Source organism: Mus caroli, unplaced genomic scaffold (genome assembly GCF_978045245.1).
Source record: "Mus caroli unplaced genomic scaffold, Mus_caroli_1 scaffold_8, whole genome shotgun sequence".
NCBI lineage: Eukaryota > Metazoa > Chordata > Mammalia > Rodentia > Muridae > Mus > Mus caroli.
In genome coordinates this window covers 19151841-19291891 of record NW_028227263.1, presented here as the reverse complement: position 1 = coordinate 19291891, position 140051 = coordinate 19151841, and the positions used below count along the sequence as shown (strand labels likewise).

Below are 140051 nucleotides of genomic sequence, written 5' to 3'. Positions count from 1 at the left end.
AAACTCGAATCTTCCCATGAGTGTTTAAGGACAGGAATGGCGGCTAGCAGTACTCTCCACATACTGAACACCTCATGGCTTTCCAGCTTCCCTGTGCCATCTGTCCTGAGGGCAGTTTAGAGTATCAACCTTACTTTGTCCCTTTCTCTCACCCAAGACTGTCATGCCCAAATTCTGGGGGCTTTTCTCTGCCCTCAACACAGCACATGTTCTCTGTATTATGGCCCAAAGGTCCTGCAGCCCACTAAGGACTACCCAAGTCCTTGGCAGGCTCAGATTACAAAACTCCAAACTACCTCCTATGGAAGGGGAAAATTACTTTTAAGAATCAAACTCATAGGCAGGTTAAGTTAGTTTAAAATTTTATTTTTTTATTTTATTTTTTTTTAATTTTTTTATGTAATAAAAAGTAAAAGTCCTTGAGGCATCTGTCTGTCGGTCTCACACAGAACACTCAAGTTAATGGAGAAGAACAGGGGGCCCAAGTCTGAGGTTATAAATAATAGAAAATAAAAGATCTTCCGTCTCCAGGGGGCGGGGGGGGGGGATAGATGAGAGGATGGGAGGACAAGACTGGGTGGGACCCAGCTGGGGCAGAGCAGGAACCTCCCCCACCCCTGTTGGACCCCAGCCCGGCCCACTTGAAGGACCCCTCCCATTCAAGGTGCTTGGCAGGAATTCCCCAACTCCCCAAGGGAAAGGGGTTGGGGGCGGGGCTAGGACTGGTCCCAGCTGCTGGGGGGAAGAGACATAGATCACTCTTCCCTCCACTCATGGAGGTCTCAGGTCGCGGCCAGGACAATCTTCAGTTCCCCGGGGGGTGGAAGGGGAGCTGCTGGGAGGGATGAGATTGAACTGGTTGGAGGGGAAAGAGAGAGAGCAGGAGCATTAGAACCCGAGCAGCTGTCCCTCTGTCAATGCGTCCAGGGGGTGAGGGGTGTGGGGAGGAGCGGCCTCCTCGAGGAGTCTCAGGGGACTGTCAGAAGCACAGGTCAATCGCTGTTTCCCAGTAGGCCAGAGCCCTTACTCAGTTGCCCAGCTCAGCCCCCCACGCCCCAGTCTGGCCCTGTCTGCTGCGCTGACCTTACCTCGGCTAAGTCAGGAGACAGTCGGGGTCACTGAGAGCTGGGGAGGCAGTGGGGAGGGGGGCTGCTGGATCACAACTGAGCGAGGACGGAGGGAAGCAAAGGACAGAGCCAGGAGCAAGCCCCTGGCGGCGGCGACTGTGGCTTCTGCCCACCCTACATACTTCACAGACAGGTGTGGGTCGGCGGGCGCCCTCTGGGACAGCCCTGCCTCCAAGACCCCTCATTCCCCACCCAGAACCCGTGCATCCTGCCCCACCTGCAGCCCCTCAGCTCTTCCATGCCAAATTCCCCCAGCTAACGAGAACTCACGAATCCTGTCATCGGCTCCTCCTGGAAATCCAGGCGCCTGGCCAGGCTGCTCACCTTGGGGGTGTCCGATGTAGGGGTAGGGTGAGGGTGTGGAAGCTGAGAGTGCAGGCACCCCACTCGGGGGCACCGCGCCTTGGGGGGGCCCCCCATGGCCCTGGGGGGGGTGCAGCAGCATCACCTGGGGCGGGTGGGGAGCCCCAGGGTGTGGGGGCGGGGCTGCTGTGACTCCAGTTTGGACATGGGCCTGTAGAAGAGAATTAGTTTCAGTGCCCAGCTGGACGAGGGGTTCTGAGATCCCTTATCAAAGCAGCACTGCAAAGTGGAACAGGTACAACTACCGACAACAGCTCAGCTCATTCTCTGGCAAAGACACAGAAACAGTAAACCCCTGGGTTCCTACCTGGGTAACATGGGCCATGTTGGTGAAGCCGTGGGGCAGCTGCTGGTGGGGATGGATGGCATACACAGCAGCTGGCTGGGGGAAGCTGCTTTGAGGGGACTGGGCAGAAGGTCCCGGTGGTAGAGAAGGTGGCGTGCCTGTTAGGGCCCCTGGATGGTACAGATTCTGCTGTGGCTGTCCACTGCCCAGGTGAGGGGCCTGCCCCGCCTGGTGCTGCCAGAGTAGAAGTGAGGTATGAGTGCCACCCATTCTGCTATGCAGACAAACCACAAGCTCACTCATGCCACTTCTCTACTGGGGAATGACCCAGCTCTTTTCAAGCCCTCTTCCAGCCACACATTCCTGGATCAACCACCCAGACCTCCCAACCAAACCCCACATTCAGGCACCTGAACGGGACTGGGGGCCGCATGCTGGGATTGTGGCTGGCTCCCAGTAGGTGTGGTGGCCGGCTGCGGCTGGTGGCCATGGAGCTGCGTGGCATGGTGTGGATAGGATTGGTGAACAGTGGCTGCAGCAGGAAAGAAGGGAGACCGAGTGCTGAGCACACCAAATGGATAGCGATACATACATCCTGGTGACAAAGTGGGCACCACAACTCACCATAGAGGGCTTGGGGGGTAGGCTGCTCTGCAGCAGGGTACTGAGGAGTGGAGGACGACACGATGGCCTGGGGATGGCTTCCCGATGTCAACATTCGTGGATTACTTTGAAGCATAGGGGCGAACACCGGCTGAAGAAACAAAACAAAATGCTAAGCAGACCTGCTTGGAACGTCCTGTCAGCTTCCATGTGCATAGGAGCATGAGCCTCAGTAGTGGTTTTAAAGACCGTAACCACCTTAATTCAGAGGGAAAACCCGAGAGCAAAGGTTCAATGTCCTGTTACAGGAATTCAAGTGGATACTGCCAACCCCACAGCCACCACTACTCAGAATGACCCTACTTCCCCCTCAGGCTGGATCTCAGGTGTTCGCTACCTGTGAAGGGTAGTGTGCCATGGGCTGCATCATGGCAGGCTGGCCTGGGAACTGCTGTGGGTTGTAGGGGATGTAGGAGGAATAGGGTGTGGCAGCCACCAGGGGTGGGCCAGCAGCAGCAGCAGCAGCCTGCATCATTGGAGGGGCTGAGGCTGGTTGGTGTTGGTCAGAGCGCTGAGGAGGAAGTGAGCCTGTGGGTGGAGAGTAAACAGTACAAAGCTCAAGCGGCGTTAGCCAAAAGGTGCTAGGCAGTCCCAGCTCTTCTTCCCAACCCTGCTCACCTTTTGCACCCCGGTACTTGCCCTGCTGCCCAGGCACGGAATTGGATACAGGATATGGATACATCTGAGGCGCCTAAGAAAGATCTGGGGCTCAGCAGGTGCTCAGAACAGCCTGAGCTGGACAATCAGCACTTTGCTTGGGCTCACTTTGTCTCTCCTACCTGTACAGCTGGTCCCATGTGGATCTGAGGTATATATGAGATGTACTGGGGACTGTAGAGCCCACTCTGGCCTGCTGTCAGCACCGGTATAGAAGGTGTTGAATGAGTACGGGGCCCTGGTGAAGTTGGAGTACTGGTAGATTTGTTCTGTAAGAGACAAGAGGAGATATTTCTGTAATCCCACTTCAGCCTTTTAAAATCCACCTGGGTCAAATATATCCTACACTTTTCCCTAAGTGCTTTATAGCAAATCACAAGATGGACATTCACAAACTAAGTGGTTGTGTGAAATCTCGAAGCCCATGAGTACATCAGTTAAAGCCATGTCAGCTGATTCCTTGGAGCTCACAGTCCTAACCCTCACACACCCAACACACCAAATAGTAAGACCCAAAATAACTTGTCAGAATCAATAAGCAGCCTTCATCACTCCCAAAGCAGTCCAACTGCTCCCGCCCAGACTGACAGTGCCATCTCACACTATGGGACAGCCCGCTCTCCTGACAGTCAGGTGCTCTCCTGGAGTACCTGCCGCTCTACTGTCCCCTCAAGACCACCCACAGCTACAGGAAATAGTCCCAGCTTACCACGGACAGCAGGGGCTTTGTTGGATTGAACTCCTTGGCATTGGGGTTCAAAGTAGACTTCTTTACTTGTCTGTAAAAGAATGGAAACCAGCTGAGTCATGCCCTTCCCCAGCTGGTAAGTAAGGTAAGCACCAAAGATCTTCATACCACCCACCGCCAGCACTACTCACTCAGTAACAGGGCCCTCCTCTTTGTCATCCCCCTTGATGAGGCCCACTGGAGGACTGCCGGTTTGGCTGGGACAAGGTGCTGGGAGCTGCTCTGGCCCCTCAGTCCCTCCTACTCCTGCCAGGGGCACTTTGTCTTCCTTATCCAATATGGATTCTGTCTTAGAGGAGACTGGGGATCCCATAGGATCTGAAGTCAATAGACCATCCACCTCTTTCTCCTTTCCTTTGGCCTCTTCTTTCAAGATCCGGGAAGGAAATGGATCCAGGCCTGTCTCAGGGGAGCTACTAGGTTGAAGCTGGGAGGAGAAATAATTCACATATTACAGTGTGCACTCCAGACCCGGGCTTTTACCTCCTCCATTCACTCTTGCTGAACTCATCGCCCTCATTCACTTTGCCTGTGCCTTACACATCCCACAGCCCGCTTAAATCCCAGCTCCTTTCCATGCTTCACTCACCTTAAACTGGGCCCCAAATTTCCTCAGTTCTTCCAACTGAAATCGTTTTTGTTCATTCTGAAGGCCAGGGACTGAGAAAAAACAGTGAAATGAGAAAATACACGTTTTTTCCTCTGAAGAGTCATACAGGGCTAGTTAGTAATCCAGAATAAGAAACCAAAGAATGAGCTGTTAAGAATCTTAAAAGATAAACGAGGGCTGAAGAGATGGCTTAGCAGTTAAGAGCACTGACTGCTCTTCCAGAGGTCCTGAGTTCAAATCCCAGCAACCATATGGTGGCTCACAACCATCTGTAATGGGATCCAATGCCCTCTTCAAGTGTGTCTGAAGAGCGTGACAGTTGTATTCATATACATAAAATAAATCTTAAACAAACAAACAAAAAGATAAATGAAATCCAAGGGCAGATGGACACTACACTGCTTCTAAAGGGAAACGCTCCCTCGAGTAAATGGGACTACAGAGTAAAGTTGCTCTCACCTTTCCCAGCTATGCGGGCCAGTTCTTGGGCTTCCAAACTCCTACTGGGCTCCTTGGTTGGGAGTTCTTTTACTGAAGAAAAAGAGACAATTAGATCCTGCTCTCAAGTCATACCCACAGTTCTCCAGCATTTACAACCGGTTCTCACCATCTGTAGGGGCCAGGGAGAGTTTTGGAGATGCCGGGGAAATAGAGCCTGCACCAGGATCCACAACTGATGATGTCACAGGGATGGAGGCAGAGGATGCCACTGCCGAACCAATGGGAGGCTCAGGACAGGAAGCTGAGACTGGGGCAGGGGCAGCAGACTTGGGAGACCGTGGAGGGTACATCCGGCCCACTGGAAGAAAAGGGAGAGCTACACGATGGTTATTGCTGGCCAGGAAGTAGTGCATATAGGGGGGAAACCCATAGAAAATTTACAAGCTTTTTTTCACCCAGAGGCACAATTTCCTGTGTTAAGCCCAGGGCAGGTAAGTAACACAAAGGCAACGGTTTCACTGGGTAGTACAAAAAGACTGGAAGTGGTATAACTTCTCCTGTTCTAAAATGCTGGTTAGAAAAAAAGTCTCAACAAAACACCTGATAACCAGCTACAACCCATGAACTGACATGTTAGAACCAAAGAAAACTAAAGAGTTCTTTCTCAAAAAGATTAAATTAAATCCAGCTGAATGTCTTTAACCCCAGCACTTAGGAGGCAGAGGTAGCTGTATCTCTAAGTTCGAGGCTAGTCAGACTGGCCTACAGAGTTCCAGGACAGCCAGGGCTACACAGAGAAACTCTGACTTGAAAAAGACAAAGACAAAAACAAAAACTGCAACGATAAAACCCAAGACCCTGCCTGACACCAAGCATCTACAAACTACGGCCCAGCATTCCAACAACTTGACTCAGTTACCCCCGCCGACCTCCACAAACTACCCAAGTCTGCAGCCAGCCTCACGGAAGCCCTACCTGCAGATGTTGGGGGAACAGAAGCTTCTCCAGGCCGACTGCTGGGTGAAGATAAGGTCTTGGCACCTCTCAGAGGCCGCTGTGCCTTGGGGGACATGCGGGAAGGACCTGGTTTTTTAATGTGAAGAAAAAGAAATGTCTGCTCATCACCAGAACACAATACTTCATCTTGCTAACCACTTAAAATCCCATTAATCACCCTTCCCACTTTCTTCTACCACAAGTATTTGTTAACCTACCTCCATTGATACCACGTGCCTCAGACCCAGGGCCAGGACTGCTGTTGTCAAGATGGTGAGGGCCACGAGGTGGCAAAGAGCTAAGGCCAGGGCGCCCTCCTCGAGAACTGCTGCATCGAACTCCTCCCCGGGGACCTTCCCGAACTCGCTGAGGCAGAGGGATATACTTCCCCTCCCTGGGGAAAGACTTAAGTAAGGACAGGAGACTCCCAAATCCACACATTTTAACAACATCAACTCCCACACCCAACTCCAGTGTTATCACACTTGACAATTTAATGTAGCTATGGGTTATGGCATTATTCTCCACCCACACCCAAGAGGCCAAGAGTATCAGTTTTACCATTCTTCACCTTTCAGAAAGGCCAAGGGGACACTTGAGATGCTGAGCATACACAACTTCATTTTGTGATGGATGAAACAGCACACACAAATACATTTTAAAAACCCAATAAGCTCTACTGTTGCTGCAAATTACCAACTTTCTAGGGTTCAGTCTAAACCTCAAAACTGGGATAACCTACACTCAGTAAGATGGTGAAGTTTAACAATCAACTTTGTATAAAAGCTCTTGGCCCAGGCCAAGATCCCACTGTAACCCACAATGGTTACCTGGATACCAAGCTGGGGCTCTCCCGCCCAGACCCCTGCCGCTGAACCGCGCTGTGCTTCTCCTCCTCTGTTCTCCCATCGTCATTTTCCATAGCAATCCGTAGGCGGTACTGGGGACTAGACTCAATCTCTCGAGCCAGCTGGGCCGCTCGGAGCTCCCGTTGCCGAAACTCTTCAGAGTTGTCCTTCTCTAAGGGAACCCTGAGAGCACCCACATAGATCACCATTCCAGTGCGGGGGACAATGGAACAACACACTGCTGTAACTAAAATCACTACTTCAAACCTGTGGCATTCCAGCTAATACTTCAGGGTTTTTGGTTTTTTTACTAAAAAACAAAACATTAAAGGATGAACCCAAGGCCTTACAAATGTCAAACAAGTGCTTCACTACTGAATTTATCCCCAATTCAGTCAGTATATATTCAAGACAGCTGACAAATCCTAGGCAAAGCACCAGGGTATGTTCTGATTCTGATTCTTTGTGGGCCCAGATTAGGTCAGGCTGGCCAGCAGCAAGCACACCCCCACCCAGCTTGTTTTCGCTTTTCCGGCAGGAGAATTACAAGGTTGACCATCACACTCATCTTTTTTGTTGTTTGTTTTTTGGTTTTTTGAGACAGGATTTCTCTGTGTAGTCCTGGCTGTCCTGGAACTCACTCTGCACACCAGGCTGGCCTCGAACTCAGAAATCCGCCTGCCTCTGCCTCCCAAGTGCTGGGATTAAAGGCGTGCGCCACCTCGCCTGGCCACACTCATCTTTTTAAAGGGTTGTTAAGGACAGAGCTCAGGTCCTGATGCTCACATAGCATGCACTTGACAACTGAGCCACATTCCCAGATTAACAAAAGTTGTTTCTATTCACAAGAAAGCAACTCAATAGGCAAATCAGGAGGGTTGACTACTTACAAACCAAGAAAAACACTAGGCAACAACTGTTTCATCCAGAGATCTACCTTACTAAATAGTAAGCTCCCACACAAGCCCTACACACCAGCCACCCAACTTCACCACCCTCAAACTTCCAAAACGCTTACGTGTAAGAAGATAGACTGCTGTCATAGGTGGTCTTCACTCCATAGTTCTCCTCATTAAATTTGAACATCTCATTGGGATCCCATCCATTAGACTAAGAGAACACAAAGTATATTTAAAACTCAGCAAGAAAAGGAAAAAATAGCCTGCCATTTCCTCTCCACCATGTTAAAAACTTCAACTCCTGTATAAACTATACACACTGACATGCATTCAGTGACAAGATTTGTTTATGAGAAATGATCCTCCTGTTTCCACATTCTAAACTCTGCAATTACAGGTGCTATCATGGCTCTCTATATACATGAGTTGGCTTAAAACAAACAAACAAACAAACAAAAAAACCAATAAAAATAAAAAACCCTCAAGGGGGCTGGAGAGATGGCTCAGCGATTAAGGCACTGACTGCTCTTCTGAAGGTCCTGAGTTCAAATCCTAGCAACCACATGGTAGCTCACAACCATCCGTAATAAGCACAGATGTCCTCTTCTGTTGTGTCTGAAAATAGCTACAGTGTACTTACACATAATAAGTCAAAAAAACAAAACAACAACAACAAAAAAAAAACACCCTCAAAAAACCCACAACCTCTTTTTTTCTTTATATTTTGTGGCTCTGTTCCTGTGGTATAATAGGTATGTGAAAGTCTGAAGACGACCTGTGCGAATCTGTTCTTTTTCACCACTTGGCTTGGTGGCAAGCACCTTTACCTGACCCACCCAATTCATTGAAGAAACAGAATGAAGAAGCATTTCTCTCCTCTGCTTTTCTTTAAAGACTTTTTGTTATGTAGCCCAGATTGTCCAGGACTTCACAATTCTTCTGCCACAACTTCCCCAAGGCTGGATTTAGAGGTATGGGTTATACTATGCCCACCTTATACTTTTTACTACAATTACAAGTACTGCCATGGTTTTCAATGCAGCGGATGGGAAATGGACCAAGAACAGACCTCAAAACAAAAATGAACAAACATACCCCAACAGAAAATAATGAATGTCCACATCAACAACCCATGTTGACCACAACTCAGCCCGCCTGTTCTCAGGAAGGGAGAACATACCATATCGGATTCCAGATCATAGTCGTCACTGTTGCTGTCACCGCCCTCCCAACGTTGAAGCACCTTCTCTTTGTGTTCTCCATTCACCTTAGAGTTCATGGCAATGGCTGAGTCAGTGAACTTATCTGTTGGCAGAGGGGAGCGACAGAGTCAGGTGATGGGCCCACTTCTCATCCTTACTCCCCAGCCCATGCAGTTTAACAAAATGAAATGAACAAACACCAGATGTAGTTTTATGGGAGCAGGTAGAGCTATTGAAACAGGTCTATCTAGATGGGGTGGTGAATGCTGGTAATGCGAGCACTCAGAAGCAGAGGCAATTTGATCTCTGCCAGTCTAAGGAGGCTAGCCAAATATACAAAGACCCTTCCTCAACAGAAAAACAAAGCCCCAATCTAATCTAAAAGCTAAAGTTAAAAACATGAAAACAGGAGTACCTACACCGCTAGACACATTCACTGGACTCTATTAGGCATCAAGCTATGTGTTCAAGAAGAACGCAAAGTCATCTCTACTGAAAAAAAAAAGTACTAAAAAAAAAAAAATCAAGTCAACGTGTTCAGCCTGTGGGCTAGCTCTCGTCAGTTTCTTGACACAACAGTACAGAACAATACCTTTAGTAGCATAATTGAAGTCAACATTTCGGAAGTGGACAAGCAGAACATCGCTTGGTTTAAACACCATGGTGTCCACAATGTCTTCCCGGCGAGGCCCACCTGCTGGCTCAGATACTTTCCGATGCACCGCGTCAACTGCCAGTTCAAACTACAAAAGCCCCATTCCAACATGCCAGGGTCAGTATCAGAGGGAGAAGATGGATTCTCTCTTAAAGCTTTCTAGTCTTTCAACGTCAAATTCCCATGTCACTCTGTATTTCCCAATGTCAACCAGAGAACTTAGCAAAGGCCTCAAAACTGTCCGCTGTCACCCAACACACACCCTCAATTTCACTCTCCTTCACAGCTTCAGAAACTCCTAATTTGAGTACACTGACCTTTGAGCTCAGAGTCTTGAAAATGCCCTCGTAAGTGGTGCCATTTTTCACCTTTACGTCACAAGTAGAACCCTAGCAAGGTGAACGATTAAGTCATTTTAAGAAACTGAAACAGCATATTCCTCAGACACCCAGGTTAAAGCTGTTACTTACCACTACAGCTGTCAGGAAATGCAGCATCCTGGAATTGTTATAGACACCTTCAAACACCTGTCACACGAGAAAAAAGTAAAGGGCAGCAGGTGAATACTCTCTTCCCAGATTGTCCCATACTGTCTGTCTTCTGAGTGTCTTTACAGGATGAAAAGAAGGCACTCACGGGTGACTGTGGGGGTCCCTTTCCCGTGGTCTGTCCCCTGTTAAAAAAAAAAGAGAGAAACAGTTTTAATTAGCAGTGAACCCTAGAACAATGTACCAGGTCAACTTGCTGATTTAGGCTAGACTGATTAACAAGCAATTAAATCAGCAAGACTTTTCAAGTTCTCACATTAAAGAAAAAATTAGGCATTGATTGCTAAAACATTTTCTCCGAATTCAAGATTTTAAAAAAGTCAACAAAAAAATTCAATAAACAATAGCTGTCAAATGTTCCTAACAGTCAGTGCAATACAACCTGACTTCCTCTAAGGGACAGACAGTCCTTCACTCTTCCGATAAACCACTGCTGTAGTATTAAACCAACAGCACACTTCAGCTGTGAAGGTGAAAGCCCGGGCATCCCAAATGCAGCACCACTGAGCTTAGACACATTACCTCCCAAAGGAAAAAAAGCTTTCAGGAGCCTTGGATTCCAAATCCCAGGAGGGGTATATTCTCCACACCCCACCCTTTCGCCCTCATTATTTTCATTCAGCCTGTTACCCACTCTGAAGGGATCCCTAAACGCCAGGTAACACAGCTCCTCGACGGCTGAGGTAACCGGCAGTTGAGGAGGGCGAGGAGGGGGCCGTTGGCGGGGCTGGGGGACCGCGCAGCCGCAAAAACCATCCACCGGGATGCCTCGCCCGGTCTGCGCCTGCGCACTACAGCCCATCGCGCTTCACCCGCTCTAGAACAGAAGCCACTGCGCCTGCGTCCAGTGCCTCTTTCTATCGCATTGACACACCGAGAAAAACCGAGGGCACCCACTCCCCGACACCAGACGCCCCTAAACCCCCCAAACAACCCCTCCTTCCTCCGCCTCTGCTCTACGTGTTACCGGGGCAAGCCAATGCCCGAGTCATAAGACAGCATCCGCGCGCACGTACGGCCGGGGAGCGCGCGCGCAGGAGCTTTCCAGCCCGCAGTCTTCCCAGTAGCCGCTGCTTCCGCGCCCCCGCCCACCCCGTCCCCCTCTCACTGGCTACACCGGGAAGAGGAGGGAACAATCCGCTCCCAAGTCCCTCCCTCCCCATTGGCCAAACTGTGGGCCGCGCGCCCCCCCTCCATTGGCTACAGCCGGGGACCCCTTCATGCAGCTGACTCCCCATTGGCTGAAGCCGGGGACCGCGAGATCCTTCGTGGTAATGGAGCTGGGGACCCCATCACCTCCTCAACCCCCCCAACACCCTTTGCCGACGGAGCTGGCGGGATGCGCCCCGCCTCCCCTCAGGGCCCAGACCCCCAAGAGGTGACTAGGCCCAGAGAGCCGAGCACTGCCCCCAGGCTCCTGGAGACCGCCCGGAGAGCTTTCTCTCCGACCTGTTGGCACGAGGGTCCACCCCCTCCTTCACGGGGTCCTGGGCCCCCAAGAGCCCCCTCAACAGCGCCAAGCCGGGGCGCTGCCTCCCGGGCTCTCCCCAGCCAGGAAGCCCCGTCCTCACCTGACGCTGCCGATAGCCACTGCCCCTGGCCTTTCTTGATGCTGCGGCGGCGCTGGCGCCGCTAAGATGCTTTCGGCCCCGCGGCGGAGTCCGCTGCCGGCAGCGGCTGCAGGCCCCAGGCACGGAGAGACCGCTGCGGGAGGCCCCGGGGGAGCCGCGGTGGCGGGCAGCGGTCCCGGGAGGCCGCCGTTGGGAGGGCTGGTCCCGCCGGGAGGCCGGCGAGCCACGGCCTGTTGCGTGGGGGGCGGCTGCTGGGGTTGGGAGGTCTGTTGTGGCGGCTGAGGCTTCAACATGATGGCAGCGTCCGGAAGAGAAATAAGAGGGAAGGGAAAGAGGGCCTGGGGCCGGGCCCCTGCTGGAGAGCGCGGGAAGCGAGAGAGATCGCCAAGCAGGGGACCCGCCGTTGGCGGGCGGGGGGAGCCCCGCGGTGTCAGGGGTGGATCGAGAAGACGGCGGCGGGAGGAAGCGCCGCGAGGCGGAAGGGGAGGGGGGAATCTCGCGGGCCGGTGGACAGCGAGAGGGCGCGAGCCGGCCTGGCGCGCGTGCGCGTCGCTGGAGAAGGAGAGGGAGGAGCGCGGGCGGAAGCGCCGGCGGGGGAGGGGCGCGGGGAGCGCCGCCAGGCGGTTAGTTCCGGAACGGAGGAGAGGCTCCAGCCGTGGCTCCGACCGGCCTAGCCCCTGGGGCGGAAGAGGAGCCGCGCAGGCGCTTAGAGCACCTCTTGGTTCTGAGCCACCTTAAATGCTGGCGGCCGCGGTTGCTTCACAACGAGGGTAGGCGGGGCCAAAGCCGGGAAGGGGAAGTGCCGGCGGACCCGCCCCTCCTACGCCGCCAGCGTAACGTCAGAAAGTCTCCGCGGTGGTGTGAGGTGTCACGTCGTAGCGCGAGGTTCTTCCGCCACTGGGTGACCAGTGGGCGGAGTCTCGGGGGCAAAAGAAAAAAAAAAATCCCTAGGACTGGAAAAACCTAGTACAGGTAACTTAAAGCAGGTGGGTTTTTAAAGGTGCTGTTCTCCATCTTACCTGCTTTAAAATATTAATGAGCGTTAGAATGGCTATTCTGAGCATATGTGCATCCCAACAAATGTGCCCAATTCTAAGTTGAAATTCAGTGATTTTTTCTGGGATAGCGAACCCCTGAACAGTAGCAATACAAGCCGTCTGAAAGCCAGACTGACTAAGAGTATATTACAGAATTCAGCCCAGGCTGCATAGCAAGACACGGTTAGAAAACGGTGGTTCAGTGCTTGCCTATTAAGGCAGCCCTCATTCAAAATTAGGGCAGCTGTGGTGCTTCAAAACTTTAATTCCAGCACTAGGAAGGAAAGGTAGGAGGATCAAAAGTTTGAGGCTATCCTGGATTGTATAATAAATTCCAGGTCAGCTGCGCAGACCCTGTTTCAAAAGGAAAAGTTGAACATCCGCCCATGCTTTGGGTAACTAAGCCACTCAAAGCTCAAGCTAGTGGAAGATTTATATAATTTGAGCAAAGGTACTTGGTAAAACACAGAGGGCAGGAAAATGGATTTCTATACAGACGAAATGGATCCGACAGGACATATGAAAAAATGGAGCTTGGATGGAGCCTGAAAGCCTCACTCTAGCTGTAGCTGGCTTTGAACTCCCTGTGTATACCAGGGTGGTCTTAAACTCACAGAGATCTGTCTGTCTGCCTTCTGAGTGCTATGATTCAGACATACATCAGCACAGCCAGGATTTGTCATGGAATGTTAACCTAAAATCCCGTTATTGATGAACATAATCCAAAAATTAAATCTAGGATTGGGTAGACACTAAGAAATTGAATATAGCTGTACAGATGAGTCCAAATCTACACTTCAGATTAATAACCCATCAGAGGCGGAAAAATGGAATTAATTTAAAGTCATCCTCGAATATTTAGTCTGAGGCCAGTGGGTCAGGTGAGAGTCGGCATACACTTCCTAAAAAGTATAGGAGCAGGGGAAAGATAAATAGATCATTTGGTAGCAGTGTACAAAATAAAGATGTATGTGTAGGTGGTTTGCCTTGCAGGTATGTTGGTGTGTGTGTGTGTTGGTCTTGAAGGCCAGAAGCAGGTATCCGGTCCCTGGGACTGGAGTTAACAGTGATAAGAAGCCATGCAATTGTGTTGCTGAGAATCAAAGCCAAGTCCTCTGGAACTGAGCCATCTCTCCAGCTCCCAGAATTTTAAATTTTATCCTATGCATGTGTGTGCTTGAGTGCATTATGTATACCATATAGGTTGCTAGTGGAAGACTGACTTCCAGGCAGCTAGGGTGAGGGTCTTAAAGCCCACACCCACAGTGACTATTCCACCTATTCCAACAAGGCCACACCTCTAAATAGTGCCACTCCCTGGACCAAGCATATTCAAACCATGACAAATGTGTATTGTTTTTCCAGAGAGTCTGGGTTCAATTCCCAGAACCCATGTCAGACAGCTCACTCAAGCACCAGAGGGTTTAATGCCTCTGTTTTCTATAGGTATCCACAAACTTGGCATCAACTCACACAGATAGACACGTGAATGATTGAAAAAAAAAATCTTAAAAAAAAAAAGAAAAGCTTTAAGGAAAACCCCTTCAAGCCCGGCAGTGGTGGCGCACGCCTTTAATCCCAGCACTCGGGAGGCAGAGGCAGGCGGATTTCTGAGTTTGAGGCCAGCCCGGTCTACAGAGTGAGTTCCAGGACAGCCAGGACTACACAGAGAAACCCTGTCTCAAAAAAAGGAAAAAAGAAAAAAACAACAAAATTGAGACAGGGCCTGGTACAGCCACCACTTGCTCCACTCAGTTAAGACTTGGTAGAGACAAAGGCTAGACCATTGATCTCCAAGGACATACTTCTTTCTGCTCTGCTCTGATGCCCTCCTTGGGCCATATCCAGGTCACTCAGGCTGTGTGATAAGTGGTTTAGCTGAGTTTGTCTTGTCTAGATGCCACTCTCTTTGCTTGTCTTAGGTAAGGCATATGGGCTCATTGTGTTGAATGCTGGGATTGCTAGTCAGATACAATTTTTAAGCAGCAGTGCCCAGTGCTGCTCCTTGTGGTTGTGGCTAGTCTCATCCTGTAGCCTCCAGTGGTGTTAACTCTCCGTTTTATTTACTCTTATTTTATGTGTATGAGAATTTTCTCTGTGTGTATATTTGTGTACTGCATACACAGGTGGTCCCTTCAGAGGCCAGAAGAGGGTGTCATATTTCCTAGGACTGGGATTATAGGCTGTTGTGTGTTACTATATGGGTGCTGAGAATAAACCTGGTTTCCTTTTAGGAACATCAGGCATTCTCAACAGCTGATCCATCTCTCTAATCCCGCTATCCCCTTCCCCCACACCCTTTAAGCCAGCATCTTGCTATGTAACCTAGGATACCCTGGAACTCTCAAGAGATCTGTCTGCCCTTGTCTCCCAGGTGATGGGATGTGTGCTTTTATCCCAGCCCTCAGGAGGCAGATCTCTGTGTGTTCCAGGCTGTTCAGGAGACATAGCAAGACCCTGTCAAAAACAAAAAGTAACTGAAATAAAATAAAGAAAAACTTCCCAACTTGGAAGAGGGAAGATTTTGTATGTCAACTAACACAACCTACCAGCGGGAACCTTTTAGGTTGGGGAAGCCCTAAGGTCTGTTGCTGTCCTACATCAGGTAATGTGGAACTCTGCAACAACGTCCTGCTCCTGAACCTGCACCAGCACTGCAGCAAGAGCTACCTGAGCCTCACTGCAGAGACAGCCCACCTGTGCCGTCAGCCTGGTGCGGATAAGCTCCTTGAGTGTCTCCTCCACTTCCTTTTCAGGCTCTCCCGTTTCTTTCCCAGTAGACATCCAGGCTCAGTCTCCATAGTTACAACCCATGGGGCAAGCAGTGACAGAAGCAGCAGATGACTTCTTTTTTTTTTTTGTTTTTTTCTCTGTGTAGCCTTGGCTGTCCTGGAACTCACTTTGTAGACCAGGCTGGCGTCGAACTCAGAAATCCGCCTGCCTCTGCCTCCCAAGTGCTGGGATTAAAGACTTGTGCCACCACGCCCGGCAGCAGATGACTTCTTAATTTATTTTAACTTTTATTATTGTATGTTGCCCTCCCTTTTCTTTTTTAAGATTTATTTATTATTATATGTTAGTACACTGTAGCTGACTTAAGACTCACCAGAAGAGAGCATCAGATTTTATAACTGGTGGTTGTGAACCACCATGTGGTTGCTGGAATTTGAACTCAGGACCTTTGGAAGAGCAGTCAGTGCTCTTACCCACTGAGCAATCTTGTCAGCCCCCTCTTCTTATTTCTTTGTGGCAGGTTCTCACTGTGTGCCCCATGCCAGCCTTGAACTCTGGATTCCCCCTGCCTCAGCCTCCCAAGAATTGGAATTGTGGTCATGTGCACAGCTGAGGGTTCTGGTTGTCGACACTTTAACAACTTCCCTACCATCGACTTCCACTCTGTTCCCTGAGATTCTCCATACTCTCAGGAGTCACATCAGCTTTTTCTGGCACCATCCATCAAGTTCTGAGTCACATTATACTGGACCTGACTCTCCTCAGCCTCTGCTACCCTCATTGCATCTCCACTCGTTCTGTAAACGCAGCCTCAAGGTCAGCCTCAGTGCTTCCAGAAACTCCAATGCAGTCCTGAAATAGCAGTTGACCAGGAAACAGAAAGGGATATAATTCAAGAATGTAAAAATTGCAAGGAAGGCTGGGAGGTAGGAAAGTAACGCATTCCTTGAATCCCAGCACTTGGGAGGCAGAGGCAGGCAGATCTCTGTGAGATCAAGGCCCTGGTCTACAGAGTGAGTTTCAGGACATCTGGGACTAAACAATGAGGCTTTGTCTCAGGAGAACGAAAACAAGGACTCGGGGTGTAATTCAGTTGTACACCTTTTGCCCACCATATTAAGGCTCTGGGTTTTCTTGCCAGCACTGCAAATGATTGACAGATCAAAGACAAGATATATAAAGAGTTTTATGCATAAAAATCTGAGCTTGGTGTTGTAAGTAAAATGCTTCAGGAGGCTGGTGAGATGGCTCAGAGGTTAAAAACACTCACTGCTCTTCTGGAGGTCATGAGTTCAAATCCCAGCAACCACACGGTGGCTCACAACTATCCATAATGAGAAACAATGATAATAATAATAATAATAATAATAATAAAAACCTATGGGCCAGAGCAGGCGGAGGTGGGGGAGAAATGCTTCAGATATCATTTCTAACCTTTCCATCAGTATCTTTTTTTAAAAATCCTTTTTTCTTTGTGTGGGTTTAGCACCATGTGCCTGGAGTGCCAGATCTCTTGAAACCAGAGTTGCAGATGCCTGTGAGCAGCTGTGTGCATGTGAGAGTTAAAGCTGGGTCCTCTAGAAAGTTAGCAAGAACCACTAGTCCTCTCTCCAGCCCCCTCATCCATGTCTGGACTGACCAAAATATGAATGTCCCCTGTCAAATCACTCCAGTGAAAAACAGCCTGTGTAATCTCAGACCACACCCCCAGACTTAGTGTAAAACCCTACTATGAAAATCTGTAAACCCACTATGTCATGGAGAAACCACACTTAATCCTTTACTTTTTGGTTTGGTTGGGTTTTGTTGGCTTTGTTATTGTTGCATACCTTAAATCTAAGCACTTGGAAGGCAGAGGCAGGTGGATCTCTGTAAGTTGCAGGCCAGCCTGGTCTAATTGGCAGGATCTAGGCTAGTCAGGGCTACACTGTGGGGCCTCCTTGCAAAAGAGGAAAAAACTTTTTTTTTAACTGCGTTTTGCTCATTTGTGCATGGAGGACGGGCACACCATGGCTTCAGTGGAAGCCAGAGGATGGGCTACAGAAGTTGGTTCTTTCATCTCACATGAGGGATTTAGGGCCTGGAACTCAGGGCGGTCTTGGTGGTAACTGCCTTTGCCTGCTGTGCTCTCTAGCTGGTTTCCACGATTCCTTGTGAAGCTCACACAAATCTGTGAAGGCCAAGTTTTCCTTGAGAAGAAACTTCCCTGATTTCACCTTTGCAGCTCCCAACCCCCGGTGATTGCCTAGCGCTCACTCCGGGCAGCAGTGTAGCCTTGTCCTCAGGCTTTAGGAGGTCTTCGGTCGCTATTGCTCACATCTATCCTTTTCTCACTGTGGGACCCTCATCCACAGTGCTGCTTCTCGTGGCTACATTAGAAGATGTATAAAACTGGATGGCTCACCGAATTAAATGCCTGTGGCCAAGCCTGACAGCCTGAGGCTGATCATGGGGCCCGCATGGTAAATGCAGAGAACCTGAACCATGCACCACTACATCATCTCCCAGCCCCCAAGTCCCCAGAACAACAACAAAAAGATGTTTTTTAAGTGCTTGGGATCAAACCCAAGGCAGTGCACTTGCTGAGAAGAATTCTACTATTGTGCTGCATTCCCAGCCCTTTGTTGTTTGAGGTAGGAGTTTGCTGTGTAACCCAGGGTGATGTTGAACTCTCCAGCCTTCACCTTCCTTCTCCTAAGCACTGGGGTTTGTAGGTGAGCACTGCCATGCACAGCTAAGCCCCTAGCTAATTGTCTGTGTTCATGTGTGTGTACATGCACAAGTGTATGTAGATACATGTATGTGCACTTGTGTGGATGCACTCGTGTGTACATGTGGAGGCCAAAGGACAACTTGGGGATCCCCATGTTTTTTCCTGAGATAGGGTCCCACTGGATTGGAACTCCTATCACCCGGGCTGGTCTCACATCCCCTATGTAACCAAGGGTAACCTTGAGCTCCTGAGCCTCTTGCCTCCGTCCCCCAGCTGCTGGGGTTGCAGGCATGTGACCACCCCTGGCCTTCCAGGGTGCACCGTAGCATATCCACATGGTGTGCAGAGGCCAGAGCATGGTACTTGGTGTATGCATGACCTCAAATGTTCACCATTTGTTTTTGCTGAGAATATTCAAATATTTTATTTAACAGTATTCAATTAGTTGTTGCTAACCACAGTTGTACTGTTATCCTACTGAGAGAAGATGTCCCTGCTGTGCACTGTGCCCCTCTACCCCTTTCTTCCCTCAGTCTCTGGCAACTCTGCCATGAGCTCTGATTTGAGGCTTCTCCACAGTGAGAGCATGAGATCTTTTTGTGCCTGAGTTACAGTCCTCTTTAGTTTTTCTAATTTTTCTGCCTCTTTTTTTTAAAAATGTATATGTACGTGTGTGTGTGTGTGTACATGTTTTGAACATGCATGTGTGTAGATACACAGCATGCATGTGGAGGTCAAAGGAGAGTGTTGGGTGTCAGCCTTCACCTTCTACCTTGGGGATCCCCATGTTTTTTCCTGAGATAGGGTCTCTGACTGGATTGGAACTCCTATAACCCCGGAGACAGGGTGTCTTGTTTGCAACTATGCACACAGGATGCTGGCCTCTGTGCCACCAGAGGATTTTTCTACCCCCCACTGTGCTGGAGGAGCACTGGGCTTACAGGCTCAAGATGAAATGCCATGTACAGCTTTCACATGCTGTGCTGGAGGAGCACTGGGCTTACAGGCTCAAGATGAAATGCCATGTACAGCTTTCTCGTGGTTTTAGGGTTTCAGGTGCAGGTCCCCCTGCGTACATGGCAAGTACCTTAACTGCTGGACCACTTCTCCAATCCTATCTTTATTTTTTAGAGCTCTGTCCCCATCTGCTCTCCAGAGCTGGATCTTGTTTTGAACAGAATGTTGAGATTCATTCACTCGTTTGTTCATCAATGTTAACTATTACGTGCGATGAGCTACGGGAAGCAGAGGGAGCCTCAAGTGAGTGTGTGCTGATGATACAGGCATGACCATGTCAGTGAGCCCACAGACCCATGAGAAAATGGCAACACTTTTCTCTGATCTGTGTACAGACATTGATAGTGTGTGCAGAAGATGTCCACCATGGCTTTTGCCCCCAACATATATTTACAGCCTGAAGACTGCTCCCCTAAAGAGCCTAGCCTCTGTTCAACTGCATACACTAAACATACTAAACACTCAGAGAGCCTAGTCCACCTAAACCAGCTTTCTGTACATGTGTCCATTCTTCATCACCTCATCCCCTCCAGCTAGCTCAAACCTCTGAGGCTACAAGCTAGCAATACATCAATTGTATTGATTAATTGTGACAGTTGATAATAGCCATCATTGCCAAGTGATCCTACTTAAGAAGAAGCAGTTAGGGCTGGTGAGATGGCTCAGTGGGTAAGAGCACCCGACTGCTCTTCCTGGTGAAAGCTGTGTCCAGAGTTCAAATCCCAGCAACCACATGGTGGCTCACAACCATCCGTAACAAGATCTGGCGCCCTCTTCTGGAGTGTCTGAAGACAGCTACAGTGTACTTACATATAATAAATAAATAAATCTTTAAAAAAAAAAAAAGAAGAAGAAGCAGTTATCCTTCACACAAATGATGTTTTCCCTAAAGGAAACACTTTTCCCTTGGCCAGAAATGTCAAAAGACCAGAGTGCTGAGGGAAATGTAGACACGAAAGGCAGTTCTTACAAGATTTCAGATAGGAAGTCAAAGGTTTCCTGGGAAGCGAGCTTAGAGGCCATTGTGATTTGAATGTGTAAAGTGTGACTTATAGACTTCATTGTTTGATTGCTTGGTCTGTAACTAATGGCGCTGTTTATGAAAGGTCAAGATCTTTTTCTGAGGCCTTGATGGAGCAAATGAGTCATTGGACTGGACCTTGGATCTGGCTTCTTCCTGTTCACCCTCTGTAGAGTGTGGATACAGTGTAACCCACCAGGTTTCTGCTCAGCTAGCATGCCTTCAAGCTTTAATGGACTGTATCCCTCTGGAACTATAAGCCAAAATAAAGCTTAAATTGTTTCAATCAGAATATTTTATAGTGACAGGAAAGGTAATTAAGACAGAGGTCATCCATGTCATATTCTGGAAAGACTCTGGGTATATTCTGCCCATGTCCTGAAACTTTGTGAATTACCCACAGTGGGTGCTATGAACCAAACTCAGTTCTTAAAGATGAGAAATGCTCTTGAGCCATCTCTGCAGCCCATGTCCGGAAACTTTGTGAATTACCCACAGTGGGTGCTATGAACCAAACTCAGTTCTTAAAGATGAGGAAATGCTCTTGAGCCATCTCTGCAGCCCATGTCCGGAAACTTTGAATGAGGCCTGTTAGCTTTCCCTAAGGAGACATGGCTCCAGATAGGGCACTAAGGCAAACCAAAGTGCCAGTTCCACCAACACCCAGCTTAGTGAAAGAGTGAGTTTATTGGGGTTACTTACAGGTATAAACGAAGGGTTAGTTATAAGGGCAAAGATGACCTATCCCAGTATGGGTGGTGACTGGTGAAAGCTGTGTCCCTGAGTGCTCCCTAAAGGACTTCAAAACAGTGTGGTAGGACAGAGTGCCCTCTTCACAGCAGTGCTTAGAACTGGAATAACCTTGGGGAAGAGCCTCGTGAGTCTCAAGACTTTTCCTATGACTAGTAAGTTGTTTCTGTAGTCCTCTGTCTTTGTTTACTTTTTGAAAAAAAAATTTTGGTGTGGATTTTTATGTTTGTTTTTGAGACTTGAGACAGGTTCTGTGTGTAGCCCTGGCTACCCTGGAACTCACTCTGTAGACTTAGAGCTCTGCTTGCTCTCTTCCCCAGTGCTGAGACTAAGGATGCCTGCCATCGAACTTGCCTTACGTTTTGAATCTTTAAAAAAAAAAAAGATTTTATTTATTTTACGTATATGAGTACAATGAAGCTGTCTTCAGACACACCAGAAAAGGGCATCAGATCCCATTACAGACAGTTGTGAGCTACCAGGTGGTTGCTGGGAATTGAACTCAGGACCTCAGGAAGAAGAGTCAGTGCTCTTAACTGCTAAGCCATCTCTCCAGCCCACTTTTTGCCTGTTAATGCTTCAGAACATAATGTTTCTATTCAAAGAAAACTGCTCCACAACAAAGGCTACATTTAACATTAGTGTGCTAAATTTTTGTTGGGGGAAATTTTGAGACAGGGTTGCCTCCAGGCTGTGACATGGTCTTCTGTCTGACGAATGATCTACAAGAGTCAATGATAATGATGGTATCACCATCATCATCACCATCACCACCATCACCATCACTATCATCTAGACAGGGTCTCAGTATGCAGCCCTGGTTGGCCTGAAACTCACAGAGATCCTCCAGCTCTTGCATCCTGAATGCTGGGGTTTAAAGTGTGCAGTACTACATATAGGGAATGTCCTCCATTGGGGCTTATAGAAATGAACCAGGAAAGCCCTACTGGAGCAGCAACCTGGAGTTCCAGATAAAGAGTCCCTGGTGGCAGAGTGCTCCCTTAGGTGAGACTTGTATGTAAAAGAACAAGTACCAGCAGATAGGTAAACACCATCAAATCTGGGGTTTACCAAGCAGCTGTTGGCTGTTTCAAGGATAGGATGTTTCGGTCGAGCTGTCCCCACTGTTTCTCACTGTACCTGTCACAGAGCCAGGGGCACTTCCCCATTCCTGTCCCTGGATAAGGGGTCTTTTAAATTTAGTTTAATTTTTTGACTTTTGGTTTTATTTCTTGGACAGGGTCTTACTGTGTAGCGTTGGCTGGCCTGGAACTCATTATGTAGACCAGGTTGGCCTCAGATTCAGAAATTTACCTCCATGCGCTGAGATCAAAGGCACGCACCATGACCAGCAACAAATGGTCTTGGAGGATGGGTGACAATAAGTGCCCTGGTGTCTTAGCACTTGATGCTCTTACCAAGTAATGCACATTACTCATGGTTACTGTTTACTGTCCATCCACTCACAGTGTGATTGAGGAGAAAGGTGCAGCAAGCAAGCCTGAGAGAGGCTTTGGTTGGTTGGTTTTTCAAGATGGGATTTCTCTGTGCAGCCCTGGCTGTCCTGGAACTCACTCTGTAGACCAGGCTGGCCTCAAACTCACAAAGATCCACCTGCCTCTGTCTTTGGAGTGCTGGGGTTAAAGGTGTGTCCCACTGCTGCCTGGCTGTTTGATAGAGTTTAGAGTGGCAGATGAGGGGAGGGGGACAAAGCAAGCATTAAAGGGAAACATAGGCTTGCCCTGGACGGGGGCTTTGACAGCAGGACCCTAGTCTTCAGACGACTACAGTACAACAGTGCAAACTCATCGGAGAAAAAGTTCATTTGAAAAGAGAGGTTCTGGGGTGGCGAGATGGTTCAGCGAGTAAGAGCACTGACTGCTCTTCTGAAGGTCTTGAGTTCAAATCCCAGCAACCACATGGTGACTCACAACCACCTGTAATAAGATCTGACAGCCCTCTTCTGGTGTGTATGAAGTCAGCTACAGTGTACTTTTTTGTTCGTTTGGTTGGTTTTTCAAGACAGGGTTTCTCTGTATAGCTCTAGCTGTCCTGGAACTCACTCTGTAGACCAGGCTGGCCTCAAACTCAGAAATCCACCTGCCTCTGCCTCCCAAGTGCTGGGACTAAAGGCGTGTGCCACCACTGCCCAGCCAGCCAGTGTACTTATTTATAATAATAAATAAATCTTTGGGCCAGAGGGAGCACGGACTGAGCGAGTAGAGGTCCTAAAAATTCAATTCCCAACAACCACATGAAGGCTCACAACCATCTGTACAGCAGAGCGGTTCTGATCAGAGCCTCCCCCTTAGCAGGGCCACCTAAAGAAATGTTTCAGCCAGGCATGGTGGCGCACACCTTTAATCCCAGCACTCGGGAGGCAGAGGCAGGCGGATTTCTGAGTTCGAGGCCAGCCTGGTCTACAAAGTGAGTTCCAGGACAGCCAGGGCTATACAGAGAAACCCTGTCTCAAAAAAACAAAAACAAAAAACAAACAAACAAAAGAATGTTTCCCCAGATTCAACCTTAAAAACACAGCGGCTGTAGCAGCCATGGTTCAAAAGGAACAGAATGAGTCTAGAGCAGAGCCTGGCATTGTCCTCACTGTGCTGGTTTTGCAGTGTTGGAAAGAAATAATGTACGTGTTACCAAGTAACCAGCAAGGAGAAGAAGGGTGCACCTGATCCTAAACTGGCCCGGGAGCTCTGCCACGTCAGCCTGTACCTTTTATTCCTAATGTAGATGGTGACCGTGTCTCTTCTCGTTGTTCTGGGTTGACCTCACAGCCTGATGTGATGAGCTAATTGGAGCAGAGGGGAAAGGAAGGTCCAAGCCTTTCTCGGGCTAACTGCCTTTGTTGGGAAAAAAAAAAAAAAAAAAAAAAAAGCTGACAGCAGTCAGGTAGAATGCCAGAGTTACAGAGTCAGAGATGGCACCAAGGTTCCAGAAATCTGATGAGGGCAGGTGACATGCAGCACACTCAGATTCCTTGTGCCTCTTGAAGGGTCTGTATGTGAATCTGTGAGAGTAAAGCCTACGGTGCAAGATGTTGGGACTGTTAGAAACTGGGACGTTCACCAAGGAAAGCTGCAGGCATCAAGTGGAGAGAGCCAAGAGAGAGAGAGAGAGTTTGTATTGTCAAGAGCTAGAGGAGCAGGGCTACCCATCTATTGGAACCTATAGGATGCCATGGTGGGTCCCCAATGCTAGACATGGGGCTTCATGGATTGGCGTTTGTCCTGCTTGGTTTCAGTCATGCTTCAGGCTGATCTTCCTTCCATTTGAACTAAGACTGTTTACTCTGTGATGTAAAATATAAATATGTAATTTGACATTTTTGTTTGTTTTACTTTGCCTTATATATTTATTGAGACAGTCTCACTATTTGCCTTGGCTAGTCTTGAATTTAGGGATCTGCCTGCCTCTGCCTCATGAGTGCTTAGATTGAAGGTATGCATCACCATGCCTGGCTTGCTGTTTGTTGTGACCCTCCCTGCCTTGAGGGAAAATGGCATAGGGGACCGCATAAAGGGGGAGGGTTTGAAGCCCTGTGAATACAAACAGAAATGACGAACTGCTGAGAGCAGCTTCAGAGAGATGATCGACTTTACTCGGGGTGAATCAAGGGTTATATAGTTTTGGGGAATTAGGTAGAAATATCCAGGGTAGGCAAAGGTCATTGGCTGAAAGCTAAGGTTCAGAGATACCTCATTAGCATGGGAAAACATTTCAGGAATCTCAGGTTCTTGTTGAACACGGTCTTATTTATTTCGAGAAAGCTGGCTGAACCAGTAGTCTAACCCAAACTAGGTCACATTCCACAGATATAGAGTATGTGGTCTGGGAACCCCCCCAGATAGAGAAGAGCAAGCCCCCACTGACAAGGGAGTCCACATTTTACACCAAGCTCAGGGCTTCCCGATAATGTCAGACTTCCACCTTAGCAGCAGGGCTCTCTGACATTTGTTTAATAAAGAAAAATAGGCTGAGTTAGGGTATATGGGGTATACTACAATCCTAACACATGGCAAATACAAACTGAAGAATCAGGTGTTCAAGGCCGTCTACATAGTGAGGTTAGGCCAGCCAGAGCTAGGTGAGACCCAATCTTAAAAACAAGAGAAGAAAAAAAAGAAGAAAGAAAAAAAAAAAAAAAACAGGAAGAAAAAGGCAGTGTGGATATGTCTAGAGACTTGGAAGTTTGACTGTCCTATGTTCTCCAAAAAGACTTTGAGAACTTGGTTGGAGATTTGGAGGTTCTAGCAAATACGCACAAGCTACTCCTGTGCTCTATTTAAAAGTATTTATTGTAAATTATGTGTATGTGTGTGGGTAAGTGCATATGAGAGAAGGTGCCTCCGAGGTCAGAGGCACCAGATACTCATGGAGCAGTTGGTAGCTATCTGATGCGGGTTCTGTGAATTAAACTCTGGTCCTCTGCAAGAGTAGTCTACACTCTTGTACTGCTGAACCATCTCTCCCGTACCTGCTCACATACCACTGACTAAAGAACATCCTTCTCTATTGGGAAAGATTAGCCACTTCAACTGAGTGGACAGCTTCCAGGAGAATACTTTTGTCCTGATGAGAGATGAGGATATCTGCTGAGCTAACCAGATCAACTAAACCAAGACCGTGTGAGAACTGTTGAGACTTTGTGGACTCTTAGAGATAGACTAAGTACTTTTGGCATTAAGAAGAGAGCATGAGCCGGGCGTGGTGGTGCACGCCTTTAATCCCAGCACTCGGGAGGCAGAGGCAGGCGGATTTCTGAGTTCGAGGCCAGCCTGGGCTACAGAGTGAGTTCCAGGACAGCCACGACTACACAGAGAAACCCTGTCTCGAAAAACCAAAAAAAAAAAAAAAAAAAAAAAAAAAGAGAGAGAGAGAGAGCATGAGGGGCTGGAGAGATGGCTCAGCAGTTAAAGAGCACTGACTGCTCTCCCAGAGATCCTGAGTTCAATTCCCAGCAACCATATGGTGGTGGCTCATAACCATCTGTAGTGGGTTCTGATGCCTTCTTCTGGTATGTCTGAAGACAGAGACAGTATACTCATATAAATAAAATAAATAAATCTTGAAGAAGAAGGAGAAGAAGTAGAAAGCATGAGACTTTAAGGCCAGAGAAGGAGTGTTGTGTTTTGTTTTTTGTTTTTTTTTTTTTTTTCTGAGACAGGGTTTCTCTGCAACCCTGGCCGTCCTGGTACTTGCTCTGTAGACCAGGCTGGCCTTGAACTCAGAAATTCGCCTGCCTCTGCCTACTGAATGCTAAGATTTTTTTTTTTTTTTTGGTTTTTCGAGACAGGGTTTCTCTGTGTAGCCCTGGCTGTCCTGGCACTCATTTTGTAGACCAGGCTGGCCTCGAACTCAGAAATCCGCCTGCCTCTGCCTCCCGAGTGCTGGGATTAAAGGCGTGCGCCACCACGCCCGGTTTAAGATTTTTTTTTTTTTTAAGACAGGGTTTCTCTGTAACCCTGGCTGTCCTGGAACTCACTCTGTAGACCAGGTTGGCCTCGAACTCAGAAATCCACCTGCCTCTGCCTCCCGAGTGCTGGAATTAAAGGCATTCGCCACCACTACCCAGTCTGAATGCTAGGATTAAAGGCGTGTGCCACTACAGTTTCTGTTACTGCTGCTGCCGCCACCACCACCCAGCAATTGTGTGGTTCTTTTAAGAAGTATTTTATTAGCTGGGCGTGGTGGCACACACCTTTAATCCCAGCACTTGGGAGGCAGAGGCAGGCGGATCTCTGAGTTCGATCGAGGCCAGCCTGGTCTACAGAGTGAGTTCCAGGACAGCCAGGGCTACACTGAAAAAAAAAAATTATTACATCTATGTGTGTGCCACAGTGTCCACAGAGACCAGAGGACATTAATGGTGCTTTTTCTCCCCTTCCACCATGTGGGTCCCAGGAATCAAACTCAAGTTGCCACATTTGGCAGAAGGCACCATTACCTGCTGAACCACCTTAACAGCCCTTTAAACATCCTTAGTAGAAATACTTGGGTGAGCGCTGGCCCTACTCCTCACTGGCTGCAACACTCAGGAGAGCCATCCTTGAACTCACCTGGGAAGCACAGTAGAGAGGGCCTTGTTGCTGTGGGTGTAGGTGAAGCGGTCCCAGGTGCATGAGAGCCAGGCCCACCTCATCATCCACCATCTATGAACGGCTGGAGCAGCTGAAAGGACCGCTCCTAAGATTCAGAGCTGCAGGATCTCCATGGCATAGGGCAATGACAGAATATGCAGGAGGAGTCCCAGTGAGGATCCATATTGAGTATTGATAGTGTAGCAGAAGCCAGAGGCCTAGAACCAGACCAAGGAATGACTCAGGGCAGAGAATGTTTTGTCCGCTGTGTATTCAAATGGTAATTTCAGTATTCCACAGTGCTGGGCAGTCTGGACTTTGATATTGTCATCACTAAGAAGCCTCTCCTGACTCATAGTCTATAAGCATTTTCTCCATCACCTTTGGCTAAATGCGCTGAACAGCCAATAGCTAGGCAGGAGAGGAAAGGGTGGGACTTACAGGTCCAGATGGGGGAGGAAGGGGAGGAGAGAGAGTGGGGTCTCAGGTGAAGACCAGTGGAACACAGATGAAGAAGGAGGTGCCAGAGCAAGACTAAGATGGCAGGTAAGAGGCCACGGGACTGGGAAGGAAGCCGGGCCAGCATCGTTGGGTTAGAATAGTTTAGAATCTGCCCAGCTATAATGCCCGAAGCTTTAAATAAATATAAATGCCTGCCATTATTCAAAGCAAGGGCAGGTATAGAAAAGTCCTTACTTTTACATCTGGTGCCAAATGTTTGCTAGAAAATCCAAGCTTAGAGCCTGAGTCAAGTCTGAGGTGGGACGGGTTTCCTAGTGAAAGGGGAAGGAACAGGAGACAGCAAAAGTGCTTTGCTCCTTTAAGAAGCCCCTACTAAGCAGAAAAGCTAGCTCCTCTACCAGAGCTTAAGGGCCATGCAGTTTCTTTCAAGCACTGCAGGGTTCCAGAGAAAGGTCAGAGTGTGCACTAGAGAGAAGTGGCCGGAGGACACATGTGAGTCGGGCCAAGGGGTGTGTGTGTGTGAGCGTGTACTTGGCACATGTGCTTCTGTGAGCCAGGGGGTCCCCCACACAAGGTAAAGCTGTGACCCCATGCTGCTGGGGAAGCTACACTTCCACCCAGAGCTGAGGCCAGTCAGTTCAGCTGACCTAGCAAGCCAACAGTGCTCACAGGCATACAGGGCCTGTGAAACCCAGCTTAGAGGACAGGCTCAGCATAGCATGGCAGGCCATGCGGGCCCACACTGCTGGGACGCACCCATGAGTGAGACACTGCAGCCATGCAGTGGCCTGGGAGGGTGGAGAAGCTGGCAAACAGCCCATAGCTCCAGACTTCTTCACTGAGCAGAAGGGTTGGGGCAGTCTGAGCTGTAGGCTAAACAGCAGAGGGAGCATTGGAGACAACATGCAGAAGAGACCTGAGCACCGACAAGCCTCTGAGCTGGTACAGTAACTAGCAATCTCCAAACGTGAGCACTTATATAAGCCAAGCCTAGATACAGAGATAAATAGTAAGTTTGGAAACAGTAAAAGAAAGTCTCCAAAGAAAGGATAGAGAAAGAGAAATAAGTGATAATGTTCTTAAATATGCTTAGTAAAGTGAAATCTCCATAAAAAGGAGAGAGTTGAATTAAAAAAATATTTTCCATGTTAAAAAAATGAAAAACATGGTAGAAGAGGGCTCTTGGACACTGTATAATTTTATTTAATTATGAGCATACTAATAATTTTATTTTCAGTAATGACTGCAATTTTATATATCCTTTTAAAGAGAGATCAGAATAAAGCAGACTTAGAGAAGAAAAAGACAGAAAAATGCAAGAGTGAAGGCAATAGAAAAGAGATTGGGCTCTACCTGCAATCCCAGATCTGCACTCCATTCCCCAGGCCACAGCTCGGTCTGCCTGCCTCCCTAGAAGCCTGCATCCCTGGAGGCCTGTTGCCATTAGGACAACCTACTATATCTGCAATACAAGAGGCCTACTGGCATTCGGGACTACCATCTCTACCTGCAGCCCCAGAGGCCTGCTGCCATCAGAGTCTATCAGGCCTGCCAACATCAGGGACAACCAGATGGCTGAAGGCCAACATAAGAACACAATCATCAAAAGCCAGGGCAATATGGCACCACCAGAACATGGCTATCCTACAGGAAGCCCTTAAATCTAATCTTATGAAGATGATAGAGGCCTTTAAAGAGGAAATGAATAAATCCCTTTAAAAAATTACAAGTACAGCCCGGCGTGGTGGCGCACGCCTTTAATCCCAGCACTCGGGAGGCAGAGGCAGGCGGATTTCTGAGTTCAAGGCCAGCCTGGGCTACAGAGTGAGTTCCAGGACAGCCAGGGCTATACAGAGAAACCCTGTCTCGAAAAACCAAAAAAAAAAAAAAAAAAAAGTTCAGAGCACTAAGTTCCTTCATAAAGAAATGAGAGCCGGGCAGTTGTGGCACACGCCTTTCTTTAATCCCAGCACTTGGGAGGCCAATCAAACTCAGGGCTGAAATCAATAAACTTGAAACAATGATACAAGCTTTTTCAAAACCCTACTTTTAATAACGGTTCTTAAATATTTTAACCTCCCTTCTATCTCACCACCCAACAAGGTAGTGGAAAAGAAAGGTTATTATGATATGGGGGGAAGTGGACCTGTTTAGCACTGGCTCTTTGGAGTAAATCCCATCTGCTTTGTTAGGAAATTAGCAGTTCAGTTCACAGGTCAGCAGTGGCAGCTCAATCTACTCACAGACACTTCACAGATATACCAGCAGTCCTGTTCAGTAGTGTTGGGGTGGCAGCAGTGGTGGCACAACCTAACAGGCCTCAGCCAAATCAGCAGGAGGGACCAAGACCCCCAGGGGCACAAGGGGAAGTTCTCCACTGTGCCTCTCTTAACAAAGAGAAGATCAGGGAGGATATGCATTGTGAAGTTATCTCTATAAGCAAGCCCCTCTTACTGTCCATTGAGTCCTGTTTATACTCCCTCCAAACATCACATGTCCTACATGAAGACCCAGGAATAAACCCACATACCTATGGACACTTGATTTTTTACAGTGAAGCCAAAACCAGACAATGGAAAAAAGAAAACATCTTCAAGGGGCTGGTGAGATGGCTCAGTGGGTAAGAGCACCCGACTGCTCTTCTGAAGGTCCAGAGTTCAAATCCCAGCAACCACATGGTGGCTCACAACCATCAGTAATGAGACCTGACGCCCTCTTCCGGTGTGTCTGAAGACAGCTACAGTGTACTTACTTATAATAATAAATAAATCTTAAAAAAAAAAAGAAAACATCTTCAACAAATGGTACTGATCTAACTGGATGTCTGCACGTAGAAGAATACAAATAGACCCATATTTATCACCATGCACAAAACTGTAGTCCAAGAGGATCAAAGACCTCAACATAAAACCAGATACACAGCCGGGTGGTGGTGGCGCACACCTTTAGTCCCAGCACTTGGGAGGCAGAGGCAGGCGGATTTCTTAGTTCGAGGCCAGCCTGGTCTACAGAGTGAGTTCCAGGACAGCCTGGGCTACACAGAGAAAACCTGTCTCGAAAAACAAAAACAAAAAAACAAAACAAAACAAACAGATATACTAAATCTAAAGAAGAGAAAATGGAAGCAGGGCGTGGTGGCGCACGCCTTTAATCCCAGCACTCGGGAGGCAGAGGCAGGCGGATTTCTGAGTTCGAGGCCAGCCTGGTCTACAAAGTGAGTGCCAGGACAGCCAGGGCTATACAGAGAAACCCTGTCTCGAAAAACCTAAAAAAAAAAAAAAAAAAAAAAAAAAAAGAAGAGAAAATGGTAAATAGCCTCGAACACACTGGTACAGGAGACAACTTCCTGATCAGAACACTAATAGCTCAGGCACTAAGATCAACAATTAGTAAATGGGACCTCATGAAACTGAAAAGCTTCTATAAGGCAAAAGATTGTCAATAGGACAAAATGGCAGCCTACAGAATGGGAAAAGATTTTCACCAACCCTGTAGCTGACAGAGTGCTAATATCCAAATTATATAAAGAACTCAAGAAGTTTCACACCAACAAACCAAATAACCCAGTTAAAAAATGGGGTATTGAGAATTCTCAACAGAGGACTTTCAAATGGCCGAGAAACAATTAACAAAACATTTAATATCCTTAGGTCATCAGGCAAATGCAAATCAAAACAACCCTGAGATTTCACCTTACCCCTATCAGAATGGCTAAGATCAAAAACTCAAGTGACAGCACATGCTGTCGAGGATTTGGAGAAAGGGGAACTCTCCTCCATTGCTTGTGGAGTGCAAACTTTCACATCCATTCTGCTAATCAATTTAGTGGTTTCTCAGAAAATTGGGAATAGTCCTACCTCAAGACTCAGCTAAACCACTCCTGAGCACCCAAAAGATGCTCCACCATATGACAAGGACACTTGCCTTGTTGTTCATAGCACCTTTATTTGTAATAGCCAGAATCTAAAATAACATAAATGCCTCTCAACAGAAGAATGGATAAAGAAAATATGGTTCATTTACACAATGGAATACTACTCAGCTATTAAAAACAAGGACATCATGGATGGAACTAGAAAATAACATCCTGAATGAGGTATCCAGACCCAAAGAATATGCATGATATATATTCACTTATAAATGGATATTAACTATAAAGTACAGGATACCCATGCTATAGATCCAAAGAAGCTAAATAAGAAGGAGGGAACAAGAAGCCCAAGGAATAAGAAGAAGGAAATAAGAAGCTCAAGGGAGAATGCTTGAATCTCACTCAGAAGGTGTAAATAATAAAATAGTGATCAGAGATGATGGAGAGAGGGAATTGGAGAAGAAATGGGTAGGGGAAGAGGGCCATCTCTTTTGGGGAGGGAAGGCCAGGAGAGTAAGACACGGAAAACCAGCAGCTGGCAAGAGGTGTGGGTATCTCTAGGACATGTCAGAGACCTGGGATGGAGGAGGCTCCAGGGAGTCTGTAAGGGTGACTAGCTGAGACTTCTAGCAGTGGGGGATATGGAGCCTGAAGTGGCCACCTCCTGTATCCAGACAGGATACCCAGTGTAGGAATAAGGAAAGCGACCCACCCACAAAGCCTTTGACCCAAAATGTATCTTACAGGATGTGCAGGGACAAAGATAGAGCAGAAACACCAACCCACCCCCAAAACCTTCAACCTAAAACTTGGCCTGCCTATAAGAAGTGCAGGGGCAAAGATGGAGTGATACTGAGGGAATGGCCAACCAATGACTGGCCCAACTTGAGACCCATCCCATGGGCAAGAACTAATCCTTGACACTGTTAATGATACTGTTATGCTTGCAGACAGGAGCCTAACATAACTGTCCTCTGAGAGGTTCCAGCCAGAGCTGACCGAAACAGATGCAAAGACCTACAGCCAAACATTAGATGGAACTGTTTTGTGGAACAGTTGGGGGAAAAATTGAGGGACTCAGAGGGGACAGGAACTCCACAGGAAGACCAACAGAGTCAACTAACCTGAACCCTTGGGAGCTCCCAGAGACTGAACTACTAACAAAAGAGAACACGTAGGCCAGACCTAGGCTCCATGTACATCTGTAGCAGATATGTAGCTTGGTCTTCATGAGGGACCCCTCCCAACAACCGGAGCAGGGCTGTTCCTGAATATGTTGCCTGCTTGTGGATCCTGTTTTCCCCCAGCTGGGCTGCCATGTCTTACCTCAGTGGAAGATGTACCTAGTCCTGTAGTGACTTGATGTGTTAGGGTGGAGTGATTCCCAGGGGAGGCCTCCCCATTCTCAGAGGAGAAGCAGGGAAGGAAGCTTGTAAGGGGGCACTGGGAGGGGTGTGTGTGATTGAGATGTAAAGTGAATAAATTAATGGGGGAAAAAAAAAAAGAAGAAAGAAAAGATTCGAAAAATCCTTGATTCAGAACAAAGGAGTGTCAGAGGAATCTAATCTAAAGCCTACATCTCCACCTTGTGGTAAAATTGCAGAATGCCAGCCTGCTAAATTCCTAGATAAGATTTATTTATGCTGAAGAATACAGATTCTGTTTAATGATGCTTAGAGCAATGGCAAATAACTGACTAGATATTTTATTTTGTAAAGTTTGAAAAATTAAGATACATATGTTAATACATCATAAAATTGATACTTAGTCAAGAATTCAATGTTTCTGCCTCAAGTTCTAAAAGGGCTGACTCTGAGATTACACATTTATGAGAGGTGATGGGTATCTTGGAAATGCCTTTACAGATTGAAGCTGATGATACTTTGGCAAGTGTATTCACTAGAATACAATAATATTTTAGACATTATGGCATGAAACATATTACTGGCATATCTCACAATTCTACAGGTCAAACAAATGTAAAAAGATCTAACTACACTTTAAAGGAGACACTCACAAAACAGAAGGGGAATATGGGGTAGATGACATATTGCTTTACTGACTTTAAATTTTTAAATGCAAATAAGCAAAAACAACAGCTGCTGAGAGACACTGGATTATGGAAAAAATATGCTGGACTAGATCAGCACATGGATAAGATCTCCTCGGATTGAAGGCAGGAAACGTGTTGTGTTGGGGAGAGGTTTTGTCTTTGTTTCCATGGAGATGAATAAAGATTGGATTTGATCCAGGGAGACCTCCTGAAAATCCTGGTTGCAGAAATGACGAAAGAAACCAAGAACAAAACAGATAAAATGAATTCTGACCCTTCCCTATGGGAACAGTTCAGAGACTGCCTGCGACGTGAAAATGTCTCTGCATGGCCAATAGATGGTGTTGATTACTGGCTCCTCAGGACTTATCATGCCATTGATGGCATGGATGAAAATGTATATGACAGCAGTCCAAACAGACTAATAAAGAAAGACAGAGGAGTTGGCAAGATGGCTCAGTGGGTAAGAGCACTGACTGCTCTTACGAAGGTCCTGAGTTTAAAACCACATGATGGTTCATAACCATCTATATTGAGATCTGATGCCCTCTTCTGGTGCATCTGAAGTCAGCTACAGTGTACTTATATATAATAATAAATAAATCTTTGGGCCAGAGCAAGCAGGTACTGAAGGAGCGGAGTTGACCGACCAGAGCGAGCAAAGGTCCTAAAAATTCAATTCCCAACAACCACATGAAGACTCACAACCAATCTGTACAGCTACAGTGCACTCACATATATAAAGTAAATAAATAAATAAATCTTAAAAAAGACAGATGCCTTCTCTGCTCCAACATTGACCAGCAAATCATCTTTAACTGATTTTTGCATACTGCACATTTCTTTTTTTTAAAGATTTATTTATTTATTTTATGTATATGAGTACACCATTGCTCTCTTCAGACACACCAGAAGAGGGCATCAGATCCCATTACAGATGGTTTTGAGCCTCCATGTAGTTGATGGGAATTGAACTCAGGACCTCTGGAAGAGCAGTCAGTGCTCTTAACCACTGAGCCATCTCTCCAGCCCCGATACTGCGCATTTCATACATGTGTTAATGCAAAACATGGAGATTACCTTTAAAAGCTTACAGAGCAAAGGAACCAGACAACAAAGAAGACAAGACAAGTAGCCTAGGTGATCGGGCCTCACAGGCTGCCTCAGTAACTGTTTCCCCAAAAATCTGCATCCAGAACAACTTCAAAATAGCTAGCTCTCATGGTCTAGCCTGACTGTTCCAGCCAGGACTTCTGTTAATCCCTGCACTTTCCCATCACACAGAGACTGGTCAACGAATGATACAATTAGCTTTCCTAGGACTTGGCCAATATCCCAATTTTCTTAGGGCTCACAAAAGATGCTGTCATCCCCCAGACTGCAAGAAGCAGTCTAACGAGGACAATGCCCCATTCCCAAAAAGTGGGATGGATGATGGATGCTTGTTGTCATTTAAGGTGGTGTCTTACTTAGGGTTTCACTGCTGTGAACAGACGCCATGACCAAGGCAACTCTTATAAGGACAGCATTTAATTGGGGCTGGCTTACAGGTTCAGAGGTTCAGTCCATTATCATGAAGGCAGGAACATGGCAGTGTCCAAGCAGGCATGGTGCAGGAGGAGCTGACAGTTCTACATCTTCATCTGAAGGCTGCTAGTGGAAGATTCACTTTCAGGCAGCTAGGATGAGGGTCTTAGAGCCCACACCTACTCCAGCAAGACCACACCTCCTAATAGTGTCACTCTCTGGGCTAAGAATATAGAAACTGTCACAGGTGGGTTAGCCACAAGTTGTCAATGGTCGTGGTCAGGGAGGAAAAAAATAAAGGTTAGATTTGGGCATTTCCTTCTCTCTTTTTCTTTCCTGCATCCTTCTTTCTTTCCTGTCTAATGTTACAGGGAGAGACAGGTTGATATAGGGATGATAGAATAAAAGGGTAGCTTATTGAGATTTTTTAATAATTTTTCTTTGGGGGGAAGTTGTAGGGAGTGGGTACATGGAGATGGGGAAGTGAGTGGGACTGGGGTGCATGGTGTGAAAATCATGGCGAGTCAAAGAAAAGTTAAATCTTAAAAAGAATACTTAGCTGAATGTTTTATTTGTCGTTCTGTTTTACTTTAAACCATAATCCTAATGCCACTATTACTATTAGGTATATTTATTTGTGTATTTATTCATTTACTCTGTGTACAATGTATGTTTTTGCTGGTACAGGTCAGAGAACAACTTGAGAGTCACTGATCTCTTCCTGCATATGGATTCTAGGGCTCTCACGCGGTCCTCAGTTTGGCAGCGTGCAGCCTTCTCCGCTGGGTCACCTTGCCAGCCTACTGTGTGCCTTCTCCACTGGGTCACCTTGCCAACCTACTGTGTGCTTCCTGAGTGTAAGCTTTCTAAAGTTTTATTTATTTATTATTTATATGAGTACACTGTAGCTGTCTTTAGACACACCAGATGTGGGCACTAGATCCCATCACAGGTGGTTGTGAGCCATCATGTATTTGCTGGGAATTGAATTCGGGACCTCTGGAAGAGCAGTCACTGCTCTTAACCACTGAGCCATCTCTCCAGCCTCAGAGTGTAAGCTTTCTAGAAGACAATATTTCAATGTCAGATAAAATAAACCTATGTATGCTCTTACTAATTGTGTGCTTGTATGTGAGACTCTCAAAATACATATATTTGAAAAAAAAAATGAAGGCCTTTTAATCCAGCATCCTGGAAGCAGGGACGCAGAACTCGTGAGTTCCAGGCCAGCCAGCGCTAAATAAGATTCTGTTTCAAAAACAGTTTTTCTGTATATGTGTTTGGCTTCAGATTTACAGTAATATGTGACTTCCAGTGTCTTCTTCCTCAAGCACAGACAGTCACATGGCATCATGGGATGTGATCTGTGCTCCCTGTGACTGGAGAGGGACATAAAGCAATTATCAATAATTATTCCACCTACCATCGCAAACACTGGGTGTATAATTTTTTTTTGTTTGTTTTTTGTTTTCCAGACAAGGTCTCATTATGTAGCCATGGCTGTCCTGTAACTTGCTCTGTAGACCAGGCTGGCTTCAAACTCTTAGAGATCCTCCTGCCTTTGCTCCTATGATTAAAGGCCTGGGCCACCACCACCCAGCAGCACATGATGTTATTTAGAAGAGAAGTAACTGTTCTTACTTGATTTTTAAAAAAGATTTATTTATTATTATTATATGTGAGTACACTGTAGCTGTCTTCAGACACACCAGAAGAGGGCGTCATATCTCATTAAAGATGGTTGTGAGCCACCATGTGGTTGCTGGGATTTGAACTCAGGACCTTCGGAAGAGCAGTCAGTGCTCTTAACCACTGAGCCATCTCTCCAGCCCCCTTGATTGTTTTTTTTTAATATTATTCATTTATTTAATATTATTTATATGAGCTACACTGTAGCTGTCTTCAGAAACACATCAGAAAAGTATATCAGATCCCATTACAGATGATTGTGAACCACCATGTGGTTGCTGGGAATTGAACTCAGGACCTCTGGAAGAGCAGTCAGTGCTCTTAACCACTGAGCCATCTCTCCAGCCCCTCTTACTTGACTGTTAAGGGCACTTCCACATATTGCTGTGTCTCAGTCTTCATCCATCATGGTTTATGATCAGACATTGGTTTCAATGCTAAGAGGTGAAGGGCCTGTTTGCTTAGCTTCTGTCAACTTGACCCAAACTAGAGTCACCTGGAAGAGGAACCCTCCACTGAGGACTGGCCCATAAGCAAACCTGTAGAGCATTTACCTGATTAATTGTGGATATGGTAAGCCTACCAGTGTGAATAAATAGTGCTAACCTGTGGAAGGTGGTCCTAAGTTGTATAACAAAGGAAGCTGGGGGGCTGGGAGATGGCCTAGTGGTTAGTACTAGACGCTCTTCCAAAGGATCTGAGTTAGATAGCCAGCACCCACGTGGTAGCTAACAAGTCTCTGTAACTCCAGTTTCAGAAAATTCTGACTCCTGTGGGCATCACATGCATATGTGTAGATATCCATACAAGCAAAACATCCATATATATAAAATATTAAAAATAAACGAATCTTTAAAAGAAAGCAGGCTGAGTGAGCCATGGGGAAGAAGCCGGTTCAGTATCCTCTCCATGGCCTCTGCTTCAGTTCTTGCTTCCAGGTTACTCCTTGAGGTCCTGCCTTAGCTTCCCTCGATAATGGACTATAAACTATAAGCTGAAATAAGCCCTGTGAGTTAATATCCAAAATGTACAAAGAACTCGGGAAGTTAGACTCCAGAGAGCCAAATAACCCTATTAAAAATGGGGCTCAGAGCGCTTGTTGTTCTTGCTGCGTGCTCAGTTCCCAGCAGCTCAGTTCCCAGCACCCACATGGTTGTTAGGCCTAGATGGAGTGTTAAGGCCTAGGAAGCAGTTACCTGGCTGGCCTGCCGCTATAAGGAAACTTCCTCATGTTGCTGCTGTTACTAGGAAACTTTCTAATGCCAAGATTGTTTACACATTCTGTTATGCTCTGTGCCCTTGGGAACCAATCACGATTGAAGTCAGTAGAACTGCTTTGTGCAGTTACCTACCGTCAGCTTGGACTTGAACCAATCAACCAACCAACTTCTTGTACTTCTTGCACCTGTGTATAAGCTGCCCCTAGGATGGACCCCAACATAAGAGAGACACCTGCATCAGTATAAGAAACTATTTGGAATAAGATTTCATGTGAGTAGTGGGTGAGTAAAGTTTAAGTTCCCAAGACCTCCCTGGGAACTGACATCCTACTTAGCAGAAAGAGACGTGTACTTAGGTAACTAACATCCTGGTTGGCAAGTTAAGACATTAAGTTAAGACTTGTTGGATAAGTCCCATCCTGGAAAATAAGTTAAGATATGAATATTAGACAAGGCAAGTCCCCTGCCACAGTTGAACGCCCCAACCAATGGGAGCAGGGTCAGTGTACAACAAAGGCATGTTCCTAAGGAAACCCATCCCTAAATCCTGATTGGTGGATAACTTGGCACAGATATTTGTGGATTTGGGGCTTAAAAACCCTGTAGAATCTTAACTCGGGGTCATGGTTCAGTTTCCAAACCTAGACCATGGCCTTACCGTTTTACCTAGGCATTACCATTTTACCTAGGCCTTACCAACCATGTGGGTGCTGGGAATTGAACTGGTATGCTCAGCAAATGCAACAGGTGCTCTAAACTACTGAGCCATAACCTAAACCACCCGCCTCATAGCACTCTTTCGGGTTTGTTCTGTTTTGTTTTGTTCTATTTTTCGAGAACAGGGTACATAGCCCTGTCTGTCTTGGAACTGGCTCTGTAAGCAGGCTGGCCTCCAACACAGACATCCTCCTGCCTCTGCAACCCGAGTGCTGGGATTAAGGCGTGTGCTACCATATCCTAGCAAAAACTTCTTTAACTTAAAATGTTTATATAAAAAAATAGCAGGGCTGGGCCTGGTTTGGGCCTATAATCCCAACACTTAGGAGGCAGAAACAGGAGGGTTCTATGGGTTCCAGGCCAGCCATAGATATATAGGGAAATCCTGTCTCAAACAAACAAACAAACAAACAAACCAAAATAAAACAAAGCTACCCTAACAGTGGGCAGGTCCTGTGTGACACATTTTGATGTTTATAGTACATATGAAATCTGGTGCTTGTGTACTCAGGTATGGTCCAGACAAAACCCAAAATACTTTAAAATAAATTATTACAGTAATCATCTTGAGGCTGGAGAGATGGCTCAGCCATCCAGAGCACCGACTGTTCTTCCAGAGGACCCCGGTTCAACCCCTCAGACAGACAGACAGACATGTAGGTAAAACAGCAATGCACATAAAAACAAACAAACAAACAAAAGGAATCCTCTTGAACCAGGTAGTGGTGGCACACACCTGTAATCCTAGGACTACTTGAAGCTAGAGGCAGGTGAATCTCTGAGTTCAAAGCCAGCCTGGTCTACAGAGAAAGTTCCAGGACAACCAGAGCTACACAGAGAAACCCTGTCTCTGGGGAAACAAACAAACAAACAAACCCCTCAAAAACATATATACAAGCCAGGCTGTGATGAGGCACCCAGCACTCAGGAAGCAGAAGCAGGTGGATCTCTGAGTTCGAGGCCAGCCTGGTCTACAGAGTGAGTTCCAGGACAGCCAGGGAACTCAGGACAGCCAGAGAAACCCTGTCTAGGAAAACAAAGAAAACAAAACAAAGCAATCCATGTAGGTAAAATGACTTACGTTGGTGCCTGTCACATGAGCAGATGAAGACATAACACTGAATAAACCCCAAGTGACATTTACAATAAGGGCTGACATTACAATAAAAACAAAGTTACACTTAACACGTAGGAAGATGGACTACAAATCGTGTGACAGTTGCTGGCCAGGAAGCGAGTTTATAACATGCTTACAGTAGGAACCTGCTTTAAATCCTTGGCATGCGTTGTGCGGCGGCGTGGATGAAAACGGCAGGCATCCGACAGGGGCCTTAGCCCGGGAAACGAGCACCAGGAGGTGCGGGCGCGCTGACCACAATGCCGGTGGTGCGGTGCCGGGAAGGCGCAGTGGGAGAGTCTAACCCAGAACGCTGGTGACCTGGCTGTTGAGGGAGGGCGTGACCGCAGCGGAGGAACCCAAGGCATTCGGAAAGCAAGACTGTGCTGAGTGGCGGGCAGGCTTGCTGCTGGTCTGGGCATGATTTCTGAGTAGGTTTGTACCTTGAAAACAGCATTTTGGAGAGGCTGAGCCTGGTCCTTAAGCCTCCTTGACAGGCACCAGCGCGGAGAAGGGTGCACTCCAGGGAGTTAGTGCCAGTCGGTCGGTACGGGAGAGAGACAGGGCAGAGGCAACCGGCAATGGCAGAATTTTTTTTTTTTTTTTTAAGTAGAAAAAGCAGCCCAAGGCTGGCAAAGGGAGGAACAGCTTAATAAAAGGTTTGGGGAGTCGCGGGGAGGCTGGAAAAAATAAGGGAATACCATTTGTGTATCTGTTTCCTTTGAGTACTTTCATACTTACTTGAAAGCCTTTTAGGAGGAGCACTAAGACTCTGGCTAGACACTATCTGCCGGGACAAAGCACATTGAGATCATGCAAAAGCCGTGTAAGAGAAGAGGCCCTAGGGAGTTGAGACTGAATGGCACCCATGAGGTGCACTGATGAACAAGTGGAAAAGAGCAAGAGGGACAAGGGTCCTGAAGCCCCAAGGCCAGAGGTAAAGTTGTGTGGCCTCCCAACGTGTAAGGTCCTGAACCAGGCCGTGTGACCTAGCGCTGCGCTTCTTAGCTGGTCCAGAGGCTGGTAGTTATCCTGGAAACTTGAAATATAGAGACAGCGCCTGGAAGAGGGGAAACACCCAACGTGTGATCGATCCTCTTCAGTGAACGCGGAGCCTGTTAGTGGTGGGTGTGAAAGAGGACAGACACAAGGACAGATAACCGAGGACTAAGGAGTTTGTTGGAAGAGTCATTAACACTATGGACAGAGAGAGAGGGGGTCGACAGCAAGATAGAGGCTCTGAACAGGGTTCAGGCCCGGCACTGGAGGCAGACGGCATGATGGGGTCTCAAGAGCGCAAGAGCCTGTGGGGCGGGAACGGAAGTCCGCTGTAGCTCTGATGATGAGGGGTTTACAGAAAGAGCCTGCAGCCCCGCTCTATGATTCCCAGCTAGGATGCAGGTAAGGAGGGGGAGAGCATGGTGTGGCACTTCTTTGGTATAAACTCACTATCCAGGGGAGCGATCGTGGTTAGGTGGGGAGTCACAGAAAATGTCTTAGTAGGGTATTTGTGGGTGTCCGCTGAAGGGGAAGAGCTGCCGCAGAGCAGTAGCTAGACTCTCACCCAGGACAGCAGTCTGGCTACTCGTGGTATTCCATTGGGAAACCCCTTAGCAATGAAGAGTTGTCTCTACGTCTTAGCCAATGTCCTGTTGCTGTGCAGAGACACCATGCCCATAACAACACCTAAAAGAAAGCATTTAATTGAGGCTTACAGTTTCTGAGATGTAGTCTATTAGAATATTAGAAGCATGTAGGGCCGGGCAGTGGTGTCGCATGCCTTTAATCCCAGCACTCAGGAGGCAGAGGCAGGCGGATTTCTGAGTTCGAGGCCAGCCTGGTCTACAGAGTGAGTTCCAGGACAGCCAGGGCTATACAGAGAAACCCTGTCTCGATAACCAAACCAACCAAACAAACAAACACCCCCCAAAAGCATGTAGGGTATTATACTTAGTAGCTGTTAAGTCTGACTTAGAAACATTATGTCCATATCAGAATCATCACAAAATGTACCTAAAATCAGTTTTGGAGTTGTTTTGCTTTGCTTTTGTTTTTTATTTTGCACATGCCTTTAGTCCCAGCATTGGGGAGACAGAAGCAGGCTGATTTCTGAGTTCACAAACAGCCTGGCCTACAGTGGGGTTCCAGGCCAGCCAAAGCTACATAATGAGAGCTTTTCTCAAAAATTAAACATTTTGTTCTATATGTATGAATGTTTTTGCCCTGGTATGTATTAAATGAACCATATGCATGCAGTGTTTACAGAGACCAGAAGAGGGAGCCAGTTGTGGGTGCTGAGAACTGAACCTGGATCTGCTGCAAGAGCAACGGGTACTCTGTCTAAGTTAGGGTTCTATTGCCGTGAAGAGACACCATGACCACAGAAACTCTTATAAAGAAAACATTTAACTGGCTTACAGTTTCAGAGGTTTAGTCCATTATCATCATGGCAGGACATGGTGGTGTGCAGGCAGACATGGTGCTGGAGAAGGAGCTGAGAGTTCTACATCTTGACTCACAGGCAGCAGCAGCAGGAGACTGTGTGCCACACTGGGAGTAGCTTGAGCAGAGGAGACCTCGAAGCCCCTCCCCATAGTGACACATTTCCTTCAACAAGGCCTAGTAGTGCCCGTTGCCAAGTTTTGAAACACATGAGTCTTTGGCAGCCATACCTATTCACATCACCACGTGCTCTTAATTACAGAGTCGCAAAAATCTGTCTGGTTGTTTAGAATCATTTTGGGAGTTGGGGAGATGGCTCAGCAGCCAAAAAAAAAAAAAACAAAAAAAACCTTGCTGTTCTTACAGAAGACCTGGCTTTAGTTCTCAGGGCCCACATGGTACTTCATATCCATCTGTAACTGTTAACTGCCTGTAACTCCAGTTCCAGGGGATTCAACACCCTCTTGTAGCCTCTGTGGGTATCAAGCACAAACACAGTGCCTTTACACTCACATAGGCAAAACACTCATACACATAAACAAACTCTTTCAAAAATGTTTACTTTTCTGTGTATATGGGTGGAAATGGCAGATGAAGTTCAGAGGCACTGGGTCTCCCTGGAGCTGGTTTTACAGGCAGTTGTGAACCACTTGATGTAAGTGCTAAGAACCAAGCTCAAGTCCTCTAGAAAAGCAATACACACTCCTAACCATTGAGGAATTTCTAGCCCCTAAATCTATTTTGTTTGTTTTTCGAGACACAGTCTTTCTGTGTAGTCCTGGTTGTCGTGGAATTCACTCTGCAGACCATGCTGGTCTCAAAGTCAAAGATCAACTTGCCTCTGCTTTCCAAATGTTGGTATTAAAGGCATGCACCCCCAGCGTCTAAATGTGTTTTACTGTGCGCAAGATCCTGCAGTGGTGCTGGTTGTAGTGGTGCATGCCAGTAGGATTTGCTGAAGGAGGCAGAGGCCGGGCTACACATCTAAGATCCTGCAGTGGAAATAAGACAAGGAACAAGGGCTGTGGATGATCCATGTCCTCCCACTGTTCCTTGGAGGGCTGTAAAGAGGCAGGTGAATTCCAGGGAGGGAGGGGTGTGTAGACACTGCTGCAGCTGTGAGGGAGTGATAGACACTGCTGCAGCTGTGAGGGGTGAGAGACACTGCTGCAGCTGTGAGGGAGTGATAGACACTGCTGCAGCTGTGAGGGGTGAGAGACACTGCTGCAGCTGTGAGGGGTGAGAGACACTGCTGCAGCTGTGAGGGGTGAGAGACACTGCTGCAGCTGTGAGGGGTGAGAGACACTGCTGCAGCTGTGAGGGGTGAGAGACACTGCTGCAGCTGTGAGGGAGTGAGAGACACTGCTGCAGCTGTGAGGGGTGAGAGACACTGCTGCAGCTGTGAGGGGTGAGAGACACTGCTGCAGCTGTGAGGGAGTGATAGACACTGCTGCAGCTGTGAGGGGTGAGAGACACTGCTGCAGCTGTGAGGGGTGAGAGACACTGCTGCAGCTGTGAGGGGTGAGAGACACTGCTGCAGCTGTGAGGGAGTGATAGACACTGCTGCAGCTGTGAGGGGTGAGAGACACTGCTGCAGCTGGGAGGGGTGAGAGACACTGCTGCAGCTGTGAGGGGTGAGAGACACTGCTGCAGCTGTGAGGGGTGAGAGACACTGCTGCAGCTGTGAGGGGTGAGAGACACTGCTGCAGCTGTGAGGGGTGAGAGACACTGCTGCAGCTGGGAGGGGTGTGTAGACACTGCTGCAGCTGGGAGGGGTGAGAGACACTGCTGCAGCTGTGAGGGAGTGATAGACACTGCTGCAGCTGTGAGGGAGTGATAGACACTGCTGCAGCTGTGAGGGGTGAGAGACACTGCTGCAGCTGTGAGGGAGTGATAGACACTGCTGCAGCTGTGAGGGAGTGATAGACACTGCTGCAGCTGTGAGGGGTGAGAGACACTGCTGCAGCTGTGAGGGAGTGATAGACACTGCTGCAGCTGTGAGGGGTGAGAGACACTGCTGCAGCTGTGAGGGGTGAGAGACACTGCTGCAGCTGTTAGGGGGTTATAGACACTGCTGAAGCTGTAAAATTCTTTTTTACAGTCTGTTCCCTTGGCGTTAGGATTTCATAATAATTTCATTTATTTTATGAGTGTTTGCCTGCTCATACTGTCTATGTGCCATGTGCATACAGTGTCTGAGGAGGCCAGAAGACAGCATCCTATCCCTGGAAACTGGAGTTACAGATGTTGTGAGCTGCCACATGTGCTGGGACTTGAAGCAGAGAACAGCCAGTGCTAGTAAGTGCTGAACCATCTCTTTCGTTCCCAGCCAAAGGGCTTTTGTCTCCTGAGGGAGGTTCTCACACTGTGTAGTCACAACTTCAAGCCAGGCGGAGTCCACCTTACACATTTTTGCCAAAATCTGAATTTTCCTCAATTGCAGGAAAGGCTTGTGTAAGGGACTGATACTTCTATCAGTCGGCAGCATCTCCCCATCTTCTAAGTTTAGGCTCTGCAATCACCAGAGCAGAGAAAGACTAGGCTATTTTCTTAAGCTTTCAGGGGAGGGCATGTGTTATATTAAAGAAGGCATGGGCTTGTGGAGATGCCGTTCAGTATGATGGCTATTCTTGGTTGTCTACGTGACTACATCTGGAATTAACTAGCAGCTCTGTACAATGATGACCCACTTTTAATTTGTATCTTTTGAGATGGGAAGAGCCCATCTCAAACTTGGGCCACACCTTCTGCTGGCAGCTTTTATAAAGGACATGGAAGAAGGAGGCTTGCTCTCAATTCGCCTACTTGCTCTCACTCTCTTTTTTTTTTTTTTTTTTTTTGTGGTTTTTCTGCTCTCACTCTCAATGGCAAGTCCATTCCTTCAATGGCATTAGAGCCTACATCTTTACAATTCTGGCATATACTGAAGACCAGCTGAGACAGCCAGCCTTAAAGACTGGACAACTATTGGATTCTTGGACCTTCTGTTGTTAGATCACCATTTTGGACGAGCTGAACTACAGCCTGTAAGCCATTCTTTTTTTTTTTTTTTTGGTTTTTCGAGACAGGGTTTCTCTGTGTAGCCCTGGCTGTCCTGGCACTCACTTTGTAGACCAGGCTGGCCTCGAACTCAGAAATCTGCCTGCCTCTGCCTCCCGAGTGCTGGGATTAAAGGCGTGCGCCACCACGCCCGGCTAAGCCATTCTAATAAATCCTATTCATTCTATCAGTGCAGATTCTCTAGAGAACCCTGACTATGATAGACTTTGGTACCATGAGCAGTATTGCAGTGATGGGCCTGACATCCTGGGTTTGGGGAGGATTGAGGTAGGACGTTAGAACTTTGGGCTAGAAAAGCCATTGAGTGTTCAAAGCTTAGTGAGCTGTTCTGTGGGAGCTTGGAAGATAAGAGTGTTGAGAGCTGGGCGTGGTGGTGCACGCCTTTAATCCCAGCACTCGGGAGTCAGAGGCAGGCGGATTTCTGAGTTTGAGGCCAGCCTGGTCTACAGAGTGAGTTCCAGGACAGCCAGGGCTACACAGAGAAACCCTGTCTCAAAAAAACCAAAAAAAAAAAAAAAAAAAAAAGTGTTGAGGGCAGAGCTGTGCATGGTGGCACACACTTGGGAGGCAGAAGCAATGTAGAAGAAGGTGGAAGCCTGCCTTGTGAAGTTCTAGAGGGAAGTTTGAGAGTCCCTTAAAGAGTCTGTCAGGAGGGTCAATTGCTATTTTGAATTGAGAATCTGTGGTTCTGGTCAGCTGAGACTGAAGAATCAGCTGTGATTAACAAGAGACAAGCACCACTGAAGCAAAACCTCTGCTTTCCTGGGACAATTTATGCTCGTCAGCCTGGGCTAAGAAATTAGCAGTGACTAAGAAGAGACCATGGCAGATGAGCCATGGTGGTGCACACCTTTAAATCCAGCACTTGGGAAGCGGAGGCAGGCAGATCTGTGTCTGAGGCCAGCCTGGTCTACAGAGTGAGTTCTAGGACAGCCAGGACTACACAGAGACCCTATCTTAAAAAAAAAAAAAAAAAAAGACGAAGAAGGAAAAGGAGAAAGAATAAGAGGTAGAAGAGGAGGGAGAAAGAAAAGAGAAGAAAAGGAGGAGGAAGAGGAGGAGGAGGGGAGCATCACTGAGCTGAACTCTGGGAAGTATTTCCTGAGAACCAGCACACAGAAACTGTGTTCCAGAGGCAGCCAAGGTTGTACCTCAAGCTGGCAGCAAAATTTCCTTGGTCATGTGTAAATCACCCAGGTGGCACTGGTTTTGAAGGCATGAAGGGGACATGGAGAGCAGCTAAGGCTCAGCACTGTGAGAGGCTAGGGGAAGGCCATTGGTGAAGGTGCAGCTTCAGTGACAGTTGAAGGCCCAGGATTGAGGGAGTCATGCAGAGAAGTTGAGGCCTGGCACCATGAAGAAAGCCCTGGAGATGCTATTGGTAAAGGTGGTTCCCAGTTGCAGCAGAAGGAGACCCCAGCATTTTGGAGATCCCAGTGTGGTGGGATGACCACCAAGAACAGCAGTAGTCATTAAATGGAGGCAGCAGGAGCCTAGAAAACAAACCATGTGTGTTGCAGACAGCTGAGCCAAAGAAGTGACCCAAGCCCTTTGGAGGAGACTGGAAGTCTGAGTAGACTACAGACAGCAGACACTGGGTTATTTATTGGGGGAGGGATGGTAGCCCCAGCTGTTGGTCCTTCTTGTTTGTTCTTCATGTGGCAGTTGGGGGGGGGGGCAGAGAACGTCGCTGGGGTAAGACTTGGTCTTACTAGATATTTAGGGTTTCTGTACAGTAATAAAACATTTACATGTCTTGAGTCTGAGTCACTTTGCTTCTGTAGCCGACCTGCCTGTCTGAGTTGCTGAGGTGAGAAACTGTTTAGTACTTCAGCAAGGGATTAAATAAAGTCGACTTTGTTCTCTCTCTGCAGGAAATGTGCACCCTGCTAGCTCAAGTCCCAGGAAGAAAAAGGGACACTTTGAAAAGGAATTTTAGCTTTTATTTCTAAGTTCTTAGTTCTCCAAAAAGTTTCTATAAAAGTTCTTCAGGGACTGGAGAGATGGCTCAGCAGTTAAGAGCACTGACTGCTCTTCTGAAAGTCCAGAGTTCAAATCCCAGCAACCACATGGTGGCTCACAACCATCTGTGATGAGATCTGATGCCCTCTTCTGGTGAGTCTGAAGACAGCTACAGTGTACTTACATATAAATCTTTGGGCTGGAGTGAGCAGAGATCCTGAGTTCAATTCCCAGCAACCAACATGATGGCTCACAGCCATCTGTACAGTTACAGTGTACTCATATACACAAAATAAATCAATCTTTTTAAAAAAATAAAAAAATATTAAGAAAGGATATACTGAGCCAGCAAACTGGTTCAGCCAGTAGAGGCATTTGTGACAAATCTGGTGACCAGTTCCATCCCCAGAGCCCACAAGTTTGAGGAAGAAAACTGACTCCCCCTGATCTCCACACTCATGCCATAGCATGTAGATGCACACGGAGAGAGAAGGGCAAGTTAATTTAAGCACACACACACAGACATACCACACACAGAAATACACACACACACACACACACACACACACGACAGAAACACTTCAGGCCTTTGTATGTTATGTTTTGTTTTTCAAGGCAGGGTTTCTCTGTGTAGCCCTGGCTGTCCTGGAACTCACTCTGTAGAGCAGGCTGGCCTTGAACTTAGAAATCTGTTTGCAGTATATCCCACCATCTCCCAGTCAAGCCAATTTTTAAGTCACCCCTGAAAAGGAATTGGACCCACATACAGAATTTACCTGGCCTTATCTCATGAGCCATTAGTGTGGGTCATACAGGAATAGGTAGGCAGCTATCTAATTAACTAGTAAATCTTGTAATACCATTTGCCTGCCCCTTCTGAAACTGGCTGTTTTGGGTCACTGGGAATTAGATACTAATTATTTGTATAGAGCATCACAAGAATCTAGGTCAAGCTCCAGTAATTTATGGATTGCTAGAGTGGGGAATATTGCTTTTTGCTTTTGGCCTATATATTTTTAGCATACCTTTTAAAGAATCACATTTACTTCATGTGTGTGCATATATATGCACAGTGTATGTATGTGTGTATGCAAATTTGCACGTGTGTATGAGTGTGCATGTTTGCATGTGTGTGCATGTGCATATGTATGTCTATGTATGTCTGTGTGCATACTATGAGCACTCGACAGTGCTATTGTGGAGGACAGGCATAACTTTTAGTTTTAGTTCCCATTCCACCAAGTTGGTCCAGGGATTGAGATCCAGTCATCAGGCAGGGCATCAAGTACCTTGATCTGCTGAGCCATCTTTCTGGCCTGTGTTTTGTTTTTTTAGCTTTGTGTCTTAGGGTTTCAATTGCTGTAAAGAGTCACCATCACCAAGGCAACTCTTATAAAGGACATTAAACTCGGGCTGCCTTACAGGTTCTGAGATTCAGTTCATTTTCATCCCGGTGCTAAGCAGCATCCAGGCAGGCATGGAGCTGGAGGAGCTGGGAGTTCTACATCTTGTTCCAAAGGCAAACAGGAGAAGACTGGCTTCCAGGCAGCTAGGGTCTCAAAGCCCATCCCTACAGTGACACACTTCCTCCAACAAGGCCACATCTTCTAATAGTGCCACTCAATTGGGCCAAGAATATTCAAAGCACCATTCTTTGTTTTTACAAATGAAAGAAACAGGTAAGTGTATTTTATTTATTGTGTCCTTGTCAAAGAATTGAGGTGCCATGGAGGTAACCACCTAGTTTTGAGTCCAGATACTCTCTAGCTCTTCTGGGTACAAGCCTCAACTGCAGGCGCTAGATAATGCCTAGGAGGAATGCCCTTGGAGCAAATCCAGGTCACAAGGACAGGGAGGAAAGAACTCAGATAAATGGCCTGAAACTGCGGAAGCTCTGATCAAAGAGCTCTCTCTAGTTTTTGCAAGATAACATATAAAATGTGGAAAAATAAAAATGGTCATGCCTAGGCAACGTGAGGCCTCCCACACTAGGCAAACACTGCAATAGTAAACTGTATCTCCCAGCAGTATGTGTAGACCAGGCTGGCCTTAAACAGAAGTCTGCCCACATCTGCCTCCTGAGTGCCACCATGTCTGGCTATCCTTGAACTTGAGTTGTCTCTTACCTCTACTCCTGAATTATATAGGGGCACAGGCCACCACTCCCAGCTTCACTGACTTCAACTGTTAGGAAGTCTGTGACCCCCAGGGAAAGACTATAGGCTCAATCTAATTGTAATTAAAGATTTATTTTTATCTGCTAGCAGGATGAACAGTATGAGGCAAATTTGAGATATCTGTGAGAAGGGGGTTGAGAGAATAATTTTAAAGGGGAAAACTACAAGACGACCTTCAGTATCCATGCAAGCAAAAACTAGTCTGTTCTCCAAACTAAATTGAGTCACCATGTTAAGGTGACATGTTAATGGCTTTTTAATAAGTGTTTGTTGCTTCCCTCTTAACCCAGCTAGCTACCAAGTAATTGAGACGAGATTGTTAATTTAACAAGCTTTAAGGGCACAACTGAACAGTATCACTCTATTTTAATCCTCTAAGCTAAACTGGCTACCCCCAAGTCAAAACCCAGTGATACTTGCTTCAGTACTGGTCCGGCCCTCTGGGCTCCAGGTGTTTTCTCCTGGACGCTCCCTGTGGCAAGTCCCGTTTCCTTGCTCTCTTTTCCCCTCCCATAGCTGGGAGGAAGTCTAGCCCTGTTCTTTCCCCTGCTCAGTCACTAGCTGATCAGCTTCTTTATTAGTCAATGAATCAGAGAATATTTGGGGAGCAATGTTTTGCAACCAGATATGGGGGCACAGAAATCAGCACTAGAATAATATAAGGATAATCTTTACACAGTGCACAATAACATTATGCTTACACAAACAATCTTTGAGTATCTGTGTAAGCAAGTTCCAGATGCCAAAAAATGCAGTTATTCATACCAAACTATTTAGGTATTCTCTCTGGGCCTCTTTGTCTCTGTGCCACCACTCCTCCCCACCCGACATAAACATAGGTCAGATCAGACGAGATTAAAAGCAAATATTTGCTGTTGAGATTTGTTCTTCTGCTTATATTATAATGCCAAATACTGGCCCCCCAAGGCCTCGTTGCCCTCCGTGCAAGAAAGTCTTCTTGTACCCAAGTGACATACCCAAGTGACATATGTAACCTCTCCTAACCCCCAAGTTATCCCTGATTGGTGAATAAAGATACCTACTGCCAAGCGCTGGGCAGAAGAGAGACAGGCAGGGTTCTTGGGTTCCCAAGCTTGAGGTCTGAGGAGACCATGAGCAGAGAAGGTTGAAAAAGGAGGAAGCCGCCATGGGGTAGGTGAGTCATAAAAATATGGCCATAAGGGCTGGCCAATGGGAGTTAAGAGCTGCCCAAATGGAACATGGCAAACCACAGAATGGAGTTAATGATGGAGAAATAGATTCTAAAGCCCAGAGGCAGGGTTGATATCTGCCCGGCTCTAGTGCTGACTAAGGCTTACTATAAATATCAAAGTTGTGTCTTTTATTGGGGAAGTGAATGATCAAGGGTGGGGTAGAAACCTGGAATTGAGATTAAATATTTTCTACAACAAATAATTTCAAGTTTATTTGGCTGTACTTGGGTGGGTTAACCAGTTGGAAAGAATGAGGCCAGGAAAGTCATGCTGGAGCAAAGGCAGGGAGGTTTTGGAGATCTTAGGCAAGGGGTGATGTGTCAGCCAGGAGCTGTGACTGCGCCCAGGTATGTCAAAAGCTAAGCCCGGGTGGGCTGGCCGTGTCAGGAAGATGGGCTGTACTGGCTTCCAGAACTGTGTGTGGAGCGGGGCTTCCCGTGCCATTGCTTTGTTCAGTTTTCCCAGGGAAGGCAGGGGCAGAGGAGGAGGGCAGGTGAGGTTTTATATCCTTAGACCTTTATCATTTATACCCCAAATAATTTTCCTAGAGTGCCATAATCTTTAGAAACTCCAAGCTTTTTTTTTTTTTTTTTTTTTTTAAGATTTGTTTCACATACGTGAGTCCACTGTCACTGTCTTCAGACACACTAGAAGAGGCCCCGACATCTCGCTAACAGTCTCTCAATGCTTACTCGTGATTATGTTACGTGGCCTACACCAGTTAACAGTGAATCTGATACCAGTGGTCTGAACTAATTCTTCCTGCCTGACAAAGCACCACCTACCCAACTCTGGGCCCATTATACCTTCTGTCCATCTGCAGTCACATTCTGTTCAATATGCCTAGCTCCTCCTTCATATTCGTGTTGTGACGTGTTGTGCCATTTTCCTGCTGATATCAAAGAGCAGCAACTCTTTGAAGTGAGGGGCATGTCCAGTGCACCCTGCATCTGAACCTTGTATCTGTCCTGTGGGGGAAACTCAGGAACATAATTGGCAAATGAGTCCAAGGCAGCTCTGTGGCAGCGAGCAGACAACAAGCGACTATATAAATTCTCAACAGACCTTTAATGACTGGGGTGAGTTAGGAACAAAAGGCCAGATGGTCTGTTCAGGGATGACTGAAGTGGAGAGCTCAGTAGGCTGTCTGAGACTGCTGCTGGCGATAGCCACCACGGCGCATATAGCCTTCATTTTTTCGGTAGCCATCCTTTTGGTCTGCAGGTAAAAAGGTGGATATGAAAGATTGGGAGTGAGCTCCTGGAGACGGACAACAGCATAAGGACCGTGGGAGAATGAGTGACAGAACCACTCACTCACCTCGGAAATAGCCACCGTAGGTTCCCTGCTTATGGTCAAACACCCGCTCATTATTCTCCACGAGGCTGCCAAGCTTCTCAGCCAGCTGCAGAGCCAAGTTCTGCTGGGCAGTGGGCTCAGTACGGTGCATCACCACTGTCTGTGTCGGCTGGTCCAGGGAAGCCTGATGGGAGTGAGAGAGAGAGAGTCAGGTCAGACTATACTGGCTTCTCTGTAGCTGTACCTACTCAATCTACCACCCCTGGCCCTCACCATCAATTCTTCGTTAATGATCATCTTGCTGATGATGGAGTGAACAGTGGGTAGATCTAGCTCGAACATATCTGATAGCGTCTCCATACTGAGGAAAAAAGGCAGGAAACAGGGCCATTAGGAACACTGCTCAAAAAGCTGGGGCCCTCTGTGCCTCTGAGCTCATCTTACCTGATTGAGTCATAGACACTGCTGTAGGTAAAAAGGTAGGTCCTCAGAGACTCTTCCTGGATCTTCCTGTGAGGAGAGGACAAAAAAGCGTGAGGTCCTAAAGGAAGGAGCCTGGCAGATCGTTTCTCGTCCACCCACCATGGCTCCTTTACTGCTCACCGAACTAGCATGGTGCGAACTTTGTCAGCCTCAGGGAAAAGGTCCCACACTTTCCCATTCATCTTTTCATTAATGATGAAACTGTGGCAGGTCTTCCAGTCGCCCATCTTCATGGCCTTGGAGGCAGCGACCACATGCTCCCTCATTGACTCGGGAGGACCTGAAAGGGTGAGAATACGGCAGGATGGAAACAAGCTCAAGGCTCCTGCCCTCAGGATCACTGCTTAAGGAGAAGCAGAGGCCAGAAGGGCAAACGACTAGACTAGAGACTTCCCCAGCTCTCCACTGGGTAGCCAGCCTCAGGACTGTACAAGTCACTTACAGCTGAAGACACTCTGGACTGAACTAAACCAATCTACCAGCACACTTCAAGGGACTGCTGGACCCCCTGAAACTGTTGACAATGGTTGTGTGTACACTCTCATGGACATTTTCCTAGGAAAATGTCCACGACTTTCATTAGATTATCTTAAAGTTCCTTGACCTTCAAAACAAAACAAAACAAGTCACTGAGCAACAGTGCCGCATGCCTTTAACTCCATCAGAGGCTGGCAGATTACTCTGAGTTCAAAGCCAGCCTGATCTACAGACTGAATCCTAGAACCTCTACACAGAAAATCCTCTCTTAAAAATAAGCAAACAAACCAAGTAGACACTGGAGAGATGGCTCAGTGGTTAAGAGCACAAACTGCCATTCCAGAGGTCCTGAGTTCAACTCCCAGCAACCACAGGGTGGTTCATAACCATCCTGTTATGTGGGATTCAATGCCCTCCTCTGGTGTGTCTGAAGACAGCTACAGTGTACTTATATAAATAAAAATAAGTCTTTAAAAAAAAAAAAAAAAAAGGGCTGGTGAGATGGCTCAGTGGGTAAGAGCACCCGACTGCTCTTCCGAAGGTCCAGAGTTCAAATCCCAGCAACCACATGGTGGCTCACAACCATCCACAACGAGATCTGGCGCCCTCTTCTGGAGTGTCTGAGGACAGCTACAGTGTACTTACATATAATAAATAAATCTTTAAAAAAAAAAAAAGCAAACAAACACAACAACAACAAAAAGGCTAGGGACTGGAGAGATGGTTCAGTGGTGGCTACTTTTCAAGAGAACCTGGTTTCAATTTCAAGTACCTACAAGGAGGCGGCTCACAACCCTCTGTCCTCCAGTTTCAACAGACCTTCTTTTTGCTGTGGGCACACTGGGCTGCAGATGACTGTAACAACTGAAGAGACCTTACTGCTCTTGAAAGGGACTTAGGTTCAGTTGTCAGCATCCACAGGCACTTATAACCGTAGTTCTGGAAAATCTGACACACTATTCTGGCCTTGCCAAGCACCCACACCATATGCTGCACGTAAACACACATGGGCAAGCACACAAAATTTAAAAGTTTGAGCCAGGTATGGTGTTGTACACCTTTAATCCCATAATTCCGGAGGCAGAAGCAGGCAGATCAACCTAAAACGTCTATGAAACCACAGGGCTGTATGTATTAATTAGGGCCTCAGGCTCCCAAATACCATCTTGAGGGACAAGCCAGAATGTAACCGACATTTAGAGACAAAGCACAAAAGTTCCACGTTTGGGATCGTGTAGCTTACATGAATATGGTAGACACCGGGGCGAGCATGCATTAGGATCAGGTCCTACTTCACTGCAGGGCCGTGGGTGTAAGGGAAGTGGGGAGTAGGAGAGAGAGAGCCCGAGTCCCACCAGAGTTCCTGTGCTCTGGACGGGCAGATGCGGGAGGACTGCCGGAACACTTTCCACGCAGCCCCAGGTGGGCATTTGGCTGTGTTAAGCCACTGACCCCATAAGACAGGTAGTGGACAAGGGGCAGCCCCAGGTACCAGGCTCTCAGCCTCCGGCATCCCATATCCAGCAAAGGAGCTGAAAACAAAATAGGGACCCTGTGGCGGCACTCTACCCTGGAGGGAAAAGGAAGGTGAGGGGAAGAGGAGGGCACTGGGTGGTTCCCACACAGGCCAAGAGTCCTTAGTCTAGTCTGTGGCTGCAGCGCAGGAAGGCCTCCTGGCGGGAGGTTAGACTCTGCTCATCAAGAGAAAGCCTATCCCATCATTCAAGCACAGCGGTTCTTCATGATCAGAGACAGTCTATGGTTTTAGAGCTTTTTTGTAGAAAGGCAGGGGGGAAGAGAGAAGGTAGAAAAAGAGAGGAAGAGGCTGGCCATGGCCATGAGGAGAGATGGGAGAAGGGAGAGAGAGGAAATGCTAGAGAGTAAGAAAGCTTAAAGAGAGCGAAAGCTTAAGAGAGCATGGAGGGGCCAAGCTGCCCCTCTTATAGCGGGCTGCTATCTTGTTGTTGCTAGGTAACTGTGGGGATTAGTCTAGCCAGAATGCCATTGTCTACATGACTGCTAGCCACACGCCTCTCTAGTGGGGGCTGTGGGGGCAGTATCTTCAACAGGAGCCAGGGGTCCAGGAGACATGATCGAACGCCTACCGTCCCAAGTAGGTGGAAATTACCACCCATTGGGTCCCACCGGGGTTCAAGACCTCAGCTCGACTGGAGACAAGACTGTCTTGTGCATAGCCTATTGCTCCACACTTTACCACTTTAAAAAAGATAAGGTTAGCCAGGCATGGTGACAACATGCCTTTGAACACAGCACTGGGGAGGCAGATCCCTGAGTTCAAGACCAACCTGTTCTATACATGGCAACCTGTCAGAATTCATTCCTACAAGCTGTCCTCTGAATCAAAGTGTATGGGCACAAACAATACATAAACCAGTGTAAAGTATTTAAACAAGGTTAGAGACTCAAAGAGAACCTCCCTAAGTCAGACAAAGAAGAGTTCAAAGCTGGAAGACATACTGGCTTTTTTTTCCCTGAGGCAGTCTGATTATGTAGCCAAGGAGAGCCTTGACTTGAGTACCTCCTGTCTAGGTTTCCCAAGCACTAAGATTAAAAGTGTGTATAATCAGACCTGACGCAGACACTGGCACTTGACTCCATTATGCATCACACAGAGTCAGGACTGTGATGAACCAGAAAGTCCTTCCTTACGGCTGTGCCTTTAGCTCTCAAAGTGAGCTCCATGGGAAGGCAGGCCAAAGATGCAGAAACTGCAAGTTTCCTCAGAAGATAAAACCTGGCTATGTAAGCCACATAAGAACTGACTAAGTGGTACCTGCACTTGAGCATGGCCAAGAGCAACAAAGAAACAACAGAGTGGAAGGTGATTGTGAAGAGTAAGCCTGGCTCCCTCCAGTCCTCCCAGGAAGCACTCACTGTACAGGAAGGTGCAGTGACTTCCTTTCCCAGTGACTCATCTACTCAGCCCCCAAATGAGAGAGAGCCTTTAAAAAGCACGGTAGAGGAGGGGAAGAGAGAAGGCGAGAGAGAGGGTCTTCTGGATGGGAATAGTGTGAGGACAAGAAGCAGCTACTACTGTCTCTTGGCTGGTGGTGAATCCATCAGGATTCATGCTTCTGGGCAAACAAAGATCCAAGACGTGCACAGGACCACAGAGGCCCACACTCACCTAGCAGGGGCTGCCGCTCGCCCACCCGCAGTTGGTGGTGGAACTGCTTGCTGATCATGCGGCGGCGGGCGTCGCTCTCATGGGCAGCCATGTAGGGGATCTCCAGGAGCATAGCCGACACCAGATAGACACACTCCAGCAGCTCCAGGTTGATGTGCAGGTGAAAGGGCACCTGTCGGCGTCGCTCTACCTTTTCCTGTTCCTGATTGCGCTCCTGCAGGCTGCGCAGCAGCAGACCCTGGCCTAGAAGCTCCTTGGCACGACCACTTGACTGAATATCCAGAAGTGCATTGTGTGCATCCTTTGTCAGGCCTTGGCGGAAAGCACAGATGCCCAGTTGCACCATGGTACGGTTATACAGGATCTAAGCACAAAGGACAGAGGTGATCGCCATAGGCAAACTGTTTACCTAGGTCTATCTTCCATTTTAGACATGGAGTGTGTGGAACAAAATTACTACAAGAGGGGCTGGAGAGATGGCTCAGTGGTTAAGAGCACCGACTGCTCTTGCAAAGGTCCTGAGTTCAAATCCCAGCAACTACATGGTGGCTCACAACTACCTGTAATGAGATCTGATGCCCTCTTCTGGTGTGTTTGAAGACAGCTACAGTGTACTTATGAATAATAATAAATAAATCTTTTTAAAAAATTACTACGGGAATGGAGAAAAAAATGAGGGGAAAATTTGGAAAGTATGTATGTATTATGTATGTATGGTGATAAGAAGCTTGGTAAAGGCTTCATTATGAAGAATAGCTAAGAACTAAAGTCATATAGATAAATCGGGATAAGGTCCACAAGTGACTAGACATGGGGTGGTTCAGATGAATAACCTAAGTATACTTGAAGAAAGAAAGACAGTGATGTAGCTGAGACTGGTCAAAGACCTTACCATAAACCAGGAAGTAGGCACACACAAGTAGATACTAAAACCTTACTCTGGCTATCATAGTAAGAAATGCACAGAAAGACAAAGGGACATGAAGCAAAAACAGAGCGAGGGCCCAGTACTCAGAGGCAGAGGCAGTGGATCTCTGAGTTCCAGGTCAGTCTGATATACAGAGTGAGTTGCAGGACAGCCAAGAAAGACTACCCAGAGAAGCGCTGTCTCAACACACACACACACACACACACACACAAAGGCAAGATCCGGAGGAAGGTGATGGGTTGATGTTCTCTTAGGAAGAGGGAGAGGATGGTATAGTAAGAAGTGACTAGACATAGACTACAAAGAAAAATGGCTGAGAATCAGACGTAACATGAAAGAGAGGACCCAGGCATGGGCCAGGCAAGGTGGCACACCTTAGCCCTCAGGAGGCAGAGGCAGGTGGGTCTGAGTGACCCGGAATGAAAAGAACCAGCACTGCCAAACCCAGCACTGGGATTTCTGGGCTAATTAGATGAAGAATGTGCAGATTTGCCACTAATTAAGACACACAAGATTGTGAACAGAAGAAAACTGGGAGGCAGAGATCAAGGTTTCTCATTTGAGTCAGAGTTTTGCTATGCAGTGCCATACTGGCAAGTTTTCTATCACCAACCTCCGGGACACACAGGCCAAGACTAAGTTTATTACATATACTATTTAGTATACACTATAATTTCATATAAATGCTATGTATTGTATAACTTTATACAGTAATAAAAATACTAGAGATCGAGAATATAAAACAACAACAACATCAAGAACAAAAAACCATACTACCAGGGCTGGAGAAATGACTCAGTGGCTAAGAGCACACAGTACTCTTGCAGAGGCCCTGAGTTTGGTTCCCAGCACCCACATCAGGTGGCTCACAACCATCTCTAAATTCAGCCCCAGGAAATCCAATGCCTCTAGCTTCTGTGGGCACATGAACTTAGTGCACACATGCCTACAGACAAACATACACACAGACATAATTTAAAAAATTATTTAAAAAAACAGCGCTTGACTAATATGTACAAGGTCCTGGGTCTGATTCCCAGCATCACATCAAATAGCACAGTCGTGTGTGACCACAATCCCAGAACTTAGGTCAAAAGTTCAAGGTCATTCTCGGCTACACAGCAAGTTTGAAGTCAGAAGAAAAAAGCCTTAGCAAATGGGGTGGAGAGAAAATAAATACTAGCCACAGAGAGTGCTCAGAATGGACAGGCATTGCCACCAACCCTGATGACTTGAGTTTTATCCCCATGACCCACGTGGTAAAAATACAGAACCAACTCTTGAAAGCTGTCTTCTGACTTCCTCATGTATGTGCTCATACACAACCACAATAATAATCTGTGTGTTTAAGAGGAACATGAATCCAGGCATAGGACAGGAGAACTGGCAAAAGTTCCAGGCTGGGCTGTAAGAGATCAAAAGCCAGGAGTGGTGGTGGGCACTTCATCACTATCAATCAGGCAATCTCTGACTCTCAGACAGACAGACAGACAGACAGACACACACACACACACACACACACTGACTGTTGGACTGGTACAATGCTAGATAAAAATCAGAATCAAGGGGGCTGGTGAGATGGCTCAGTGGGTAAGAGCACCCGACTGCTCTTCCAAAGGTACGGAGATCAAATCCCAGCAACCACATGGTGGCTCACAACCATCCGTAACGAGATCTGACTCCCTCTTCTGGAGTGTCTGAAGACAGCTACAGTGTACTTACATATAATCAATAAATAAATCTTTAAAAAAAAAAAAATCAGAATCAATAGAACAGAACAGAGAACTCAGAAGTGCTTCACTCTGACAGCCATACGTTTTTGCAGTTTTCAAAACAAAAACAAAAACAAACAAAAAGCCCACCTAAGCAAAATAATAGGGCAAGAGAGTATTTGCTACAAATGATGTTACACAACTTAGTATCAATGTGAGGGAAGAGAACTGACTCCACCCTCACACTACATGAGAACATTAAGTCAAGGTAAAGTGTAAACCTGAATGTAAACATTAAACAACTATAAAAGCTTATCAAAAAAGAAAAAAGGTGAAAAATACTCATTAATTTTATTTATTTTTATTCTTTAAAAAACTTAAGCCAGAGTTGGGCAGTGGAGCATGCCTTTAATCCAAGCACTCAGGCAGAGGCAGAAGCAGAGGAGGAGGAGGAAGAGGAGGAGGCGGCGGCGGAGGCAGCAGAGGCATCTCTGAGGCTTGTCTGGTCTACAAAGACTGTTCCAGGATAGCTAGGGCTACACAAAGAGAGAACCCTATCTTGAAAGACCAAACAAACAGACAAAAACAAAACAAAACTTAACTTGGGCTTGGTGGCACATGCCTTTAATCCTAGAATCCAGAAGGCAGAGACAGGCAGATCTCTGTGGGTCTCTATAGTGAGTTCCAGGACAGACAGGGCTACATAGTTGGGACCCTGCCTCAAAACTTTAAAAAAATTTTTTTATGTGTGTGTTTTGCCTACATGTCTACATGCACACCTGGTGCCAGCAGAGGTCAGCAGAGGCTATCAGATCATGGTTATGAACCATTATGGTGGGAGTTGAGCTTAGAGTACAAGTGCTCTTAACTGATGGGTCATCTTTCCAGCCCCTATTTTATTATTTTAAATTATGTGTAGGTGTGTGCCTGCATGTGGATATGTGTGGCCTCCCTTCCTCCATCCTGGAACCTGCTTGCTCAAGGGTGGAGCTACCTGCTCATTCGTCCTGCCACGCCCACTGCTGGAACCTGCCTTTGCTGCCTGGAGGCACACACGTGTTCGTCCTGCTACTGGACCCTGAGTTACTTGGCGGGAAATTGGGTTCCCTCCCCTTTCCTTTATAACTGAGTGTCTGGAAATAGTAAAATTGAGCTTTGATCAGAATGTTGTCTTAGCTCCATTCTTTCTTCCGCCCCGTCTAGATTCCTCTCTTTTCAGCTCGAACTGCCATTCTCAGTTGAACCGTTCGTGTTGTGGACTGCGGGCAGGCCGCAACAGATATGTGCATATGAGTGCAGGTGCTTTTAAAGCCAGATGTGTAAGGTTCCCTGGAACTAGAGTTACTGATGGTTATGAGCTGCCTGGTATGAATGCTGAGAACTGAATTTGGGTCCTTTGGAAAAGCAAGTGCTCTTTGCTATTGAACCATCTCTCCAGTCTCCATCTTCATGAATTCCAAGCAAAGGTTTATTTAGACATGACTCAGAAAATATATTAAATAGTAATAAAGTACTCTGATCAAAAAGGCACAATTAAGACAAGAGGCAAACTACAGCCTAGAATAATTATCTGAAGCCTGAGTGGTCATCCAAAATAATATTAAGAATCCCTACTAGCCGGGTGTGGTGGCGCACGCCTTTAATCCCAGCACTCGGGAGGCAGAGGCAGGCGGATTTCTGAGTTCGAGGCCAGCCTGGTCTACAAAGTGAGCTCCAGGAAAGCCAGGGCTATACAGAGAAACCCTGTCTCGAAAAACCAAAAAAAAAAAGAATCCCTACAATTGCATAATTAAAACACAAATACTCAAATGTAAAACGATAAGAGACTTGGCTTTTCATTGACGAAATAAAAGAATAAAGAGAAGGTATTGCCTAAACCACTGCTATTGGACTAGGGAAATTTCATAGTTGGGTACAGTTCACTTATATAAGCATAAAGATCAGAGTTTGAACTCCCCAGAAACTACATTAACATCTGATGCAGAGAGTGTACCTATAATCACACTGCTACTACAAGATGGGAGACAGGAGACTCCAGGGAAGCCATAGGTCAGCAAATAACAGAGCACTCTCTTTCCATCAAGCAACGTAGGTGAGGACACACAGATTGTCTTCCAACCTCTACATGTGTGCCATGGCACACGCACCCCTCATCACCATATTAGACAGGTTCATCAAATATAAATTGCCACTTGTCTTAAATATACATGAGAGGGATCTACACCTCAGATAAAGCTTTTTGTGTTTTTTCTCTATATATAAAAAGGTCCTCAAGATGTTGCTGGCTCTCCTACTGTCATGAATCCTGCTAATTTTGCTCTAGTATATCCCAATACAGCCCAGTTATCTAGGACCCCTTTCCTCCTAATTTAACAACTACTTCAAAGATCCTTTTTATCTTTTTAGAAAAGTAAGATCTCAAAAAAAAAAAAAAAAAAAAAAAAAAAAAAAAAAAGCCGGGCGTGGTGGTGCACGCCTTTAATCCCAGCACTCGGGAGGCAGAGGCAGGCGGATTTCTGAGTTCGAGGCCAGCCTGGTCTACAAAGTGAGTGCCAGGACAGCCAGAGCTACACAGAGAAACCCTGTCTCAAAAAAAAAAAAAAAAAAAAGAAAAGTAAGATCAGCTCCTAATGTTATGAACCCAATCCTAGGTAGTTAGGAAAATAAACAAAAAGCAAGCAAGAAAACAAACAGAGGTTGGAAAAGACCCAAACCTGTCTGGATCCACACTAGCTAACCATGTGCTAATTCTTGTTGAGTCCATTTACCTAATGGAGGCCAGCTGTCTCCTCCACCCACCCACCTACCTGCACTGGCGGGTCTGCGTGCTGAATGTTGTCCTGTAGGTGGCTCATGAGCATGAGGTCACGGGCCTGATACCAGCGGGAGTGGAGCGCATGATGGTAGATATGGCAGAGGATGGCACAGGTACGGATCCGATCTGTACGGTCCTTGGCGTAGATGTATTTGCACAGTCTTTCCATTAGCACAGCTGAGTCCTCACCCTCATTTTCTGCCTGGTCTTGCTCAGACTAGAGGAATGGGAAGTTGTTAGTAATGGCTACCCAGCAAAGACTACAAGAGGCTCTTTCCAATCTCACTGCAACCCCTCGGACCCTGCCCCCTTCTACTTCAAAAGGCCCCTGGGGGTAGAAGACTTATCATCAAGGCCTAATAGATAAGGAGGATAAATTCACACTTCTCTTGCTCCTCATGATTACCAAGTAATCTCACCTTTGAGGATCCTTCAGGAGGTGTAAGCTGTCGCTGATGGGCCTTGTAGTCAAACTTGTAGTACGTGTGCAGGATGCGCCTTAAGTAGATCTGGCAGATCTCCTCAGTGGTACCTTTCTCCTCCAGGTAGCGCTGCACTCGCTCAATGATGGCACACACTTGTGCCTCATCCTTCAGGTGCTCCACGTACTCTGGGAAGGAGGACACCCATCCTCATCTCAAACATGAGTACTGCCTTCCCCAACCTTCCATCTCCAGCAATCCAACCATTTTGGTTTCCCCTCTTCACTTATACCCTAAAACCAGCATCCTCTTCCACAAGCTTACCATCTCACTGCTTAGGGAAGTATCTGAAATACCAACAGAGCCTGTAACTCTAGCACTTGCCTGACTTTATATAATGTTAATAGTATTATCTCCAGTACTTTCCCTGTCACCAAAGTCCCCACTTGCTTAAGCTTACCTTGGGAGTGAGGATCAGTATTTTGCATTATTTTGGTAAATTCTTCATCCATTCGCTCCACCAGAGTTAGGATGCAGCCTCGTACACGCAGTGGCTAAAGAATTATGCAAAGAAGGAACAGTTAATCCAGGTTTGTATCCTAATCTCAACTCCTGTCTCTACCACCTTCCCAGTCAGCCTGCCAATCCCTCTCTTTACCTGATCAAAATTGTGTAAGTTCTCACTCTCTTCCAAAATGTTCTCTCCAACAAAGATGTTGGAGTGCGCAACCAACGTATCCATCAGTTCATTGATGCAGTCTAGGCACATCTGCCACATCTCTGGCTGTCGAGGGATGAAATGACAAAGTTAGAGGTATGTAGTAAGTGACGTTTCTAAAGAACCTTTTCACCAAAAATCACAGGCCTTCAATACACAAGGCTGCTGTAGGCCTCAGGCAGGCCTTCAAACAGTAGGTACCTCCTCCTGACCACCCCCAATTCAACCCAGTACTCTGCTGCTGTTCTCACCTTCATGTACGTGGCCAGGTTAGGGTTGTAATCATAGAGAGAGGCAATGATATTGAACTTGATCTTGACAATGACGCCCACCCCCAGGTTGTTTTCAGCAGCAATCTGAACCAGCAGCTGGAGCAATTCAATCTGAGTGGCACTGGAGAGACACAGAACTGCGTAAGGCTTTGGAGGTAAACCAGCCAGTCTCACCGTTACGCAGGATACCCTCTTAAGACCAGCAAAGAAGCCGACTCCACATGTCTTTACTATCTGCATATGTGTTTCTGTTTTGTTTTGGCTTTTCGAGACAGGGTTTCTCTGTATAGCCCTGGCTGTCCTGGAACTCACTTTGTAGACCAGGCTGGCCTCAAACTCAAGAAATCTGCCTGCCTCTTCCTCCCAAGCGCTAGGATTAAAGGCATGCGCCACCACGCCCGGCATGTGTTTCTTATTTATGTTTTCCCTTGAGACAATGTTCCATGTGCTCTAGGCAGGCCTTGAGCATGTTATGCAGCTAAGGAGGCCCTGCAACTTTTGATTCTCTTACCTTCACCACCCGAGTGCTGAGATTACAGCTGTGTACCACCACACCTGGTTTTATGTGATGCCAGGACTCAAACCCAGGGTTTCATGTATGTTAGGCAAGCACTCTACCAACTAAACTACACCCACAATCCTTGCTTCTCTTTTAAACTCCCAACAGAAACAATAGTAATGCTAGCCATCTTTACGTGCTATTTATAAAATGTCTTCTTCATTCTGTCCATCCTATCTGGTTACCTAAGAACCACAGACATATGGTAACAGATTGCAATAGGAAATAGACAGGTAGGTCCCCAGTATACAAGCACAGATGATATTCTCTCTAAATAGAGCGATGTCCACGCACATCAATGTTTAACTGTGCTGTAAAGAAAGCTTTCAAACTATAAAAAGTAGCAATGCCCCAAGTGTGCACATCTTACCGGTCTGTTCCCTTCTTGCCTCTGACCTGTAGAATCTCATTCAGTTTCTTGATGACAACAGCATGAGTGATCTCAGTTCCCTTGGCAAACATTTTTGGCTTCTCCTGGTTAAAAACATTTCATGTTACACAATGTCAACAGGAACCTGTTCTTGCTTTAGGCTCCTCCCACTCCAACCAGGTGGGCACCTCTACACCAACCCCTTTACCATGCTCACCTTAACAAGTGGAACGCCGCCTCGGACCCGTTCCCACTCCCCACCCTCATTGTCCTCCTCTTCCTCATCCAGGCGCTTAGACTTCCTGTCGTGCTTCTTCTTGGCTTTGTCTTCCCGTTTCTTTTCAGCTGCTTTTTTGTCCTCCTCTGTGGTGGGTGCCCTGACAGGAGATGAGGGAGAAAATGAACAAGCCCTTTCCTCACCTTTGAGGCTTCCTCTTCCCAAATGCTGGGGTTACAGACATGTACCACCAACACTTAATTCACACAGAGCTTAGAGATCAAACCCAGGACCTCATGCATGCTAGGCGAGCATTCAATCAACTGAGCTACATCCCTAGGCCCAAACTCACATTTCACATTTGCAAATAGGCCAATTATCCTCAGTAAGTTGACTTCTTTTGGTCCACAGAGCCGATACACCATGCTCACGTTTGAGATTAAAGGAGCTTGAGCTACTACTTATCATCAGTGCTTCCAATCAACTTTGTTTTTCTAGCATTCAAGTTTTAGTACTAAGGATATTGTGATCCATACTTAAAAAGTAAAAAGAATTCACTCTATGAATTCAACGTCAAAAGACTTGGGTTTGACATTTCTTAAGACACATCATAACTCAGTATCTTTTTTTGTCTTTAAGTTATTTTATGTATCTAAATGTCTTGCCTCCACACGTGTTTGTACATCATATGCATGCCTACTACTTGCTGAAGTCAGGATAAGGGCATCAGACCCTCCTGGGACTGGCATTACATACGGGTGCGAGCAATTATGTGGGTGCTGAGAATTGAAGCTAGGTCCTCTTCAATAGCAACAAGTGCCCTGAACCAGCGAGTGAACGTTCCAGCCCTTCTGGCTTGTTTTATGGATAGGCTGACCTTGAACTCAGAGAGATACAAACAACCCCTCCCTGAACGTTTATATACACACACATACAATTATACCCGAGCAAAGCTATTAAAAACTTCAAAGATGTCAAGAGTCAAGCGTGGAGAAACATCCCTATAATCCAGGTATGGAAGGTGAAAGCATTTCAAGGGTTCAAGGCCAACCTGTATACAGCTGACCCTGCCCCAACAAACCAAAACAAGGCCAAACAGAAAACACAACACATAAACAAACAGTAACAAGCCCAAATACATTAATAACTACAAAAAGGTATAAGTAAACTTGCCAGATGAAAAACAGAGATGAAGGGCAGGCAGTGGTGGTGCACCCCAGAGGTACGCACATCTCTGAATTCAAGGCCAGCCTAGTCTCACACCAAAACCCTGTCTTGAAACCCAAAGGGGGTGGGGGAGAAAAATAGAGAGCAAGTTCTGGAGACAGGGTGATGGTTGAACAATCATGAAAATGTAATTAATAGCAAAATAAATACATAATAATGCTGAAAGTGGTAAATTTTATGTTAAAAACACAACAAAGAAAAAAACCTCAAAGACATAATTGCACATGACTGAAAGATCATGTTTATGATGTCCTACACGGAATTCTTCTCTAATTTTTACTTACTTTTTGAGGGTTGGAGAAATAGAAAAAATTCAGTAACACGCTTGTTATGTAAATAAGATCTGGGTTTGATTCCTAACACAAACAAGCACAGACACCCCCCACCCCCACCCCCATACCTGTTACAATTAATGGGCAAAAGATAAGAATGTAAAAGAGAACAAGAATGACACCTGAGGGTTTGGAAGGAAAGAAAGGGGGAAATAATATATTATAAATCCGTGTCCCTGCCCCATGCACAAAAAAGCCAGGTGTGGTAGCATCTGCTTGTAATCTCAGGTCTCTGAGACACAGGATCCTGGAGCTCACAGCCCAGGCAGCCTAAACACTCAGTAAGCTACAGGACAGTGGAAGAACCCTATCTTAAAAAATAAGGCAAGGTTAGGCATGGTACCACACACTGTTAGCCTTCAATCACAGCACTTAGGAGGCAGATACAGACAGATCTTTATGAGTTCCAGGGTACCTTGAATTGTACAGTGAGATTCTGTCTCAAAAATAAACAAAAAATTTACCAAGTTGGATGGCTCCTTAGGAGTACCACCCAAAATATACCCCATGACTTCCACTTCCACACACACACACACACACACACACACAAATAAAATTTTGAGGGGCTGAAGAGATGGCTTAGTGATTAAGTTTAAACCCCAGCACCCACACGGTGGTTCACAACAGTCTGGAATTGTAGTCTCAGGGAGTCCAAAACCACCATTTGTCTTGCAGGGACATGGCACAAATGTGGTGCAAAGCCATGTATGGAAACAAAATAATACAATTAGTAAACTTCAAAGTTAAAGATAGAGCTGGAGAGATGGCTCAGTGGTTAAGAGCACTGACTGCTCTGCCAGAGGTGGTGAGTTCAATTCCCAGCAACCAATGGTGGCTCACAACCATCTGTAATGGAATCTGATGCCCTCTTCTCGTGTGTCTGAAGACAGCAACAGTATACTTACATATATAAAATAAATAAGTCTTTTTTTTTTAAAAAAAAGTTGAAGAACATTAAATATGTCTATTTCTGTAAAACTTCTCAGTAGTAAAAGTCTGTAAACCCAGCCGGGCGTGGTGGCGCACGCCTTTAACCCCAGCACTCAGGAGGCAGAGGCAGGTGGATTTCTGAGTTTGAGGCCAGCCTGGTCTACAAAGTGAGTTCCAGGACAGTCAGGACTATACAAAGAAACCCTGTCTCCAAAAACCAAAAACCAAAAAAAAAAAAAAAGTCTGTAAACCCTCCAAAGAGACATAGCAGACGATGTTTGAGCAAACTCTGATCAGTCTTGTCTCTCTGAAGCACGTGATGAAAAATGTTTCTGAACAAAATGCCTACCAACGCTCTTTAGCTTATATCTAGCCCTTTCTAATGTCGAGGAATTTACTGTTCCCTGTAGCAATGCAATTCAAACTTCTAAAACCAGCAGAGCATCCCAATGAGCACCAACCATGCAGTGTATTCGTTTAAAGGCATTGTCCTTTCTCGTTGAGCTCTCCCACGCCTATCTTCCCTAACCCCACCAGCTAAGACTGGTCACAGAGCAACCTCTGACCACTGCAGTGAAGTTTACAAAGGCTTGCTGCACTGCACGTACCATGCACCAAGAAGCAGATTATCAGGAAGGGCAAACACAATAGCAGCTATCACTGAGTGCCCTCCACATGCCAGTCCTGAACTGGACCGGTTCCCTACGCTACCTGGCACAGCTCTCCTGGGTGGTAATGCCCCTGTCCATTTCAGATGCAAGAACCTAAAGACTGAAAGGCATGGCTTGCTGACTACCACATAACCGTAGATGCCACAGTGAGATTTTTACTGAGCGTATGGTTAAATATTTGAACTCTGGAGCCTTCAAGCCACACTAGCTTTGCAATCTGGTACTTGATTCTAAAATCCTGCTGTGAAAGGGGAGCAGGGGCTTCAACCTGAAGCCCCTGTGAAAGCGAAGGGCACCAGTGTTCCGGATGATTGGCCTTCCCACCCTCCCGTGTAGCCTCCAAACCCATTACCTCCTTACTTTTTAAGGAACTTTGAGGCCAGAACAGTTTGTTTTCCTTCTTCTTCCTCAGAGTCTGAATCAGAAGATGTGGAGCTGGTGTCCCATTCTTCGTCTTCAGAATCTTCAGAGTCCTCATCATCATCCTGCGAGGGAAGAGAGGATCCGGAGGAAGGCAAGGCACGTAACTCTGGATTACAAATCACCCAGGGGAGTCCCCACAGCTCCCCAGCACAGCGGGGAGCCTGGCAGTTGGATCCCAGTTCACCTAGTGTCTAACACAACACACTCTCTGAACCCAAGGGCACCATAAGATTACATTTCTTCTTCCCAAGACCTAAACATCCTGAGAGGAGATCACCCAGGATACACCTGGAATCGCTTACTTCCATCTTTTTGTGGAACTTCCGACTCTCCCCAGAAGATTCTTGTTTCTTCTTCAAGAAAGTCGTATTATTGACTCCATCCTCGTCCTCATCCTCATCTGAAGAGCCTGGTAGGAAAGGAAGTGGGAGGAAAAAAAGCTAGACACTTAAGGCCAAGACTGAAAACAGAAATGAGATCAAGAGAACCCATGGCATGGCACTGGGCCTTCCAACTATCTTCAATAAAGGTCTTCTCTCACCTTCTGAGTCTTCCTCATTCTTTTCTGCATCTTCATCTGCAGACTGCTCAGGGTTCTGCATTGAGGAAAATCAGAGAACTAAGATGCCTACCATAAGCCAAGGATGGTGGCCCGTGCCTTGAATCCCACCACTCAGGAGGCAGAGGTAGGAGATCATTGGGAGTTCAAGGCCAGCCTGGTCTACACAGTGAGTTTCGGTAGTCAGAGCTACAGTGACTACCTCCAACCCATCAACAACAAAAGAACAAAACGTCTGCCACATACAAGCCTCCTCCTTCTGAACCCCTGTCAGTTTGTTATGGTTCTCTCCTTAGCCATGTGTCATCTACCCATGCTCTGGAGTTTTGTCACAGGATCAAACTCCTCCTGGTTCAAACCTTAGCCTCCGGCCGACTCACCTGCTTGTAGTTGGTGATGTGTGACTCGAAATCTCGGTTGTATTTCCGGATCTTCTGGCGCAAGGTACTCAGAGCCTTGGCATTGTTTTTATTCATCTTCTTCTTTCCTTCTTTATCTTCCCAAAGCTACCAGGGGTAAAAGGAAGAATAGGGACCTGAGACTAAGTGGCATTTTCAAAATGCAGGCTTTAAAATCCCCTACCCTCCCAGGATCTTGCTATCCAGACACCATCTGTACCACTATTAACCAAGACTGTTAACTAAGCACACTTGGGACTCAATGGAGGCAAGCAGCCTACAGCTGACCTACACTCCAAGCCAGGACTAGGGAGAAAGAGGCAGGGAGGCAGGGGTGGGCAGATCTCTGAGTACAAGGCCAGCCTGGTCTCCAGGATGGCCAAGACTACACAGAAAATCCCTGTCCTGAAGAAAAAAAAAAAAAAAAAAAAAAAACCAAGAACAACAAAAAACAGCCAAACCCCAATAAAAATAGTCAAGCTTTTGTCCAAAAATAAGTTTCTCTCCTTTCTTTATCTCATGTTCTATGTTCTAAGCACCACTGTAGGTAAGAAGGCAAAGAGCCCCAAGGAGAGCCCTGGCAGCAGGCCAGCAGCACAGCCAGGCCCACAGCCCTCTGCATGCTCAGAGTCACACCTCATTAAGATAGTCCTCCAGGTCAGCCAGTATTCGGATGTAGAATCGGGGGACACCTTCCTTATCCACAATACTCTTGGCTTTCCCATAGGCCTTTCCCAGGAGCTCAAACTCTTCAAGACACTTGGTGACATCTCGAATCTTCATGGCATTACGGATGGTTCGTATGAGGTTGGTCAGTTCCTCAAACCTGGATAGGTTCAATACCAGATTGGCTGTGTCTATCATGGAGGAAGCAATACCATCACTCCCCTAACCCCTAACCTACTATGGCCTCACCTCTTGTCCTTGGCGCTTCGGACAACTCTCTTTGTATCCTCCTCATCCTCGCTCAGTAACAAAGGCCTGTATGAAAGGAACAGAGACCATTACCCTTCAGTCTTAGCTAGTGTCATTTCTCTTACCAGATGAGGACTGAGGCATGCATACCATCTTCTTCTCTGACCCTTTTTCTTCATACCCATCTTAAACAGCTCCAACTCTAAGTGAGGTCTCTTGTCAAACCCTGACAGTATCTACAAGAATGTCCCCAAGAACAAGTAACAGAAGTGCTTATGGACTGTATGAGACAACTAACTGTCTAATGGCACATATGGCTACAAGTACCCAAGAAAGCAGCAGACAAAAGGCCCCCTAACTCTAACAAATGGGAAAAGCTCCAAGGAGCTGGTACCTAGCCAGATTCTAAAAAGAAACATTTTCCAAAATAGGAGAGACCACTAGTTTTAGTGAATTCTAACACCCTCTTTGCTTATATATTTTTTAATAATGGGTCATAGCACTCAGCAACAGTGTCTCTATTCTTTTCTTTCCATGGTATTAACTTTTCCTGACGACTCTTTTTTTTAATATGGGACAAGTGATAGTTTTTCACTTTGGACAGTGTTATGCTAACGCAGTCACGTGGATATGTCTGGATATTCATCTACAATTCTCTACAAGTCTCTGTGGAGGTAAGTATCTCTTAAAACCCTTCAGGCACACAGCAAAAACAATGTTGTTTTTAAGAACTGTTTCAAAGTTCAAAAAGCTTTAATTTGCAGAGATGGAGAAAAAGACAGTAAATAAAGATGAACACAGCAGTGTTTAGCATTTGGCACGCAGAGCCAAACGACAGGATTTCAGGGCCAAACTAACCAAGCACTGAGGATTTCCCTCCATGAGTACAAATCATAACGACTAAGCTTGGTGGGAAGATTTACGATACAGGGAGTTTTCGAAGGCCAGTGCGCCACAGACAGGGGCGGGAAGGGATGCGAGAGACAGAATGTGGGCAGGAGTTAGGAGGCTGCAGACTTGGAGGCCTTAAGAGCTGATGCAATACTAAGCAACGGGAAACCTCTCCTCCTCCTCGGTACCGAGGACGCCGAGGGCTCCCAAAGCTCGCAGCGGGAGCTCCTTTCTCAGACGCGCCCAGCCCATGGCTCCGCTCGCCCACCCGAGCCCCCGCAGCCCGCCAAACCCGTCCCCTCCGCGCCCCCAGCTCACTGTTTGCCGTAGTTCCCGGAGACGGGTTTGGTGACCAGCTCCTCCCCGGACAGGGACGACTCCGACTCACTGTCCGAGCCGGTGGTGAAGAATCGCGACATGGCGACGGCGCTGAAGGGCTGAGGCGCTCGCGGCCGGAACCTGAGAAAACCCGCGGCGTCAGGGTTTGGGGGCAACCGCGGCTACCATCTCCCGACCCGGACCCCCGTTCCCGCCTGCACGGCCTCCCCCTTGCCCTCCACGGAGCACGAGGCCCAAGAGACACGAACCAGCTGAGCTGCCGAGTCCCACTGAGCAGGCGAGACAGGCACGACGCCGGAAGAGGAAAAGGTTGGGGGGGGGCGTCACTTCCCGGAAGCACCAAAGAATGCGCTAAATGACTACAATTCCCAGTGGCCTTTGCGCTACACACGGCCTCGGACGAATTAATAGCAGAGGTTCTAAGTCTTAAAAGAGTCTAAACTAAGACTGACTGGCTGCTTACTCGGACCGCCGGGACTAGGCTGCAAGACTGACAATATAGAATTTAGTGACCGCCTCATGGTGCACGTCTGTAATTCCCTACACTAGAAAGGGTGAAGCAGGAGGATCATGGGTTCAAGGCCAGACTGGACCAAAAAAAAAAAAAAAAAAAAAAAAAAAAAGCTCTGAAGCCTGCGGAGGTGGTTCAACACCTTTAATCCCAGCACTCAGGAGGCAGAAGCAAGTGGATCTCTGAGTTCGAGGCCAGCCTGGTCTCCTGAGCGAGTTCCAGGACAGCCAAGAAAAACTGTCTCAAGAAAAACAAAAAAACAAAAAGTATTCTGGCCGCCCACCTTAACTTCAGAGTAAGAATCTAAGGGCCGGTGTCAGCGTGATGCCGATGGCTGCTAGGTTTTGGAGGGGTGTCGTTGTTGTCATTTTGTTTTGTTTTAGAAAAGGGTTTTAAAAATGTGGAACGCTTTACAAATTTGTGTGACATCTTTGTGCAGGGGCCATACTAATCTTACCTGTATCTTTCCAATTTTAATATATGTGCTGCAGAAGGGAGCATGGTTTCGCAGGTTTAAGCAAACTTCATGGATCTTGAGTGTTGGAATCCTGGCTTTACCGTTTTCTTAGGCAAACTTTCTAACTTCTAACCTCTCTCTGCTCTTCTCCCTGTGCTACAAACAAAGGGGAATAATAGCACTTGTTCATTTGATATTAGGAACATAAAATGACAACATGTGATGTGTGTGGGACAGTACCTTGTGCAGAATGAGCATATACTAGCCACAGGACCCACGAGGTGGTTCAGATGCAAAAGCATTTGTCACCAAGCATAAGAACTTGAGTTAGTTCCTGATGGCCACAGAATAGAAAAAAACAACTCCTGATAGCTGTCCGCTGACCACCTCCCCTGACTACTACCCCACCACCTCCCCACCTCCCCCAATTCCTAGTGGCCTTTGCAACATGTAAGGCCTAGATTTTTGTAGTACTGGGGATGGAACCCAGGGTCTAGATCCATACTAGGCAAGCATTTCACCAACTGATGTCTGGGGTGCCCAAAAATAAACAGTGAAGTATAATTCTAGCAAGATGGCACTGTTGGGTGGGTTTTATATAAAGACGGCCTTGAGGTCAGAGGCCTGAGGCTTCACCTTAGCCTGCTAGCCTGCTGGCAGTGTATGCAGGTCTGTGTGCCTACCTCAGCGTGGCCCCAGTGCCAGTCTCTTGTGTACACATGTTGCCTGCCAGAGCTCAGCTTCCAGGATTAGGTCGGTTTTTTGTTGCTATGAAGAAACCATGCAAAAGCAAAGCAACGTATAGAAGAAAGTCTTCACTGGGGATTACAGTTTCAGAGAGCCAGTCCATGATCAACCAGGCAGGGAGCATGGCAGCAGCCATGGCACCAGAGCAGAAGCTGAGAGATGACACAGAAAGAGGCAGAGGGGGAGAGACACACAGAGAGAACTGGGAAGAGTGTGGGATCCAGACATACACCTCCTCCAAGGCCACACCTACGTTTTTCTGTTTTCTTTTTTCCAAGACAGGGTTTCTCTTTATAACCTCAGCTGTCCTAGTGGAACTTGCCCCATAACCAGGTTAGCTTTGAACTCTGAAAACCTCCAGCTTCTCCCTCTTGGAGTGCTGGGGTTAAAGGCATGCACTATCAAGCCTGACAAGGCCACACCTCTAAATCCTTCACACATGTGATTATGTTGTGAACTCTACACACAACAACAGTTTTAAATGTCCGATATCTTTACTAATAGAGGAAATGCAAATCAAAACCAAAAGGAGATGCCACACTCACTAGAATGGCCATACCAAGACAAAACCAAACCACCACCACCACCCCCCCACACACACACACATGGGGAATAGCCAGTACTGTGAGCCCCTATGAGCCCTGCTTAGTTGATTCTGTGGGCTGTTTTCTTGTGGTACCCTTGACCCTTTGGCTCCTACAATCCTTCCACCCTTTCTTTTGTAGGATTCCTTGAGCATCTCCTAATGTTTGGCCGTAGGTCTCTGCATCTGCTCCTATCAGTTGCTGGATGAAGCCTCTCAGATGACGATTATGCTAAGCTCCGGTCTACAAGTATAGCAGAAAATCATTAGGAATCGTTTCATTGACATTTTATTTTTCTTCCAATTATGTTTGGTTCTGTCATAGGTCTCTGGCTTTCCAGCGTCTGGTTCCAAGCCTTTGGGGCTCCTCTCATGGCATGGGTCTCAGGTTGGACCAGGAATTGGTTGGTCACTTCTGTGAGTTCTGTGCCACCTTTACCCCAGCACATATTGCTGGCCAGACTGTTGGGGGTTGGTCTGGTGCTGCTATGTATTCAAATGCTAAATCTTGGCCCACAGGTGGCAGTCTGATGAGCACATTCTCACACCCAATGATGTTGTATGAATTTTGCTCACCAATCTTTTCTGACTGGTTAAATTAAAGTGGCTACAGCCAGCCCCCAGGAAGCATAGAGATGGGGGTGGGGGGGCATTCCGTTACCATGCAGGGGTCCCAGGTAGGGGCCATAAGAGGGAGAAGGAAGGAAAGAGAAGAAGAAAGAAGACAGAGTAGGAGGTCTTCATTAGACCAGATGGACCAGGAGCACGTGGCTTAGAGAAGTGTCCCCTGAGACAGATTAATGGAGCAAAAATAAAACCAGGGAGACTCAAACAGCAAGTACTTGGTGAGTGCATCTGGAAAATAGCCAGTCTAGTGAAGAAAAAAGTTTAGGAATAGTCACCCGGTAATTGTGCTAAAACTGATTAAATAAATCGATAAGACACTGCGTTGATTACTGGGGGACAGGCCGGGCATATTAAGAACTAATAGAGTTCATTAATAGCATTTATAACACAGGACGAATTGTAGGTTGAAGGTTTTGTGGCTGGGTTGGTGTCCCATTCCTTCCCCCTGAGGTCTTGCCTGGTTACAGAGGATGGCTGGTTCAGACTCTGTATCTCCTATTACTAGGAGTCTTCACTAGGGTCACCCTCATAGATTTCTGGGAGTTTCCATTGCACTAGGTTTCTACTTCACCCCTAAAACGCTCCCCATTCCAGTTATCTCTCCCAGTACTCTCTCCCTCCATCCTGCCCCCACCCGATCCCTCTTGTTCCCATCCCTACCTGCTCCCAGTCCACCCTCAAAATCTCTTCTTCCCAGAGAGAGCCATGCATCTCCGCTTGAGCCCTCCTTGTTACTTGGCCTCTATGAGTCTGTGGATTGTAGCATGATTATTCTTTAGAGCTAATATCCACTTATGAGTACATATCATGTTTATCTTTCTGGGCCTGGGTTACTTCACTCAGGATGATTTTTTTTTTTTTTTTTTGGTTTTTCGAGACAGGGTTTCTCTGTGTAGCCCTGGCTGTCCTGGCACTCACTTTGTAGACCAGGCTGGCCTCGAACTCAGAAATCCGCCTGCCTCTGCCTCCCGAGTGCTGGGATTAAAGGCATGCGCCACCACGCCCGGCTGATTTTTTTTTTCTAGTTCCATTTATTTGCCTGCAAAATTTCATGATCTTATTTTTTAACAGCTGAGTAAAACATTATGTAAATGTACATTTTTCTTATCCATTCCTTAGTTAAGGGACATCGAGGTTGTTTCCAGTTTCTGGTTATTATGAATAAAGCTGCTGTGAACATAATTGAGCAAGTGTCCCTGTGGTAGGATGGGACATCCTTTGGGTATATCCCCAGAAGTGGTATAGCTAGGTCTGGAGGTTCCAATTTTCTGAAAAACCACCGTAATGATTTCCAAAGTGGCTATACAAGTTTGCATTCTCACCAACAACGGAGGAGTGCTCCCCTTGCTCCACGTCCTTGCCAGCATGAGCTGTCACGTGTGTGTCGATCTTAGCCATTCTGACAGGTGTTAAAGATGGAATCTCAGAGTGGTTTTGATTTGCATTTCCCTGCTGGATAAGGATGATGGAGTCCTAAGTGTTTCTCAGCCATTTGAGATTCCTGTTGAGAAGTCTGTTTAGCTCTGTACCCCATTTTTTTATTTGGGCTATTTGGCTTATTGATGTCTAGCTTCTTGAGTTCTCTCTCTCTCTCTGTTTTTTGTTCTTTGTTTTCTTTTTCTGCCTCTCAAGTGCTAGGATTAAAGGCGTGCGCCACCACCGCCCGGCTTTGAGTTCTTTATATATTACGGATATTAGCCTTCTATCAGATATTGAGTTGGTAGAAATCTTTTCCTATTCTGTAGGCTGCCAGATGACAATATCATTTGCCTCACAAAAGCTTTTCAGTTTCATGAGATCCTGTTTATTGTCAATTTTAGTGCCTGAACTATTGGTGTTCTGTTCAGGAAGTTGTCTCCTGTGACATTCGTTCAGGGCTACTACCCACTTTGTCTTCTATGAATATTGTAGGGTCAATCTAACCAAGCAAGTCAAAGACTTATATGATAAAAACTTTCAGACATTGAAGAAAGAAATCAGATTCCCATCAAAATTCCAACACAATTCTTTATAGACTTTGAAAGAACAATACTCAATTTCATATGAAAAAAAAACAACAAGAAACGCAGGATTGCTAAAACACCTCTGTACAGTAACAGAGCTCCTGGAGGAGTCACCGTCCTTATTTCAAGCACTACTACAGAGTTATAGTGATAAAACCCACACAGTATCGGCATAAAAACAGACAAGTTGATCAATGGAATCGAAGACCCAGATATAAATCTACATACCTATGGACATTTGATTTTTTATAAAGAAGCCAGAAATATACACTGTAATTATTGTAAAACAAGATCTTATGTAGGCCAGGCTGACCTCGACTTTCTATGTAGCTGAGGACCATGACCTCTGGATCCTCCTGTCTCTACCTCCCCAATCCTGGGACTACAGGCTTATATTAGCATAGCTGCTTTTGAATTGTTTTCCAGGGATAAAACTGAGAGTCCAAGACATCTTGGGCAAGTACTCTACCACTGAACTATAGCCCTAGTCCTCAGGGTCTCACCGTATATATCCCAGGTCAGACGTGAACTTGTATTCTCCAGTCTGCTGAGTGCTGGAATTACTGGTGTGTGCCATACCTTGTCTGAAATACTTTATACATTCATAAATACATATATTTCACAGTGGGCTCATGTAAACTTTCAGTTTCAGAGACTGCACAAAAAGGAAACTGTTAAAATAAGCATTTATTAGAAGGGCAGAGGGTAGGAGAAAACTCTGAGGCCAGCTCAGGAGTGGGAAACATCAGGGGCTCCTTGCTGCAGTGGGGCAGGGAAGGGCTGTGGCAGAGCTCGAAGATGTGTGGTCTGCCCGTGTGCCTGCAGATCAGTGTGTGCTGAGCAACTCCTGTCAAGGGAGGTGACAGAGGAAGTCATGCAGAGGCAGGGCCAGGACCCCCGACAGGGAGATTCCCAAGGTGTCAGAGATACAGGCAGCTTCCATGGCAAACTCTCGGTGCTTGTCACTGGTCTGGGAGAGCAAAGAGCAAGGGTTAGGCTTCCATCCACAAGGCTCCTAAGGCCACCCACAGCCCTTGTCCAACTGGCACAGACCTCCAGAGCAATGTTGTGGAAGGTATTCACGTAAGCGGCCCCACCCAGGAGCCCTTCATACAGAATGATGATGAAGATGAGGTAGATGCTGGGTAGGAAGCTCAAGCATACATCTGCCAGCAGGAGGGCCAGATTGAGGCACTGTGGGCAGAGGGAAGGGAGGCGTGAGACTGGGCAACAGTACGGCAGGGAGGCAGCAGGTCTCAGAGCTGCCAGGTTATAGGAGATGCCGCTGAAGCAGAGGGCTGTGTAGGATCCCAGGGCCCAGCTGGGCCTGTGGGACCCCGACATCTTGGTAGGCCCTCGATGACCCCATCCTCATCCTCACATGCCTTGTCCCTGTCACTCTTAGCCTGTAATGTTCCTCAACTTCCCATCACTGGTGAGCTCTCAGTCGGACCAGGGTCATTCCTGCTGTGGTCATCAGTCACCTCCTCTCCTTCTTGCCTTTTTTGTTTCTTTTTTAATGGCATGAATCCTAACACCTAGACACCCCTACCACGTGTATCACACATACACACACATACACACACTGCAGATCTAACACAGGAGCTTGTGATTCAGAGGCAAATGCTCTACCAGAGTCCTATCCTCAGCACTCAAGGACCCCCTGAATAGCACCTGTTCTCCCCTAATTACTGCACTGAGATCAACAGGTTATTGACAATGTCTGGAGACCTACCTGCCGTCTCACCAGCTAGGGATACTGCTAAACACCCACAGCAAGTAACACATCAGAATGATCTAGCTGCACATGTCAAGAGTACACATTTTTGGACTGGAAAGATGGCTCAGTAGTTAAAGACACTCGCTGCTCTTCCACAGCACCCACAGGGTGGTCCACAGCTATCTGTAGTTCCAGTTCCAGGGATCTGATACCCCCTCTGGCCTCCATGGGCACCAGGGGCACAGGTGGTTCACAAAGGTTTGTGTATATATAAATTAAACAATGGTCAAGGCTTATGTGGGCCTCAGATGTAGGTTCAAGGCCAGCTTTGAAGACTTTGCCTTCAAATAAAAAGTTTAGGCTGAGCTGGGCGGTGGTGGCACATGCCTTTAAACCCAGCACTTGGGAGACAGAGGCAGACGGATTTCTGAGTTCGATGCCAGCCTGGTCCACAGAGTGAGTTCCATGACAGCCAGGGCTACACAGAGAAACCCTGTTTGGGCTGAAGAGATGGCTCAGCTACAGGTACTTGCCTGTATGACCTGAGTTTGATCACCAGAACCCACACGTCAAAGAAGGGAACCAATCCTGCACGCTGTCTTTTGACCTCCATACACACGGCTTGGCAAGTGTCTCCCTCCCACCAATAAATAAATATAAATATAAGTATGTTTATTTAACTTGTATAAAATAAATAAATAGGGCTAGAGCGATGGCTCAGTGGTTAAGAGCACTGACTGCTCTGCCAGAGGTCCTGAGTTCGATTGCCAGCAACCACATGGTGGCTCATAACCATTTGTGATGGGATCTGATGCTCTCTTCTGTAGCACAGCTACAGTTTGTTTATATATAAACAAACAAATCTTTAAAATAAATAAGTAAGTAAATGAAAGCAAGCTTGAGGGCTTAAGAAGTTCAGTAACAATCAGCAAGGACCCGGCATGAACAAGGCCTAGGTGCAGTCAGAATGACTATGAGGACAAAGCACGACGGCCAGGCACGAGGCACAGGCCCTCAACGCCAGCATTCATGAAACAGATCTGTGAGCTCCAGGCCAGCCTAGTCTACATATCGGATTCCAGGCCACCCAGGACTACACAGTGAGATCCTATCTTAAAAACAAAGAAAAAAAAATAAAGCAGACAAGAACAAAATCAAATAAATCAAAACAATATCTTGTTCTTCCTTTTTTTCTCAACATTGCTATACAAACACTGAGAAATAGGTGTTGCCCACGGCTATTAACTATTTTAAATTTTGCAGTACTAGGGATGGGACCCACAGCCTCAGACAGGCTAGGCCAACACTGCCACTGAGGTGCACAATCCTGCTCCACCCCATCTGACTTCCTGATAGGAAACCTGAGGCTCGTTAGAGGTTCAGAGACTGCTGTGAGTCACACAGCTCTTGAGAACAGAAACTGGAATTTACCCACAAGTATGACTGGCTCCTCCTGGTGCCACCGCACATTTTATATGGAGCCCGGCTGGCCTTGAGTGCTGTACTTAGGAATGCTGGAGTATACTAATGTAAGGAACTCAGGAGGCCGAGGTGGGTGTGAACAAACAGGGCAGGCACTCAGTACCTGGAGCAGGGCTAGGACCCAGGTGAACCGTATTCGGCAACATTGGAGAGAAGAGCGCGAGGCAAACACGCCAGCCTGGTAGAGCATCTGGTACCTAAGGTTGGGGCAGAGAAGAGGAAGAGGCTCTCAGGGCACTTTTGGGGGTCAACCCCAGGACCCCAACATCAGGGATCCTCCCAGCCTACTGCCCACCTGCCAACTTCTCTCACCATCGGTACTGCTGAGCATGGCTTAGGGAAGTGTTCCGGAAAAACAGGAGCTCGAACTGCAGCGAAGACCAGATAGATGGAGATGGCGGAAACTCAGCCCTATCTCTCCTCCCACATCCCTCCCCAGCGCCCCTCACTCACAAGTCCCTGGTTGATAAAGTATTCTGCAAAGTAGACCAGCACCAGAGGGATGATGTATCGCAAGAGACCCTGGAAGAGTCGGGAGATGTAAGTGGAAGGCAAGAGGCAGAGGATCTTCACGGGGCACCCGCAGCCACCATTCAAACCTTGAACACTGTCCACCTTTCCTGGAGGGAGAGGTCCCAGCTGGTACCTACAGAGCAGGGGGAAGGGGAGGAGGTTGCACGCTGACCGCTTAGCTAAGGCGCCAGCATGCAGCAAGCAACCAACCACCACAGCAGTGTGTGGATTTAAACGCTACTTAGTCGTCGCTAAAATGGTAAACTTCACGCTGTATACATATGCATATACACACAAATACATATATAACTTTTTTTTTTTTTTAAAGAGCAAGACTGTAGATCAGGGTACAGCTTTTATCTACCGACTCCATCCCAGACTCTGGCTGAGCCTTTCATTTCTAGAACAACTAGGCTCCTTTTCTCACATAAGGCCTCGCCCTGAGCTGTTTCCTGTGCCTAGAACATGTTCACCTAGGCGTTTGCAAAGCTGACACCTTGACAGCCAAGTTTCAGCCCAGAGATGTCCTTCAAAAGGCCGTTTTGGGCTGAAGAGATGCCCAGTGGACGAGGGCACTCGCTGCCGAGTCTGAATGAGCAGAGCTCAATCCTCAGAAAGTCGGACCTCACACTTGTGCACATGCTCTTGCCCAGACAGCTCCATTCTCAAAATTAAAAGGTTTGTTGTTGGGGGTTCTCTTGGGGGCTCAAGAGATGGCTCAGTGGTTAAGAGTAATGGCTGCTCTTCCAGCGGACCTCAATTCCCAGCACCCACGTGGCAGCTCACAACTGTCTATAACTCCAGTTCCAGGGGATCCAACACCCTCCCATAGACATGCACACAGGCAAAACACCAATGCACATAAAATAAAAATAGACAAATTGTTGCGCAGTGGTGGTGCATGCCTTTAATCCACACTTGGGAGGCTGAGGCAGGTGGATCTCTGAAAGTTTGAGGGCAGCCTGGATTACATACAGTGAGTTCCAGGACAGCCAGGGCTACACAGAGAAACCCTTCCTCGAAAAGCAAGCAAGCAAGCAAGCAAGCAAACAAATAATTACAAAAGTAAGTAAATAAGTAGAGCCTTTCTCAGAGCTGGAGGGGTGGCTTGGGGTTAAGTGGCGGCACACACCCTGAATCCCAGCGCGTGGAAAGCAGAGGCAGGAGAATTTCTGAGTTCTGGTCTATAGCGTGAGTTCCAGGACAGCCAGCGCTACACAGAGAAGTTCTGCCTCAAAAAACCAAAACAAACAAACAATTTTAAAAGAAAGAAAGCAAGAAAGCAAGAAAGCAAGAAAGCAAGAAAGCAAGAAAGCAAGAAAGCAAGAAAGCAAGAAAGCAAGCAAGCAAGCAAGCAAGCAAGCAAGCAAGAAAGAAAGAAAGAGCACTGGTTGCTCAACCATGAGGGTCCGCATTTGAATCCTGGCAACGTCGGCCAGCTCCCAACTGCCTGTAACTGCAACTCCAAGGCATCTGATGCCCTCTGCTGGTCATCCGCGGTATAAGTTCACAAATACACACACACATCAATAAATAGAAAAATAAATCCTAGCCAGGTGTATGGTGGCATATGTGTTTACTCCTAGCACTTGAGAGGCAGAGGCAGGTGGATTTGTGAGGTTAAGGCCATTCGAGAGTACACAGTGATTTCTAGGCGAGCTAGGACTATACAGGGAGACTATGTTTAAAAACCAATAAGCAAAAACTTGAAGAAAAAACAAAACAACAAAAACCCCACACTTGGAACCTTCTGTATAGCGGCACCCTTAACCATCCCCACCCCATTTCCTTAACTGTTACTTTCTGGGTCTGTGTAGGGTCTTACTATGTAGCCCAACTGGCCTTGAAATCATAGAGATCTGATTGTGGCTGCCTCCCGAGTGTTGGGATTCAAGGTGTGCGCCACCCCTCTGGGCCCCATCCGAGGTTTTATGTCCTGTGAAAATGCTCATTCCTTCATCTCGAGCACTACCATTCCCAGCAGTCGGAATGTCTGGCATGCAGTCAGTAGTTAGTAAGTATACATGACTGCTTTGACCCACACCTGTACACCTAGCAGCCCGTTTCCCTCAACTGTGTCCACTGTTGAGACCAAAACCCCAAGGCGGAAAGTGGCCCTGGGATGGGAGGGCCTTTGCATCCTACCTGGCTTTGACTCTGGGGTCTCGGTGCCTATGAGAGGCTGCCGGGCAGCAGTCTCTGCCTCGTTTTCCCCTCCAGGGTCCAGGGGTTCAGGAGATGTGAGCAACAAGAAATAGCTGGGATGGAATGGAGAAGCGAGTCAGGGGGCTCTTGTCGGGAAAGGCCCCAGAGGTCCTGCAGGCCTGCCCCTCCAGGCCCGCCCCTCCCGCCCTTCACACTTGCGTGGGGCGCTCCCAGCCTCTATGGTATCCTGTGCTGGGAAAGCTTCCTTGTTTCTACCCAGGGACCTCATTTGACTCAGTCACAGCACCTGCTCCGTTTCCCTGTTCTCAGTACTACTTCTCATATATTCACCACTTCACAGAGATTCTTCTAAATGTGTTTCTTGACATGTTTATTCACGTAGATACTGCACTCTGGTGACTCTCCCCACCCACTCGGGTCCCCACACCCTGTGACCTTTCCCACATCACAGGTCCCTTTCTCATACTCAGTGTCTTTTTGTTTCGTGTTGTGACTGAGTTTACCCAGGGTCTGTGTGATCATGGGATTTCTTTCTTTCTTTTTTTCTTTTTTTTTTTTTTTTTTTGAGACAGGGTCTTACTATGTAGCTCTGGCTGGCCTGGAGCTCAAGATGTAGACCAGGCTGACCTCAAACTCACAGAGATCCGCCTGCCTCCTGAGTGCTTGGATTAGAGGCATTCGCCACATATTCAATTATCTCATTTAGCTTCTGAGCCAGGGTCTCCATGTGTATCCCAGGTAGGCTTCAAACACGTGATCCTTTTCTGTCACCTCCCAAGAGCAGGACTGTGGGTGTTCAGCATTACACACATACTGACTCCTTTTTTCAAGATAGCCATGTAACAGGCCACCGGACCTTAGGGACAACTGACTCCAATGGAAATGCCATTCAAACTATAAAATTCAGCATGTAGACAGCACCGCCTGCCAAAACTAAAACAAAGGCCTACTCTATCAAAATCCATAGTTCAGCGACAGTCTCTGAATGCACTAGCCTTGTGTTTTGGCTTCTGTAGTTCTACTTCTGGCTAACTGTTCTTGTTGATTGAAGTATGTCAACCCAGACCATGGTTTTGTACTTGAAAGCTCACCCTGAGAAAGACTCAGGCTACACTGGGATTCTGAACATGCAGTGTGCAGTTACCAGGTGACTAATTGGCTTTCCACTGGGTTTAAACCCATGTCTGAGCCGTCTTTCTGGTGGATACCCCACAATAGCCCTAAGCTATAACATGATGCCTCCAGAGTGCTGGGATGAAAGGCATGTACTACTACACCTGGCTTAATAATGTTTTCTAAAATATACAAATACACACAGAAGAAATAAACCGAGGTGCACTCAGTCCCAGCCCCAGTCTCAGGAGCCGACCTGTGCGGATGAGACAGAACCAGCCTGAGACAGAGACAACTGAAGGTCAGGAATGAAGTTGTCCAGAGTCACACAGCTAACACACCCCCACTCTGAGATTCCAACTGAGGGGTGTCGAGAGTCCAGAATCCACACCCCTTCACAACAAGGCTGAAGAGCTCTGAAGATTGGATTAGCATCAAGTTCCTCCTTCCATCTTTCATCCTTTGGGCCTAAGGACACTCACCTGGCTAGCAGCAGAACAGGGATCCCCAACATAGAAAGTAGGGTGTGCTGCGGGGAGAGGCCAGCCTGGGTGAGTCCCAGGTAAGACAGCGATCCAAGAAGCCCTGCACCCCCGGTACCCGAAGACCACCATGAGATCACAGCACTGAAAAGAAGACAGGAGCACTGAGGAAGATGGAAACCAGCAGGGGGCACACGTCTCCCAGTCCTCCTGGCCCAGGCCGCTTACCTGGGGTAGAAGGCAGTCAGTGAAAGGAAGGTGACCTCCCCTAGCCCTGAGGAGATGCTGGCCAAAACCACTCCTGGGAGGACAAACAGCAAACAGTGACCTTTAACTGAAAGCCACAGTCCCCAGTGGTTTGTTTACAGCCTCAACTCCATCAGCTCAGCAGGGCTAAGAATAGATCTGTCACTGAACAGACAGGCTAGGGTCTCACCTGAAAAGCCACACCCTCCTCCACATGTCCTCTCCAAGACTGTACCCCCATCTTCATTCAGTTAATAATTCCCAATTATTCAACCCTGCTCATCCCCACCTATACTCAGTCTCCCCATTCCTTCCTATTGACACCCTCCAATTGTTCCTAGAGCTCACTTCTGGTTAGGGAAGCTCTAGAAGGTTTGTCTTTGAGACAAAGTCTCGGGGATGTAGTCCAGGCTGGCCTGGAACTTGCTATGTAGATCAGCCTGGACTGGCCCTCTCCTTGTTTTTTTTGTTTTTTGTTTTTGTTTTTTGAGATAGGGTTTTGCTGTGCAGCTTAGGGTAGGCTTGTGGCCACTCACTGTGTGGCCCCAACTAATCTCAAATTCACAATCTCCCAAGTGTGTGTATGCATGCATGCATGCACGCACACACACACACACACACACACACATACACACACACACACAGAGGATGCTGGGGAGACTACAGCACATCACTCTGTTGAGTCCATCAACCTCTCCCAGCTTCGTACTCACCACACAGGCTTAACCCCACTGACTGAGAGAAGGCAACCAGAACAAAGCTCCCAGCAGAACAAACTCCACTGAGGAGCACCCGGGGGCTGAGAAGAGATGAGGAGGAACTCAGAAGGCCACCTCCATGCGAGACTCCCCAGACTCCTGCTTCCTCCCACCCTGCCTCCCTCCTGCCACCCCGACCCAGACCTGTAAGGCAGCAAGTGAAGGCCAAGAGGCGCCAGGAGTTTGATGACAAGGGTGGGAAGGATGTCTGCTAGGAGTACCGCCTGAGACAGGAGAACACAGTGAGAGCCTAGACCCTTCCCAACCCAGCCGGGGAGCCAGCCAGTGAGACCTGCTGCAAGTTAGGCTCTGGAGTTAGATAGATCTCTGTTCATTCCCAGCTCTGGGGCTCCTCAAATGGCTGTCAGGGCATATTTACACACCGAGCTTCAGTTTCCTCATCCAAAGAGGGAAACTTACAGTGTTTCACTCACAAAGCTGGGTGGGGGTGGTAACCCGAGCTAATAAGTACTATTCACAGAACATATTCATCACTGCAATCCCAACAGTCCCAACTGGATGGGGGTGGGGGTGGGGGTGGGGGTGGGGGAACGAGATTGCAAAGGCATGGATCGTGGGGTCCCCACATGGACACTCACAGCTGTGGAGATCGAGTTGCAGTCAAATCGAGATGAGCTGTTGTGGGGTGTGGCTGTTGGGCCTGGTTCCACCTATGGGAGAGAAGAGTCTTTCTGACAAAGCGGCAGGAGGCTAACCAAGGCCCAGGCCCAGTTCGGTCCTAACTTCACAAACGGCTGTGGGTAGGCAAGGCTTCTTGGGGGCCTTGGTTTTTCTATGTCCACAACGAAGAGAGTGTTTATAGGCATCTCAAACTTGGGGCCAGAGGCCAAACACAGCCCCCCAAGATGGATGCACCATGTTTAAGAGCATTCATATAGAAATCTGGGTTTCTGGAAAATCTCAGCTTGGGTCAAATTCCCTCGTGAACCTGCAAAGTGGAGGCTGCGCCTCTTAGGGCCTGCGTGCTCTAGCTCACTGCCGCCAAAGGCTCTCCACCTGGGTAATGTTACCTGCCAGGAGCATTTGTAACATCTGGAGACATTTTTGGCTGTCACTTTTGGTTGACAAGAGGCATGGGATGCTACTAAACGTCTACAACATGCAGGACAGACTCACAACAGTCACCTGACCTCAAATGTCAACAGGGTACAGTGACAAAACACACCACAAAATAAGTTCTTACCCAGCCAGTTATGTGAGCTCACCAACCTGGTACCCGTTGCTCTCTTTAAGATCCCTCCTGCCATGAGGATGTGGGAGACTAAGACCTTTAGCTCCACGATCCCTCCCAGAGCTACTCTAGGAGTTTTTCAGGGGTCCTCTGGCCCTGAGTGGGTCCCTAGTATTTCCATGGGGACTGACCTATGGTGGCGGTGAAGAGGGGCTCACTTACATGGCTCTGGTTTCCAGATGCCTGCTCCTGCTTGAGGATGTCATGGGCAGCACTCAGCATCACCACATATGAGAAATTGTTGCAAAGACCCAAGATCCTAGAATGAGGACACATCTTCACTGTCTGGCTTTCTGTCCACCTACAGTCCTTAAAGAGCTCTCCCTTATCTGCATTCTTCAAACACTTTTTTTTTTCCTTCTCCACTATCAAAACAGGCCTTGAGATTAGACCAGCTCATGGCCAAGTGCCAAGACCTCCTCCTAAGCACTATTTCTCCTACGCTTACACTAAGATTCTGATCCCTGGGCATTTCTCATCAACTGAAACACACTGTGGTACAATGCAAATATCTAGCGTATTCCTGTGCAAAACGGAGACAAATTTTCAACTGCTGATCTCAAGGGAATCAAAATAATAGCAGGGCATATTGTTCTTATTTTCATCTCCCAGAGCTGTGCTCAGAACTTGGCAAAAGCAAATTGGCTGGGGACAGAGCTCACTTGTACAACAGGACATGAGCCCGGGAAGGACCTGCTTTTAACACCCTGCACTGCAAACAGAAACAATGGGTGCTCTGGGCACGGTGCTACAGCAGGCCTATAACTGCAGCACCTGGAAGGCAAAAGCAGGATTAGAAATGTCAAAGTAAGCCCCTACTGCTTGTAGAGTTTGAAGACCTTTCCAAAAAAAGAAGAAAAAGAAGAGGAAGAGGAGGAGGAAGAGAAGGGATAGACGGAGAGGGAGGAGGAGGAAGAGGAAGAGGAGGAAGAAAGAAAGAAAGAAAGAGAGAAAGAGAGAGAGAAAGAAAGAAAGAAAGAAAGAAAGAAAGAAAGAAAGAAAGAAAGAAAGAAAGAAACCAAAGTTACTGCAATCCAGTTGGCTGGAGGAAAACATTTAATAAATAACTCTACAGATACTAAGATCTGATCAATAGGTGAAGGTGGGAATTTAATGGAACTTGAAAAGTTCACAGTTGATTAAGTATCTGTGTATTCAACTGCTTTTCACAACTTGGCTCTCATCATCTTTGCTCCAATCGCACTTTACTTTGTTTGTTTTTCGAGACAGGATTTCTCTGTATAGCTCTGGCTGTCCTGGAACTCACTCTGTAGACCAGGCTGACCTCGAACTCAGAAATCCGCCTGCCTCTGCCTCCCAAAGGCGTGCGCCACCACGCCCAGCTGGCACTTTACTTTTGCACAACTCTCAGACCACTTACCAGAAACCCACTGCATTCTTCCAAAGGACACTCCGACTATCCAACTGAGGGGCCTGGGGCTCTGAGTCGGTCTCCTCCCCTGGGAGGTAGAGAAAGCATGACCCCCACTCACTCGGGTACAAGAAGGCCCCGCCTATCCCGCATCGTGTTGAGGGGGCAGGGCCACCATCCCAACTCCTCGGCAGAGGTGGTCATTCCCAAGGCAACCGACGAGAGCACTCACTCTCAGAATCCTCAAGGCGCCTCCACGAGCCCGCAGAACTTCCCATAACATTGAGTTCGGGTCCCCCAAAGGGTCCAAAGTCAGCGTGTGTTCCGAGCTAGCTTCAAGAAAACAGATTAAAGTCTGGGACAGGTGGGTGCGAAGGATCAACGCCCCGCGGTCAGTCCCAGGTTCCGCTGTCTGCTATACACGACTGTGCATCGAAGGACCCCCAGATCTCCAGCTCGTGTTCACCCACGCCCCACCCGTCTGACCCCGCCCCCTGCCCCTCTAAAGCAAAGCCCCCGCCCCCAGGCCTGTACCTTTAAGAGCAGCTGAACTCTCCGCAAAGTAGACTAGCGGGTTGGGGGTCACGTGACAGTACCCGTGAGCCTTCCATCACGTGCTTGAGGGTTGCTTCTTACTTCCGGGTCCTTTTTTATCTTTTTCGCCTTTAGGCTTCTCAAACTTAGGAGAATAAAAGAAGGAGAGTTCAAGAGAACGCTGGAAGCACTGATTTTGAACTGGAGTCGAAGGGAGCCACAAGTAGAGCCGTGAAAAGCGGCGCTCTAGACGCCTACCAAATCTGCCAGTACTAGTCATGGCGCGGGAGGCTTCAGCTTCTTTCCCACTGCTCTTACTTGCCTGAAACAATTATGGCTACTTTGCTGCGGCTGTCCCACTACCCCACCCAACGTCCCAAGGACAAGTTCTGCTTGAGAGCAAAGGCGACCAGCCTCAAGTGTTATCTGTTGTCCTTACAGACCTATTGTAAAGACCTATAATAAGCATCTGGGAAGTAGCTGAGAGTAGATCGATTAAAAATAAGCACCCACAAAACAGGATTCTATGAATTATCTGTGGCAATATTCACGATGTTACGGTTAAATCCCCTTTGCCTTACTATCCTAGAACAACAAATACCACGAAAGTTGTCCAACCCCTGGTTTTACAAGAGAAAACCAAGGTCCCTCCGCCCTGCTGTGCAACAGAGGCTAGACTTTTAGCTGACTTCAGAGACTCAGCAGTAAGAAATAGAGCAAAGGTGCTAAGTTCACTGAGAAAGCTGCTATGGGTGTTTTTCCTGGCCTGTGATGTCAGCCGTTTGTCCTAATTGAAAGTTAGGAGAATGAGGCTGAGAGGATAGTTGGAATGTGTCACCTCACAGTTCCAAATAAGGAGCCCTTCCCTTACCTTCCACTCGATGGCAGGGCAGCATCTTGACCATTCTTCATCAAGCCTATTCCTCTGCTATAGCTTCCAGCAGCCTCTGCCCACTTCTCCCGGGTCTTTTCAACCACCTGTCATTAAGATTTGCCGTTTGAAACATGCTCTCCTGTGGTGTTCTTCCTAGATCACTCAACCAGTGAGAAAAAGGATCCTCCCACCCATGCAAGGCTCTAGAAATTCTGCAGCCTCTGTCCTTACGGAACTCACAGTAAGCTGTGAGGACACATGACCACAGTACAAGAATAACCGTAGGTGAGGATGTGGGCATTGAGCACCAATCCAGACCTTTCATCCCCAGAAAAATCTTAATGGCATTGAAAATGGGAACCCAGAACTTCCAGTGGCCTTATCCTCACTTCTACAGCTTCTCCCCAAATAAATCAGGAACCACAAACCCTAGCTTCCTCTCACTGAAGGCTGTGGCTTGGAGGAGCCGGAAATGGCTGAGGTGCGAATACAAGACCTGAGTCACTCAGGCTGCACTTGCCGCATGCCCCCTCCCCCATACCCAATTCTGAGGTCTCCTGTTTCCACTTTTTTTTTTTTCCTTTCCCCTTTCTGGCCCAATCCTCTGCCCTTTAGTTCCAGATGTGCACCCGAGTCTGAGTCACCTGGACACTGTTAAGCCATCCCCCTGCCTGTCATGAAGTCATTCATGAGCAGGGGGGAGGTGCACAGGGCCTGGGGTGGAGATTCGTCAGGGAGAGTCAGGGGAAGAGGAAGTGTCTTGGGTGCTGGGGAGGACTTCGTGGGTGGGGACGGATGGTCATTGTGAGCTTTCTGGACACACAGAGACCTGCAGGATGGATTTTCTCCGGCTTCGTCTCCCTGGGCTACATCAGGCTTTGAGGGGAGCACTGGTGAGAGGGGCAGAGAGATACCCGAAACTTCCACCATTCCTTGTAGTCTCACCTTTCCTCTCCCTTACAGCCTCTCCTCAAGCCTGAGCAAGCTCCTTTTCCTACAGTCAGCCAGACTCCTAGCCCAGTCCTTCCTGGGTTTCAATCTCCTGCCTCCACAAGTGTACCCACTTACTCAAGCTAGGCCTTGTCGGGGTCCCTTAGCAGACGTCCAGATCCCTGATTCTTACCTGGGCTTTGTTAACAGTGTACTCCTGGGGAAGTGGCTAGACCTCCCCTGAGTGCCTTCACTCTTCTTTCTTGTCTTCTAGGACTCCTTCAGTGCGTTTGTGTCCTACCTCGTAGGAGACACAGTCCCCACAGTAGAGAGGCAGGCACAGGCAGCTGAGGAACTGGGGGAGGTGACTGAGGGGAAGGTTGTAGGAGAGGAAGCCCAGGAGGCACTGGAGGGACTTAGAAGTGGCCAGAGTGAGAGGGTAGAAGCACCTGAAGAGACTACAAGATGCCAAGAAGGAAGTTTAGCTGGTGAACAGACATGGGGGTGGAGAGCAGATAGCTCCGCAAGGCCCCAAGCAGAAAGGCAGGACACTGGGTCCTGGAAGGCAGCTGAGGATGCCAGGGGCCAGGAGCCAAGTGTCCCACTGAAGCCTGAGGCAGAGCCTGGGACTCACAGAGACAGGAGCAGAAATACAGCCCAGGAGATCTGGGAGCAGGATGAGGAGGAAGCAAGCAGTGGGGAGCCTCTGAGAACCCGTGAACAGAAGGAAGAAGAGGAGGCGGTGGTCAGAGCAGCAGAGCCAGGGATGGCCAAGGGGGTGGAGTCACAGCCAACCTGGCACAACGAGCCTGGGGGGAATGCTGGCACTGAGGGGCAGAATATGACAGAGGACAGCAAAGAGATAGACTGGGTGGCCAAAGACATGGTTGCAGAAGTCGAATGGCTTGGTGCCAAAGGGGCTAACAAGGAAGAGGAGAGGATGGTCCCAATGAGGGATGGCCAAAGTGCAAGGGCACAGGGGACACAATGCCCCGGAGCCGAGTCTGAGGACCAGGCCATGTTGAGTAGAGAGGCCTGGAAAGTCTCAGATAGGGAGGGGTCTGATAGCCTAGGAATTCAGGAAGCAGAATACGAGTCAGACCCAGGAGACAACTTCCCAGGAACTACTGGGAGAGTCTGGGTCCTAGAAGAGGCTGGCAAGGGAGACCAGCAGGATGAGGTCGATGAGAAGAGAGAGGCTGAAGTTAGGTTTCCGATCCAGACCCTGGAGGCTGAGAGAACCGGAGAGATGACTGAAGGCCACATAGCTGAAAAGGAGGCTATGGGAGACCAGGAAACAGGGGGCAGCTTTGAGGATGAGGAGAGGCAAGACTTAGCCATCAGGGATAATGGAGTGAGTCTGGAAGAGGAGGTACAGGCAGAAGAATCCTCCAGGGAGAAAAGGAGCTCCTGGGCCACAGAGCCTACACTAGTCCTAGACACGGAGGCTAAAGATGAACCTGACTGGGCAGACTCTCCACAAGTCAGCACTGAGGAGTTGTTTGTGGGAGAGAGGAGTGAAGCAGCCCAGATGACACCAGAGGTATTGAGAGTAAAGGTCGCTGAAGGAGAGGACCCTGAGCTGGCGAGACGTTCCCAGGCTTTAACTAAACAACTTGAGGAAGGACAGAAGGGTCAGGAAGAGACTAGTGGAGCTCCAGACCTGAGCCCAGAGCAGGTGCTAAGCTTGAAGGAATATCCTGGGCCTGTGGGGTTTGCAGGCCCTGAGCTAGAAGCCTGGGGAAACTGGAGTAGGGGTGTGGACCGCAGAAATAGCCAGGAGGTAAAAGCAGATGCTGAAGCAGGCAAGGAACAGACTGCAACCGAGCAGGCAGTGGAGATCCAGGCTGATGGAGGCCAGGAGGCCCAACAGCCAGAGGTCTTCGGGTCAGGAGGAGAGGAGGAACTGACCTCCGTAGCACTTAACCCGGAGCTGGAGGGAAGCCAAGGAGCAGAGGCGGGGACAGAACAGTCAGTGGAGGAATCCAAGCCCACAGAAAACGAGGCTGCTGAGGAGGAGGCTGTAGTGCCTTGGGAGGCAGATGGAACTTGCAGGGAGAGGAGGCTGGAGGAGGTGACTCTGAGCCTGCAAGACAGTGAGGACACAGAGACCAGTTATGTGGCTGATGAGATTATTGTGGGTGTCAGGGCCGTGGATACCGAGGAAGGGCCAAAATGGGAAGCTGCGTTGGCTCCAGAAACAGAGCTTGGGAAAGCCTGGTATTCCGAGGGCAGAGGGGAGGCTGGGAGAGGCACGGAGCCGGAGCCGGAGGAGGCTACAGAGAAGCAAAGTGGACAGGAAGTTGGCTTGGAAGGCTCAGCAGAGGAGAAGGTGTCTGGCTATGACATCCAAGAAATTGATGGGACTGAAGAGGGAGAGCAGGCAGAGATGGAGACATCTGTAATGGTAGAAGACATAAGGGGGACAGATGGTGAGACTTTAGGCCCCCAGGCAGAGAGAGCAGAGGGGTCCATAACCCCCCTGGAGACTGAGGGGCTCCTAAGAGATCAGATGCTGTTGGAAGAAGAGGCTGGGGGAGGGCAGTCGCGAGAGCAGAAGGTCCACAACTCAGAGGCCGAGATCCAAACGCTACAAGTAGAGGAGGAGGATGCCACCTGCGAAGCACAGAGGACAGAGATCCAGGAGACCTATCCTGGTCTGGACCACTCTTCAGACCAGGAGGGGCAGCAGACACACCAAACCCCCACAGTAGCTGTGCCTGGGCCCTCGGAATCGGCTGAGGCCACGGCAGGTGCCCCAGGGGATGTTCACAGCAACTGGAATGAGGTGAGGGCTTCAGCAGGGTCCCCGAGAGGGACAGGCAGAATCTGGAAGTCAGTTCTCTACAGTCTTCTATATCCCTTATGCTGCAGGCCCTGCTGCTCCCTGGGTCCCGCCTGGATGTCTCTGTCCCTCGGAGTCGTGTGCTCCTCTCTCGAAGCTCCTCACGGCGGCGCTCGAGGCCCTCTTTCCATCGAATCTCTGTTCCTGAGCCACAGTGTGACCCTCCCAGCCCCCAACCCCAGGCGGAGCGGCCGGTCCCTGAGCAGTCCTCTCTTCAACTAGAGGAAACTCCAGAGCTAAGTGCCACAAAGCCCGAGGGGACTCCAGTGCCAGCCAGAAGAAAAATGCTGGGGCGTGGGTAGGCACAGGGGCGCTATGCTTGGGGTGGTGAGGAGTCCGCGGGAAGCTGGGGTCCACCTCCCAGAGCTCCTATGGATCTGTTCCTTCTACAGGTTTGGCTTCGCTCATCCTGGCATGATGCAGGAGCTGCAAGCCCGACTGAGCCAGCCAAAGCCACAGTGACAGGGCCTAGAGTCCTAGTGAGAGAGACCTCCCAAGAGGGTCCGAAGGCTCTTCTGGACCCTGGTTACTCTTGCGTCCCTCAGCCACTGGAATATATCTTTTTCACCCTCCCAGCCTCAGCTAAACTGGATATTTATGAAGACCTTGAATCTAAGGAGTCTGATTAAGCCAGTGAGGAACCTGCTCCACTGGCATCGATCATGGATTCCTTTCCTGGTGCCCTTTCACATCTGTCTCAACTACTTGGAAGGCTACCCGGAAGACTGGGCTGGGGAGACTATTTTCCCCTAAATTTCCCCAGTATGCTCACCCGCCACCCAATGTAAGATAAGACCAGCAAGTGTAAGTGTGCGTGTAAGATAGCACACTTCTGGGTTGGAAACCAGCCCAAAGGAAAGAGGTTCAAGGGGCTGAGCAAGGGACATCACTTGGAGTCCCCGGCCACCAGCAACAGGTCAGTTGCTTTGAGTTTCCAAAATGACGGCTCGATATCACAACTCTGCAGGTTACTATGCTAACCTCCATGCCAGAGTTGGGGAACGTTGCCCAGGAACTCCAAGCACATAGGAGTAGAGAGGGGGTCTGTGTGGCTGGAAGCTCCCCCCTCCCCCAACTCCTTCCCAAACTGTCCTGTTCGTTGGGTGTCAGACCTTCCTGTGAAAAGATGTGGAAACACAAACCGGGCTGGATGGCTTTATTAGGCACCCAGCATGGTGGCCTAACTCAAGAGTGAAATAATAAATAAACCATTTCTTAAAAATAAATAAATATCCAAGAAATAAATATCTGGTAAGGACTGGAGGGCTTTTAAATTATTGGGTCAGGGCTGGGAGCTAGTGAAGCCCTGCCTGGTCTAAGGCAAACGAGCTAGAGCCTGTCCTGTGGTTGGCCAGACTCCAGCCTTAGAGTCTTAACGGGCGAGGGAAGGGAGCTGGAAGGTCACGCCATAGGGCTTGAAGCTAGGTGTTAGGAATCCCAGGCTGAGCCTGGGCGCCTGGGCAGGGACAGCAGCAGCAGGTCCCGAACAGCCCGAGATAGGACAAGCTCCAGGGAGTGCAGGAGCTGGTAGGTATAGAGCAGCTGGGGCCAGGACACTTGGGATGACACCTGGTTGGGGCCACCCAGAGCCCCTAGGGGCAGCTTCTTCTCTTCTTCTTCTTCCTCCTCTTCCTCTTCCTCCTTGTCCTCCTCCTCCTCCAAACAGTTGAATCCTGCAGCCAGCACCTATGAGGAAAGACACATGGGTCACACAGGGCCACATCAAGAACCTGAGAGAGTCTATTCCTTCTGCTGCCCATCACCTCCAGTGACATCAGTAACCACAGGCCCTGGTTGCTCTGGTAGCCTCTCCCTCAGACTTACAGGGTCAAAGTCTTTATCTAATCTAGTCATGTCTTTATTTAAATCTTGCATTTTATTTCTTTTCCCTTTAACATCCCTATTATGTATGTATGTATGTATGTATGTATGTATGTATGTATGTATGTATTTATTTATTTATTTTTATGTGTATGGATGTGTACCACATGTGTGCAGTACTTAAGAAGGTGAGATGAGACATCAGGTCCCCTGGAACTGGATTTGAGGATGGTTGTGAGTCACTATGTGGATGCTAGGACTCAAACTTGGGTCTTTTGTAAGACAAACTGTGTTCTTGACTGCTGAGCTGATATATATATATATATATACATACATATATATATATATATATATGTGATTTATTTTTTTTATTTCGTATATATGAGCTCTTTGCCTGCATGTATGTATGTGCACTGCCTGTATGACTGGCATTCTTCAAGGCCAGAGAGAGTGCTGGGTGTTAGCATTTATCCTCTGCAAGACTAGCAAGTGCTCTTAACTGCTCTTGCCATCTCTCCAGCTCTGTTTCTTGTGTTTGTTTATTTTACAGAATCTTCCTGTATAGTCACAGCGTGGCCTTGAAATCACAATTCTCCTGCCTCAACCAACCAAGTGTTTGAGATGGCAGGAATGCATCACCACACTTGGCATACTAGATTAAAAAACAAAAACCTATTAAATTTATTTTATGTGTATGAGTGTTTTGCCTGTGTGTATGTGCACCACTTACCAAGTGCCAAGGAGCTGAGAAAAGGCATCAGAAAACCTAGAACTGGAGTTAGAGATGGTTGTGAAATGGTTGAGATGCTGGGGATTGGACTCAAGTCCTTGGGAAGAGCAGCCAGTGTTGTAAACTACGGGACTTTCTCTCCAGCCCCCTTACCTGTCTGTCTGTCTGTCTGTCTATCTATCTAATCTATCTATCTATCTATCTATTTTTAAAAATGGTCATGGTAGAGCAAGATGCTCCAAACTGGGTGGGACTGCTTTGCTCTGGGGATCACTGGTCAGGAAATTCTCTGCTGTTAAGGATTTTTCAGGATCAGAGGGGGTGACACAGGTAGTTCCTGTTTTGCGTTTTCAATTTTCTTTTTACTAAGGTAAAATTTCTATTGCCCTTTGACCCGCCTCGGAGAATCCGAGTGAAGTAGGAACTGGAGGGAGAAGGGACGGATACTGGGCCCGATGACGACAGGGGCTGCCCTGGTGTCCCACAGCTCTTCTTTCACTGGAGTTCAGCCCTCAAGAGCAGGCTGAGACTTTTGGGCAGAGCCAGGCTCTAGGGCCGCTACTCACTCACAGAAGCTGAAGTGTCTCACTAGGTTTCTTCAACCTGATTCCGGGAGGTGTTTCAAAAGAGAGCCAGTGAGCCCAGTTTGCTTGTAGATCCCCGGGGTCAAGGGTACAGTGCACACTCTACCTGAAATCGGAGGTGCCTGTGCAGGTCCCGGAGGTCCAGCCTCATGGCCCACAGCTGCTCCCTCTCTGAGCTGGTCCAGGTCCCCTGGGTCCCCAGCCCTCCCAGCATGGCAGGGAAGGGCCGAAGTGTGGTAGCGAGGAAGCAGAGTCTCTCAGAGTCCTATTGAAGAGAAGGGGAATATCAAGAGACAGCCGTAAAACACCAAATCGAGTGCCATCCTTATGTGGGTCTCTTTTTGATTCTAGCTTCCATTTCATTCACAAGTTTACACTTTAATTTTTTTTGAGACAGGGTTTCTCTGTGTAGCCCTGGCTGTCCTGGAACTCACTCTGTAGCCCAGGCTGGCCTCGAACTCGTGATCCTCCTGCCTCTGCCTCCTTCAGCAAATCCTACTGGTGTGCTAAATTTTTTATCATCTCATGGCAGTACACAATTTAATCCCAGCACTCAGCAGGCAGATATAGGAGGACCTCTGTGAGTCAGAGGTCAGCCTGGTCTACTTAGTGAGCTCCAGAACAGTCAGAGCAAATAGCGATGCCTGTCTCAAAGAGCCAAAACAACAACAAAAAGTATTATATCACATCTATTTATAGCATGTGTATGTGTGTACCTGTGCACATGTCTATGAACATCAGAGGACGACTTCCTGCAATTGATTCTCTCCTACGATGTGGGTTCCAGGGATTGAACTCAGGTTGTTGGCTTTGGCAGCAAGAGCCTTTCTCTACTGAGCCATATCACTAGGCTCCTTGGATTTATTCTTGCCTTCTTCTATCATTGTAAGGTCAGTCCTGTCTCCTTAGCCCCATACTCATCTCCTCTACCCACTCCCTCCACCTGCAGCTTCATTCTGTCCCTTCCGTTGCCATCCATACAACCTGTCAGTCACATCCTGTGCTGGCATCTCCACCAGCTTTCCCGCCTCATTCCCATTCATGCACTGGATCCCATTACAGATGGTTGTGAGCCACCATGTGGTTGCTGAGAATTGAACTCACCACCTCTGGCAGAGCAGTCAGTGCCCTTAACCTCTGAGCCATCTCTCCAGCCCTCATTCTTTTTTTTTTTTTAAAGATTTATTTATTTATTATATGTAAGTACACTGTAGCTGTCTTCAGACACTCCAGAAGAGGGAGTCAGATCTCATCACAGATGGTTGTGAGCCACCATGTGGTTGCTGGGATTTGAACTCCGGACCTTCGGAAGAGCAGTCGGGTGCTCTTACCCACTGAGCCATCTCACCAGCCCCAGCCCTCATTCTTATTCTTAACCCAATCCACCTCCCTCCACAGGCTCAAATTCAGCGTGACCATTGAACTTCCTTCTTTCATCTCCAACCCAATTTTCACCCATATCCACAACTGTCTTCTCTCTGAATTGACCCCACTCCCATCACAGTCATCAGCCCATCTCTTTCCCATAGCTACCTCCATTCCCAGTCCCACCTCTTCCCCCAACCCAGTGTCATGCTCACCATCTTGCGGTCCCCACTTTCAAATCCCAGCTCCCTCTCCTTTGCTCCTCTATCTTTCTCAAATCCTAGTCTCTGCCTCCCAAGTATTGGGATTACAGATGTGTACCACTACCCTCAGCTTCCAGCCTCACCTTTACATACAGAGACATATTAGCCATACAAACCTGCAGAGCCACACCTGCTCAAACACTTGTCTATGTACCATGCTTTACTGCCAGTCTCCCCATCCCCTTGCCGTTGACTTACAGAGAGGTGATGCCATGCCTGGAAAGTCAGGGAAACATTGGGAAGATGGTATCCCAGGGGCAGGAGGTCCAGGTTCACTCCTGGCAAGCGAGATTCAGCCTGAGGGGTAAATTCTGTTAGTGAGGGCCAGTGGGACTTGGGGGTGTCCTCACCTCCAGACCCAATTGTGCTAAGGAGACTCACAAAGCTGTGGACATAGCCCTGAACCTCAGAGAGCAGCTTCCTGGCAAGGTACAGGCTGACTGTGAATTCCCTGCGCAGCTCTTGAAGGCTCAGGGGGTCTGTTGGGAACCCCCAGGAACCAGCTTGTACCAGAAGCAAGGGTAGCAGCAACAGGCTGAGCCCTGGAGAAAGGAGGAAAGGGGACAAGATAAAGCTGGAGAACCCTGGAGAAGAAAGAAACCGATCTATACAAGCACTGAGTCTCTTTGGCATCTTCAAGCTACCCCCTTAGAACCATCATTTGGACCACAGAGGCTACTCCCATGTTACTCTGCACACTGTTGTAAGAACACCAAAGGCAGGAGCTTTGTTGTTGTTGTTGTTGTTGTGTTGTTTTGTTTTCTAGACAGGGTTTCTCTGTGTAGCCATGGCTGTCCTGGAACTCACTCTGTAGACCAGGCTGGCCTTGTATTCAGAAATCTGCCTGCCTCTTCCTCCCAAGTGCTGGGATTAAAGGTGTGTGCTACCACCTCCAAGCCCCAAAGGCAGGATCTTAATACAAACACTCCAACTAGTTCCCTTAGTCAATTGCCTTTTCCAGTGCCCAGCCCACATAACTGCATGTGTGTGCCCTAGCCCTTGAGATTGGGTAAAGTGACTAGCCATGGTTAGTCAGTGAGAGGTCAGGGAGGCAGGGTTGGACTCCAGATCTACCCAAACACAGGCCAGTACTCTATCCCTAGGGAACTCAGAGGAAGAACCCACCTGCCCCAGAGGTGGCGACACTGTGTTCTGCCAAGGATTCCTTGGGTTCACCCAGACAGCTCTGGGGCTTTAAACAGACCTAGGGCCGTAGGGAAGACCTGGCAAAGCCAGTGGTTCTATTCTAGGGACCATCTATTCATATGGAAAATATGCCACTGTGCACTGAGCCCTTCTGGGGTAAATTAGCAGTATGGTCCTGGAAGGGACATGTGGTGGGGATGGCACTGATGGAGGGGGAGGCTAGTGTCTTCATCCTGCCTTGAGCAGGTCACCTCTTACCTTTGTGTCCCAGGCTCCCAGCTGTGGACTGAGAGTCATGCTATCTGACTTTTCAGGGGACTTCAAGCCCTGCAATGTGTAGTAAGAAGGGAGCAGAGCTGTGAAGTGGGGGCTCTGGGAAGAGGGCAATCTTCAGTGGTTTCTCTCTCAAGCGGGAGTTACACAATTCTCCCCGAAACCCAAACCAAAACTATCCCCAAGTCTCTCCCCACCCTTGCTCCTCTCCAGGTCCCGTCTATCCATTCATAATCTATAAACCTCCCTAAAGTGCCCTCAGCAGTAGTTAATGGAAGCTTGGGTGGGGGGGGGCATCTATTTTCCCCATATACTTTCAGAAGTGGGCAGTGATTGAGATCTCTGGCATTCAGGTTTCTTGGCTTGAGAACCATTCTGACTCCCTAGTATCCTGGAGACTAAATAGAATTCTTCCTAGCTCTAGGATGGGGAGAAGGCATGAACCCTTAGGCCTTGGTAAATATTACATCCCAGACTAAGGTGTGCCAGCTCATACCCACTTACCACCTCTCAAAATTCTAGACACCCCAAGACCCCTTTGTAGAGAATCCTGCCCTCATGCTCCAGCCCTTGAGCTTACCCAGCCTACCACTTGCCCCTCTTCCTACAACTCCGTTCCTAGTCCTTCAGCTCCCAGCTGCAGACTGGGCAGCCTTCTACGTTCCAGACCTCGGGTAAGTTAGAGACCTTTACCCAGAGAGGTTGCCCCCTTGGTCCCAGTCACCACTCTTACCAGCTCCCCTGTGCTGTTCCTCTGACTGTCCTCGGTTCTCAGCCTCTTCCCTCTACAATCTTCATTTGTCTGTTTAGTCCTGCTCCTGGCCAGGTTGCCTGTCCAGTCCTCCTGACACATCCCAGACACTGCTATCACTCACCCAGCCAACCATAATTCCACTGCTCTAACCCCTACCCACTTACACCAGTCTTATTCCCGTGGTCAGCTAGCCATGACTGTCTATGTGGCCAAAGTGTTGCCCCTCAACTTTCTGCCCAACCCTACCTGTCAAACTTTCCCAACCTCTCCTGGGCTCCACCAAACCTCCCAGCCCTCAGCCCAGTCGCCGCTTCCAACTCACGCCAGCCAAGGTTTCCTGTCACCTGGCCCATGTCAGGGCCCAGCCTCTGTGTGCAGCCATCTCCTGGGTAGGGGGGTCTTATACTGGGGGCTGCGTCCAGTTTCACTTTCTGTCCTACTTGTACTTTCAGCTTTGTGTTCACTAAGTCTTCCCTGGCTAAAATGGGGAAACGTAATTTCCCTTCCCAGAGGGGGAAGCATGGGGGTGGCAGGAAGCTGGGGTTTCAGCCCATCTGAGCTCCAGACCCAGGTCCAGCCCTTCCCTCACCTCCCCACCCCTGAGACTCTGGCCACTCACATAGCACTGTCCACTGGTGGGACTCAAAAGACCCAACCTCCTTGTGCTTCTCCACTGTCACGAGCATCCAAGGGCCATGGCAGTCCATTGTCCGGTGAATGACAGATGGCCAGGTAAGGGAATTACCCATAAGAAGGGACTTAGTGGAGGTGACTCATCCATCCCCTCATTTGGTTTACCAGATGGCTGAAGAGTGTGCGGGAAGTTGTAGTTCCATGGTGCTGGATGAGTCTGTGGTGGGGGTGTGTGGGGGGGGGGGGGCAGGAACTGGTTTGTTGCATTGAGAGCTGCCATTCAGGTGTCTGTAAGTAAGTGTATCATGGATGAAGGAGACCCATCTCAAGGCCACGGTTTCATGATCAGCCTCATTCAGACAATGGCTCCGTCTATGAACAGAGTCACATAGGATTAGGGGTCAGTCCATATGAAAGAGTCAGAGCTTGGTCTAAGGTTAAACTCCACGCCTAGCCTGAGGCCAGTGTATGTGGTCTCTCTGTGTTTGGGGCCGGAGCTATCAATGAACCTTCTGCTGTGGCTGGTCAGGGTTAGGCTTAGAGCTTCATCAGGGACAGAGCTGTGCAGTCTCTGACTGAAGCTGTGATTCAGGTAAGGTGAAGGCTTACACTAGGGTAAGCATTCAACCAAGGAGAATTGAGGTTCAGCCTGTGGCCAGCTTGGGGTTGCATGAGGTCAGGTCAAGGCTCAGCCAAGATCTGCAGTAATCCCAGTGCTTCAGCATGAAGATCACAGAAATCTATGATCTTCCCAGGGCTGGGGCCTGACTATAGCATTCCTTCTATCACAACCTGCTCTCAGCCACACCCTTGGTTTCCCATCTTCGGAGAGAGCATGGGGGTTTCTTGCTCTTCCCCAAAGTCCTGCTTTCCTTTTGGGACTTGTGGGGTTTCCCTACTGGGTTCTTGCTGTGAGATAGAAACTAAGGGGGTTTCCCCTTCGGGTATTGCACCTCCTCATCCCTGCCTAGGAACTGCCCATCTAAGGATTCTTAAGCCACAGTGCCAGGGAGATAGCAAGTCCTGGAAGCTATTAGAGAGCTTCAGGGAAGGAGAGGGAAGCTGGAGCAGAATGCCCTGGTCCAGACAGGCGTTTGCCGCATCAGTCCCAGGGGCAGCAGCTCCTCCACCCACTGCCAATAAGCGTGCATGTGTGCATGCATGTGTGCGTGCGCGCCTGTCTGTGCACGAGCTTGTGTGTGCGTGTGTGTGTGCATGTGTGTGTGTGCGCGCGCCTGTCCGTGCACGAGCTTGTGTGTGCGTGTGCGTGCATGTGTGTGTGCGTGTGTGCCCGCGCGCGCATGTGGTGGGGATAAGCACACTGGTCAGCCTACTCTTCTGCACACCACCCCTCTGCTCAGCACAAAGCACTCAATCCTTGGTACTCCCTCAGTTCTGTCCACTGCCCTTCCACTGTCTGTCCCTCTGCAAACGAACAGCCTTCTGGGCCCCTGGCCTCCCCTCCCAGTTCCTCTGGCCTTCAGCACTTCTCTTAACCTTTAGTTGGAGGCACCCTCATATGTCCGGGCTCAGAAACTGCAGTGCTGTCTGAAGTGTTGTGCAAGCAGCTCCACCTATGAGCAGCCCTATACCAGTTCCCTCTGCTGTTGGTTTCTCTGGGGGATGGCTCATCCCCTCCTCACACAAGTCTTACCTCTATTGGATCCTTCTCAGTTCTTATAGCTTGCTCACTCTGCTCCCGTGCACACGCTTCCGACACATTGGTCTTCTGTTGCTTTTAGAACACCAGGTCCTCGGGGCCTTTACCCTGGCTGTTCCTTCTTCCCTTCTTCAGATGCTGAAGAGTTTATTCTTCAAAAGATCCCTGCCTCCTGCCTCACCTCAGATGGTTCACCCAATACAATACCCCCTCAGGTGGGAGCTACACCATGCCCCTTGAAACCCAACCCAAAGCACCCACTTATCTCTGCAGATTCTATCCTTTTCCTGATTAATGTGCGTGTGTGTGCATGTGTGCATGTGTGCATGTGTGTGTGTGTGTGTGTGTGTGTGTGTGTATGTGTGTGTAAGTCAGAGGATAATTTTGTGGCGTCAAGTTATCTTTTTCCACCTTTATGAGAGTCCCAGGGGTCCAGTCCAGCTCCTTAAGTTTATATGGCAAATGCTTTACTCACTAAACCACCTTACTAGCCCTCCCTGCTATAGTTCTCAGTTTCACCTGTCTGTCTTTCTGTCTGTCTGCCTATCTATCTATCGATCTATCTATCCATGCATCAATGTTTTGCAAGACCAGACCTTAAGCCAGGCATGGTGGCACACACACTTAATCCCAGTACTTGGGAACAGAGGCAGGCAGATCTCTATGAGGCTGACCTGGACTGCTACACAGTGAGACCCTGTCTCCAAATATATATATATATATACATATATACACAGACACACACAGACACACACACGCATATATACTAAAATTTAAAGAAAAAAATGAAATAAAAATAAAAAGACACAGTCTTATTATGTAGCCCAGAGCAGCCTCAAACTTGAACTCTTCCTGCTTCAGTATCCCGAGTGCTATGGCTTAGGCTGGAGCCTACAGGAAATGTAAGGGATGTGGTAAGAGGTGAGAAATGGAAAATAGGAAGGTTGGGGCGTGACTTGCCTATCTTGGATCTCAGTTTCCTCACTGTGGCTTGACAGCTAGTTTCCCCGGTAGCCACTGCACTTACAATGAAATGAAAACCTAGAGCAAGATCGAAAGAACTGCCCACCAAGTTTCTAGTTCTTTCCCACACCCTCCGGGTTCTCCAGAGCTTGGGGGCAGCATCTGCTGACTTCAGCGGAGCCATGGGTGAGAAGTCTTAGCCGGAGGCACGTGGAGAGCAGTAACAGAATGGAGAATGGAACTCAGCCTCCACGTTTCCAGTTTGGGCTTTACCGGGGAATCCCTAGGTTCTGTGATGTCAGTGCCAAAGCTCAGAACTAGCCCTGTGGTGCCACCAAGATGGCCTGTGGGGGAGGCATTGAACCTTACCTGGAGGCTTTGAGCCCAGCGTAGCCCTCCTTCCCTCAGACAGGAGGTAGGTGAGGCCGCATCAGGCCATGCCATCTCTTTGTTTTGTTTTTGACTTAAATATCTATTTTATTTTTTGTGTTCTGTGTGTGTATCAGGGTTTGTATATATCATGTGTGTACTCACAGAAACTGAATGTATTTAGTCCCCTGGAACCAGGATTATAGGCAATTGCACTCTCTAACATAGGTGCTGGGAACTGAACTAGTGTCTTCTGAAAGATCAGAAGGCTCCCTTAACTGCTGAGACAGCTCTCCAGCTACCACTCAGACAGAGTCTCACTGTATAGTCATGGCTGGCTATGTAGATCAAGTTGGCCTAGAACTCACAGCGACCTGCCTCTAACTTTTGAGTGCTGAAATGAAAGGCATTTGCCATTATGCCACACACACACACACACACACAACTTTTATTTATATATATATATACACTGTGCTGTCTTCAGATGCACCAGGAAAGGGCATCAGATCTCATTACGGATGGTTGTGAGCCACCATGTGGTTGCTGGGATTTGAACTCAGGACCTTTCGAAGAGCAGTCAGTGCTCTTAACCACTGAGCCATCTCTCCAGCCCACAACTTTTTTTAAAATATAGGATTTTGCCATATAGCCCACACTGGTCTGGAACTTCCCATTTGGTCTGGGGTTCTAGGCATATAACACTAACACCCAGCTAGAATTCTTTTTTTTCTCACTCTACCATTGAGCTACATTTTCTGTCCATAGGGAGAAATGTGGCCTCACAGTGTCTACTCACTGAAAAAGCAGGGGACTTCACTGTCCAGCCCTCCCCAATGCTCCCACTCCCCTCCCCACCATCCCGGCATCCTGTACCTAAACAGACCTGCATTCCTAGACCTAACTTTACAAAGCCCCTTTACTGGGAAAAATGGAGGCTTTACCTCCTGCCCTCCAAGGTGATTTGTTCAATGACACTATGTTTAGGCCCAGGATGGAAGTCACATAGTGAGCTCTAGGACAGCCAAGGACACATGGTGAGTGTCTCAGAAATAAATGAATGAATAGAGCAAGTCAGCACTGCTACTGGGTAGCAGGTTCCCGACTTATCTGTCGGCTTCCCCATCTGTGTGTGAGATAGAGAGTGCAAACTGCCAGACCATTAGGGGTTCACCACACTACTGAGTATGAAACACTAAGCAGGGGCCCTGCATTGGTAAGACTGGGGTTCAGCTATTAGTGGGTATTACAAGGCCTGACTCACAGGAAGCAGCAAGAAATACCAGTTGTTGCTAATCTGAGAGGCGAGCCAAACAAGGCACGCAGCTTGCAACTTTCTGGGAAACCCTTGAAAATCACTCTCTGGTCCTTGTTTCTTCCCTTGAAGAATGGGCTCAGCAAGCAGAAGCCTCCTTCTCAGAGGAACGGGGGCTGGGAGGAGCAGAGACCACTGCACAAGGAGACCTCCTGAGAAAAGGTCAAAAGCCCAAATACATTTCTTTCTTTCCTATGTGCCTGATACTCACACTCAGAAGGAATGTTACATCCTTTATCTTGATCTACAAGGCCAAGAAGTAGTAACGTTATGTATTTTCAGTCCTCTCATGCTTTCTGTGGAGTCACATAAGGTCAAGTGTGGAACTTCCCACGGTGACGTCATGTTGGCACTCAAAAGATTAGATTGAGTCTGCTGAGATAGCTCAGTGGAGGCTGGAGAGAAAAGTATTAAAAGTATTTGGTTAAAAGTATTTGCTGCTCTTCCAGGGGCCCTGGAGTGATTCTCAGCACCCACCCAGACATTCACTCCTCAGCTGTTTGGAACTCCAGTTCCAGATGATCCTATGCCCTTGTCTGGCCTCCCCCAGATATCAGGCATCCACTCAGACACAAGCAAAACGCTCACCCATACACACAAAAGCAATAAAAAAAGACTCTTAGCTGGGTGGTGGTGGTGTCCCACGCCTTTAATCCCAGCACTTGGGAGGCAGAGGCAGGCAGATTTCTGAGTTCGAGGCCAGCCTGTTCTACAGAGTAAGTTCCAGGACAGCCAGGGCTACACAGAGAAACCCTGTCTTGAAAAACAAACAAACAAAAACACTCCACAAGTTTTCTAATATTTTGATCAGTGTGACACACAGAGGTATGCTTAGGTGGCAGGCAGAGTGGAAGAATGGAAATGGGTGGTGGTGACTGGGAATAAATGTCAGATGCAGAGCAGGAGGGTGTGGGGTGGGGAAGCCTGGGAATCTGGTTTAATTGTCTTGCCAGCTAAGAGTCAAGACTTTCAATATTTGAGGCTGGAGAGATGGCTCAACAGTTGTTGCTCTTTCAGAGGACCGGGTTCGATTTCCAGCACACATATAATTCACAGCTACCTGTAACTCCAGTTCTAGGATATCAGGAAGCCTTCTTCTGACCTCCATGGGTACTGCATGCACATGGCACACCAACATACACACAAACAAAATACTCATACACATAAAATAAACCTAATGTTTTTAAAATTCCACTAGAGTTAACGATGTTTGCTATGGAGATTGCCTATGTAGAAACAGTATTTTTTTCCCACATAGAGATATTTCAAATGAATGTGAAAATATTAAAGAATCCTGCTTATGGACTAAGCACCTGAGCCTTTCTCCTTTCCTAGCTATAAGCCTGCAGTTTCCTAGGACTATCACAAGAAAACACACTGATAGGAAAAGACATTTAACTCCTTTATGGAACCCTTCTGTTCCACGTTTTATCTTATCTAATTACAATTTTGTCTGTGGCACCTCCAGAACCACCCTATAATCTCACACGTTGAAAAGGAGAAAGGGCCCGGTGGTGGTGGCACACGCCTTTAATCCCAGCACTTGGAAGGCAGAGGCGGGGCGGGCGCAGTCTCAGCTCAGACTCTCAGGCACCACAGACTGCTGGGTACCGAAGAGCTGGCTGGGCCTCACTGAGGCCAGAGACGACAGGTTCTCAGTCTCGGACATCCCCGATGCTGCTGGATGTCACGGAAGAGCTGAGAACAAAGTGGAGGCCCGATGGGCAGCTTGGTCAGCCTGGGTGCTGAAGGGAGACAGGGAAGTGGGGAAGGCGTTGGGTGGTTTCTGGGCGGGTGAGAGTCTGGTTAGCTAGCTCGGTGGACAGCTTGGGTTGGCTGGCAGCCGTGGCTAGAGGACAGGAGGTTAGATGGGCTGCTCGTTAGAGGGAAACCTGTTCCATTTCTCCAGCCCAGGGGATCCTGATGAGAAGAGACGGTCCATGGTTTCAAGGTGTTTATTGTAGAAAGGCAGAGAGAGGGAGAAGAGTAGAGAAGTAGAGGGCAGCCATGGCCATGTGGAGAGAGGTGAGAAGAGGGTGGAAGAAGGAGGGCAAAAGGTGAGGATAAGAGCAAGAAGAGCTAAAGGGTGAGAGAAGAGACAAAGAGAGAGGAGAGGCCAAGCAGCCCCTTTTGTAGTAGGCTGGGCCTACTACAAAAGTTGCCTGGTAACTGTTGGGAGGAGCATACCAGGCAATATATTGCCAGTTAACTGTGGGGGTGGATACGGACAGCCTACATGATTGATGGCCACAGAATGATGGAGCTGGGTCCTCGTGTCAGGAACCTAGTGTCTGGGAGCATGGCAAAGGAACTTTCTGTCTCTTGCAGATTAATCTGCTGGGTCTCTGGGGTTTGAACCCAGCTCGACCAGAAAACAGGCTGCCTTTCACGGTCCCACAGTAGGTGGTGGTGTTCCTTGCCACTGAAGATGTGTTTGTGATGACTGTGCCCAGCAGAAGTCAAGCAGAAGTCAGAGGGGGGACTGAGAAGCACAGCGTGGGCAAAGGAGACAGTGTGGAAGCTCTGATGTCTCCCAGCAGCCTGGGGGCTGATGCATTCTTCCACCAGGGAGCTATATCAAGGTCCCTCCTTGCCCCTCCTGAGTCTCACTTGCTCTGCAGGGTGTAGGTCTTTTGGATAAACTGGTTTTGTCCCCACCCCCACCCCACCCCCGGACTGATTAGTTAGGACTTCAGTGGCCTCTTGCCATCCTTGCTGGTGTAAGCCCAGAAGACCCCTTGTTCCTGGAGGAGAATAGAGCAGGCCCTGCCAACTCCAATAGAAACCACAAAGCCATTCTGATACCACTTCTTACTTCCTTCACAGGGCAGATGTGGACACAAACACCCTAAAATAGGCTGTCCTGAACCAAGAGGGCACAGACCTGGAGTTCAGTGAGAGGATGGAGCACTCGGAGGAGTGGCCCTGACCTCTGATCTTTTCACCTGAGCTGGGAGGAAAGAGCTTGGACAGCCTAAACCAAATCCCAGACCTGTGTCCAAACTCCAGCCTCTGAGCTGTTTCTCCACTGGAACCCAGCTTACAAAGATCTGAGCCAACACTAAGCTTCTAGCAGCTCAGGTTATGGTTCCTAGTGTCCCCCCATCTCAACTTACAGTGCCTGCCCCAGAAAACTCGAGGCAGCCAAAGAATTTACTGTTACTGAGCATGAAGGCACCCACCTGGGATGCTATCACCCAGGAGGCTGGGGCAGGAGGATGGCTAGTTCCAGGTTCACTTTAGCTCCATGTAAGACTTTGACCCAAAAAACCACCCCCCTCCTCCTCCTCCTTCTTCTTCTTCTTCTTCTTCTTCTCTCTCTCTCTCTCTCTCTCTCTCTCTCTCTCTCTCTCTCTCTTCGCATGCATGTGCATGTGTGCGAGCACGTGCACGCGTGTATGTGCGAGTGTACATCACATATACACACTTACGTTTGGTCAGTCACCTGCCTGTCTGACTTGTTGAAGTCAGGCACATTCAGGTACATAGACAAACATTCCTATAAACCCAGCAGGAGGATTGCAAGTTCAAGGCTATCCTGAGCTACATAAGGATATGAACATGTGAGCATGTGTGGACATGAGAACAATGTTGTTTGTTCCAGCTACAATCAGACAACTGTTCCCCAGGCTTGAAGGATCATCACCACTTAACCAAACCCCAGTGGGTTTCACATGAACCAATACTTCCTTTCCAGCATTTGTAATGTTCACTTCTGCTGAGCTCACTATGGGTCTCTTCCCGGTCCCCTCACTCTGCTCTGCAGAAACCAGAGTTGATTTCAAGTCATTCTGAACTCAATTGCAACAGTTTATTACTGATCCAGATCTGTCCCTATCAGGACTGGGATGTGCCTAAGTAACAGACCATTTCCCTGGGATCTCTGAGGCTCTGGGTTTAAACCCCAGCACTTTGAAAACAAACAAAATCTACCCTACCATTCTAACTAGTGTCTGGTCATATTGATTGATTGATTGATTGATTGATTGATTGATTGGAGGGTGTGCATGTAGACATCAGAGGACGAGTTACAGGAGTTGGTTCTCTCCTTAAATCACATAGGTTTTGAGGACCGAACTCAGGCTGTCAAGCATCACAGCAAGTACGTGGGTAATGCTGTGCCGTCTCGTCAGCTCTATATTGTCCCTATCCCAGCAGCGTTCAATGCTAACTGTGTTAGAATACTTGATTTTCAGGAGGCAGCAGGCTTCAACCAGACTCTGGAGTGAAGGCCCCCTTTCCTGCCTGTGTCTCCACGGCTTCTGTTTCTCTATCCTGTCTTAGAATACAGGAATATCTGCAGAAACAGTCTGCTAAGCTTATAAGAAGTCTATAAACTGGGGCCACTGTGTAGTACGAGAGGCCATGAACTGGCCTACTGCTAGAGAGTCCTGGGCTGGGGAAGTTCTCTACTTTGTGGGAATCCCTTAATTTCATGGCCAGCTGTTCTTGTGACTCATGCTTATAACCTCGGTGCTCAGGAGGCTGAGGGATGAGGGAAATCGAGTCTGGTGTTTATCTGCAGTTAACCTTTGGCTCAGCACAGACTAAGCTCACTCTATTCTGGATTGTCTGTTGCTGCGAATTGCATTGCAGCCTACAAACGTGGGACGTTGTCAGAGTGGGGGGTAGAGCGTCCTGAATGGCTGCTATGTCCTGTGCTGGCCAGATATTGCCTCAATGTTCACTGGCTTATTAGTCATTGTTTCTGTGTTATAGGGCAGTCATTTCAAACTTCATTCCTATCTAAATAGTGGTGTGGTGACTTCCTCTCTCTTTTCCCCACCTCATTTAAGCATTGGTGCCACCTCAGAAGCCAGGCTATTTGCATCCTTTGACTGTAGTCAGTCCTCTTGAGTGTGACAGGGCCATAAGGCTTAAGCTACAGTTCTCTCTGCACATTGCAGACAGTGACAGGGACAGACTAGATGTAGTAACTCACTTCTAAGAAAGAATAAGGGAACTTTGACAGTCCTCCAGGAACGGGAGAGTCTCTTGCAGGGTGATTGTTATATAATAGCAAGTCCACAGGTCCAGCGGTGCCCATGAGCCCAGCAAGGAGAGTAAGGTAGGAATGTGTCTTGTGAGGTCACAGGTAGCCTGAGCTGCATGGTTCGATCTTATCTTCAAAGGAGGAGGAAGAGGGAGCGGGCTACATGACTACACCTCACACCTTGACTCTTACCATGTGAGACCTCTGCCCACCCCATGTGATGTCAACCTTCATATTGTGACACAACTTGAGGTCCCCTACCAGACACTGCTCCCATCCTGATTGATATCCTAGCCATAAAAACCACAAGCTAAATAATCCTTTTTTTTTTAACTTGGAAAACAAACATTTTTTTTTGTTTGTTTATTCATTTGTTTTTCAAAGCAGGGTCTCACTATGTAACTCTGGCTGTCCTAGAACAACTCACTATGTAGACCAGGCTAGCCTTGAACTCACAGAGATCTGCCTACCTCTGTTCTCCATTATTGGGATTAAAGGCATATCCTTCATAGCTGGCTAATTTTTCTTTTATTTTTTTATTAGATATTTTCTTTATTTACATTTCAAATGTTATCCCCTTTCCTAGTTTCCCCTCCAAAAATCCCCTATCCGCTCTCCTCCTCCCCCCTCCCCCTGCTCACCAACCCACCCACTCCTGCTTCCTGGCCCTGGCATTCCCCTATACTGGGGCATAGAACCTTCACAGGACCAAGGGCCTCTCCTCCCATTGATGACCGACTAGGCTATCCTTTGCTACATATGCAGCTAGAGACACAAGTCCCACCATGTGATTGGGGGTTTAGTCCCAGGGAGCTCTGGGGGTACTAGTGAGTTCATATTGTTGTTCTTCCTGTGGATCCCTTCAGCTCCTTGGATCCTTTCTCTAGCTCTTTCATTGAGGACCCTGTGCTCCGTCTGATGGATGGCTGTGAGCATCCACTTCTGTATTTGGCAGGCACTAACAGAGCCTCTCAGGACACAGCTATGACAGCAAAATCTTGTTGGCATCTGCAATAGGGTCTGGGTTTGGTGGTTGTTTATGGGATGGATCCCCAGGTGGGGCAGTCTCTGGATGGTCCTTCCTTCAGTCTCCTCTGAACTAGGTCTCTGTAACTCCTTCCATGGGTATATTGTGCTTATTTTTCTTAAATGAAGCTGCTTTGTATGTCATCTAGTCCTTGCACAGTTCTTCCCTCCTCAGCTTCCTCAGAGATAAAACTTGGATTGGTTTTTTCTCTCCTCTGATTAAGCTCCTTCTTAAATTAAAATATCCAGTCTTTTTGTTTTGTTTTTAAATAGCAACACAAAACACGCTAAGAAGTGATCGGTAGCGGCTGGAGAGATGATGGTTCAGCAGCTAAGAGCACGGGTGGCTTTTGTAGAGTACCTGGGTTTGATTTCCAGCACCCATATGACAGACAGCTCACAATTGTCTGCCGCTCTAGTTCCAGGGGGTTATCTGTTTTCTGCTGACCTCTGAGGGCACATGCAGGCAAAACACCCAAACAGAGAAGAAAGAAATAAATCACTTTAAAACAAAACCGCCGGGCGTGGTGGCGCACGCCTTTAATCCCAGCACTCGGGAGGCAGAGGCAGGCGGATTTCTGAGTTTGAGGCCAGCCTGGTCTACAAAGTGAGTTCCAGGACAGCCAGGGCTATCAGAGAAACCCTGTCTCGAAAAACCAAAACCAAAAACAAAAACAACAACAACAAAAAAAAACAAAACCAAAATGTCTGATCGTAGTAAATGGGGCCTGAAGGCCTGCTGCTTATACAGAGTAAGGGAACAGATTCCCCAGTACTGAGCCTTAAGACCTCAGCCCTCTCCTCGCACCCTGATTGCAGGATCATGAGATGTGAGGGGCTGGGAGCCAGAGCCACACAACACAGACCCTAGCCCGTCAACATATAACATATAGCCCAGCAGCACTAAAAACACAAAATAAAAAATTTCTGATTTTGTTTGTTTGCATTATTCTTTTAGTTTCGTTTAAGGGTTTTTTGTTTGTTTGTTTTTTCAAGACAGTTTCTCTGTATGGCCCTGGCTGTCCTGGAACTCATTCTATCAACCAGGCTGTCCTAGAACGCAGACACGTACCGTACCTCCTTCTGCTTCCCAAGTGCTGGGATTAAAGATGTGCACCATCCCCACCCGGCTATGTTTGCATCAGTCTGAAATGAGTGGTCTCACTGTGTTGTCCAGGCTGACCCAGAACACATAATCCTCCTGCCTCAGTGTCTCCAAAGAAAGAATACTTTCTGTCTTCTTTCATCCATCAAAATCAATCACATTGTTTTGTTTATTTTATTCTTTTTCTTTGTCTTTTTGACATAGAGTCTCTCTATTATGCAGTTCTGCCTGTCCCGGAACTGTTTATGTAGACCAAGCTGGCCTCACACTCCCAAGTGCTAGAATTAAAGGCATTAACCACAACAACCAGCTTTGGGTATTTAATGCCTAACATTATTCATTTAGTCAGTGAATATTTATTAAGCATTACTATGTCTGTGCAGCAAAGATATGGTAGAGGACAAAACAGCCACTCAATAAATACATTGAAGTGTGATGTGTCAGATGCATACCAATATCCTCTTAAGACGTCAACAAGAATTGCTGCAAGCCGGGTGTGGTGGCGCACGCCTTTAATCCCAGCACTCGGCAGGCAGAGGCAGTCGGATTTCTGAGTTCGAGGCCAGCCTGGTCTACAAAGTGAGTTCCAGGACAGCCAGGGCTACACAGAGAAACCCTGTCTCGAAAAACAAAAAACAAAAAACAAACAACAAAAAAAAAAAGAATTGCTGCACCACAGGCCTTCCTTCCGGCCTTGCTTAAATGCTTCTTGGTGAAACTCCTCTTAGCTAAGCAAGGCACTGTAAAAAGCATAGCGCCCGGAGATTCTTATCTGTTTGCTCTTTCATAATTGTCCTCAGCTGTTCATGAAAGCTCCAAGAAGAAGGAAGTGTTTCTCTAGTTACCGCTGTGCCTGTAGCTTCTAGTATAGTGCATATGATAGTGTAGGGACTCAGGAGAGATGCATTAAATAATAAATGCTCATTTTCCCCAAACAGTTAAAAATCAAACTAACAACACCCTCCCAAATGGCTTTTCAGAAAAGAGAGCTAGGATAAGGTTGCCCTGAGCTAGGAAGAAAGCTTCATGGTGGGATTGCAGAGGGTTAACTTTATAATTGAAGTGTATTTTGCAAGAGCTGGGAGGAGGGCCCATTTAGTCAAGGGACAGAGGCCAGACCAAAGCCTGGAGATTCCCTTGTGATCTGTAGCCAGATGAGCTTAGTGGTCAGAAAAGGAAAATGAATGTGTCCAGATGACAGAGCCGGCTGTGGGCCCCTGCCCTGGGGAGTGGCCTCCACTGGTAGCACCAGCTTTCCGGGTCATTGGGGTTGGGGTATGGGGAGCACTCCTGTAGCTCCTCTCCTTTGCTACCTGCCCTGGACTATGGTAGTGCCCATCTTTAGTCTCAGGACTGAGAAGGCAGAGGCAGATGGATCTCTACGAGGCCAGCTTTGGCCTACAGATCAAGTTCCAGGCCAGCCAAGGCTACATACTGAGTGTTGATTTGTAGGAAAAACAAAACAAAACAAAACAAACCAGATGAAAAATAGCCAGCAGTCATCAGGTGTACAGCCATAAACCTTTAATTCCAGCCCTTGGAGGTACAACAGGAGGATTAGAAGTTCAAGGTCAGTCTGAATGCAGAGCTCACAGCCCACGGGTTGAAAGGCATCCAGCAATTAGGATGTCTAGCATAAGATTTGCCTTTCAGTGTCCTCGGTTTATTCATACAGGCTTTGCTCATACTACCCTGCTGATATAAAGGTTAAGCAGACACCTCACCAAGAGAGGAACGGTTGCGTATGCAGAAATTCGGCTGCAGGGTTCCCCCGGGGAATCTTCTCTGGACACTTGGGAAGCTTTTGGGGTCAACCCATGGTCCTTCAGCTATGGCAGGCTGGGAGGATGGCACTGGTGGAGGTCCAGAAAGTCCTTGAAAACCTAGGCTAATTGCTAGTACTGATAAGACCGGCCTGTGTGGGCCCTGTGGCAGCACATGAAGTTCAATGGTCACTGAGGCCAGGGCTGTGCACAGTCTCAAATCTTGTTGCAGATGGGTAGCAACACAGGCTGGAGAAGCCATGTCTCAGAGTATGGCAATGTGATTTTATTTTATTTTTTTTTTTTAAGATTTTTATTTATTTATTATATGTAAGTACACTGTAGCTGTCCTCAGACACTCCAGAAGAGGGCGCCAGATCTCGTTAGGGATGGTTGTGAGCCACCATGTGGTTGCTGGGATTTGAACTCTGGACCTCTGGAAGAGCAGTCGGGTGCTCTTACCCACTGAGCCATCTCACCAGCCCGGCAATGTGATTTTAAAGACTATCCCCAAAGTTCCATTTTCTGTATCATTTCATTGGGGAGTAGCTTTGTACTACCAGGGCTCACAGTTTGGGACTAGTTCACTAGCGTATGAATGTCACCTGTAGGTTAGTTCATTAGCACATTAAGGTTCTGCCCTGAGCTAGGCTGGTATCTGAGCTGCCTGGTGCCCTGCCAGGGGCTTGCTTCTAAGGTCTATCTCTTATCAGAGCCCTCTGGTGGCAAACTTTTATCTCATGTGCACTATATCATTCCACATCACAACAAATGATTTTTGAGTCACACAATACTGTTTTACATTATATTCCTTGCTTTCCATCCCCTTGATAACTATCTTGAGCTACATAGCCTTGCTCAAGGCAAGTATCAGAATAGTGTTTGCAGTCTTGTTGTGCGGGGTGCGCAAACCTTTGATAGCAACATCTGGGAGACAGAGGCAGGCAGATCTCTGTGAGCTCAAGGCAAGCTTGGTCTGCAGAGAGAGTTCCAGGACATCCAAGACTACATAGAGAGACTCTCTCAAAACACAAAGCAAAACAAAACAACAACAAAAAGATAATTTGGTACACCTTACAATCTAAGGTGCTCCATAGTCTTCTGTGATGTCCCTGGCTCCCAGAATGCCCTAATATTTAGGGGTTTGGGAATAATATGTCTTACTACTGTTGCATATAAATAAAAGCAAACAAAAACATGGCAAAACTCAGAAGTTTTATAGTGTCACCAGTCTGTGTGTTCCAAAGCCAAGACCAACCTTGGGTGAGAAATCCAAGCCTGAGCCCTTATTAGAAGCAAGTCCAGAGAGTCATGGATGGCGTAGAGTTGAGTGGCACGCTTCACTGATGCCTTTAACAAACTGTTAAGCCTTTATATTGAGGACACGGACCACAGCGGTGAAGTCATGTGCTTGTTCTGCACAGGAACTTAGGCTCTCATGCTGTGTTTGAGCTGTTTTATACTTGCCTTTTAGTCATCTTCTAGGTTATTTGAGATTTGTTGTAGGACTTTTTCGAGTGATTTGGGGATGTCATGGCCTCTTAAAGTTTCAGCAGTGCTGTTACATATCAAATGAAAAAGGGATATTTGATAACAACTATTAATATATACTTTCCAAGGTCCAATTAAGTGGATACATTCTTGGTTAAGATATGATTGTGTTTGGTCTTTGTCTTTATCAGATATAGTTTTATTATAGTACACTAGGACATCAAGCTGTTCGAGGAACAGAGAAGCCATTCATATGGACTATTCATATGGACTATTTAGGAGCTGTTTGCTGTGTGGGTGGACTAAGAGGGTTTGAACTAAATCTGTATCAGATACAGATTTGAGCAAGTTCCAGGACAGCCAGTGCTACATAGTGAAACCATGAAAAACAAAACAAAACAAAACAAACAAAAAACAAAAACGAATAAACAAAAAGAAGAAAAATTCAGTCCTCTTTAGGCCAAAGGTCTTTTTCTTTTCTTCTTTTTCTTTCTACTTTTAAAGACCAGATTGCAATACCATTTGCTAAGATCCAAGAGTCCATGAGTGTATAATCTGTGGCCTCTCTTTAAGGATTGCTGTAGTGTCCCCCTTGCTGCTTGGACTTCTGCATGCTGTTCAGACTTGATTAGGGTGCATGGTGAAATTCACAAAGAATCAATAAAAACTGAAAAAAAAACCCTCAAATTACTGTTACTGGACCAAACTATAACTATATAATGCCACATACCACGGTTCCCTTGGGTCAGAGTGACTGGAGAAGTACTCTGAAGATTACACATAGAACCTGGAAATGTTCCATCCAGTCTTCAAGGGGACGCATACAGGGTGGGGAGATACACAACCTGACGGAAGGGCTTTCAGTCCATAGAGCTCTCCCCACCAGAGGTGGGAACTAAGAGCAAGCACTCATCCTCTGACAGCTCAGACCTACAGATGTCTTGTCCACAGATGTCTCTGCCTCCGACAAGCAATGTGGATGCCTGGAAGTTAGCTGCTTTCAGACCCTCTGACGATAAAACAACCACAGAGGATATGGGTCTTGTCTTACTTAGGGTTTTTATTGCTGTGAAGAGATACCATGACCATGGCAACGCTTCTAAGGAAAATATTTAATTGGGAATGGCTTGCAGGTTCAGAGGTTTAGTCCATGATCATCGTGGTGGAAAACATGGGGGCATGCAGACAGACATGGTGCTGAAGAAGACACTAGAGTTCTACATCTGGATCCACAGACAGCAGGAAGAGAGAGACACTGGGTCTAGCTTGAACATTTGAAACCCCAAAGTGCACACTTCTTCCGGTAAGGACATATCTACTCCAACAATAGGGCACATCTACTCCACACCTCCTAGTGACACTCCATAAGCTTTCAAATATGAGTCTATGGAGGCCATTCTTCAAACCACCATGGGTCTTCAGGGGAATTAAACCAGTGCAGTGTAACAGCATGCAAACACTTGATCACACACATGAATCTGTGTGTCAAGAACTAGGCCTGCACTAGGCAGTGGTGCTGCACGCCTTTAATTCCAGCACTCAAGAGGCAGAGGTAGGTAGACCTTCACCTGAGTATCCAGGCACTTCTCCCAACCAGTTTTATATAATTCTAACCTAGTTGTATATTTCCCTAGGGTCTTTTGGAGAAGCTAGAGTCTATAGACTAGGAAAGACCAGAGGAAATGCTCCATGGGAAGGGGTCACATAGGAGGGCCTTCACCTCCTCCTCTTCCCTGTGCTCTGGCTGATTCTGAGTGCTCACCTTTGCCTAAACCACTCCTCAGAAGCAGACATGTCCCTGAGTTTTGTGGACCCTTTCGGCAAAGGATTGAGCCCAACGAGAGGCTTCTGGGAAGTCTGGGTGTACAGCCAGACTTGTTGCTACCAGGAGGCAGGCTCTGCTCACGTGGGGCCTTCAAAATGAGAACATGCTGTGTGACAAGGCTTCCTGAAGGGACTTCAGCTCTGGAGTAGAAGGGAGCTGGTATAGGCCAAATATGTGAAAAAGCTGCTCACTTAGTGAAGACAACAGATTTGGTTTTTTAGACTGAACTAAAGCAGTGGTCAGGGCAGAATTTTGAAAGTAAAGGTGTTTTTCCTTGCTCTGCACAGTCTCAATCATCCTGACCTGGAATCAGTAGCCTAACCCCAGAAGCTGAGCTGCTTCTGTTGTTGATGTCATTATTATTATTATTATTATTATGACAGGATTTCATGGTTTCTAGGCTGACCTTGAACTCACTACACAGCTAGAGGACCCTGCACTCCCGACTCTCTCGTCTACATCTCTGGTTTTTGGGATACAGGGAATAGAGTACAGGGCCTTGAGCATACCAGATAAACGCTCTGCCACTAGAGCTACAGCTCAGTTTCTGTCTTTGATTTCTTGATATAGTTGCCTTGTCTCCTCCTGGCTTGCCTTGTACATACTGCAACCTTTCTGCCACTGCCTCCTAAAAGTTGAGATTGCAGGCATGTACCACCATGGCCAACATTCACTCCTCCACCCACCCCGATCTCAGACAACTCAGCCTGGCCTTGGACTTTACTATATATCCAAGACTGGCTTTGAGTTCTGGATCTTCCCATCTCTACCTTACCAGGACTGAGCTCACAGGCCACCATAGCTGGCTTGATGTCATCCTCTTCTTCATAAATGCTTTGTCCTCAGGATTGGTTTCCGCCTAAGGACAAGGCCGAAAGACTGTATAGTCTTTAGCTGCTGCACTGCAGAGAAAGCCCAAGGGTGAGAAAAAAAGAAATGATTTAATGGGAAATAGGCCAAGTGCTGGGGTTAAAGGTATACACCACCACTGCTCGGTCCTAAGCTCTCTTATCGCCTTGGACTAAACATTTCTCCCATAAGTAGCTTGTCTATCTGCAAAGCAGAGTAGAATTTAGTTCCAAGTGTAAGGGAGCAAAAGGGGCGGGAACAACAGGAGAGGAGACCAGCCGAGTTTCTTATCTCATGTTTATGGTCCATCTACAGGCTCAAGTGATCCCAGTGCTACCAGCAAAAGCAGCCTTCAAGTTTCTGCAAAGGAACCTAAGCAACTGTCCTCAAGGCCACAAGTTAGCGATGTCAAGGCTAACGGGAGTCAGAGTCAGCAATGCATTGCCTAGTTGTGTTACCTCCAAACAGTGATTTTTAGGTCAATTAAGAGGAAACAAGAATTGAGAGTTTAGCTCGGTGGTATAAGCTATAGCATGTGTCAAGGCCCTGGATTCAATCCCCAGCACCAATACACACATGCATGCACACATGCACAGAAGCACACACATGCATGCACACACACACAGAAGCACACACATGCATGCACACACACACAGAAGCACACACATGCATGCACACACACACAGAAGCACACACATGCATGCACACACGCACAGAAGCACACACATGCATGCACACATACACAGAAGCACACACATGCATGCACACACACACAGAAGCACACACATGCATGCACACACGCACAGAAGCACACACATGCATGCACACGCGCACAGAAGCACACACATGCATGCACACGCGCACAGAAGCACACACACAGAGGCTTTGTGGGTTTTGCTGTGACAGATTGTTGGAAATCTGAGTTGATTTGGGGGGTTTACCAAGAACATTTTATGGGACAAAGTATTCCCTCAATAACAATTCTCCTCCACCTTGTCATTTGTATCGCTACGTCTAATTTTAGCTTGGGTACAGCACAAGCGACTTCTCTACTGTAAGCATTCTGTCCCGATGGCCTAATCTAATGTCTTTTTTTGGTGTTTTGTTTTGTTTTGTTTTGTTTTGTTTTGTTTTGTTTTGTTTTGTTTTGTTTTGAGACAGGGTTTCTCTGTGTAGCCCTGGCCGTACTGGGACTCACTCTGTAGACCAGACTGGCCTTGAACTCAGAAATCCACCTGCCTCTGCCTCTCAAGTGCTAGGATTAAAGGCATGCGCTACCACCACCCGGCCTAATTGAATGTCTTATGGCAAAGCTTTTGGAGAGTGCCAGGATGAAGGCAACCACACATCATGCTTTCCTCGCACAGGGCTCAGAGCCAGTTTGCCTTTGTGCCCTCTTGTGGCAGTCTCTGACCTATCTCAGTGGGTCGGAAGTAAGGAAGGCCTAGGCTTTGACTTGGCTTCTATGTTCTTGTAGAATTTGACTTATACTGTAGAGTCTGCACTAAATTCATATCCTAACAGTATCAGGTTAAATCACACAACCTGCTATAGGTGTCCACAGAGAAGTGTAGACTGTTAGCATGGATTTGGGGTAGAAGCTGTCTGTCAATATAGAGAACAGTGGGAGGCAGTGGGAGCACCTGGCACTTCATTTACTGGGTTCAGGTGCTCCCCAATTTATGATGGGTTCATGCCTCAATGAGTCCACTGTAAGATGAAAATATAAATAGGAAATGCAAAAGTTGGGGGGCGTCATCACACACCTGCAACATGAGCATGGGGAGCTTGAAGCAGGGGAACCATGAATTCCTGGCCAACCTGGGCTACACTGTAAAACCTGTACACTGGTTAGTTCTATTGTCAACTTGACACAAACCGGTCACCTGGGAAGAGCGAACCTCAGCCGAGGAAGTGTCTGGATCAGACTGGCCTGTGGATGTGTCTGTGGGTTGTTTTTTTGATTGCTGATTGACCGGGGCGGGGGGGGCGGGGGAGGGCAGCTCTCTGTGAGTGCATTCCTCAGCAGGTGAGTCCAGGCTACACAAGCTGGCTGAGGGACTGAGGGAACTGTGCTCACTGGTTGAGAGCACACACTACTGCTGCAGAAGACTCCAGCTTAGGTTCCAGCACCCACATCAGGCAGCTCGTGGCCACTTTTAAACTCCAGCTCCAGTGGGGAACAACTCGGCACCTGCACTCGTGTGCACTGCCACACAGGCAAAGTTTAAACCGAGAAGAAAGAAATCTGGCTAGGTAAGAGCACTGACTGCTCTTCTGGAGGTCCTGAGTTCAAATCCCAGCAATCACAACCACCCGTAATAAGATCTGATGCCCTCTTCTGGTGCATCTGAAGACAGCTACAGTGTACCTATTTATAATAATAAATAAATAAATCTTTAAAAAAAAAAAAAAACTAGGGAGAGGTAGCAAAATGGCTCAGCAAGTAAAGGTGCTGCCGCCAAGCCCGAGTTCAATCCCCAGGACCTACATTGTGGAAGGCAAGAAGTGACTTCTGAATGTTGTCCTGATTTTCACACTTGTACCATACACACAATATATAATAAGTGTAATTTTTAAAAAGTTAAAATGCTGCCAGGTGTGGTGGCACACGCTTTTAATCCCAGCATTTGGGAGGCAGAGGCAGGCAGATTTCTGAGTTCAAGGCCAGCCTGGTCTACAGAGTGAGTTCCAGGACAGCCAGGGCTACACAGAGAAACCTGTCTTGAAAAACCAAAAAAAAAAAAAAGTTTAAATGCTGACTTGGAGGCTCTGGCTCAGTTGATAGAGTGCTTGCTTCGTGTGCATGAAGCCCTGGGTTTGATCTCATCACCTAATAAAATGCGGAGCGGTGGTGTGTGCCTTTTTGGGGTGGGTGGGAAAGACAGGATCTTTCTATATAGCCCCATTTGTCCTCGAACTCACTCTGTAGCTCAGGCTGACCTTGAACTCACAGAGACCCACCTGCCTCTGCCTCCCACTCGCTAGGATTAAGAGTGTGTTCTCATTCTGGGCCAGTCCTGTTCATTTATAATGCCAGCACTCAGAAGATGGAGGCAAAAAGTTCAGAAGCCCAAAGTTTGGAGCAACAAGACAACTCAGTGGATAAAAGGCACGTGCCAGGCAGTTTTAACCCTAGTTAATTCTAGAACACTTGTAAAAGTATAATGAAAGAACTGATCCCACAAGTTGTCCTCTGATGTCACACACACACATCTAGGCCTCCCCTCAACGATACTTAAAGAAGTTCAAGGTCATGCTCAACAAAATATCAAGTTCACAGCCTGGGTACCAAGAGACTGTCTCAAAACAAGAGTACGCTGGGCAGTGGTGTTGCATGCCTTTAATCCAGCACTTGGGAGGCAGAGGTAAGTGGATTTCTGAGTTCCAGACCAGCCTAGTCTACAAAGAGAGTTCCAGGACAGCCAGGGATACACAAAGAAACCCTGTCTCAAAATAAAAACAGAAACAAGAACAAAAACAGAAACAAGAGTATACTTTCTGTTGAGTGTGAATGACTTTTGCACCACTGTAACGTAACAGGGGCCTGGCAGGTCATTAATTCCAGCATTCTGGAGCCAGGGGCAGGAGCTATGTAGTGAGTGAGACCTTGCCTCAAAATGAACAAGTTGAACTATTGTAAGTTGGAGGCCATCCATCCATGGTCACACCAAGTATACTTTTTCTTGTTCTGGTACCACATTGTACTGTGTCTTCCTAGTGTGCACAATTGTGACTCTTGGTCATTGTAAAAAGGCACATAAACTTTTTGTTCTTGTTTTTGTATTTGTTTGTTTGTTTTTAGACAGGATCTCACTATATAGTCCTGACTGGCCTGGAACTCTCTATGTAGACCAGGGTGCCCTTGAACTCCCAAAAATCAGCCTGCTTCTGCCTCCTGAGTGCTTGGGATTAAAGTCATGAGCCATCCTGGCTGGTTTTGATGAACTTTTAAAAGAAGTTAAATTTGTATATAAGTTTTGTTTGTCTTGTGTTTTGAGATTGCAATCCCCCTGCCTCCATCCCCCTAAAGCCAGGCTTACAGTGGCAAGCACTGGACTTGGCCAGAGTGAACTTGTGCTTATGAGCATCACATGGCTTCCTAGTTAGGGTGGTTACATAGTTTCCTTTTTAAATGCGCTTGAGTAAAACAGGTAAAGGGGTGGTTTTTCAATGCCAAGTAGATACAATATAGCACGTGAGCCTCAGGGGACAGACCTGGAAGAAACGCTGTGTGAGAGATGACGTTTGGGAATCCCCATGGCACCCAGCATAGCAGTTGCTACGGTTATGACTGTCACTAGCATTATCTTTAAGGGGTATTAGTTGAAAATTAACTTTGAGTCATCCTGAAATTTATATGAATGTATGCATATACATATATATGTACACACATACACACAGGCACACATATATATGACCAGTCAAGCCACAAGAGTTAAAAAAAAAATAGTGAGTTTCTCAATTCTCTGCAAGAGGCTGGGAATCCTTTCAGCTACGGAAATCTGAGAAGTTTCTGGAAGGCCCTGAAGGGAAAGATTCTGTCAGTGATTTCTCTAGTTCTAATAAGGAATCCCCGAAACTGAGAGAATCAGACATTATATGCACGAGATGAAAACGGGGTGGAAAAGAGGGACATTCTGCTCGGGGTCCTTCCTGATCTGAGATCTCCGAGGTTCTAAGAATTGCTGTAACAGTTCCTGGCACAGAGGCTGTGCCAGAGACAGGTGAGGCAGAGGGCTGTCAACCAAAGGTCAAGAGTAAGTGGTGGCGTGTTCATCTCCTAAGAAGCAGGTGCTCAAGGGTCCAGCAGCTAGGACTGTCCATGGACACTGAGGACGGGGTGTTCTTGACCTTAATTTTCTCTCTGACGGAAGGAAGGTTGTTTTCAAACCCATCCTTAGAAGATCTACAATCTAGGGTTGCTCATTTTGCCCAGGACCCCGTGTTTCTTATGCACGCCATCAAAGGGGAAAAGGTCAGAGGTTGGAAAACCTGAGCTCAGAGTCTCATGTGGTATTTGTTGAGGCTCTGTGTCTCTAAATGAGCCATGAAGTACAATGTAACTTACTATATGTGGTGTAGTATGAACCTGCAAATCTCTGGGCCTTAGATTTCTGTTTGGAAAAACAGGAACACTAGTAGTGTGTCCTATTGGGTTACTATAAGGATTAAATGGAGACATAACTGTAAAATCTTGTTGCAGGGCAGGTACAGATGCCACGGTCAGACTGCCATCTTAGCATGTTACCCTGTGTTTGATGCCCCGCAGAAAACAAACGCTACAAACAAATGAACAAACCTGTCTGTCCTAGGGCAGGCACCCAAAATATGGGCTCTGTCGTTTCTGAAGCCGGACACCCAGATGGATACTGCTGCAAGCATGCTGCCCAGAGGTGGTGCTGTTTTAGGTTCTAAAGCTAAAAGCTGTACCATGTGTCCCTCTCTACAAAGTCTGTGCTTCGGCCCTGCCCTGGTAAAATAACAAGCAACTAACAGATGTCAAAGCAATGAATGATTTGGGCTAGGTAGGGTGGCTCACACTTTTAATATCAGCATTCAAGAGAGGCAGAGGCAGGCAGATCTCTATGAGTTCAAGGCCTGACTGATCTACAGAATTCCTGCACAGACAAGGCTACATAGTGAGATCCTATTTAAAAATAAAAGGCCCACTCCGTTGCCACCAGGACAACTTCCACAAAACCACCTGCCAAAAGAAATATCCGTGAGCCTGTTAGCTCGTGTGGCATTCCAGAGGAGAGATCAACAGAAAGAGGGGAGAGGGCACAGCGGAGGAATGCTGAAGACAAGGCCTTTGACTCAGCCTTGCAGGTTGGGTGGCGTCACGGGCATCCTGAACAGAGAAGCAGAACCTTCCAGAGCAGGTGGTTGGCTGGTAGTCCACAGAAAGCAGTTGCCCTGAGGTAGAATTGGACACCCTTCAAGGAAGCCAGGCCTATTCTTGTTCTTCTTGGCTCTAAGGAAACCAGACATTCCCGAGAGCACTGAGATAGGACCAAAAGCTTGCTTGGTTGCTTGATTTATTGGGTGTCACTTTGAGTCCTGGCTGGCCTGGAACTACATAAACTAGACTGGCTTCAAACTCACAAACTCTGCCTGCCTCTGTCTTCCGAATGTTGGAACTACGGATGTGAGCTACCATGCCCAGCCAGACCAGAAATTGTCCTAATGTTCCCAGCTGCACAGGAGGTGACTGGATATGTCCCTGAGAGCTGCAGCTGACCCACAGCCTGCTGTGAGGCCACTGATTCTGTAGGTATCCTAGCTTCCGGCCCCATCTAAGTGCAATGGGCTCCAGGCTCTACAAGCTGGGTTAATGAGAAGGGACAAAGGCTCAGCCCAGAGCTAGAGTGAGGGCTCTTTCCTCCCACTTTGGCTGAGTCTGAGTGTTGAGTAATGTTTCTGCTTATTTCTTCCAGTATGCTCCATCTTCTTTCTCTAATAAAACTCTGCGTTCACCTCAGCTTGGGTTAGCAAATGGCTGGCAGCCAAGAATGGCATTCCCCGGCCTCTCTCTTCAAGCATGTGACTAAACTGTGAGCAGGTGCTATGTGTTCTACTATCAAATGGTATCCTTAAAAATAAATAGGGTTGAGCTGGAGAGATGGCTCAGCAGTTAAGAGCATTGACTGCTTTTTAGAGGTACTGAGTTCAACTCCCAGCAACTACATGGAGGCTCACAATCATCTGTAATGGGATCTCATGCCCTCTTCTGGTGTGTCTGAAGACAGCTACCAGGTACTCAAATACAGAAAATGAATAAATAATTCTTTTTAAGAACGAATAGGCTAAGTGGGAGTGGTGTTATGGGCGCCTAGAATTTGAGGCTAGAGGGCCACTTGAGTTCAGGAGTTTGAGACCAGCCTCAATAGAATGGACTTGCCACTTGTAACTTAGGAGTATTTACTCATAGAACTTGTGTGTGAGAAAGAACATTGTTTCATCTGAGTGAGATTGCAACATTCCAAACTCAGACCTCAGGCCACTCTACACTTGGTTCAACCATCTTCTCATTTGCTTCACATTTGCCTGAACACCGGTCCACCATGCTTAGGGAGAGCTTTCTCGCCAGCTCACCAAGCACCCTGTCCTGGAAGCCAGCCTGGTATTTCATGACTGAATTTGAGCCCTCATTCGCTTAAAACAAATCCTCTGCATGGTTTTTTGTTTGTTTGTTTGTTTGTTTCTCAAGACAGGGTTTCCCTGTGTAGCCCTGGCTGTCCTGGAACTCACTTTGTAGACCAGGCTGGCCTCGAACTCAGAAATTCGCCTGTCTCTGCCTCCCGAGTGCTGGGATTAAAGGCATGCGCCACCACGCCCGGCCCTCTGCATGTTTGAAATCATGGATGTGTTTTTTTTTTTTCCATTTTGCAAGTGGTATTAATAGAAACATTCTCTTCCAAAAGCAGTTCTATATAATAGGACCTCACGGTGCTCAAGAATATGTAGGGGACTGGCCACAGGTTGTCTCTGGGACAGCACTGCAAAGAAACAAAGCAACTTCCCTGGAAGAAACCATAGAAACAGGCTCCTCAAAGCATCTGCATGCATTAGAGCAAGGCAACAATCACGGAGAACTGTTCAAGCCCATATGCTACGCAGTAAGGACACTCCCATTCCAGATCCAGTCTCCTAGAGAGACACACCATGGACACAACCAGACACAACACACCCAAACACAACAAAGACACACAACACATGCCAAATCTGACACTGCTATACGATTTATTGTTGCTGCCACCCAAGGGCATCCGATTTATTTCCCCCACAGTTCTTTTTGGGGGCTGCCTTCCTAGCTCTGCCCATCTACCCTCTGCTCCTTGCTCCCATCTTGCCCTTTTGCTGGGTCTGGAAGGGCTTTGTTTTTATTTTTGATGCCACCTCTCCAGAACTTCACTTAGGTGGGGAAAAAAAATCAAGCAGGCCTAGGTCCTGCTTACAACTCCTAATTTCTCCAAGGTCCTGTATCCATTGCTGGGTGTGATGTCCTGTGTCCATTGCTGGGTGTGGTGTCTGTGGTCTGGCCTCATCTGTGCAGAGGGAAAGCAGGCAACGAAAGGAACAGAGATCAGAGTTTGAATTCCACCTTTCCTACTCATATTTGCTATTACCTTAGAGAAGTACTTGACTCTATCTGCCTCAGTTTCCCTTTCCATAAACCAAACTTCCCCTCCATTGGAAAGGCTCCATGGGAACGCCCCCCACCTCTGGTTACCAGGGAGCTCAGTCAAATATGGGTCTCATATTATTTTAGATGTAGAATAAAAATAGTGTCACAACACTATTGTTTTGTTTTTGTTTGTTTGTTTGTTTGTTTTTCAGACAGGGTTTCTCTGTGTAGTCCTGGCTGCCTTGGAACTCACTCTGTAGACCAGGCTGTCCTTGAACTCAGAAATCCACCTGCCTCTGCCTCCCAAGTGCTGGGATTAAAGGCGTGTGCCACCACACCCGGCCAACACTATATTTTTTCATTTGTTGATATGCCAATGTGTTTGCATGCATGTGTGCACATGCGTATTCTCGTGTGCTACTTTGAGCATATGGAAGTCCGTGGACATTGTGGGCACAGAGGTCCTTGTAACTCAAGAGAAACACTAAGAAGTTTTAATCATGCCGGGTGTCTCCTCAATGCAGGAGATAAAGCCAAATACCTGCATTCCACTCAGAAATCTGAGAGTGGATTTTGTTAACAACCCAGTGGGCTTTTGGCTCTGTGTGGAGTCAGACCTCCCCAGCTTTTGCTATAGAAGCCGACCTCACTCAACTTCTCCAGAATGATTATCCCAGACTCTCCCCTCCCTAGACCATTACCCACTCTTAGGAGAGATGTCACATCTGCCTGCTGACCTCCATGCTATTGGTCAGAGACCACACGAGATTCTAGGCCTTTAGCTCTAGAACCCACCCTCAAGGACATTCAGTGTAGTCACACCTCAAGCTTTATTGTGCTCCTGGAATTGAACTGATGGACTGATTGTTGCCTAGAAACCTCTTCCCACATTGTACTGTGTTTTAAATATGCTGACAGTGAACCGCCTGGAGTTAGATGCCCTGAAATCTGATCCATGTTGATGGAAGTCGGTCTGAATGGAGTTTTCATTCTTATCACTTCCCTGCCTAGACATCTGCAGGGTTCCCTCAGGAACACAGCTTGCAGTTGGTTCTCTCCCCTTTTATCACGTGGTTTCATCCCATGGGTCCCAGAGATCAAACACAGGTTGTCCTGCTTGCCTGCAAGTGCCTCTACCTGCAGCATCACCTCACCAGGACCAGCTTTTGGTTCCCCGCTTCCCCACTCTGCTGCACACTTAGGCCTATCTCCTCTACTGGCTCTCTGGCTCTCGACTCCTCACCTCCAGCTCTGTCTCAGCGCCAGGCTTTTTTCCTTTCAGAGTTCTGGAACTTGGTCAGCAGCTTCCTCTCGTGCCCGCCAGGGCTAGGGCGGTTGGTATTGGCCGCAGCTTCTCTCTTGGTCCGACCTTTCCGGCCTCCCCCGACTGGTGGAGCAGGAGATAGAGGAAACAACGGGCAGAGGAGGTATGTAAGGTTGGGACAGGTATATAAATGGCCAGAGTGAGGTCTGAAGCACTCTACCCTTGCTGTTTACTCAAGTATAGAATGAGAGATGCTCGCTGTGAGTTCTCGGGGCTCAGGAAGACAGAACTCAGTGGATGAGACTAGAAGGGGTTACTTGGGAGTTGGGAATAGATTAGCTAGGAAAGGTAAACCAGGGTACCGGGTGAGAAGCAGATTGGCTGACCAAGGAGCTGCCATGCAGACCTTACCGACACAGGGATGGGCCAGGCTGTACTGATCATATTCATCCAGGATTCCATCTTCATCCTCTAGGTTTAGAGGTTGCTGGGAAGGGTTGGCTGTTGGTGGCAAGCTGGCCATTATGCCTAGTCTGCTTTCTCCAAAGTCCTGCTCTGTGTTTCTGAATGTCTGCCCTCTCCCAGTTTCTCACCCTACTTATAACGCTGTCTCCTCCCCCAAACCACGGGGTTGGTCCCCGCCCTCCAAGCCCTGTCTGATGTAATCTGGCCTTTTCCCAGAACTGCGCCCACAGACAGCAGTCCTGAGCAGAAAGGAGCACCCTCCCCTCCCTCCTCCCTCACAGGACTCACCCAAGCACAGCTGTGTTTTTCCACGTGGAAAGCTCCTGCCTCGGGGGTGGAGGGAGCAGACAGGATCTGGGCACAGTCTTTGGGATGTTGGCCAGGGAGAGCAGAGGGCCATGGGCCAGTTCTTCCTATCATTTCAGCCTCTGCCACAAGCCCCTCCTGGGCCTGGGTCATAGTTAGACAGACAGACAGACAGATAGACACACACACACACACACACACACACACACACACACACTGTAGTCTAGTGCAGACTCAGGAGGTAGTGGCAGCATCCCACACACACACACACACACACACTGTAGTCTGGTTCAGGCTCAGGAGGTAGTGGCAGCATACATACTGAAAAGGGAGGGAGGAGGGACACTGACCCACTTCTTGCTTGGTCACCAGTTCCTGTCACACCCAAGGCTTCTATTTTTGTGGAAAGTCCCCTTCAACAGAGTCCCCAGGGACTTCTTCCTCATGCAAGATGGAGGATAGCTAGCTGGTAGAGACAGCAAATACCCTGGATTCCACAGGCTGATTCCTGATCCACCTCCCTCTACCCTTCTTTCTGACAGAGTCCTTCTCTGGAGCCCAGGTTAGTCCTTGAGCTTGCATTTCTCTGGCCTCCTCATCCTAAATGCTGGGATCACAAGTCAGCTCAGATCCAGTGTTTCCTGCTGTGTGACCTTGGACTTGTCACTTTCCCTCTCTGATTGCTTCAGGTTCCCCCTTTAACAGAGGATAACCTCTATCTGCCTCTGTTGGTAAGAGGCTACAGAGTCATGAGGCCTGGAAAACCTTCACAAGCTGGGAACAGTGTAAGGATTAGTCACAACTTCCCATGGTTTCCCAAAAGTGCACTTGCCTTGACCCTCCCCCCTCAAAAAAAAAAAAGAGTGGAAAAAGGGAATTTAAAATAAAATATTGTGGATTGGCAAGATGACTCAATGGGTAAAGTACTTGCCACCAAGCCTGACAACCTGGGTTTCCAGGACCCATACAGTATGGGAGAAAAAAAGTCCCATAAAATTGTCCTCTGACCCTCACATGCCCATCCATGTACACACACAATAAATATGTGTGACTTCTAAATTTTAAATAATATATTGAGGGCAGAATGAAATAAACCGGTATTTGTGTTTTGACACCCCCTGCCTTGTTTTTTAGGCAATCTCACTATTTTAGCTGTGGCTGGCTAAGAGCTTGCTCTGTAGACCAGATTTGAGTCTAGCGTTGAATTCAGAGATCAACCTGCCTTTGCCTCCTGAGTGCTGGGTTTAAAGGTATGCATTACCACACCCAGCCAGTGTGAATCAAGTGTGAACTAATATTAAGCTTTTTCAGTCCATACTAGCTTCCCTCGGGTTACTTGTGTGGTTTTGATAGGAATTAGTATGAATTTTAAGTGCCAATAAAAAGCACGTGAAATGGAATTTTCTACTGTTTTTTTTTTTTTATTTTAAAAAAAGTTTTCATACACTGTATTCTGTTCAAGGTTTCTCTTCTCCAACTCCTCCCAGACCCTCCCCATGCACCCAATTTTTACTCTTTAGAAAGCAAACAGGTAAATCATCATTGTTGTCAGAAATACGAATGAAAAAATTAAAAAGCGGAGGCCACGCGGCTCCTGGGTATGGTGGAGAAGGTTTATTGTAGATATGAGGGAGAGCACAAGCAGAGATATCTGCAAAAGTCCAGAGTGAACATGGCCAGCAGACTTAACAGGGCCTGTGGGAGACAGAGAGAGACAGAGACGGGGGAAGAGAAGACAGGAGGGCCAACAGAGGAACCTTGGATCAAGTGGCCAAGAGGCAAAAAAACCCAAACAAACAGACAAAAAAACCCTAAACAAACAAACAAACAAACAAAAAAAAAAACACCTGAGAACCCAGAGACCAAGAGGTAATAAAAAGGCAAAGATACTGGCATAGCCATCTTATTCAGGAATCAGAGAAACTGTGGGAAGGGAGAGTTTAGGGTAGCGTGGGGGGTATACCAGCCAGGACAACTCCGTAATAGGTGCTGGCAATGCTGAGAGAGGCTGGCTGACAGCATCTGCCCTGATACGTTAATAGGCACTTCATTTAGCCATTTGTCCAGGGGTTGAGTCCTAACAAAACACACACACAAATCCATAAAAACACACAATCAGAAACTATAATATGTAAACAAAGGACCAATAAGACCAAAACATGTCTGATCAAAACAACGTGAGAAAAAAAGTCTATAAAGGTACTGCTGTGTTGGCATCTACTGCTGGCCATGGGGCTGACCCTTACCTGGGGTTAATGCAGCCAGTGAGACTCTATTGGAGGAAACTAAATTGTCCTTTGTAAGCAGGTGTCAATTTGGTTAGGGGTGGGAGTCCATGTCCACTTTCCCCTCTCAGTGCTGTGACCCCATGTGGCTTGAACCTGGGCAGGCCCAGGCAGGCTGCCAGCCTGTGAATTCATATGTGTATCAATCAATCCTGTTGTGTCTGGAAGACACTGTTTCCTTCGTGGCATCCACACTCCCTGGCTCTTACAATCTTTCCACCTCCTCTTCCACATACCTGCTGAGCTCAGAGGGAAGGGGAATTTCCTACTCTTGATGGAAGGATATGAACCCTGTGAGTCATGTTAGCCCAGAGAGGGTGCCCACACCAATTCTATCTGCATTGCTGTCTCCAGGCAGGGAGTTAGACAAAACATTCCACATCTAAAAACAAAACAAAACTGGATTCCAGAAAAACCAAACCCTCTCAACCCTGGCCAGACATCAAGTCCTCTGCCCACGTCCACGGGCTGTGAACCTCCCTCCGTGTCAGCACAAGACTTGGATGTGACCCCAGGCCTGCTGCAGGCCCTGGTTATTCTGGTTAAGAAGAGGCTGTGGGGGGCTGGCGAGATGGCTCAGTGGTTAAGAGCACCGACTGCTCTTCTGAAGGTCCTGAGTTCAAATCCCAGTAACCACATGGTGGCTCACAACCATCCGTAATGAGATCTGGTGCCCTTTTCTGGTGTGTCTGAAGACAGATACAGTGTACTTACATATAACAATAAATAAAAATCTTTTTAAAAAAAGAAGAGGCTGTGTTTCTGTTTGCGGCTTGCTCCCCTGAACATAAACAAAACCAAGTATCTATCTGTTTTCCAGATTCCCGTGTCAGCGCTGCTTTAAAGCTCCGGCCCAGGGCCTGGGGAGATGGCCTGTGGGTGAGAGCACTGCTGCACAAGAAGGCCTGCACTCAGGTAAAAAGCCAGGCATGGCCATGTGCACACCTCTGCTCCCAGCACTGTGACACTAGTGAAGCAGACAGAAGGACTGCTTATTAGCTGCTGCCTAGCTCCAAGTTCAGTGACAGACCCTGTTTCAGGGAATAAAGCATCCTCTGCTACCACGTGTGATATGTTTATAAAAACAAAAACAAAAAAATAAAGAAAAGGGAGATATATTCTATGGAGGTATGGTGAGGTATGGAGGAAGTAGGTGCCTCCGTGGGCTCATGCTAAGGCACTTCCCGCTGAGGAACCAGCCACAGGATGGTATAGTATAGAATAGAGTTTATTCAGGACATGGGGATGGGGGTTAAGAGGGTAGTAGAGGCAGAGAAAGGTAGAGAGAGAGAAGTAGAGGAGAACAGGAGTAGAGGCCGGTCATGAGCACTTGGAAAGAGAGGGAAGAAGGGACTGGAAGGGTAGGGAGGAAAGGCAGCAGGAGCAAGAAGGGAAGAGCAAGAGGAGGAGGGGGCAAGCAGCCCCTTTTATAGTGAGTCAGGCCTACCTAGCTGTTGCCAGGTAACTGTGGGGTGGAGCTTAGACAGAATACTAATGACAGACATACATACACACACACACACACACACACACACACAGGCACACACACAGGCAAGCACATTACACAGTCATACACATAAGCACACACACACACACACACACACGTGTGTACAAACACACAGATGCCCACAGAGGCAGTGCTTACATCACAGTCCCACACAAACATATATGTACATATGGTAGACAGACAGACAGACAGACAGACAGATAGGGTAAATCAAATGGAAACCTAGGATATGAGAGTAAAACCAGCAAGTTGCTTGAATCAGAGCAGCACTGGGCTAATTGGAGACCTTATGAGGAGACTCCAGGGAGGATAACATTATGGAGCCTGACTCTGGTGCTGAGAATGAGAAATTTCAGTTACTGAGGAAACAAGGCAAACTCAAAGCCTGACGGGGCTACAAAATGAGTTGAAACCTGGTGAGACTCTGTCCCAAGGCAGAAAGTTAGAAGAAGGCTAGGGATGGAACGCCAAGTAGCGAGAAGCAGGTTTGAGGCTCTGGGTCTAATCCCAAGGCTGGAAATAAACACAAGGGAAGAAACCTTGAAACAAAGCTCTGGGTGTGGTGGTGCCGGCTTGAAATCCCACCACTGGAGGCTGGAACGCCAAGATCTCAAAGCCAAGACTCTGAGAAACTTTTTTTCCACCTAATGTGGTTAGCCCACCAAGAGCCAATGTGCCATAAATCTCCCCACACTGTAAAACGCCCGGCTGAAACTCTTATTATACAAAACCTCACTAAGTCCCAGAATGTGATGACACACAGCCCTCTGTTCTTTCAATTCCTTTGTGTGTGATTATAAATTAGCCAGTCTTTTCAGATTATGAGGCCAAGCTGCACCAATGAGAGGTGACTCAGTCATTACTTGCGTTAGAATAACAATTAAGTGAACTTCCTGCTCCGGTGTGCTTGCTAGCCTGGTTTGGGTCACGACTCTATAAAAAGAAATTGCCTTGCTGGATTATGTCCGATTTGTGAAGTTCTTTAATGTGATACTAAGATTAACAATGCCAGCCTGGGTTACCCAGGGAGACCTGACCTCAAATCAATATTTAAAAAAAAAGTTAAAATAAGCAAAGAAACAAAAACCAGGGCTAACGTATCAAGACAAAGGTACAGGAAATGATGTCCTTGGTACCTGTCCTTTATCATCATGACAGAAAATATTTCCTCTCATTTGACATAGGTTGGGATCAGGTCATAGGAAAACAGACTAAAAAAACTTACTAGTATGCCGGGCGTGGTGGCGCACGCCTTTAATCCCAGCACTCGGGAGGCAGAGGCAGGCGGATTTCTAAGTTCGAGGCCAGCCTGGTCTTCAAAGTGAGTTCCAGAACAGCCAGGGCTATTACAGAGAAACCCTGTCTCGAAAAAAAAAAAAAAAAAAGCTTACTAGTGTCCTGAATGCCCAGGAAGACAGCAGGACAGACAGGATGTGGGATACATGGACACACAACTGTCCTACCTTTATTTTCCTTCCTAAAGGCACACAGAACTCCCTGCTTCATCATGGCACACTATGCTGTCAACTTCCAAGTTTCAGTTTGTTCCTGTGTAATTCCAGGACAATGAGAACACCTCTATGTGCATGACAGGGCTTAGCCCAGAGCCAACATGTGACATCATGTTATTTCCTTATTCCTTAAAGAGGCTCCAGGGGTATCTGTTTCAAAGTCACAGGACCCGTGATCTACACACAGACCCCAGCTGGGCAAACAGTGACAAGGCTTGGCACTGAGTCACCTGCCAGGCCTCTCCCTCTGTACTCCCTTCCTTCCCAGGCATTTGAGTCTTCTCTGGACCAGGCCTTGTACAGAGCCTGTGGAGAACATCATATACCTTTTGAAAGCTCTGTGACGTAGGGAGATAGATGTTCAATGTACCAGTACACACCCCTGTTCAAAGTACCACATATATGCCAACCATGGTAACACATGCCTGTAGCCCAAGCACTCAGAGGCTGAAGCAGGAGGATCTCAAGTTCAAGACCAGCCTGGGCTACATAATGAACCCTTATCAAAAACAAATAACAGACAAACCCAGGCCAAACAAAAAAACCTCCACACATACCAGCAGCTGTAGTCCTGCACCCACCTTGCTCTAGTTTACTATCTGCACAGGATCCACTTAGCATTAACAAGTTATCTTACCAGGCATGGTGATATACGCCAGTAATCCCAGCACTCGGGAGGCAGAGGCAGGTGTATCTCAAAGTTCAAGCCCAGCCTGCTCTACAAAGCCAGTTCCAGGACAGCCAGGGCTACACAGAGGAAAACAAACAAAATAAAGTATCTTTTTCACTTTTTAGAAATTTGTCTTTATTAGAATCAAACTATTGATTAGACAGTGGTTAAAGGAGATGGTTCTGGGATCTGGCTGCCTGGAGCCAAGGTTTTAGTTCCATCCTTTGTTGGCTGTGTGTCATCAAACAAATTATTTAACCTCTCTGTGTCTTTGTTTCTCCATTCGTAGACTTCAGTGGGGTCTCTGGAAACTTTAAAAGGACAATTCTTGGGGCTCATGAGATGGCTCATCACGTCAAAACATTTGCTGTCAGGCTTGAGGATCTGAGTTCAGTTACCAAGACCCACATGGCAGAAGGAGAAAACCAATTCCCATAGATTGTCTTTTAACCTATATACGAGCTCTGTGAAATACCTGTGTGCCTCTTCCCCCACCCTCTGCCCCCAAGCTGCCCAGCATGGACAGCTGGGTCTATCAACCCTAACCCATTCCTCATAAAAGGGTTCCCAAAAGCCAGTGAGGGGTTGCTCTCTGAAACCCCAACTTAGGGTAAGGCATAACACATGCCTTGAACATACACATGCACATGCACATATATAGACTAACTTCCAAGTGGGCAGAACTCTTAGTTTGGTGCTGTGGTGCATGCCTGTGACCTCAGCTGTTTGGAAGGCTGAAGAAGGGGATCACAAGTCTGAGGCTGGCCTAGATCACACAGCAAGATCTTGTCTCCTCCTCTCCACATTATTCTTTCTTGCTCTTTCTTTTGCTTTGAGACAAAGTCTCACTCTGTAGCCCTGGCTGGCATGGAATTCATTGTGTAGAACCAACTGGTATTAGATCTGAGAAAAAACCATTCCCACAACTGTCTGATTAAGAGAGCTTTATTGAGATGTGCACAAGGGACTGGCCAGATAGCTGCCTTACCCTAAGTTGGGGTTTCAGAGAGCAACCCCTCACTGGCTTTTGGGAACCCTTTTATGAGGAATGGGTTAGGGTTGATAGACACAGCTGTCCATGCTGGGCAGTGGTGGTGCATGCCTATAATGGGAGGCAGAGGCAGGCAGATCTCTGAATTTAAGGCCAGCAAAACAAAATGGGGGGGGGACAAAAGAAAAGGAAAAGAAAAGACAGCAGTAAACATAATTGGCTGTTAGCACTGGACAGAGAATGGGAGCACTCAGGGCTCAAGGCTGCACTGGACAGAGAATGGGGGCACTCAGGGCTCAAGGCTGCCTTGGGGTAGATAAGTGTAACAGGAAACAGCTGTCGGATACTGGCTGCTAGAAAGGAGGCAATAAAAATAAGAGCAAGAACACATTATGTTAAAGGGGAGCCATCAAGGTACCCGGGAAGACACACTTTCATAAAGCGAAAGGGTGATCACGTATCACGGGAGTTTATCAAGACAAAGGCATGGGCCCGGTTCAGGGTAGATTGAAAACAGTTTGCAGGATACTTCAGGCTTAGGAAAGGGAAACTTATTCTTGTAAGGAATGGAGACTTAATAACAATGTATAACAATATAGCTCCTGGTTTGTCTCACGCCTGCTTTAAAGTCGCAGAGATCCTCTGCCTCCAGGAGTGAGGAGTCAACGAAACAAAGAGCCTCAGGTGATCTGAGGAACTCTGGCCTGAGCTCCTGATGAGTACAGCTGCCTGACAAGGAAGTCCACCTCTCTTAACCTCAGTTGTGCCGGGCGTGGTGGCGCAGTCAGAGACAGAGGCAGACAGAGGCAGAGGAGGCAGAGGCAGGTGGATTTCTGAGTTTGAGGCCAGCCTGGTCTACAAAGTGAGTTCCAGGACAGCCAGTGCTACACAGAGAAACCCTGTCTCACAAAACAAAACCTCAGTTTTATTTACCATGAGACTGCAGGGAACAGATCTGCGTCTCCTTGGCAAGAGAGGCTCCCATTCCTCATCCTTCTCTCCCTTTTTATTTTCACATTATCTCATTAAGCCTGAGCTAACACAGTGCTGGGGCATTTAAGGCAGTCACCACCTAGCCTGGCTTTGCTTGTGGGTGTGTATGTGAAACAAGTTCTCTCTACATATCCCTTACTATTTTGAAACTCACTATATAGAACAGGCTGGCCTCAAACTCACAGAGATCTGACTGTTTCTGCTTCCATAGTGCTGGGGTGCTGGGATTAAAGGTATACACCACCATACCCAGCATGCTTTGTTTTCTTTTAAGACTAGGGTTACTATGTATCGTAGGCCGTAGGCCTATCTAGAACTCCTGATTCTGCTACCTCCTCTGTGCTAGGATTCAGGCCATTGCACCCAGCTAAGACTCCATCTTAAGAAGAAAAAATTGGGGGGTGAGGGGAGCTTATTAGCACAGTGCCTTGAAGATAGTATTGTTATTCACTAGGGCAGGCAATGTGCTTCATCTCCATGTCTTGAACACCCAGCTCAGCAAATGACAACCCAAAACACACAAACTTTGACAAGGTGCATCAGGATTGTGTGTCCAGCTTTTAGATGTTCTGCTCTGAAGAGGCAGACCTCCCTCACGGAGGACCAAAGATCCTAGGATACTCTGTGATGGAGTAAGGGTAAGGGTCTCTGGCTGGGAACTTGCAAGAATAAAAGAATGGAAATGTAAACACTAGGGGAAGGGAGAGAGGGGGTAGGTGCTGGGTGAAAGAATAGAAACCTGAGAAAGGGATTTGTGGAAAAAGTTTAAACTCCACTCAGATCAGTAGGAATCAAACGTGACTCACTGGGAAATGAAGAGTTAAGTTTCCACATCCTGTGGCCTCCAGGTAGTCAATTCTGGGGTGTTGTTTTGTTTGGAGGGAGGGAGATTGCTATTTATCATTCATTATACCTTTATAACTTTCCAGGTGGTTGCCAGGAATACCTAGTACAGCCCAGTAATTACAGCTTGTGCCTGGTCCATAAAACCCTCAAACCCAGGGCTGCACTGGGAATTAATTTCTCTTGGTTCTGAGACTGGATGCTGCTGTTAACACGTGCTTAGGAGATCCTGGTGAGATCCCGAATTGTACAAACCTCCCTGATACTCTGTTCTACGTGCAGAGTTTCTCCGATAGCAAGTAAAGAGGAGAGGGCTGTGGATGCAATTTACTTGGCCGAGCTCCTGCCCCGCATACCTGAAGCTCTTGGTTCTATCTCCAGAACTTCATAAACTGGGTGTGGTAGTTCACACCTGAGTTCAAGCTTATCCCAGCTACTTTGGTTAAAATTCCTTCCCTGGAGACATAAACACAAAGTCTACTTCTTTTAAGGTCCCCCATCAAAGGAAGGCATGATTCTGCCAAAGCTCACCCTAGGGAAACAATGCATTTCTTGGGCTTCCTTCCAGAGCAGAGAGGTAAGGGGTGTTACCTACCTGGGCATAGATGCTCCTTCTCCTACCACATCCAACAAGAATGGGCTCCCTTCCTCTGTGCTCCCCTGGCCTATATACTCTAGCCTCTTCCCAGGTCGTGTGCAATTAAGGCAGAGTTGCAAACAACAGGGGCTGGGGTTTTATTACCTGGAGGAACAGGTGAGGGTCTCACAAGCCTCCTCACTCCTCCATGAGGAGGTGTACAGAGTCAAGAAAGCCCAGCTAGGATACTTTTTTTTTAAGGGGGTACAGTTGAACTCCTCAAGACTGCAGTTGCTTGGCTGGGACGATAACAGTCACTTACAACAGCTACATAGCAAGTTCCAGGCCAGAGGGGGCTACATGATTATCAAGGCTTTCTCAAATCAACCAACCAACCAACCAACCAACCAGGTAATACTATTTGCATGAAATTTAAGAACAAGTGCCTATGCGTTATACATATTTCAGCAAACTCTAGCTATCATACATTTTTCCTGGTAACTAAAAAAATAGCGGGTAAATAAAGCAACAAACTAGAGGAATAAACAGAATAAAGGTGCAGCTCCTGGCTGTAACCCAAGAGACCAGCAATCACAATCCCCTTTTAGTCTTTTCAGAAAAGATTTATTTATTGTATTTTATGTGTGTGTGTGTGTGTGTGACTATTTTGCTTGAATTTTGTCTGTATCGTGTGCACCCTGGAATTGTGGGCAATTGTGAACTACCAGGTGGGTGCTGGAATCAAACCTGGGTCCTCTGAAAGAGTAAGAGCTCTGAACTGCTGAGTCATCATCTCTCCCTCCCTCCCAGCCTCATTTATCAGACGAAGAAATCAAACCCCATTTAACAGAAGAAGAAGAAGAAGAAGAAGAAGGAGAAGGAGAAGGAGAAGGAGAAGAAAGGAAGGACTAGGGCTGAGCATGGAGTTCAAGGCCAGAGCATGTCCTTAGCTTTGAGAAGACTAGATGTCAATGTCTAGATCTGCAAGACACAGAAAAAGAAAATAAGATCCAGAGAGGCATTCTCTACTGCTTGAGTGTTTGGGCATGGGCTATTGCAAGACCCTTGCTTGGTGCTGAGGATATGAAAACAAGCCAAAAACAAAAAAGAAAAAATAGGCGACTCTCAGTACCTTGTACTCTAGGAGCTTCTGGACTGGATGGTGGGAACAGTGTCCAGGGAGGAAATTACCACACAGCACAGTGAGTAATGGGCTGCTTGATATACAGAAGAGTTTAGTTAATCAAAGGAGCCTAGTATAGGGAATTCTAGTCCTGGATTCAGAGGCAATAACCCAATCTCAGCAATCTCAGTTCAGGAAAGCTCTAAAAACTCAGCCTGTCAAGGTCACTATAGTGGCACACACCTGTAATTCCAGCTCTCAGGAAGCTGAAGCACAAAGATCATGAGTTCAAGGCCAGCCTGGTCAACTTAACAAAAGTTGACCTGTCTCAGAAACACAAAAGTAGGCTGAGCATGCTGACGCACACATTCAATCCCTTCACTCACAGGTAGAATCAGATGGATCTCTGCGAGTTTGAGACCAGCCAGGTCTAATAAATGAATGAATGAATGAATGAATGAATGAATAAATAAATGCCCAGGCCAGCAAGTTAGCTCAACAACTAAGTGCTGGGCCACCAACCTAAGAGCTTGACTTCTGTTCTCATGACCCATCTCAGGTGGAGGGCAAGGACCAACTCCTGCAATTTGTCCTCTGTCCTCCACATGTGTGTGCTGTGACCTGAAACCCCCTGCCACACACACACACACACACACACACACACACCACATACACTCACATAATAAATAACCCAATAACCAACAACAAAAGTATTATCTCTCTCCGCTCACTGACAAGGATCAGCACATGCAGGCTCTTCTTACGCAGGAGTAGATACTGAGATTTGCAAGCCCTCTATTTTATTTTATTTTATTTTTTATTATTATTATTATTTTTTTTTTTTTTGGTTTTTTCGAGACAGGGTTTCTCTGTGTAGCCCTGGCTGTCCTGGCACTCACTTTGTAGACCAGGCTGGCCTCGAACTCAGAAATCCGCCTGCCTCTGCCTCCCGAGTGCTGGGACTAAAGGTGTGCGCCACCACGCCCGGCTGCCCTCTATTTTAAATGTTATGATTTTTAGAGAAGTAGTTCCTTTGTAGCATAGACTTTTACTTGAGCTAAAATTGTTTGTATTCATCAATTCTGTTCCCTGTAGAAAAAAAACACTGTGGCTATGTGGGAACAGTGTCAGGTGCCTGCTACAGTCAATAAAGAGGTTGCTGTTTATAAGGCACTTAACCTTGTTTGATTTTGAAACAGGATATCTCTATGTTGTCCAGGTTGGCCTTGAATCTCTAGGCTCAGGTGATCCACTTGGCTCAACCTCTGAAGAAACTGGTATTGCAGGCCTGTGTCACCATACACCTGGCAAGAATTTAATAAGTCTGACCTAATCAACCTGTTGCTGCTCTCAATGCTCAGTAGTGACACTATGAGATCTGTATGCTCTCTTGCTCTCTGCCAGGGCAAACTGCTCCCATAGACTTTAATATCTATATATACACACATACATACACACACACACACACACACACATAATAAAGTGTATATATCTACATAGTAATAAAAACTGGGACCCCAGGACTAGAGCAATCGCTAAGAAGTTAAGATCTTCCAAGGGAGAGTTCAGGTCCTACACTTATTTCAGGCAGTGAACCACTACCTGAAATTCCAGTTCCAGGGCATCTTGTGCCCTCTTCTGGCCTCCTAGGGTATCTGCAAACACACTTCCTCTGGTTCTGGTTCATGCTTGTACCTACATGGCCCCCCAGGGAACACAAACACATACACATAAATAAAAACACCTAAACATGGTGGTGTTTCAAACCATGGTGATTCAAAATCATGCATGGGGGTGGAAAATAAGAAACAGATCGTGCACCTAAGTAATCCCAGCATTCATTATAGGTGGAGGCAGGAGGATGGCGAGTTGGAAGCCAGTATGAATTACATGGTGAGATCTTGTCTCAAAAGGCAGGAGAGATGGCTGGCTCTCAGAGTACATGTTGCTCTGAGAACCCAAATTTGGTTCTCAGAGCTCACAATGGCCAGTTACTCTGGTTTTATGGAGTTTTGTATATGTGTATGTTCATTGTGTGTGCCTGGTCCCTGAGGAAATCGTAACAGGGCATTGGTCTCCTATAACTGGAGTCACGGGTGGTTGTGAGCTGCGGTGTGGGTGCTATGGACTGGACCTGGGTCCTCTGCAAGAGCAGTAAATGGTCTAACAGCTAAACCATCTGTCCAGCGCCCCTTCTTTCTGCTTTTGTATGGGGCAGGTTTCACTCTGAAGCCCTGGCTGGTCTGGAACTCACTATGAGACCAGGCTAGCCTTGAGCTCACAGAAATTCACCTACCTCTGTAGGAATTAAAAGTATATGCCATTATGCCCAGACAAAAATAAGATAAATTGTGGGAAAGAAAGAATGAAAGGAAAGGAGAGAAAAGAAAAGAAAAGAAGAGAAAAGAAAAGGAGAGAACATTATATTCATTTCCCTAAAATTATGCTATCTGGCTCCAGCTTTATAGCCATGTCCAGCTGTAGCCAACTTTAAGGTGAGAAATCACTCCAATGCACTTCAGAGATTAATAAGGAGAACTCTAATAAAATCATGATCCGGGGCCAGGCTAATGCTATGGGATGTGAGCCACAAACAGAAATCCACCATAGCTTACCAGGCTGTAATCTTACATAGGCATTCCTCTGAGGGTGGAT

General features: G+C 47.4%; 6 protein-coding genes and 1 non-coding gene across 20 annotated transcripts; 1 reads left to right on the top strand and 6 right to left on the bottom strand.

Moving 5' to 3' along the window:
- Nucleotides 1–365: 365 nt before the first annotated feature.
- On the bottom strand, nt 366–12309 carry Atxn2l (ataxin 2 like). Of its 13 annotated transcripts, none has more exons than XM_021168830.3 (24): nt 11615–12155; nt 10132–10168; nt 9966–10022; nt 9813–9884; nt 9433–9583; nt 8819–8943; nt 7758–7849; nt 6722–6922; nt 6110–6285; nt 5871–5978; nt 5062–5271; nt 4914–4985; nt 4434–4504; nt 3976–4271; nt 3806–3875; nt 3219–3365; nt 3058–3130; nt 2777–2967; nt 2401–2530; nt 2187–2308; nt 1798–2010; nt 1398–1641; nt 1089–1248; nt 369–855 (listed from the first exon to the last, which is right to left on the bottom strand). In XM_021168830.3, exons 1-23 carry the CDS (start codon nt 11905–11907, stop codon nt 1094–1096), a joined length of 3306 nt encoding a protein of 1101 aa, XP_021024489.1. In that variant the 5' UTR covers nt 11908–12155; the 3' UTR covers nt 369–855; nt 1089–1093. The 13 variants fall into 13 exon arrangements, with proteins under 13 accessions (XP_085697461.1, XP_021024489.1, XP_021024495.1 ...); XM_021168836.3 differs by having other exon boundaries at nt 1089–1125; nt 1452–1641; nt 11615–12153; XM_085841327.1 differs by having other exon boundaries at nt 369–1248.
- Nucleotides 12310–51534: 39225 nt separating this feature from the next.
- On the bottom strand, nt 51535–70929 carry LOC110297423 (eukaryotic translation initiation factor 3 subunit C). The gene is made up of 21 exons (XM_021166162.3): nt 70839–70929; nt 70570–70710; nt 69361–69426; nt 69082–69271; nt 68428–68553; nt 68030–68084; nt 67791–67897; nt 67426–67550; nt 63906–64065; nt 63689–63792; nt 62739–62880; nt 62428–62553; nt 62230–62323; nt 61767–61957; nt 61340–61564; nt 55893–56256; nt 52388–52547; nt 52229–52294; nt 52058–52145; nt 51806–51968; nt 51535–51703 (listed from the first exon to the last, which is right to left on the bottom strand). The coding sequence occupies exons 2-21, from the start codon at nt 70668–70670 to the stop codon at nt 51621–51623; spliced, it is 2736 nt and encodes a 911-aa protein (XP_021021821.1). The 5' UTR covers nt 70671–70710; nt 70839–70929; the 3' UTR covers nt 51535–51620.
- A 566-nt stretch (nt 70930–71495) lies between these two features.
- Nucleotides 71496–71602, bottom strand: LOC115031701 (U6 spliceosomal RNA). The gene has a single exon (XR_003837361.1). It is a non-coding gene; the product is annotated as a U6 spliceosomal RNA (small nuclear RNA).
- Nucleotides 71603–76187: 4585 nt separating this feature from the next.
- Cln3 (CLN3 lysosomal/endosomal transmembrane protein, battenin) lies at nt 76188–88152 on the bottom strand. Of its 2 annotated transcripts, none has more exons than XM_021167921.3 (17): nt 88028–88152; nt 87157–87301; nt 86855–86955; nt 86632–86710; nt 85413–85509; nt 84598–84669; nt 84143–84222; nt 83954–84039; nt 83223–83295; nt 82995–83138; nt 81379–81491; nt 79320–79366; nt 79174–79242; nt 79033–79088; nt 78824–78917; nt 76572–76712; nt 76188–76488 (listed from the first exon to the last, which is right to left on the bottom strand). In XM_021167921.3, exons 3-17 carry the CDS (start codon nt 86898–86900, stop codon nt 76369–76371), a joined length of 1317 nt encoding a protein of 438 aa, XP_021023580.1. In that variant the 5' UTR covers nt 86901–86955; nt 87157–87301; nt 88028–88152; the 3' UTR covers nt 76188–76368. The 2 variants fall into 2 exon arrangements, with proteins under 2 accessions (XP_021023580.1, XP_029335861.1); XM_029480001.2 differs by having other exon boundaries at nt 86855–86951.
- Nucleotides 88153–88849: 697 nt separating this feature from the next.
- On the top strand, nt 88850–93063 carry Apobr (apolipoprotein B receptor). Its single transcript, XM_029480002.2, has 4 exons — nt 88850–88923; nt 89235–91748; nt 91835–92103; nt 92198–93063. The coding sequence occupies exons 1-4, from the start codon at nt 88867–88869 to the stop codon at nt 92265–92267; spliced, it is 2910 nt and encodes a 969-aa protein (XP_029335862.1). The 5' UTR covers nt 88850–88866; the 3' UTR covers nt 92268–93063.
- A 136-nt stretch (nt 93064–93199) lies between these two features.
- On the bottom strand, nt 93200–99094 carry Il27 (interleukin 27). The gene is made up of 5 exons (XM_021167923.3): nt 99064–99094; nt 96950–97110; nt 96767–96865; nt 95047–95205; nt 93200–93491 (listed from the first exon to the last, which is right to left on the bottom strand). Exons 1-5 carry the CDS (start codon nt 99092–99094, stop codon nt 93234–93236), a joined length of 708 nt encoding a protein of 235 aa, XP_021023582.1. The 3' UTR covers nt 93200–93233.
- Nucleotides 99095–124459: 25365 nt separating this feature from the next.
- Nucleotides 124460–126751, bottom strand: Nupr1 (nuclear protein 1, transcriptional regulator). The gene is made up of 3 exons (XM_021168276.3): nt 126537–126751; nt 126105–126248; nt 124460–124781 (listed from the first exon to the last, which is right to left on the bottom strand). The coding sequence occupies exons 1-2, from the start codon at nt 126646–126648 to the stop codon at nt 126118–126120; spliced, it is 243 nt and encodes an 80-aa protein (XP_021023935.1). The 5' UTR covers nt 126649–126751; the 3' UTR covers nt 124460–124781; nt 126105–126117.
- Between the last annotated feature and the right edge of the window lie 13300 nt (nt 126752–140051).

Coding starts and splice junctions, on each gene's coding strand:
- Atxn2l (XM_085841327.1), bottom strand. CDS start 11,907: ATGTTGAAGCCTCAGCCGCCACAACAGACCTCCCAACCCCAGCAGCCG. Junction 9,885..9,965: donor ATTTCCTGACAGCTGTAGTG/GTAAGTAACAGC, acceptor TCACCTTGCTAG/GGTTCTACTTGTGACGTAAA. Junction 6,923..7,757: donor AGCAGTCTATCTTCTTACAC/GTAAGCGTTTTG, acceptor GGGTGCTCTCAG/GGTTCCCTTAGAGAAGGACA.
- LOC110297423 (XM_021166162.3), bottom strand. CDS start 70,670: ATGTCGCGATTCTTCACCACCGGCTCGGACAGTGAGTCGGAGTCGTCC. Junction 68,085..68,427: donor ACATCACCAACTACAAGCAG/GTGAGTCGGCCG, acceptor TCCTCAATGCAG/AACCCTGAGCAGTCTGCAGA. Junction 63,793..63,905: donor GCGGCGTTCCACTTGTTAAG/GTGAGCATGGTA, acceptor GTTTTTAACCAG/GAGAAGCCAAAAATGTTTGC.
- Cln3 (XM_021167921.3), bottom strand. CDS start 86,900: ATGGGAAGTTCTGCGGGCTCGTGGAGGCGCCTTGAGGATTCTGAGA. Junction 84,040..84,142: donor CTTCACTTGCTGCCTTACAG/GTCTGGGTCGGG, acceptor ATCTCTTCTCAG/CCCCCGGGTGCTCCTCAGTG. Junction 79,243..79,319: donor AAAGGTGGACAGTGTTCAAG/GTTTGAATGGTG, acceptor CGACTCTTCCAG/GGTCTCTTGCGATACATCAT.
- Apobr (XM_029480002.2), top strand. CDS start 88,867: ATGGATTTTCTCCGGCTTCGTCTCCCTGGGCTACATCAGGCTTTGAGG. Junction 91,749..91,834: donor TTCACAGCAACTGGAATGAG/GTGAGGGCTTCA, acceptor CTTATGCTGCAG/GCCCTGCTGCTCCCTGGGTC. Junction 92,104..92,197: donor AGAAAAATGCTGGGGCGTGG/GTAGGCACAGGG, acceptor TTCCTTCTACAG/GTTTGGCTTCGCTCATCCTG.
- Il27 (XM_021167923.3), bottom strand. CDS start 99,094: ATGGGCCAGGTGACAGGAAACCTTGGCTGGC. Junction 96,866..96,949: donor AGGGCTATGTCCACAGCTTT/GTGAGTCTCCTT, acceptor TTTACCCCTCAG/GCTGAATCTCGCTTGCCAGG. Junction 95,206..96,766: donor AGGCATGGCATCACCTCTCT/GTAAGTCAACGG, acceptor TCTCTTCAATAG/GACTCTGAGAGACTCTGCTT.
- Nupr1 (XM_021168276.3), bottom strand. CDS start 126,648: ATGGCCAGCTTGCCACCAACAGCCAACCCTTCCCAGCAACCTCTAAAC. Junction 126,249..126,536: donor CCTGGCCCATCCCTGTGTCG/GTAAGGTCTGCA, acceptor CTGCTCCACCAG/TCGGGGGAGGCCGGAAAGGT.